Source organism: Aptenodytes patagonicus, chromosome Z (genome assembly GCF_965638725.1).
Source record: "Aptenodytes patagonicus chromosome Z, bAptPat1.pri.cur, whole genome shotgun sequence".
Classification (NCBI taxonomy): domain Eukaryota; kingdom Metazoa; phylum Chordata; class Aves; order Sphenisciformes; family Spheniscidae; genus Aptenodytes; species Aptenodytes patagonicus.
In genome coordinates this window covers 61,764,854-61,909,032 of record NC_134982.1, presented here as the reverse complement: position 1 = coordinate 61,909,032, position 144,179 = coordinate 61,764,854, and the positions used below count along the sequence as shown (strand labels likewise).

General features: G+C 39.9%; 3 protein-coding genes across 5 annotated transcripts; all 3 read left to right on the top strand.

Annotated features, from left to right (window-relative positions):
• The first annotated feature begins 68,607 nt into the window (after positions 1–68,607).
• NUDT12 (nudix hydrolase 12) lies at positions 68,608–80,090 on the top strand. 3 transcript variants are annotated; one of them, XM_076361903.1, is made up of 8 exons: positions 68,608–68,659; positions 69,647–69,860; positions 71,792–72,387; positions 73,302–73,469; positions 75,381–75,494; positions 77,008–77,207; positions 78,774–78,839; positions 80,002–80,090. In XM_076361903.1, the coding sequence occupies exons 2-7, from the start codon at positions 69,655–69,657 to the stop codon at positions 78,792–78,794; spliced, it is 1,305 nt and encodes a 434-aa protein (XP_076218018.1). In that variant the 5' UTR covers positions 68,608–68,659; positions 69,647–69,654; the 3' UTR covers positions 78,795–78,839; positions 80,002–80,090. The 3 variants fall into 3 exon arrangements, with proteins under 3 accessions (XP_076218018.1, XP_076218016.1, XP_076218017.1); XM_076361901.1 differs by lacking the exons at positions 78,774–78,839; positions 80,002–80,090 and adding an exon at positions 78,507–78,758; XM_076361902.1 differs by lacking the exons at positions 68,608–68,659; positions 78,774–78,839; positions 80,002–80,090 and adding exons at positions 68,954–69,012; positions 78,507–78,758.
• A 2,063-nt stretch (positions 80,091–82,153) lies between these two features.
• LOC143173190 (uncharacterized) lies at positions 82,154–106,564 on the top strand. The gene is made up of 7 exons (XM_076363337.1): positions 82,154–82,171; positions 90,516–90,607; positions 91,617–94,091; positions 97,063–97,245; positions 100,666–100,833; positions 102,586–102,687; positions 106,371–106,564. The coding sequence occupies exons 2-7, from the start codon at positions 90,550–90,552 to the stop codon at positions 106,562–106,564; spliced, it is 3,180 nt and encodes a 1,059-aa protein (XP_076219452.1). The 5' UTR covers positions 82,154–82,171; positions 90,516–90,549.
• Positions 106,565–108,141: 1,577 nt separating this feature from the next.
• Positions 108,142–127,011, top strand: LOC143172788 (pleckstrin homology domain-containing family A member 5-like). The gene is made up of 6 exons (XM_076362560.1): positions 108,142–108,311; positions 119,449–119,606; positions 120,865–120,907; positions 123,792–123,978; positions 125,875–126,010; positions 126,759–127,011. Exons 1-6 carry the CDS (start codon positions 108,150–108,152, stop codon positions 126,856–126,858), a joined length of 786 nt encoding a protein of 261 aa, XP_076218675.1. The 5' UTR covers positions 108,142–108,149; the 3' UTR covers positions 126,859–127,011.
• Positions 127,012–144,179: the final 17,168 nt, after the last annotated feature.

Genomic DNA, 144,179 nt, shown 5'->3' with positions numbered 1-144,179 from the left:
TGGTCTGGCTTTTTGCCCTGCTCCCTCCTCATAGGATCATGAACCCCACCATCTTATTGTCACTGCAGCCAAGGCTGTGCCTGACTTTCATATCCATGACCAGTTCTTCCTTGCTTGTAACAAACAGGTCCAGCAAAGCAACCTTCCTTGTTGGGTCCTCAGTCACCCATGTTAGGAAGTTGTCATCAATGTGCTCTAGAAAATCTCCAAGATTGTTTGAACCCTTCTGTGTTGTCCCTCCAGCAGATATCAGGGTGGTTAAAGTCCCCCATAAGGACCAGGGCCTGGGAATGTGATGTTCCTTCTAGTCATCTGAAGAAGGCCTCAGCTACTATTTCTTCCTGGTCAGGAGGTCTATAGTGGATACCCGCTGCAACAGCAACCGTGTTGGTCTGCCTGCTGATCTTCACCCACAAGCTCTCAGCTGGATCCTTACCCATCCCTAGGCAGAGCTCCATGCACTCCAGCTGCTCTCTCACATAAAGGGCAACTCCTCCTTCTCACCTTCCTGCTCTGACTTTCCTAAGGAGCCTGTATCCATCCATCACAGCACTCCAGTTGTGCAAGCTGTCTCATCACACTTCCTTCCCACCTCACTCCATCCCAGTGAAGTGGTAGCCCTGTGACTGCACACAGACTTCTAACTCATGCAGCATGCATTAGTGTAGAGGTATTTCAGACAGACACCCAAGCGTGCCAATTCCCCAGTACAGGCTTACATGCCCAGGCTCAAAGAGATTGCTCTTCAGCTCTGTTTTGTTGATTACTATGTCCCTTCTGCTCCCATCACCCCAGGCCACTGGCTTGCCTACTCCATCCACAACTTCCTTAGTTATTTTTTGAGGAATCACTCTCTCCCCAGTGGTCTCTAGTTTAAAGCTCTCTCCACCCAGTTAACTACACTGATAATCATCAAAGCCAAAGCTATGCAACTGTACCATTTGAGCAAACATATGCGACCAGGGGTCTGACACACAGAAGCAATTAAATTAGACATTGATCTGGCTACATTCTTTTAAGCTAGAGTTATGCAAGAAAATAACATGTATCATTGCTTACTGTGAATAAATTAGATAATAATATTTTAAATCTGCCCTCAGTCTAGGATGCTTCAATAGCCTAATTTTTCTAAAAGTGATGTCTCAAGTAAGACTGACCTGAACCAAATAGCTTGGGAAGCTTAAAGGTTTACAGCTTGCCAACATTCCCATTCTTACAAGCCTAGCATGTAACTCCATAAAATACTGCTTTCATTCCTCTGGAAGAATTTAAAAGTGTCCTACCATCTCCTTCTCTGTAACATTTGCATGCATCTAATCAGGAAACAAAAGCGATGCAAAAATTACAAAAATGACGGATTACAGACTCTTGAGCCAACAACCTTCCTTGCTCTTTCTCCTAGAGCCACATCAATGACAATCCTTAACCTTTTTAACAAGGCTCCTCTTTCCCACTAATCACAGAAAATATTTTTTTACAGAAAGAACTGAAGCCAGATTACTGTCCTATCATGGTTTGGTTATGAATAGCACAACACTTATCACCATTTACCAGCAATCAACAGTGCTTACAAGAAAGTGTAAATTAACAACAAATTCACAAAAGAACTAAGGACTGTGTTCAAATGCTCTTTTTTTTTTTTTTTTTCTATTTTACAATGAGGAGATTTAAGAAGAGAGAAAGACTTAATCTAATTCTATAAGCATAACTAACAGGAATCAATGCATATTTTAATTTTTTTTTAAAACAACTGAATCTAACAAACATGTCTATATATCAGACATGTACAACAGCTGGTATTACTTAACAGTTATTTCTCATATATTGTTCATATGAAAATATTGTCGTGTATCTTGTTTTTTCTCTTCCTTTACCAACTTGCAAATTCACAGCAATGCTTACTATGTTCTTAATTCATTTACAGTCTGAACAAGGAAAGACTTGTGCACCAATAATTCCTGTTGTAGATAACAACTCCTAGGACCAAGGCTTGCTTTATCTATATTTAACTCCTGTCTATGGCTACTCTGTTTTGTTTTTTCTGACAGGCACCAAATAAGGAATGTCCACATCAGAGGTTTTAATTACTTGAAATCCTTTTTTTATTGATTACAGACAGCAAAGCAGCTCTTTGTGTTAACCTTTCAAAATGTTAATTTAATTTAGGAATACAGTGGGTTTTTTAGCTCTACTGCTATGGATGATACATATTGTGTTATACTACTGTTATAAAAAGTGTGTTTTAATTGTATACCAAAAAAGTGCTTGGAATTAAGAATTGTCATAATTTATGAGAAGAACTGCTCGACTGCTTATAGCCTGTCTAAGCAGATCAAGAAATAAGCTCATAGATTTTGTGGGAGCAATGTTTATTGTAATTGTCCGAACTTTGATGCCAGCCCCCCTTAATCAGATTCTGCATGGACCTTACGTTTTTATATAGCAGAGGCCTGAATGAAAGACAGTGGCTGCATAAAAAAATGTTCCTGCTAACCTGAATGGCCTTACACAGAATACAAGCACTTCACAAGGCTAACACAAAGTTTAACAAGAATTAGAATCAGAGAATCATAGAATCATAGAATCATAGAATCATATAATAGTTTGGGTTGGAAGGGACCTCTAAAGGTCATCTAGTCCAACCTCCCTGCCATGGGCAGGGACATCTTCAACTAGATCAGGCTGCTCAGAGCCCCGTCCAACCTGACCTGGAATGTCTCCAGGGATGGGGCATCCACCACCTCTCTGGGAAACCTGTGCCAGTGTTTCACCACCCTCAGCATAAAAAATTTCCTCCTTATATCTAGTCTAAATCTACTCCCCTTTAGTTTAAAGCCATTCCACCTTGTCCTCTTGCAACAAGCCCTGCTTAAAAGTCTGTCGCCATCTTTCTTATAAGCCCCCTTTAAGTATTGATAGGCTGCAATAAGGTCTCCCCAAAGCCGCCTCTTCTCTAGGCTGAACAACCCCAACTCTCTCAGCCTTTCTTCATAGGAGAGGTGTTCCACCCCCCTGATCATTTTCGTGGCCCTCTTCTGGACCCACTCCAACAAGTCCGTGTCTTTCTTATGCTGAGGGCTCCAGAGCTGGACGCAGTCCTCCAGGTGGGGTCTCACCAGAGCAGAGTAGAGGGGCAGAATCACCTCCCTCGACCTGCTGGCCACGCTTCTTTGGATGCAGCCCAGGATACGACTGGCCTTCTGGGCTGCAAGCGCACATTGCCGGCTCATGTCCAGCATTTCATCCACCAGTACCCCCAAGTCCTTCTCGGCAGGGCTGCTCTCAATCCCTTCATCCCCCAGCCTGTAGTGATACTGCGGGTTGCCCCAACCCAGGTGCAGAACCTTGCACTTGGCTCTGTTGAACCTCATGAGGTTCACACAGGCCCACTTCTTGCGCTTGTCCAGGTCCCTCTGGATGGTATCCCGTCCCTCTGGCATGCCGACCGCAGCACTCAGCTTGGTGTCATCTGAAAACTTGCTGAGGGCGCACTCGATCCCACTGTCTATGTCATTGATGAAGATATTGAACAGTACTGGTCCCAATACGGACCCCTGCAGGATGCCACTCGTCACCAACCTCCATCTCAACATCGAACCACTGACCACCACCCTCCGGATGCAACCATCTAACCAATTCCTCACCCACTGGACAGTCCACCCATCAAATCCATACCTCTCCAGTTTAGAGAGAAGGCTGTTGTGGGGGACCGTGTCAAAGGCCTTACAGAGGTCCAGATAGACGACATCTGTAGCCCTTCCCGTGTCCACTGATGTAGTCGCTCCATCATAGAAGGCCACTAGGTTGGTCAGGCAAGAATTGCCCTTGGTGAAACCATGCTGGCTGTCTCAAATCACCTCCCTGTCCTCCCTGTGCCTTACCATAGCTTCCAGGAGGACCTGTTCCGTGATCTTCCCAGGCACAGAGGTGAGACTGACTGGCCTGTAGTTCCCCAGGTCTTCCTTTTTTCCCTTTTTAAAAATGGCGGTTATGTTTCCCCTTTTCCACTCAGTGAGAACTTCACCACACTGCCACAACTTCTCAAATATGACGGATAGCGGCTTAGCAACTTCATCCACCAGTTCCTTCAGGACCCGCGGGTGGATCTCAGTGGGTCCCATGGACTTGTGCACCTTCAGGTGCCTTAGATGGTCTCGAACCTCATGTTCTCCCACAGTGGGTGGCTCTTCATTCTCCCAGTCCCCGCCTTTGCCTTCTGCGGCTTGGGCAGTGAGGCTCAAGCACTTGCCGGTGAAGACCGAGGCAAAAAAGTCATTGAGTACCTCCACCTTCTCTGTATCCCAGGTAACCAGGTCTCCCATTTCATTCCAGAGAGGGCCCACATTTTCCATCATCTTCCTTTTTTCCCCAACATACTTATAGAAGCTTTTCTTGTTGCCCTGGATGTCCCTGGCCAGATTTAATTCTGTCAGGGCTTTAGCTTTCCTAGCCTGATCCCTGGCTGCTCGGACAATTTCTCTGTATTCCTCCCAGGCCACCTGTCCTTGCTTCCACCCTCTGTAGGCTTCCTTTTTGTGTTTGAGTTTGTCCAGGAGCTCCTGGTTCATCCATGCAGGCCTCTTGGTGTTTTTGCCTGACTTCCTCTTCGTTGGCATGCATCGCTCCTGAGCTTGGAGGAGGTGATCCTTGAATATTACCCAGCTTTCTTGGGCCCCTTTTCCCTCCAGGGCTTTGTCCCACGGCACTCTACCAAGCAGATACCTGAAGAGGCCAAAGTCCGCTCTCCTGAAGTCCAGGGTAGTGAGCTTGCTGTGTGCCCTCCTCGGTGCCCTAAGGATCTTGAACTCCACCATTTCATGGTCATTGCAGACCAGGCTGCCCTTGAGCTTCACATTCCCCACCAGCCTCTCCTTGTTGGTGAGAACAAGGTCCAGCATAGCACCTCTCCTCGTTGGCTCCTCTACCACTTGCAGAAGGAAGTTATCATCGACACATTCCAGGAACCTCCCAGATTGCTTATGCCCTGCTCTGTTGTCCCTCCAACAGATATTGGGGTGGTTGAAGTCCCCCATGAGGACCAGGGCTTGTGAGCGTGAGGCTGCTTGTATCTGTCTATAGAGGGCCTCATCCACTCGGTCTTCCTGGTCAGGTGGCCTGTAGCAGACCCCCACTGTAATGTCACCTGTCCCTGCCTTCCCTTTAATTCTGACCCACAAGCTCTCGGTCAGCTCCTCATCCATCCCCAGGCAGAGCTCCATGCACTCCAGCTGGTCATTGACATAGAGGGCGACACCCCCTCCTCGTCTCCCCTGCCTGTCCTTCCTAAAGAGCCTGTATCCCTCCATCCCAACACTCCAATCATAGAGGCCATCCCACCATGTCTCCATGATGCCAACAAGATCATAGCCCTGCAGGCGTGCACATGTCTCTAACTCCTCTTGATTATTCCCCATGCTATGTGCATTTGCATAAAGGCATTTAAGTTGGGTACCCTATGAAGCTGTCTTACTGGCTAGAGTTCCTTTGTGCTGCTCTTTAGACACTCTCCTGCTGACCTGTGTTCTTTCTCCAGGCTCTGGGCATCTATTGCTGGCTCCGGCATCAAACTGGTAGGAGTGGAATGGATTGAGGTTCCCCTCCCTGGCATCTCTAGTTTAAAGCCCTCTTCACCAGCTTGGCAAGCCTACGACTGAAGATGCTCTTCCTCTTCTCTGACAGATGGACCCCATCAGCCCCCAGTAGACCAGGTTTCTCAAAGCGAGTCCCATGGTCTAAGTAGCCAAACCCCTGGCTGTGGCACCAGTCCCGTAACCATTTGTTGACTCGCCAGATTTGACTGGCCCTTTCAAACCCCTTCCCTTTGACCAACAGGACTGATGAAAAAACTACCTGCACTCCCGAGTCCCTTACCACCACTCCCAGGGCTCTGTAGTCCTTCTTCATAGTCCTCAGACTGCTCTGGGCTGTGTCATTGGTGCCCACATGAAGCAGCAGCAGCAGATAATAGTCAGTGGACTGTACAAGGCTTGGTAGCCTCTCGGTGACATCCCTGATGTGAGCCCCCAGTAAGCAGCACACCTCTCTAGAGAGTGCGTCTGGTCGGCAAATGGGTGCCTCCGTGCCTCTCAGAAGAGAGTCTCCTACTACTGTCACCCGTCGCCTTTTCTTAGTGGTGCTGGTTGTTATACGGGGGGCAGATCGGGCTGCATTACTCAGCTCCAGCACTTCTCCTGGTGTGACAGGACTTTCCTCTTTGGCCTGCAGAGCAGTGAAGCGGTTCTGCAAGGGCACCTCAGGCTTCGGGGGAAGTCTCTTCCTCCTGCTGGTCCTTGCCTTTGCAACTGTCCATTCTTCTGCATTACTGGCCCCCCTGCTCCCTTTTGCGTGTGCCGGTGGGGGAGGTTTTGGCTGTTTGGCCGTGGGCTGAGGGTCCGCTGCAGACTGCGCTTGGAAGCAGCTATCTAGCTCTTTCTCTGCCTCCCTGGTGTTACGCAGCCTTCTCACCGTCTCCTGCAGCTCAGCCACCTGCTGCAGGAGGTCCTCGACCTGGGCGCACCTTTTGCAGGCAGGTCTGCCACCTGTCCCTGCCCCAGGAGAGAGGTCTGGGCACTTCCTGCAGCCTGAGGTCTGCACTGCAGCCTCTCCCTTCAGCAGTTCATCTGCCTGGAGGCATCGGCCACCGCTGGGGCAGATGGTGCAGACCCCCCAGCTGGAGCCACGGCCTTTACCCTCAGACGAGTGCCCACCATTCTGCCTTGAGGGTCGGGTAGGATGAGTGCCCTTGACCTGTGCCCAGTTGCTGGGTTATCTGTACGCCAAGTGCCCCACTCGGCCCGTGGAATGCCTCTCCTTCAAAGAGGCGGCCTCCCTGCGTGCCCTCCCTCGCGAACTGCCATGCAAACTGCTGCGCTGTGCCCTGGCTGATGCGCCACGCCCTGTTTGCCCATCCCGGTCACAGCGCTCCTGGTGGGTAGTGCTTCCTGGGGCTGCCTTTAGCGGTAGCGGGGGGTGGCAGCCGTTGCTCCTGGCCCCACCCATGCCTTGTCAGCCGCCCTCATGAGAGCTGCCGGCTCCCAGCGGGTCTCTGCGCTCCCCTGTGGGTTCCCCAGCTCAGGAACCCCCCCTGTACACCGCAATCTGCTGCTCTGCTGTGGGACGCGCCTGCACCAGAGCTGATCGCCTCTGCAAGTGATGGTTGGTGGCGGTTACACCATGTTTAAATCTTCATAAATCATTGCATAAAGCATTTTATCCTTGCTCTTCTTCAGCAGGGAAATAACACTCCAAAGAAGGTACAGTAAGGAAGCCCTTTGGTCCAGCCACACATGGGCTAAAGAGTAGGACTGGCTTTGAGAAAGACATGTGACTGTACAAAAGCTGCAGTAGTGGCTAGCTCTTCACCTTCAGATCAGGAAGATACTAGCAGTGTTCCACCACCTCTGTAAATGGTTTCACATCATTCCCACTTCATCAGCAAAGAGTGACCTGTGCCTCACTGGCATGCATTAGTTTGCCATTACATAATTAGTTTACATAGCATACCAAAGTGGAGGCAGAGGTTGTGAATTCTTACGTACCAGATCTCAGGGGTTTTTATAGCTCACACACAGTGACCACTAACAAGAAGCTTCAGAACATACATTCCCTTGACACAAGGTGCATCCAACCTTTCTCTCAGGATCCACAAAAAGAGGATTCTAGTGGATTAATGATAACAACATTCCAAAACATTTCTACAGAAAGGGGTGCCACTAATACGCTTGCTTAGGACAACACAAACTTGCTGCCAGGGTGTCCTGATTTCGGCTAGGATAGAGTTAATTTTCTTCCTAGCAGCTGGTACAGTGCTGTGTTTTGGATTTAGTATGAGAATAATGTTGATAACACACTGATGTTTTAGTTGTTGCCACGTAGTGCTCACACTAGTCAAGGACTTTTCAGCTTCCCATGCCCTGCCAGCGAGAAGCTGGGAAGGGGCACAGCCAGGACAGCTGACCCAAACTGGCCAAAGGGATATTCCATACCATGTGACATCATGCTCAGTATATAAACTGGGGAGGAGTTAGCTGGGGGGCGGTGACCACTGCTTAGTGGTCATCAATCAGCGGGTGGTGAGCAATTGCATTATGCATCACTTATTTTGTATATTCCTTTATCAGTAGTAGTGGTGGTAGTAGTAGTAGTAGTAGTATTTTCCCTTCCTTTTCTGTTCTATTAAAGTGTCTTTATCTCAACCCACGATTTTTTTTTATTATTATTATTTTTATTCTCTCCCCCATCTCACTGTGGGAGGGGGGGAGTGAGCAAACAGGTGTGTGGTGATTAGCTGGCTGCTGGGTTAAACCACAACAGTCCTTTTGGCGCCCAACGTGGGGCACGAAGGGTTGCGATAACGACAGATCTGACTAGAGCATGTTAAGGCAAATTTGTTATAAGCATTCATCATATTGGTTTAATAGTTGCTGGGCACAGTGTTGATTAGTTTACTCTCAAAGTTGTCATGCTTGCTCTCAAAGTTGTTTTATGTAAAACCTTACTTGCTGTATATGTTCCCTGTTGTGCTGTCTATCACCTCTGGGAGCTGGATCAAGGATATCATTTTGCTGCACTGTGTAACACTGGTTTATGGTATGATAAAATTACTGGTCATGAGACTAATTTTTTTCTTTATACTTCTGTATTTCTACTCAGCATTGCCATCATCTCCGTACCTCAGGAGCCACTTTTCAGAAATTATTAATAATTACACCTTTTACCTTTTCGCCTCGAGGAACTAATCTATGGGGGAGATGCGGGGGGACACTTTCCCCCTCTCCTTCACCTTCCTTTTCTCCTCCAGGCTAGTTACAACAGCTTTTGAGAATTTTGAATATCCTTAGGATGTTCAAACCAGCATGTTCCTATTGCTATGTCTCCTGAATGTGGTTCAGGTCTTGTTTAAGGTTAAACAATTATTTAAGAATACCATCCAGAGATCAACCCCGGCAACAGGCACTGTGGCTACTCAAACCCCGTTGACAGGCACTGTGGCTGAACCAGAGAACCAACCCGTGCCAGTATCAGTCGCTCCTATACACAAGAAGAAATATACAAGAAAATCAACTCTTTTAGTAAGGCATGAAGAGAAACCAGGGCCATCACAAGAACAGGAGGCGGAAGAGGCAGAACCCATAAATGAGATGGTAACCACCCGATCCCTATCCCTGAGTGAGCTGCGAGATATGCGAAAAGATTTCAGCCATAGTCAAGGTGAGCATATTGTCACCTGGCTGCTCTGATGCTGGGATAATGGGGCCAGTAGCCTGGAATTAGAGGGTAGGGAAGCCAAGCAGCTGTGATCCCTTTCCAGGGAAGGGGGCATTGACAAAGCAATTGGAAAAGGGGCACAAGCCCTCAGCCTCTGGAGGCAACTCCTGTCAGGCGTGAAGGAAAGGTATCCCTTCAAGGAAGATGTTATATGTCACCCAGGCAAGTGGATCACCATGGAGAGAGGTATCCAGTACCTGAGGAAATTAGCCATGCTGGAGATGATTTATGATGACCTGAATAATGAGCAGTTATCCAAAGATCCAGATGAAGGCAAGTGCATATGACCCATGTGGCAGAAGTTTGTACGGAGCGCAACATCATCATATGCCAACTCATTGGCAGTAATGACCTGGAAAGACGGAGAGGGACAAACAGTGGATGAATTGGCTGGCCAACTCCGGCAATATGAAGAAAGTCTCTCTTCCTCTCTATGGGCCTGCATCTCAGCTGTGGAGAAACTTCTGGACATGTTAGCTGACAAGCTGTCCCGGGAGTTCCAGCGATTCAAAGAGGATATGCCCTACTCCCCACCTGTACGGACCAGTATCTCAGCCATCAGAGGTAAGTGTCCCTCTGCTCAAGAGAGAGGATATAGTGGGTACACACCACGGGCCACCCTGTGGTTTTACCTGTGTGACCATGGAGAGGACATGAGGAAGTGGGATGGAAAACCTACCTCAGCCCTAGGGGCACGGGTACGTGAGTTGCAAGGAAAAACAATCACAAAAGGTGGTTCTTCCAGGAAAATTGCTGCTCCAGTTTCCAGTGAGCAGTTCCCCAGACAGAGTAGAAGGGCTGATTTTACTTCTGATCTTAATAAAGGTACTTTTGATTCGCATTTACAAGAAGTGAGTAATGAATACTATGACCAAGACTAGAGGGGCCCTGCCTCCAGCCAGGGGGAGGAAAGGGACAACCGGGTTTACCGGACTGTGTGGATTTGGTGGCCTGGCACATCAGACCCACAGAAGTATAAAGCTCTAGTAGACACCGGTGCATAGTGTACCCTAATGCCATCAAGCTATATAGGGGCAGAACCCATCTATATTTCTGAGGTGACGGGGGGATCCCAACAGCTAACTGTATTGGAAGCTGAAGTAAGTCTAACTGGGAATGGGTGGCAGAAGCACCCTATTGTGACTGGCCCAGGTGCTCTGTGCATCCTTGGCATAGACTACCTCAGGAGAGGGTATTTCAAGGACCCAAAAGGGTACCGGTGGGCTTTTGGTATAGCTGCCTTGGAGACGGAAGAAATTAAACAGCTGTCCACCTTGCCTGGTCTCTCGAAGGACCCTTCTGTTGTGGGGTTGCTGAGGGTCAAAGAACAAGAGCTGCCGATCTCCACCGCAATGGTGCACCAGCGGCAGTATCGCACCGAGACTCCCTGATTCCCATCCATAAGCTAACTCGTTGACTGGAGAGCCAAGGAGTGATCAGCAAGACTTGCTCACCCTTTAACAGTCCCATATGGCCACTGTGAAAGTCTAATGGAGAGTGGAGACTGACAGTAGACTATCGTGGCCTGAACGAAATCACAACGCTGCTGAGTGCTGCCATGCCAGACATGCTAGAACTTCAGTACGAACTGGAGTCAAAGGCAGCCACAGTGGTATGGCACAACTGATATCGCTAATACGTTTTTCTCAATCCCTTTGGCAGCAGAGTGCAGGCCACAGTTTGCCTTCACTTGGAGGGGCATCCAGTACACCTGGAACCGACTGCCCCAGGGGTGGAAACACAGCCCCACCATTTGCCATGGACTGATCCAGGCTTCACTAGAACAGGGTGAGGCTCCGGAACACTTGCAATACATTGATGACATCATTGTATGGGGCAACACAGCAGAAGACATTTTTGAGAAAGGGAAGAAAATAGTCCAAATCCTTCTGAAAGCCAGTTTTGCCGTAAAACAAAGTAAGGTCAAGGGACCGGCACAGGAGATCCAGTTTTTAGGAATAAAATGGCAAGATGGATGTTTTCAAATCCCAATGGATGTGATCAACAAAATAACAGCCATGTCTCCACCAACTAGCAAAAAGGAAACACAAGCTTTCTCAGGCGTTGTGGGTTTTTGGAGAATGCACATTCCAAATTACAGTCTGATTGTAAACCCTCTCTACCAAGTGACCCGGAAGAAGTACGATTTCAAATGGGGCCCTGAGCAACGACAAGCCTTTGAACAAATTAAACAGGAGATAGTTCATGCAGTAGCGCTTGGGCCAGTCCGGGCAGGGCAAGAGGTAAAAAATGTGCTCTACACCGCAGCCGGGGAGAATGGCCCTACCTGGAGCCTCTGGCAGAAAGCACCTGGGGAGACTCGAGGTCGACCCCTAGGGTTTTGGAGTCGGGGATACAGGGGATCCGAGGCCCGCTATACTCCAACTGAAAAAGAGATATTAGCAGCATATGAAGGGGTTTGAGCTGCTTCGGAAGCGATTGGCACTGAAGCACAGCTCCTCCTGGCACCCCAACTGCCAGTGCTAGGCTGGATGTTCAGAGGGAGGGTCCCCTGTACACATCATGCAACTGATGTTACGTGGAGTAAGTGGGTCGCACTGATCACACAACAGGCTCAAATAGGAAACCCCAGTCACCCAGGAATCTTAGAAGTGATCATGGACTGGCCAGAAGGCAAAGATTTCAGACTATTGCCAGAGGAGGAGGTGATGCATGCTGAAGAGGCCCCACTGTATAATAAACTACCAGAAAATGAGAAGCAATATGCCCTGCTCACTGATGGGTCCTGTCATATTGTAGGAAAGCATCGGAGGTGGAGGGCTGCTGTGTGGAGTCCCATGTGACGTCACAGAAACTGCTGAAGGAGAATCGAGTCAGTTTGCAGAAGTAAAGGCCATCCAGCTGGCTTTAGACATTGCTGAACAAGAAAAGTGGCCAGTACTTTATCTCTACACTGACTCAGGGATGGTGGCAAATGCCCTGTGGGGGTGGTTGCAGCGATGGAAGCAGAGCAACTGGCAGCGCAGAGGCAAACCCATCTGGGCTGCTGCATTGTGGCAAGATATTGTTGCCTGGGTAGAAAACCTGGATGTAAAAGTACATCAGGTAGATGTTCATGTACCCAAGAGTCAGGCCACTGAAGAACATCAAAACACCAGCTGTGTGGTGTTTAGCTGCCTGCCAGGTTAAACCACAACACAGGGGGGAAAAAATGGCTACTTGAAGTGTTGTTTTACTTTACTGTTTAAGCAACATGCATTTTTCAGATTCTAAAACAAGTCTGAATCAAACGAGGGAAAAATTATCTTCTGGCTACTGGCCCAGTGATGTATCCTGAACAACTTTTTCCTCCTTTGAGTCTCACCAGCAAACGCAGAATACATTGGGTTTATTCTCCATGGAATTTCCATGATAAACAATCAAACCTGCAGTAATTTGGATGACCAGTGATATTATTCATGTTCTTAAGACTTTATGGGATTAAGGCTTAATTCCACAGCACTTCAAGGTTATATGAGGTCCTTAACTAATTTCATTTGCACTTTAATGAAGGATTTCTTTCTTTATTCTTTTTCTTTTTTTTTTCTTATTTTGTGCAGAACATTTCTGCAATAACGGTGCAGTTGAGATCTGAAAGAAATGCTTCAATAGAAGTCTTCCGATAATAATAGAAAAGTTAAATCAAAGTCAAATAAAGAACAGCCACTGAATGCTTTAGTGAAATCCATAGGAAAAAAAAAAATGCCACCACTTTTGTTTAAACAAAAATATTGACATAGCTATTTAAATTAAACACAAGTGTACATGAGGAACATTTTCTATTTATTCTGGACTGAAAATTAAATGTCTACATTCTTCCTCATAACATTGCCAAAGGCAAATCAGTTACTAACAAAACATTGTGACAAGTTCTTAAATAGCTTGCCACCACATCTATTGTTACATTTGGTATAACATAATGCCTGTGTGTTCATTAAGCCCACATTTTACAATACGGCACATATGTTATTTCTCTCCAAATGCCTGCAAGCCAGGTGGGAAAAGTCAATAGCTCTGGTGACACTGAGCATTTCTACCACAATACAGAATTCCAGCTTTGTGTTTTGCATTGTTTGCCTATTATGCAGAAAACCAAATTGCCAATATGTCCTTTTGCTTAAAGCTGTAAACACGTAGAAGATCATAGTAAACACTAGCTGTGTAACCACTGCTGCACATGTAGCAGATGTCTACAGCTGTCGTTTTAAGAATTTTATTTTGAAAGACCCTTCAGATAAAAACGATGTATATGAATTGGCTTCATTGCTTTCTAAAGTCTGTAAATGTATGCAACTCCTGAGGGAGTAAGAGTATTTCCCATTGTGCTGACTGTGTCTAGAAGCCCAGCTCTGATGCATTTCAGACCATTTTCCTCAAAAATTATGACAGCAGTGGGAAGGAGGGCACTTCTTCCAGCTCATTTACTCAATTTAAGTACCAGAGTATGTAAAATTCACAATACAGATTACAGTTCAAGATTCTCTCCCAGACCAGATCCAGATGCCTGGACTAGGACTGGTCAAGCTTACATAAAACAACAGTCTGCAATACATCTGAAGGTGGCTAACTTCAACATACAGGAAAGTCCTGGAAATAAGCTAACTGGTATAACTACAGAGCATCAGATGTCAAGCATTTGATTACAAGAAAATATTTCCTAGTGGAATCCTGAAAGCCTAAAGATGTGATAAGCTCTATAAGTTCTTCTCAAAGCTTGCCAGTCTATGTGTTTGAAAGTAATATTGAGAAAAGCTTTTTCTGTTAAGAGTGACAAATTGAAAGGACAAAAATGTCACAGCAAGAACTGACTCTGAATCATTACTCCTAGCTTTGAAATTCACTACAGAAGAAGTCACTGAAGGTTATTCTAAAACCAGTGGATGGAGGGGAGAGACGAATTAGAGGAAGCTGGCATTTAAAAAATATGCCTCAAAAGTAAACTTGTGTTTTCGTTGCAGTAAGGTGATGTCAGATGTGCAGTAAGGTGTGTTCAGATTTTACACAACACAAAGCATTCTGAGAGCGCCAAAATGTATGAGCAGAGAAAAATGTATCACTCTTGAAAATTTATTCTCCTTCAAATGCATTTAACATAGAAACCACAAATGCAGTACCACACATGCACACCACAATTACAGGTTAGTCAGTGCACTATTGGTCCCTACTTGATAGAATGAGAGCCATCATTCCCAGGAATGAGAAGCTTGAGCCTTAATCTGCATTGTTAACACCAGCAGCAACGAAATTCACTTAAGTGGAATTTCGGCTTTTTACAGAAGGATGTAAATTCTCATCGAGCCTGTATTTCAAGCTCCCTCTCCCAGCACTGACATAAGCACAGATGAAAGTCTTCAGAGACACATGCCCACAGCCCACATGAAGTTTTTGATGTTCATGTGACTTCATAATAACTTCTGTGCCATTTTTTAAGACTAGATACTCTTTGCAATATAGCAATTTCCAGATATTCCTCATTTCCATTTAAATCAAGTTGCAGGTATTTGGGCTATAAATGAGTTCTTAGTAAAGGTAAAAAGTCTTGCTATCATTCCTCTGTATTTTTTCATCAAAACCATATTTTCCATTAATAACACTGATAATATTTTCTCACCACCACATACAGAAATATTCTTTAATGGACTTGTTTCCTCTTTTGGCAGCATTTTCCTTTTGTTCCTGTCAAACAGTAAAATAACGCAGGTATTTATTAGTTGCCAAATTTCAGTGTTGCATCATACCTGACTATGTGCCTCACATTTCTAGCCTGAAACAAATCCCACATAGTCAATGTTGCACTTACAGTTTAAAAAACACTCTCCGGTTGTATATGCTTGGCTACTTCTGTAGGGTCTGGCGCCAGAAACAGGATGCTAATCATTAATATTATTCCTTCCCATCTCACAACACATCTACAGAGATGGCCTTTATTTCTCTTTACATCATTTGCAGTAGAGATACCTTCCATAAGTTGTCACTCCTCAGAATTGTTTTGCAAAGACCTCAAGTACAGAACAAGCTAATACTCCAAAAGAAAACTCTATTGCTAGAGGCAGTCAACAACCAGTAGAACTACTTCATTCCAATAAGCAGGTCTGCATTTTGTCAGTCAGGAAGTTTTTATGCTCTTTTTCAAATTTGTGTGAAAAAAAAATAACTTATTTTCAGAGTTTTGATGCAATGTACATTGCCATATATACAGTGCTCCTGTGTGCATCTCCTCCCATATGAGATGAGATTTGCAATAGAGAAACAAAGTTCTTCAGGAATATCAGGGTTTTCATGGCAGAGAAAAAGGAAAAAAAATCACAGTAACCACAGTTAAGAAAAAGCTGTGCCCATCTCTGGCAAACTAAATATTAGAGAATGCTTCATGCTTATTACAAATTGTTTTTCTTGAATCCAGTACAGGTGTGAAACATCACTTGTTACTTTCACATGCTTAGTTTTGTGGATGAAAAGACAAGAGTAAGATATCACGCAGTATGTTATATTACTTGTAGACAAGCAAGGCATTCATGAAGTTATAAAGAACTGAAAATCCTGAAAAAATCTTTTAGTCTGAAAATCCTACCAGAGTTTATGTTGCCATACTGTTTTTCTTAAATAAAGGGAATTAAAGCTCAGAATAGCAGTAAAAGTACCAAGCTAGTTCCATAATTTCTAATATTCAAAACCTTCAGAGCACCATTACAACCTACCCATTGTTTCCAATTTAACATGTAAACACTAGTCTATGATGCCAACTCACACCACTCTTTCTGTATTTTCAAAAAAAAATCTTTCATCTTTAACCAGTACTGGTTTTCACCATGGTACCATTTTCTGCATGCCATCAACAAAACTACCTTATTACTACAATTAAGTTCTATGCTCACATAAGGCTAATCTTATGTTTTATGTGGGTACATGTGTCATGATTACTGCTTCCCTGGCTGACCCACATTGTTTCATCACCATCTTCTATCTCAGTGTATCTAGGCACTGTATCTAGAGTTATACCTTTTTTTTCTGCTTTATTTTTACATTTAAGCTTACTGGGACAAAGATTGGTATTTCTTTTTCATGTCAGCGCCATCTTAGCCTAGTGTTATCTCAGTCCATGGTTCAACTGCTATACACTAGCCAAAAGCTACATAACACAATTTGCTTGCCAGCGAAACTAGTGAAAGTGCAAATGTGTGAGGAATTCTTCTACTTTAATAGCATAAGTGGAATTACGGACATATAAATCACAGACTTTCTGTAACTTTCTATTAATAAAGAAATGGCTACCGCTCCACAATAAACCACAGTGCAAATCATTCTAAATGTCCTTGGACAAATCCTTCAGATACTGCCAGTGGCTGTTAAGAGCCACTCAAAATAACCATTAAATAAGAAACAAGATTCCCAGAAATTCTGAATATGATACACTTCTAATGTCTCTTAGGTAGACCCACTGCTGTCTTATAATACTCTAAAACATTTTGATGTAAAGCTCAGTTAACACAGAAATTTGCCTGTAAAACTAGAGGAGGTTCTCTCAGGTAAAACAATTCCATTCAGTTTTACTGCAGCTTCAAGAGCCAAATAAGAGACACATTCACAGAAAACACAGCCGAGACAAAATATCTATCCTGACCAAGTCAGCTGCTTTTTAGATGATAGATACAATATAAAGCTTGATGAATGCAAAGTTCCCAGTGCAATGTTACAAGATAGTTGTAGAGGGTAAGGTTGTGTTTGAAACTGGTAGCAGAACACTTACTGACTTCTACACAAAAAAGCTGTTTCAAGTGTGTTTGCAAAATAATTAGAGATCCTATGTAAACTATCTACCCAATTTGGGGGGGAACATTGTCACCGAGGATGAGGAAAAGGCTGAGGTACTCAATGCCTTCTTTGCCTCAGTCTTTAACAGGCAGACCAGTTATCCTCAGGGTACTCGGCCCCCTGAGCTGGAAGACAGGGATGGCGAGCAGGATGAACCCCCCACAATCCAAGAGGAAGCAGTCAATGACCTGCTACACCACCTTGGATGCACACAAGTCTATGGGGCCGGATGGGATCCACCCGAGGGTGCTGAGAGAGCTGGCAGAGGAGCTCGCCAAGCCACTCTCCATCATTTATCAGCAGTCCTGGTTAACGGGTGAGGTCCCGGACGACTGGAGGCTTGCCAATGTGACGCCCATCCACAAGAAGGGCCGGAAGGAGGATCCGGGGAACTACAGGCCCGTCAGCCTGACCTCGGTGCCGGGGAAGGTTATGGAGCGGTTCATCTTGAGGGCGCTCACAAGGCATGAGTGGGACAACCAGGGGATCAGCCCGAGCCAGCACGGGTTCATGAGAAGCAGGTCCTGCTTGACCAACCTGATCTCCTTCTATGACCAGGTGACCCGCCTAGTGGATGAGGGAAAGGCTGTGGATGTGGTCTACCTGGACTTCAGTAAGGCCTTTGACACTGTCTCCCACAGCATTCTCCTAGAGAAGCTGGTGGCTCATGGCTTAGACAGGTGGACTCTGCGCTGGGTAAAAAACTGGCTGGACGGCCGGGCCCAGAGAGTTGTGGTGAATGGAGTTACATCCAGTTGGTGGCTGGTCACGAGCGGTATTCCCCAGGGCTCAGTTTTGGGGCCGGTCTTGTTCAACATCTTCATCAATGATCTGGATGAGGGGATTGAGTGCACCCTCAGTCAGTTTGCAGACAACACCAAGTTGGGCGGGAGTGTTGATCTGCTTGAGGGTAGGCAGGCTCTGCAGAGGGACCTGGACAGGCTGGATCGATGGGCCCAGGCCAACTGTAGGAGATTCAACAAGGCCAAGTGCCGGGTCCTGCACTTCGGCCACAACAACCCCATGCAGCGCTACAGGCTTGGGGAAGAGTGGCTGGAAAGCTGCCCAGCAGAGAAGGACCTGGGGGTGCTGGTCGACAGCCGGCTGAACATGAGCCAGCAGTGTGCCCAGGCAGCCAAGAAGGCCAATGGCATCCTGGCCTGTATCAGAAATAGCGTGGCCAGCAGGAGTAGGGAAGTGATCGTGCCCCTGTACTCAGCACTGGTGAGGCCGCACCTCGAATACTGTGTTCAGTTTTGGTCCCCTCACTACAAGAAGGACGTGGAGGTGCTGGAGCGTGTCCAGAGAAGGGCAACGAGGCTGATGAGGGGTCTGGAGAACAAGCGTTATGAGGAGCGGCTGAGGGAACTGGGGTTGTTTAGCCTGGAGAAAAGGAGTCTGAGGGGAGACCTCATCGCTCTCTACAACTCCCCGAAAGGAGGTTGTAGCGAGGTGGGTGTCGGTCTCTTCTCCCAAGTAACTAGCGATAGGACGAGAGGAAATGGCCTCAAGTTGTGCCAGGGGAGGTTTAGATTGGACATGAGGAAAAATTTCTTTGCTGAAAGAGTGGTTAAACATTGGAACAGGCTGCCCAGGGAAGTGGTTGAGTCCCCATCCCTGGAGGTATTTAAAAGACATGTAGATGAGGTGCTTAGGGACATGGTTTAGTGGGCCTGGTGGTGTTGGGTCGACGGTTGGACTCGATGATCTTAGAGGTCTTTTCCAACCTTAATGATTCTATGATTCTATGATTCTATAAACATGCAATAGAGAAGTTTATCTTCTTGGGGCCCAGAGAGGAATTTGTTATCTATTAAATTATTTCCTCTAATGGCTCATATAACCCCGCATTTCAACAATCTACATGATATGATCCCCATTATATTCAAGAACATGCTAAAGAGTTGGTACAGCCTGTTTGGTTTTTAAGCACTTTTCCTGACAGATGATGTACTGTGCCCAGCTAAACTGCATATAGTATTTCACAATAAAAAGCATGTCATGTCTTTTGGTGATCAGGTTTCTGCTTTAAAGCTAAGCAGCTGAGATAAGGTGAAAGCTGATAAGGACTCAAAGGATGAGGACACTGGAGACTGAGAGGATAAGCCTTATTTCTGCTTTTTTCCCTTCACTGTTTTCATATCTTACTATTTGGGGTATTTTTCCTGAATGGCGATACAACCCACATACAGCATTTTGGAAAATGGAGTAAATAGAATAGCCATAACTGCTTTCTTTTACCGCTGTGGCACAATAACTTAATGTTATTGCATTGAATTGCTGAATATATTCAATGGTATTAGTAGCTCTGTAAAGATACTGTAATGACTAACAAAAACATTATCTTTATTCGAGGGGATTAGAGCAGGATTAATGGTTGTCTAAAAGGTGGACGAATCTTCCTCCTCATCAGCAGAAAAGGGACAAGAATGTTGACCTTCTACACATCAAACTGAGCTGGGAGAGACTACATACTGGGGTTGATGTCCTATACTTACCCTAATACAGTTACTTATTCACAAAATAGTTTTTTAGAAGGTAACTTCTCTTTTTAGCCCCTTCCTGTTGCTTTCTTACAGCATTTTGTCAGGGGAAAAAAAATGGAAGATGTTCAGAATCTCTTTACTTTTCTTCTTTACAGTGTTACTAGGGATTAGTCTCATTTTCACGCTTTATGTGCCAATGAGTATTGTACGGTTCAGCCAACATTTTAGGAAATAATGTTTTTCAAAGACCACACATTGTACTCATATAATAATCATTCCATCTCCCATGTTTGCTGCTTTTGTGATTGGTCTATTTTGCATCAATTAGCTCAATTAGAAAAACATTCAGCAACAGGTTGATCATACCTTTAAATCAGTCATAAGAACTTATTTGTTTTCCTTGCTAAGTGACAAATCCAGTTACCTTTATTAGTTTAATTACAGTCACCCCTCAATACATACTAAGTTTCTTGGCCTTATCAGTACCACCCATTAACATGGCAGTATACATTTTTAAATCACTAAATTACTACCAGTTAGGCAAGTGGTGGCAAAATGTAACTACTGTAGTATTTTGTGCCATGAAATAAGAATTGTTTACAGAGGGCCATGTACATAATAATTTAGCCATTATGTGGGTATTTGTGATGTAGCATATTATTAGGAATAATCACTCTTCTCCACCACACAATTTCAACTCACTTCAGGTGACAAAATTAAATTCTAGGACATCTAAGCTCCCTACTTATCAGGGATACCATTGCTGAGTTTAACAACTGACTCCAGCAGCTAATATTGACAGAAAACCAGCCATGATCCAGGTAATGGCAAGGTAATAGCAAGACAGACATGGCCTAAGTCCTTCGGTTAAGAATGAAGTAATGTTTACTGTCTTGTTCTAACTCTTACGCTCTCTCTCCTTTCCATCCACCACATCGGTATAACAAAGTGAAGCTGCATCACCTGTGTATGTGATTATCATTCCATTGTTTTCATAGAAACATAGAATCATAGAATAGTTTGGGTTGGAAGGGACCTTTAAAGGTCATCTAGTCCAACCTCCCTGCCGTGGGCAGGGACATCTTCAACTAGATCAGGCTGCTCAGAGCCCCGTCCAACTCACCTTGAATGTCTCCAGGGATGGGGCATCCACCACCTCTCTGGGAAACCTGTGCCAGTGTTTCACCACCCTCAGCATAAAAAATTTCCTCCTTATATCTAGTCTAAATCTACTCCCCTTTAGTTTAAAGCCATTCCACCTTGTCCTCTTGCAACAGGCCCTGCTTAAAAGACTGTTGCAATCTTTCTTATAATCCCCCTTTAAGTACTGATAGGCTGCAATAAGGTCTCCCCAAAGCCGCCTCTTCTCTAGGCTGAACAACCCCAACTCTCTCAGCCTTTCTTCATAGGAGAGGTGTTCCACCCCCCTGATCATTTTTGTGGCCCTCTTCTGGACCCACTCCAACAGGTCTGTTGTCTTTCTTATGCTGAGGGCTCCAGAGCTGGACGCAGTCCTCCAGGTGGGGTCTCACCAGAGCAGAGTAGAGGGGCAGAATCACCTCCCTCGACCTGCTGGCCACGCTTCTTTGGATGCAGCCCAGGATACAATTGGCCTTCTGGGCTGCGAGCGCACATTGCTGGCTCATGTCCAGCTCTTCATCCACCAGTACCCCCAAGTCCTTCTCGGCAGGGCTGCTCTCAATCCCTTCATCCCCCAGCCTGTATTGATACCAGGGGTTGCCCTGACCCAGGTGCAGGACCTTGCACTTGGCCTTGTTAAACCTCATGAGGTTCACACAGGCCCACTTCTTGCGCTTGTCCAGGTCCCTCTGGATGGCATCCCGTCCCTCTGGCATGTCAACCACACCACTCAGCTTGGTGTCATCTGCAAGCATTGAATAAGCGATGTGCAGAGCTGTGCTACCTCTTTTGAAAATGGCAGCTAACCCTATTCTGAAAAGAAGAGGAAACAACCCGGCAGCTGTGGTATGGCCATGTGGGGGGATGGGTAGAGGTGTTGGGAGTGAAGGAGTGAAGTTGAGCCTGGGAAAGGAGGGACGAAATGTGTTGTTTTAATGTTTGTCTTCTTGTTTCCCACTACCTGAATCTACTGAATTGCCAGTAAACTAAAATCATTTTCCCCAAGTCAAGCCTGGTTTGCCTGTGCCAGTAATTGTTAAGTGATCTCTGTCTTTATCTCAACCCCTAAGTTTTCTCATCCTAGTTTCTCCTCCCAGCTCACAGAGGAGGGGAAGTGAGTGAGCGGTGGGTGCTTGGACTTTAGCCAAGGCTAACCCTCCACACATCCATAGGCTGGAACACAGGCTGAGGCCAGGGCTCTTGTCATGTCTCTGGGACAGTACGTCTGGGCAAAGGCCTAGCAGAAACGGTGCTTGACCGAAAGACTTAATGCATTACAACTTGAATTTTATGCTAACCTTGAAAGAGAAGCCCCTGCTTTCTTCTTTGGTGGTTATCCTGATAATTGCTAGGTTTATCTTTTGTTATTGATTATGAAAGCAATAGCACCTAGCCTCTTGCTGCTCAGTTCCATTATACGTCTGTATAATGACTTTGCCTTTTTTCTTTTTATGTTTTTCTTCCCTAAATTCACTAGCAGTGCACTAGGGTAGACCCACTTTATTAGAAACACATTGAAAAGACTTTTCTGCCAGGCACACTCTTGCATTTTACTTTATGTACACTATTAAAATTCAAGGTTATAATAATGAGAACATGTTGACAATGTTAAGGGGTGAGGGAACCAATCCAATACTGGTGGAGAAGTACTGAGAGTTAACTTTATTCTAATAAGCAAAGTGCAGATTCCAGAGAGAAGATTCTTCTGATGTGCCCAGGAGAAGCATTCTTTGAATTAATTTCTTGCTGTAATGGCTTTCCTCTTCTAACAGTAGCTGGCAATTTTTACATGCTTTTCAAAGTACCTTCACAGCTACAAGAGTATCTTACCATGTTAGAAATTATTTACATCTCTCTGATTCCAAGTACACTGACACCCAAAATTTTTTGTTCCAGAAAGAGAACATGAGCATAAGATATGACAATTTTTGCATTGCAAAGTAATTTATGAAACTTGTTAATGGCTCACTGACGTTCCAGAGACTTTTTTCTTCTTTTGTTTAACTCCCAGGGATCATCTCTGAGGTTGGAATGTCCCTGTGAAGTCCAAGACGTTCAGAATGGACATTCTGGTGAATATTAAAGAGAATGCCATCCCCTTCCTTATGATATAAATATGGATGTTGAAGAGCCCAGAGGTGGGAAAAATCTCACTTGTGACAGATAACAAAATGACTGCAGTAAAAAAGCTGACATGTCGAGGTGAAAATATTCACACACTGAACAAAAGGATATCCATTTTCATGATGGCAAGTTGCAAGTAACAGAAATTCAGCACATCTGGTGTTTTACCCTAGAGCAACCCTCCCTCAGCACTTTCAATAAACACAAGAGAACAAGAAAACCAAATACATAGGTGCATCACACCAGACATTTCCAAGACAATTAAACCAGACAGCTATCTGAAAGACTGCATTAGCTTGCCATTATCTTCCACGTTACTTTAACAGAAACAAGTTCTAGTATCATTCCTAAAGCTCACTGAGGTTTGTGCAATTGTTTCAGGAGTATAGCTCTGAAGGTTCACAATTTTTGAAAGAGAAAAATTTTCACTGCCAAAACCAGTGGTTTTTGTAGGTGACAAACACAATTTGTCACCTGTAGGTGACAATACAATTCTAAAGATGATACAGGCATTTTTTTCTAAGTCTATAAAATTAGTTCGTCATTATATCTTTGGGCATGCTTTCAAATATACCACATATAATTGATGATATCAGCTAAAAGGAATGTTACCGTATACTTCATCTGCACAGCTTCTCACTGCAGTACACATAAGAATACCAAGTGAACCGACAATACGGCTGACAGATAAGCTGTAAGAGGCGTGGACAATGCAAGTACGACAGGATTTCACTACTCAGTGTTCACTTCTTCACATATCATGACAGAGGAAGATAAATCATCTCCATTTGCATCAGGGAACACTCCACACAGAATCACAACAATAAGACTGCTCCAATTCAGGATTTCTTATAACTTCATGTCTTCTAATAAAGTCTTCATTCCTGCTGTTCAATCCTATGGAAATGAAGAACACAGTATTACTCCTTGGCAGAAGCCTCTGCAGTATTTGAAGACTGTCATCACGTATGCCCCACTCTACTTATCTCTAAGCTAAACACCACCAAGCTGTTCAATCTTTCCTGATAGGTCAGGCTTCTAGACCTCTTGAGGGAAAAGCCATTCCCCCAGTTTGTCAAAATAGTTTTGAATTCCACCCCATACCCCAATATGCTTGTAGCCTCTCCTAAATCAGTGACATTGGCAAATTAATTAGGTACGCTCTTCATTTCACTACCTTTTAGAACAGTTTACAGATTTATCTCCTAAACCTGTGTTGGAATTCATTTCTGTTTGTATAAATCCTGAGTTAAATAAGACCTCTGTTCTTTGAGAACACAATTTGGGATACAAAGATGAAAAAAGGACAATTTTTTGTGAGAAACAGCCAAGTAGCAATGTCTAGCCCCCTAGAAACTGGAATTTTACTTGGAATGAACACAGATGTTAGCTAAACAGTAAATAGGTGCCACCATAAACTCATTTGCTAGGTTTATAAATGTATATTCATATGTAAAACTCCCTGCATTATTTTCTCAGAAAAAAAACAAATTAATAATACCATCTATGAAATATTTAAAGAAATCTGTCCAGGACATTAATGCCCATTCCCTGACTTTTAATATATTAAAAGTGCCAGCACTTAATCACCTTAAACTCATTACTTCTATTCCAAGTTAAACATTATTATGTCTCTATTCTTTAAAGTAATTATTCACCTATTTGCTAGTCCAAGCACTGACTGTTATTTACAGTTGTATTACCTATGAAACTAGTGTCTTTATTATTAAAGAAGTCTAGTAATACATTATTCATCTATTGCTTTCTCTAAATATGGTCACAAGTTTAAAAATCACTGTTTTATACATCTATACAGTTTGCATTGTTGATGGGAAAGTTCACTGTTTTCTTAATCACTGGGGATCCAAATTAAACAGGTTACTTCAAATATGCATGTGGGAAGTTTCACTAGAGTCACTAAGCTTGCTTAGTAAGTATTACCTACTGAGAACAAAATTAAGTTCACAGAGAAATGTATAGCCCTGTCTACTCTCAGCTAGAATATAATTTAAATGTTAATAATTAATTTTATATTTCATATTTAATGATAAAATATCTTAGAAATTAGAGTCCTCACTCAGGAAAAACGAAAACAAATCATTAAATGCATTCATGAGGATATATGACAAAGTCAATAGAACCTAGCAACTTCCGGGTACCAAATTTTCAAAGGGGTTTGTGAAGAGAACTATGTTTAATGAGATTCTTTTAAAGAATCTCCACAGGTCAGCAGAAATATTGTCCAACTAACGCTTGATGTTTTCGAAAATGCCCAAATGATATGGCCAGACCTGAACTCCATTTCTCACTCAGTTTCTTGCAGACTATAATGAGGGTTGTCATCTCCTGGCCTCCTCAATACCAAGACTCTGTTTTTTGCTGTCCAAGTGTGAAAAATCAGCAGATTACTTCACAGCACTTTGTAAGAATGGCATTTGTACAGCATGATGCCAAAGGTGCATCTGGCATGGCCTGGGGCATGGCACAAAGCCTGCTGGGATGATATTAAAGAGCCGTGCCAGAAGGAGCATGCCAAAGTGGCACAGCCTTATCTATTCTAGTAATTGAGAGCATTTTAACTGCCAAATCATACCCAGGGAGGGCACTGGGGAGGGCTTTGGTTGGCACAGGCTAAATTCATGCCAAGAAGTATTTTGATTGTTTATTAGCACAGACGAATGTGTGCCAGTGCCAGAAAACATTAATTGCACACTCAGAGTCACTTGCATAGACACAACCATGACACACAAATAACTTAGGCCTACACCCATGCATCTTCTCCTGTTTCCTCATATAATCTCAAAGTCCTCATGCTCCAGACTTCCTCTCCATTCATATTTCTTTGGTTCATTTCACACAAAGATTCCACAGGTTTTACAGTTAATGTTTATCTAATTACACTACTTACCTAGTGCTTCTCTTTTTCATGGCTTTTGTAAGTTGATTTCTGCTGGTAGAGGCTCTGAGTTTGCAAGTCTCATTCTGACCTAATGATGCATTCTGATCTAATGATGCATTCTGATTTAGGAGATAACATTTATATTTTTCCTCTCAATGTAAGAATGTTTTTTTAAAAATTCAAGATGCAAATATATCTTTGTGTTCATTTTTTGGAAAGAGAAGAAGTCAAAGGTACAGATGGAAGAACTAGGTAACTGATTACCTTTGCAAAGTAAAGTAATGGCCTACAATTTGTCCCTGTACTGCAAACTTACTTGCTTAGAAGTAAAACAAAACCTAAGTCATCAAAACCAGTGCTTTGCAATTACAAAAAACTGCATGGTACATAATTCATAAACTGATCAGGTTTCACCAGAAAGCTGACTAGAGGCTTGCTTCCACTATATTCCTCAGAATCAGAAGACTTGTCAATCCTACCTCCAATGGTTAGAAACTGTTGTCTGAGGTTAGTTAATGGTCAGTTCATACTTTGCATTCTCAGAGATGTAATTCCAAGGATTGAAATTATGAAAAGTCAGTACTTGTTAACAACTTTTGTTTTTTTCCTCCAGAAAAAAAATCCAAAGGAACCAGTACAATCTCTTTGCACACTGATTTATATACCACTCAGGTCAACAAAGGTGCAAAAACTGTTTTTTTAAGGAAAGGATTTCACCCCTAGTTCCATGAATGGTACCTGAATCCAGACCAATTTTGTTTAATATCTACAAGTAATTTAATTAAAGCATGGTTTACTGATATCTTGAACAGAACACACTGAAAATCTTAGTGCCTCTATGTTAAAGTGAATTAACATTATAGTTTCATATAGTTACAAAGAAGTTACCAAAAAGTTCAAAATGAATAGTGACATAGCTCTAAAACTGTAAATAACAGTTGGACTTTTGAGATTAGTGAGTGTGAATAAATCAATGGTAGATTAAAATACTAAAGGTCTTATTCTAAGTGGCAGAAAATAATGTTTTACTGCTACTTGAATGCATTCCAATCTTTTCTTTTCCATGCACACATTAGATTTGAGACCTTTTTATTAGTCAAAAAGAGCCATTTCAGACACTTTTAAAAGGACTTAAGATGCATACATAGCTGATAGATCATAATGAGTTTTTCCTCAAACCATTATAGTCTACAGAGTAAATATGTATTTTCAAAAAAGGATCTAAATCCTTATTTAGCCAGTTCATCACAAATTCTACAAATAAGTGTCATATCAGTTCATATTCCCTTAAAAGCTTTGCTCTGCTTTTTCAAGCTGACCATTAATACAATACTTCCTAAATGAAAGAAAACTCAGAAATAAGAAACCATGCCTACAGTAGGCAATGCAGAAAGAAAACAGCCCATTATTTGGGGGGGGGGGGGGGGGGGGGTGTCCATTCTTAGGCTGAAGTGTAATGTAAGAATGCCATTTCTATGTCATGTTTTTACTCTTTTTACTTTTTTGAACTCCTGCACATTCAGTGTTACACAAGTCTGCCTTCAACCAGAAATGCAGATGCAAAAAGGCATGGCTTAGATCTTTGCAACTCAGAACAGTAGAAATATGCAAAATGTGGAACGAAAATAACTACAGAATTGTTATGCAATAAAAAACTGGAGAGGAATAGCTCCTCTAGGCCTTTAGAGTTACTCAGAGCTGTCATTCTCATGCTTCTAGAGAATAACTTTAAGTGAGAACTCAAGGCTGGCAATGAACAAATTGAAACCATAGTCCAACAAATCTCCTGACTTAAAAATTGTAGCTTGTTCTCAGTAAGAAAATAGCCCTACTTCTTTTTTGTACACTTCTTAACTATCCAACTATCTAACAGGCAGGGAACAGCTAGCTTTTCTGGATCTACGAATAAGTAATATACAGAAAAGATACCAAATTCTAAACCAGAATTAATATAATAAGCTGTTCTCCAGTGAGTAAGCTTTGGATCTGGGCATTATGGCTCACAGAATTGAAAGTGCAGCAAAGGCAAAACATTCATTTCTATACAGTCTCCAGAAGGTAAAAGCCTTCTCACACATACACTGGAGCATCTGTAGGCTTCAGGGAACAAGCCTCCCAGATTTCAGGGAATTCTGCATGGGGATAGAGGCACAGGCTTTTTCCTTCTATTCAGCCAGATCAAAGTTGATAGCAGAGGTATGTAGCAAGGCTTTTAGCAGCAGATAGCATAATGCTGCTAAATTCTACTATGACTTTGTAACTTACATGCTGGAATACTTCTACTCATTTTCTGTCCCGTAAAGATTTCCCAAAGGGACAAAGGAGGAACAGCAAAGAGGATCCTGTCTTTTACATCTACTTTAGTTACTTCTGATATTTGAATTTGTCCTGAAAATTCTGGTAAGAAATTTTGTTAAAAAACGTATTCCCGAAAACTCATCAGATTAAATACATTGATCTTTCTTAAATGTCTTTCTAGAACAGTACACAAATTTGCTGAGGGATGAAAAATTCTGTTACATGTGACACACATAAAATACCTGTGAAATTCACTGAGTTTATATTTCTATCATACAACATATGTAAAGATAACAACTGTAGGATAAAATTCATATATATGATTGTTTTAGTTAAAGTTTAGCTTTGTCTTCAGCATCAGCTGCTTCCAAAAATTTAATCATTCTGCAGATTATCAGAGTGGACTACAAATTTCTGACAAAGTTAAGAAAGCTGTTTTATTTTGCTTAAATATCTTACCATGCAATATCTGTAGCTTCTTGGTATTAGCTGTTTGTATTATTGCTCTTGGTAGTCTATTCTATGTTACACAAACAGAACAAAGGAATTCAATCTTTTAGTTGCCTGACATCCTTAATTTAAGCTTACATGGCCTTGTTCCAAGCCCTGGGAAAAATAGCCTATTACAATTTCAGAACTTGTATCTTGTACCTTTTTGATATATCCTTGTAATCATCTTCTCTCAGACAATTGCATGCTTACTTTTGGAACATACTTATACACACACAGAGAGTACTGCAAGTCCTTGTATTAATTTGGTTACCCTTTGTTATTTTTCCACATTTCTATAATGCTCACATTTTATTAAAGTACACACCAAACCATACCAAACTCCAAATGCAGCTTCATGAGACTAATGTTCCCATGTTATGTTTTATATAGCTATCTAAGCAGCCTAGAATTTTGTTTGCTTTTTACTGGTATTTGATTAAATTCTACTATAACCCTCAGATTCTCCTCTTGTTTAACCTTTGCACCACAATCATAGAGTCCATATTTTCTTTTTCTTTGTCTTTATTCATAGTTCTATCTAACTGTTCTTTCCTTTAAATTGCATAAACTTCTTATCTACACTCATAAAGACAGGGACCTATAGTGCCATCTTGGACTATACTGAGTTATTGCAAGTAGCTTGCGTTATCTACTACTATGCTTTGCTCCTATTTGTTTGCAGACACAAATGGTACAGGAAGAAAGGCAAAAAATTTAAAAACATGTCTTATGATCAGTGGAAAAATATCCCCAGAGAAAAAGCTTCCAGTTTCAAGTTAAGATTGAGACCCAGACTGATTATTCTTCTCCTAACATACTTAGCAACTGTGTGGCAAAAAGCTTAGTAACTCATGTTTTTTCAGTAACAGCAGTCTTCCACTACAGTATTTGCTCTTTCTTTTTTAACACAAACCTACTTGAAATTCCCAGAATCATTCACAATAACATAACTGCAAAACATACAAGGATCTACAACATGGCCCTATCCATAAATTTCGGGAACTACTGGCAACAGTTCAAAGTAGTCTCAAGATCCAGACAACTTCACACTTGATCTTGTGCCTCTGCGTATTTTCCCAGCTTTTGGTCCACTGTCTTCAGGGCCACCAGTCCAGTTTCTTTAAAGGATCACTGAAGTAGACATACCCTCTCCACAGGTATTCCCACGCAGGAATCCTATGTTAATTAGCAGACCATCTATATCTTACTGTTTACCTGGACTGCTTTCTTAATCCCCTGCTTAATAATCTTCCTTTCCACACCAGTCTTTGCACAGCCTATACATCTACAGCCTCAGTCTTCACTCCCTGTTTCGCCTGGGCTGCAATCATTTGTAACATCTGCTTTCCAAGCAAAAGGCTTGTTATACTGAGAAGCTAACAAGGCCGATCATAAATTGTTTTCATAAACGCACAAGCCTGTCACAGGGCCTACATCTATAACTGCTACTTTCATACATGCTACCACAGAGTATCACTATGGTGATGCACCTGAAAGTGGAACTTACTGTCTCAGAGGTCTGGAATGAATATTAAGCCTCTTCCCCCCTGCCCAGAGTAAAGAACTGATCATTCTAATTAAAACAAAGCTACACATCTATAAATAATGAACACAAACACTAGTACAAATGTATCCATTATTTTCTCTTGTAGTTCTCTAGGGAGAGTGCAAGTTCTCTTCTATTTAATCATCAGGTTTTGTAATTCCATAGGACTGGAATATTTCACAAGAAATTTCAGTCAGCTCTACTTTCCTTGCATCAGGTGGTAATAGCATTTCAAAATTCATTAGTTATTGTACTAGTTTACAAGTGTGAATGCAGAAGGTTATATACATTACCCGTGATTCTCTCAGAATAATTCTGTCTAGACAAGTTCTACTCCTAGTTCTCAGTTCTGCACTTGTAGCATGTCTGTTACTTCTGTCTTCACTTTGTCTAAAACAAAAAAAATCCTCTAAGTTACAATACTGTCTTTAACTAAGATGAAAGATAAATGTGCAACCCAACATATGAATGTGAGAAATCATAACGCTCCATAAAGAAGATAGCTGAACTTCAGTTTTCATTGACTGACTGACATGAAGATACAAAAACACATTGCATAACACCATGAAAGTCATGTAAAAATGAGTTGTCTTATCACACTTTTGCAAACTTCAATGTTCCTTTCATATTCTATATATTGGCCACTGTTCAAAAAACAGAATAGAGTTCATAATGTTCTTGGTGCAGTTTACAAGGAGAGGTGGAAGAAAGACACTTGTACCTTCATCTCTTTCATTCCCAAAATAGTTTTTAGCAACTAAGATGCATATTATGCTGCAACGGTACTGTAGTTTTCCTCATTTATGACTAAAATCCCTTTTCTAAACTTGTTACTCCTGTACATCATACTGTGTCATCCTTTCAGATATTTCATCTTTCAATTAATTTTAAAATAAGGACTACATTTGAAAAAAAGAGCCCAAGATACACACGACATATTAAGCACACTATCTAAAATCCCTTTGTGAGTGTTATTCCCGTAAACACCAATGAAGATGCAAAACTTATCTGCATTTTTTACACCTATTTTTACACCTACACTCCTATCTCACTTTTTAAATCAAACCCCACCCTTTACAGTGAAGAAAAGCTGCAAATGCACCAGCTATAGACAGTGTTCAATCTACAGATTTTTTTTTTTCCTCCTCTCCATAAGCATCTCTGCTTCTGTAACTGAAATCTAGGTCTTTAACTTTGCTGTTGGACTTCAGTTTTTCTTCTTTTTAATGGATTGATAGAGAAGGTTTTCTGAGGTTTGGGGTGAATTTCTAGTGTATTTGTTCAAGTAAGGAATTGATAGCAGTGGTTAAAAATGCCAGACATAGTACTAGCAGATGCTACACAATCTTCCCTGAAGAGCTCTGCGAATGCATTTCAGTCCTGACCTATAACACCCCTGCTATTCTTGATCTGGACCTCTCCTGTGCAGGGACTGACAGAAGTTATCTGGTATTGTGGCTCTGTGATTTAGACAGATAGCCACTAAGGACTAAATAGATAGCCCAAAAGTCATCTTCACTTGTTTGCTAAGCCAGTTTTATGATCAGATCTAGATTATGCAAAAGTTAATAGGCATTGTCATGAGTCAGTAAATATGAAATTGTTTTTCAGCATCTGGACAGAGTGTTTAAATGGTAAAAACAATTGACTTTAAAGGCTATTCACAAACACAGAAAAAAAAAGAAACCCATACCCTCCCCAAAAGGAAAGGTGTTTGGAATTAAGGCATACAAAAGCAATATTTTTTCCTACAGCTATATGTTATCTTTACACTCTGCATACAAAATCCCCACGGAGAGTTTCAGCTTGTGCTAACAACCGAGCCATCCCAAGGAGTCATTCGTGTACCAGTGCTGTTTACTCAATGTGCAAATTATAAAATGTTTCAGATTATTTCCCAGTAACAGTTAAAAAAAAGTTTGAAGTGCTAGAAGCTATACATAAAGGATGTTTAATGAGAAAGCATTACTAAAAAAGAATATTGTATGGAGTGCTAGTTCGAAGTGAGCTGGATGGCCAAGCAGTTCCTGTCCATTGTCTGTGAGACTGTGGAATACATCAGGGAGAGCACAGAAGATTTGTAGAAACAGACCACCAGCATATCTTCACTACTATAAGCTGCCATAGATCTCTTGATGTCAGAGCTATGACAGCTTACACCTGCTGAGGATTTGCCCCTAGTGCAGTAAGCAAACTATAGTGCAAGTCAGGGGAAAAAAGATGGATCCCCAGATGCTTTTTATGTAAGTGCATGTTTACATTATTTCTTGAAATGAAAGTTAAGCACCTCTAACCTTTTTTTTCTGTTATCTTCATAATATGGCACAGTTTTGCATCTCAAGATAAAAAAATTTAATACTGATTTAGCAGGCTTCAAAATCCTTAATGAACACGTTGCCCTTTTTCTTGGGAATAATATTCTATTCCCACATTCAAGATATGAATACTAAATTTCTTTAGATATTATGTTAGTGACTAACTTAGAAACCTTTGAAAATAAGGTATTTGCCAGCAAAATAACAACATACTTAAAGTTAAATTTGTGTAAACAGTGTCACTGCAACACAAATTATGATTCTAAGTACACTTGTTTCAAAACAAAGTAGAAAGTATTAAGAGGTATTTATAGCCAATACCTGTATGATGAAATACAGGATGCCACCATGGGCAATAAAGGAGATACTAAATTTGAGTTATCAATTATTCTAAAGTACAACAGCAAAGTCAATCAATAACTAGTGTCCTTGGTTAATCAATACAAATAGAGTAACTGTAGTGAAACCTTACACTGAAAACATACTTTTACCTCTGCGTCAAGATCCAGCTGAATGCATTGTAATTCCGAGCAAATGTATGCAACAGGTTTTTTAATTTTTTTATTAATCTTGTAATCTTTAAATATCCACAACTCTCACTGAGATGGCCAAGAAATGTATAACCAAGAGTTTTGTACCTGTAACACTTCAGTAGAATTAATGGTAAATATGAAAAGTTTTCAAAACTACTTGAATTCTATTTGCATCCTCTCAATTGCATGCTAATATGAAAACATTTATTGTTTTTTTGATAGTATAGCTACAATCCAATATTTCAGTAAGTTACTTGAAAAATATGTATCATGGAGCAAGTATCTCCCCTGAATTACAAAAAACAATGTTCACAGAAAACATGGTAACATTACATGAAGAGAGTAAGTGCATTTCTGCACTTAGAACATTATCTCATCTCCCCTAGTTCAGAGCCTAGACAAATTCAGGCAGCCTGGTAGCATTCTTACTCCATTCTGATTACAATTCTTGTCATAAAAAGCATATCAATATTTAAATACTTAATAAAAATCTCTGAAATCTAGAAATATAGCCCTTCGTAATAGATTCTGTTATCTGCCCATGTGTAGAAAGACAATAAAGTACAGACAGCCATTTAAAACTGATAATATTTTAAAAGCCCGTAAAGGAAGTTATGGTGGGCTGACCTTGGCTGGCAGCCAGACACCCACCCAGCCGTTCTTGCAGTCCTCCTCCTCAACAGGGTGGTGGGAGAAAATAAGATGGAAAAGCACATGGGTCAAGATAAAGACAGGGACATCACTCACCAATTACGATCATGGGCAAAACAGACTCAACTTAAGGAAAATTATTTTATTGCCACTTATAATAAAGTTGGATTATGAGAAACAAAAACTGAAAGCTAAAACACCTACTCCCCAACCCCCTTTTTCTCAGGCTTTTGGTTGTGACATGTCACTAGTAATAATGGCAAATATGAAAAGTTTTCAAAACTATTTGAACTCTACCTGTGTCCTGTCAATAACATGCTAATACAAAAACTCCTTCACTCCTTCATTCCCAACTCCTCTAGGACCGGGGGTTGCAGTCAGCCCACAACAGATCCTCTCTGTTCCTTCTTCCTCCTCACATTTCTCCCCTCCTCCAGCATGAGTCCTTCAGGATAAACCTGCTCCTGCATGGGATCCTATCCGCAGGCCACAGTTCCTGTCAGGAGAACCTGCTCCAGCGTGGGCTCTCAATGGGCTGCAGCATCCTTCAGGGCATCTCCACCTGCTCCAGCATGGGGTCTTGCAAGTGCAGCCCCATGGATATCTGCCCCCGCGTGGTCCTCCACGGGCTGCAGGGAAACACTTGCTCCAGCGCCCAGAGCACCTGCTCCCTCTCCTCCTTCTCTCACCTTGGTGTCTGTAGGGCCGTTTCTCTCACATTTTTTCTCACTCCTCTCTCTCACACCTTGCTGCACAGTGTTTTTTACCCTTTCTTAAAATATGTTTCCACAGGTGTGCCACCACCTTAGCTGAAGGGCTCAGCTGTGCCCTGCGGGGGGTCCATTGGAGCCGGCTGGAACCAGCCATGTCCAGCACAGGGCAGTCCCAGCCTCTCCTCACAGAGGCCACCCCTGCAGCCCCCAGCTGCCACTACCAAAACCTACACACATACACTCTATACAGAAGTGAAAAAGGTAAGAAGATAGCATTTCCTCTGATCTCACTCTAAATAACAACAAAAAAAACCCAGAAACAACAGTATTCAACCTTCCTTCTGACAACCCCTCCATCAACAAGCACACTTAACCAAAGCCTTTCCGAATGATATTTTCACACGTAGTAAGGATTCAAAACAAAAAGGGACTTTAAGCCTATTTAGCTTTCAGGACTACCTGAAAGAGCAGTAAAAAGCATTGTTTTCATCAAAGCCATTAAAAAGGCAAGAATTAGGAACTATAAAGCATGATACAAATATGAAATCAATAACAGGAACATATAACTTGCCACCTACATATAAATGAATTTTACTCCTGACATCCGCTAATCCAAAGAAAACACTGAAGTACGAATTTACCACACAGGTGAATTCACCCTATTTTTTGCTCAGGCTGTTACACAAATTTATGACAAACGTTATCTTACTGAATTGATTACACAGTTTACATCACTCTTCAAGATGACACAGGACCTTTATTATCTCTACATAGGATTTCCATTCTAAGTATTTTAAAGTTGGAAACAGCACACTGCAATCATTACTTTTAGATGCATGTCCTGTAAGACGTATCTTTTGCTATTATTATTAATTTAGGATGTTCTGAACCATAAACTCAGTCATTCAGAAGGCTATGAAGACTTACAAAATCATTGGTTAGATAACTGGCAAAAGACTATATTTCCCTGTCTAGCAGAAACACTTATGCACATATTTAGTTTTAAATATATAACTTATTTCTACGTTACTTCTCAAATTTATACTTACTTCCACTAATTTTCATTCTTTATCTAGAATTAAGTCTGCTACATTATCTGCATACATATTAATTCAATCTGATACTGTCTCCCAGCTCACTAAAAGCTAGATTCATGTGAACTCTGCTTTTAAATTACCTGACCTCAAAGACAGAAACTGTTGGTTCACAATCATGGGTCTCCAGTTGAGAAAAGATTTCTTAACAATTTTGTGATACAGCATCCCTGAAACTGGTTTGCTTCTCCTTTTGTAACTTATTTTCAAATATACAAAGAACACCTGATACAGAATGCTAAAATCTCACTGGTATTTTGACTGAAAAAGAAAGCAAAACTCATGAGTACAAGAAGCATCCAGTTTATTAAAGTCAAAACATTAGGAGAAGTTACCTGCTAGCATGTCTGAGAAGTAAGTAAATAAATGTTTGCTTTCAAAGTTGAATTTTAGCCTTTGTGAAATGTGCTGTAGGAAATGCTGGAGATGAATCATCCACACAAACTGTACAGAATATGTACAGCTTGAGAAGCAGCAGTGAAAAATTTCCTGGGTGTCCAAATTCTGTTCTAGACAGCAAGATCTTGTTATTTTGAGACTCAGGATTTTGATGAAAGTGTTTCAACATGAAGAAAACAACATGTTAAATAGCATCATGGAATACAGATGATTAGGACTTTCAGATGCAGGATGGTTACTGAACAATACATTGCTAATATTCACATAAATTTAAAGAAATGATGGGAACCAATCTACAGAAGTCTAATCTACAACAATAATTTAATAAACAAAGACCAAAAAAAGAGCATACTGAAGCTTAGATTATTGATCAGTAGTGTTGCAGTTTACTAGCCATCTGACAGCTTACTTTAAATGTGCATGTGGCCCAACCTGTTATGTAATACAACTCAAACATTTAAATGAAAAAGAATAAAACCTAAATACCTTTACTTTTGGTAAAGCCACTAGACATGTCAGAATTCTGAGATGGAAGAACTAAAAAGCCAAATGAATTGACTACACTACTCAAAGATGCTTGCCTTAAAATAAACAGCAAAGCAAGAAACCTCTGTTTGAAGACTTCCATCTTCCAGAGTAAAACAGAAAACTCACATGCCTCAGTATCCATGTAAGAAAAGCCATAGATAGGATACTGCAAGCAGCGCCTGCAGCCAAGCAGAATGGCAAATGTTTTAACACCTATCACTTCAACTCCTCATGTCAAGCCTTCCCAGGCTTTTAGTCTTATGTGGGTGATTTGCAGGAATTCTTTAGCCAGTCTAATGGGCAGTGTAAGAAAATGTTGATTTAACAACACTGAGAAAGGAGAGCATCTGGAGGCATTAGCAGGGATAGTCTGAATATGACCTTACTCATTTTATCTCCTTATACACTCATCTGAAACACAGATTATTTGATAACCTTTAATATCTCAAAATGAAACATAACTACTTAAACGTTTATCAGACATTGCCAACTCCTTATGAATGATCTTTGTCCCAAGACTGTTTCGAAATTAGAAATTCCCTATAGCAGAAACAGCAGTCTTGGCATAAATTTCTAGGAAGTACTAGAAAAATGTGCTTTAAAGATCTGTGCCTGTATTTCCAGTCAAATTTTGTACTGCTGGTGACTTAAACAAACGTAGAGATAACAAAGCAACAGATGAAGGTAACTGGTTAAAGTAATTTATCTCAAAAGACAAATAGCAAACACTGCGTTGCTTATTCTATTTCAGAGAGGATTTGTCTTGAAAATCACTTTCTTTTTTCCTTACTCAGGTTGCTGGTGCAGCTGGAAACTCGGATGAAAAATCAGCTAACAAACAGTCCCTGAGACACATTTGTTCAAAACCTGCTTCATCTTCAATGGACACCTGAGGAGAAACTAGTTAAAAGCTTGACAGATTCCACACATGGCAAAGCATCTTTTGTTGGCAGTGCTTTAAATTGCTATGAGGGAAGGTGTATCAGTGAATCAGAGGTCAGCAGAGGGAAAAAAAAGCCACTATTAGCTCCATGTTAGAAAAAGTGTCAGATACAGAATCTCTAAAGTTCAGAAAACCACCAAATTTTCTAAATTAATTAAAATAAAATCTTAAGCAAATCTTAGGTATCTGTGGAATCATATATATTCTAAGAGTGATTTTATGTGTAGTAATAGTTTCACATCAGATAAAAGGACAGATTCTCCAATTCATACTCTGATCTGCAGAAGAGTCAAACTTGGAACAGCATTCCAAAACAGTCATCCCATAGATGCAGGAGAATAAATAAGCCTATTTTTAAAATACAGTTTGATAAGCTGATGAACAGGATTATATGATGTGCTCAGATGTGATAGCAGAGGTCTGTACTTGATGACCCAAAGAGTTCTTTTCAGTCCTGTTTCCTACATTCCACTGACATACATCAATGCAAGAAATGTCCAGGACTATTCGAATACAAGTGGATCGGATTTAATGAAGTATGGATTAGAGACTCCGAACAAAAAGGACGGTATGTTTGCAAGGTATCTGCAAGTACAACAGAAAACAAAAAAAATCAAATTAAATAGGATTGCCTGAATGACTCTCCAATATTTGTTGTTTCTTCTTGATCTTAGTTCAGACCATAAGCAAGTCTCCTCAAGCTGAACATCAGGTCAGGTGTTTCTCCTACTATCAAGATCTTCACTGTATTTAAAACCATCGGTCACAGTCTGGCTTTACTATAAATCAGAGGTTACTGGCTTTGGGCTGGCCTTGTACCAACAACTTTATAATTGGCTTGGACTGAAGATGTGCTTAAATACTTGGCCGATATATAATAACAATAAATAATAAAAAAGCGTAAGTAGGGATTATGAAAGAGCCTGTGAGTATGGGGCACTTAATTTCCTTTTCACTTCCCAGCCTTTCTTCCATAACCCTCTTCAGAAAGGGAATAGACAAAGATTACAGGCATAAAATTCTCAGTGTATTAAATAATTAAATATACAGTATCAGGTCAAACACATTCTAGAATGTATAAAAAACATTCTTGTACAGGTGTTCTGAATCCTGCCTTTCCTCCCAAGGGATACTGTCACGTCACCCACCCTGCAAGATGGAATGAGTGTGCATATAGAAGCAAACACACCTCTTCTCTTCCTTCTCCTGGATGTGGAAAAGGCCTCTATAACCAGTAACACACACAGAAAAAAAAAACTGTGTCCTATTCTGTTCATAGTTGGATCAAAGAGCATAAGCCTCCCACAAGGCCATCAGAACTGAAAAGGAACCAGGCGTGTTTGGACCACCTCAATTCTCTTATTCTGATCAGAAATTCAGATTGTTCCGTGTGCAGAACCCACTTCTATGTTCTGGTTTTAAAATGTTATTTTCATGGTTAAAGATGCTTAGTGAGTTCATCATCAGTCAGTTTCCTGTCTTTATATGTACGAAGCAGTGGAAAAATCTGTATCAGTAGGTAAAAAGGAATGCAAACATCAAGGAATTATTTATCCCTTTTGACTAATCTGACCATGAATTTGCCTGGGAGGGGGTCGGGGGAGACATTTAATTTTCATTACAATCTAACTAAAATTATTACTTGTCTCACTACTGCAATGAGTCAACAAACTTACTTGTATCTCTTTGTACTCACAAATTGTACCCATTTATGACTGACAACAATCCAGCACACTTTTTGTTCCAAAGAGTAAAAAACGCCAAAGTATGTTTTAAAGCTCTTTTCAGGAGACAATCTGACTTACTCTCTTTTTGAGTTCTATTCTACTTCCTGCTTGCCAAGGCTTTCCAACTTACCTGAATGCTGATGTACAAGAATCCAAGCATTTGACCAGGTAAAAAAGCTGCAGGAAAGGCATGTGGTGTTCTACAGCCATAGGACAGATATGGATATATGTGCCGTTACATGATGGGTATGCCTTCAGACTAGACAGGTCAACTGATGGACAAGCAACCATACCGCCAGCCTGATGCCTTGGAAATGTACCCTCAGTCAACCTTCTTTCAGCTTGGATTTCTCTCTAAGAGATACAGGGCTGGCTGTAGTGCAATAACCTGGCACCTTTCACTTCAGAAATAGTCGAAAGCCAGAGAGATATTGGAGAGCTGTGCTGGGAATGTGTTACAGTCAATCTGTGTGTCAGAGAATTAGGAGGTGAGGTGTAAAGAGTGAGCCTCACAGTCACAGCATGGGAACTTTACAGATTTTTCTTCTGGAAAGAGAAAAGATTAATGGTTATGAGCACCTTTCTTTTCTGGAGGCAAGTCTGAACAATAAAGCCTGTCCTCATATGTCTAACTCCAATCTCACACTAGAGAGAAGACTGTAACTAATATTTTCAGTGAGGCTATGAAGACTCTATGCTTGAAAAAGGCAGGCTCCCTCTAAAAAGCATGATAGAGTAGGCATGAGGAAAGATTGGCTCTATTCCAGGTTCCACTTCTAACGCAGAGCTCATTTAACTTATTTATAATAGTATTACATTAAATTGTCCTGTAACAAGTTTGCAATGGGTATTTTAATGCAAAAGCAGGTTTAGTGAAGGGAGCTATAAGTCAAAAATATTCATCTGCCTTTCCTCATTAATCATAACACAGTTTAGATGGTCTGACCATATGCATGCTTAATAAAAACAATATTAGCAATCACAGGAATGATCTGGTTTTAATTAATTTTGTCATTTTTACATTTTCAAATAAAATGGATAACAGGGGTGTTCAGCAAAAAAGGACGCTTTTTTTTCCTATGTAAACCTTTTAACTGTGTTGTCATGTCAAGGACCTACAATACTGCATCTTGATACCAATCACCACAATCTTAAGTAATTAATTATATTAAAGGAAAAATGCTTTTTAATTCCTCTACCTTAATCATGGTTTTATGGAATTGCTACATAATTATTCACCACAATCTTTTATTCATTTACTATGAACAAAATTTCTTACAAGCACAAAGTAATTATTTCACTTCTACAGCATCTTACCTAAGGATCTCAAAAAGTTAAAAATTGTCAGCTAATTAGTTCTAACAACATTCCCATAATCTGGCAAAGGTTATATAAGCATCACTTCAGCCACCAGCAAAATGCCTTATCCTCTGATGTAAAATGCAATAGCTGACTGAAAGGTCTCAGTAGAATAATATTTTGGGTCTTTTTCTACCACTTGCTCAGCAGTCTCTTATTATCCAGTTGTAGATTGTTTGGGACCTTACAAAGGCAGACATTAAACGACTTCGGAGAACACATACATTTATGTAGAATGGGTCAAGAAACACACAAGGTTCTCTACAGAAGACATAGACTTAAAAAAGTAAAAACTTGGAATTACTATAGACCATGCATGTTTGGCCAGTTGTCCTTTCCATGTCAGCAAAATAACTTAGCCGTAGTGTTTGTTACTTTTACATTCTGGGACCCCTTAGTGCAATTATTGCACTAGTCATTTAACTATTACACCATCAACTTGCAAATGCTAGCTTAAATTGCTAGCACATGGCAATATCTGTAGGTTTATAAAAGACATGATAAGTCACATGCTTCTGGCAAGCACTTCAAAAAAACAGGTTCACTGAGCATACATTTGGCACAGCTAATTGTAGAATCAACTACACAAAATACAGGAGTGCAACATATGACATTCTTGAACCATCCTGATTTGCGTTGGATAAAAACCCAAACACATCTCAAGAAATATGGTCAACAAGCCATCCTGTTTCTGTAAAAAAACGTTAAAACACTAGGGAAAGAACTGTCTGCAAAACTATTCCCAGTGTATCAAAAATATGATGTTTCTTATAAATCTAGAAGCACAGGTCATAATTCTCAGTGGTCCTGCAGGCACTTTGGAGCACCACTGTAGCCACAAAGCAGTCACTAGCCATTTTAAATTATAGGCTGTCCTGCAGGCCTCAGGTCTAGTTTACAACTACCTTCAATTTTGTTCCATGCCTAGATTTGGCACGAAACTCCTGAAACATCTAATCTTTTCTTACAAAGAGAAAAAAAGCAAAAGTTCTTCATTTGGGACAAGCTGAATCCTTTGTGCTACACTATGTGCTGTGCCTTCTGAAGGGCATAGTATGCTTTCTGAGAGGCAAAGCACAAAGGAAAAAGTTTATGACACCTTTGCTCATGCTGCATTTTGAATTGCTCTAATACAAAACAGCCTCTCAATGGTATTGATGGACCTCACAACGTTACAAAGCCACACAGATCCTTCCTTTCATTCTGTCTTCAGTCTCTTCCTTTTCTTGACTCTCTGATTTGGAATTGTATGGAGCAACTGCATAGAATATTCATATAGCCTACTGTGTTTAATTTAGATATTGTAGTTACTATGGCTTTTTAGATTTTGATAAGTGTATGCCGTTTAGACCTCATACTATTTAGGAATGCCAGACCATGGCTCCCTAGAAAGACAGTCGAGAGGTCACTAAAGCTTAATCAGTTCCATAATCACAGCACAGTTCATTCTCTGAAAGAAGGACTCTTCCCCGTACCCTTTCAGATCCAACAGCCACATAACACAAAGATCAGAAGAATGACCTCTCTAGTTCACAGGTCTGACTCAGCTCCTGGGCCAGTTTTCTAAAGTGCTGCCAGTGTGTGAGCCACTTACTAAGATCCTGAAAAACAGTGTACAGGGTGGTCATGAATCATCATGGCAGAACTAAGCAAAAGACAAACAGTGTGAAGCAGGTGTGAGCGGAAGAAAGACGGAAAAAAAAAAAGAGTATAAGTATATAGGTGAAAAGGGTCTTAATGCATTTCCTTCCCCCTCTCCTTTTTCCTAAATGATTTTTTTTGGCAGCTATTTTCTGTTTTTCTGCCACTTTGTGCCTCCTAAAACACTTCAATGCAAATCTCAACATTTAAAAAAATACAGAAAATCTGCAAAAGGACAACCTCTGCCTCTTTTCAGAAGGGACCAAGAAATACTTTCTCCCTCCACCCTCCAAACAGGGAGGGAAGCATAGCAGTCAAGAATTTTCTTGAGTCTTTTTCAATCATTTTTCTAACATGCTGAAAATGTGCTTCCTGCTTTCATCTTCCCTGTCTCTACTCCTTCCCAATGTTTGCTTTGTTCTTATGATAAAATGGTGCATATCATTAACAGTCTTTAATGGACTTACTATTGTTTTGATTTTTTTTTCTTTCAGCGCTGTAGTTTGTACCTGCAGCTGCTTACAAAGTATTTCAAACAACTTAAAACAAGTGGCCTGAATGATTCAAGATTATTGGTAAGGGCATACAGAGCCTTTCAACTCCATAAAACAAATTAAAATGCATCATAAGATGATAGTGATGAAAGACATAAGCAATTATGTCCTAAAGTTTTATATGAAACAAATGTGGTGTGCTCAGTGATCTATTCCATATTGAGAAACCACTACATGTGGCACTGGTTAACAGGAGTTGGCAGTCTCCGAAGAATGGTTGCAGAACCAGTGCTTTATAAAATGAATTGTTCTTTCAGCCCTTGAAGAGGTGCTTTAGCTCAGAATTTACACACTGCATAAAGATGTGTATGGCAAGCCTTTACACAGAGTGGTAAGGATGTGGACCAATTCCATGACCACTTAACTCTTCTTTGGTGCTCAGAGATCTCTGTGAAGTTTAACAGTAGGAATATTCATAGTACCAGGTGGTCTGGAATTTAACTACACAGAGGATGGAGTGGGAGGGAAAGGAATAACCTTTACCTTCACTGAAACAATCAAACTATATAATGCAGTTTAGTCAGAGTATTCTTTTTTTTTCCTAATTGTGCTTCCTTCTTTGTACAAAAGGCAGTGCCCGAACGCAGCCCTGATAGCTGGCTCCAGGAAAACAAAGGTATCGAGACACAGGGAGAAAGGGGACCTGGTCTTGGACTGAACCAGCAAAGGGGAAGATACAAATACAACTTGTGTGTGCTCAACCCATCTGGCCACAGGTTCCCCATAATTATCCTTCCTGACAATGTTGTAGAAGAGAATGCATAGAGAGTACCTCAGTCCCAGCTGGTTATTGCTACCAGTCCTCATACTATTTATTGTTCTGATAGATGAGATCCTTACAGCTGATGTCCCCAGACCACGGATATCGGCCTCTGAAGAATACCATAAGAAAATGAGCACTCCATGTAGCCACACGTTTCACATATCCTGCAACTGGTTCTGGGCATATGTCTTGCTTCCACCAGAGACCTTTTAATTAGTTGAAAGACAGAAAATGAAGTACTGAAGGGTGCCTGGAATGCCTCACATCTACCAGTGTAAACACCCAAAAAATCTGTTAACATTTTAGACAATTTTGCTCCTTATTTCTTATTTCATGTGTTTCTGGAACCCAAAACTAATTTCAGAAAAGAAACGCCATTCAGAGGACACCATCACATAACATGTACTTGGACACCAAGCAGGAACAAGGATCAAACCCAACAGATCAGAATAACCACACTAATAATTCAAATTACGCAGTAATTTAAAAAAGGTAGAGTATTTTATGGTCCATAATCCTATGCATCACCTGCTATTACACTTCCATCTTTCATTCTACAAAATGTTTCCTTCAGATATGCAACACCTGCACTCCAATACCTAGTAAAAGTGAGATTCTTATGGAAGCTTTATAGGTAAACTCCAACCATCCAGTGATTAGTTAATTTCATGCAAAGTGCCTACAAAGTTCAGAGCACAAAAGGGAATAATACCTAAAACTATCACAGTAAATTAAATTCTTCTTTGCTTCCAGTACTCTTTAACAGTTTAAAGCATATTTTAGGTTTGCAAGAATAAACAGTGACAACTTGTTTTTCAGAGGATTTGGGTAAAGGAATCTATCATTAAATCCACCGAGTACTGTCAGCTGCAGACTCAGACACTCAGAGAAATGCTGTGGGAAACTCTGAGTGCTCCTTGAAATGTTAAACATACAAGGTTCCTCAGACATGTTTTTCTGGGCTCTCGCAGAGCATGCAAGTCGCAAAGGATTTTGCCCCCCTTTTTGCTATTCCTGTGCATTGTGCACCCTCTAGTGGCAAAAACCCGTATTTTTAAGTATTCAAACCCTTTCTTGGCTTTATTGTCAATGCAAGCAATACATTTTATTAAATGTATTTTTACCTATTTTCTCAGGTATTTCAGCTCTCTTACTTCGTGCCACCCAACAGCTGAACATATTTATATGAATTTTTAATCACGGTATTAACACCTTAAGTAGATTGTCACAATGCTATCATTGTGCACGTAGTATGTAGTTTCATGAGAATTCTGTTGTAAACAAGGTCATTCATGCCATCTCTACATTAACATGATACTTACTTATCCATAATCAATAAACGGCTCTCTTAGGCACTTGAAATCTCAAAGCCTGGTCCATCTGCTGCGGACACACTGCAATACCCCTTAGCTTAGCACAATTTTAATGTAGTTTGCACAATATTGAATATTATTTTCTGATGTAACTAGAACACAAACAATGATAACCAGGAAGTCCAAAAGTTAGAGAAAAGAAGCAAAAAAGAACCTAAACTCACCAGCCAAGAACTAATCCTAACCATACAAAGAAAAAAAAAACATGAGTATACCTTAAAAAGTGGTTGTAAGAAAATTCAGGATTCTGGATGAGATAGAAGCAATGAAAGCACAATTCAAATTACTGCTCCCAATTAAATGAAGGTATTCAGAGCAAATACATCCTTACCCTAAGCCAGTGGGATTGGTAGATGTCTTACAGAGGGTTAGGGGATGCCTACATTGGATATACATGGAAAAGCTTGCAGCTGGTCTGCAGTGTGCCTGTGTCAGACAGATGCACTCTGAGATGGTGGAATTCTGGTAATTTCTGTATGCCATCACACCAAAACAAAGAGAAGATTATACCAAATTAACTTGTACTAAAGATTATAAGTAGTCATATTGTGCTGTCAATTTATACTAACAGGATATAAAGGCCTAGGTTTAGCAGTGTATGTACTCAAACTGAGTTGACAGATATATGCACACTTGGCACCTCCCCAGTAAAACAAGATTTTGCTGACTTTGACAAAACAAGGGTGTCTTCTTTATGCTATTACCAGTTTTTCAGACAAGCTGTACCATGAATTGCATGCAGTTGTTTTCATAAATGTATTTCATTCAGCAGCGTGCAGCATTTGAACTGTTTCCAAAAATAGAATTAACCCCATTCTTTGTTTTGAATAAATGTGTTCCCATAACAATTGATTACAACATTGTCTTTATAATAGTTAAAATGGATTACCACTAAAACCAATGTACACCAACTCAAGCATTTATATAGAATTTATAGAAAGGGGCCTGATCCTAGCTTCTATAAGTAACATTTTTCCCTACAAGTCCATACTAATTTACAGATAGGTCACTGTTAAACAGACATGCTACACCGAATAGTGTTTAACAAAAATGAAGCAAGATTTTGGTAACAAGGATAGAATTAATTAGCTTTGCAGCATATGGTTGAAAAAAAACGTTTTAGCAAATACCACATGTATTAATACTGTTAAAGCTACTGGTTTGGTATTACAGCATAATGACTTCATGTACCTGAAAATTATGAGTTTTACTTGTACATATTATGGTCCTAAAAATAAGCCACAATCACTCCCCTCTTATGTGTGTTATAACATTTCTAAACTTGTACATACGGGCAAACTTTAGCATATAAGCTCTTAGGCTTACAAGCACAATTCTTATACTTTTATACCTAGCTTTCTAGTTCCAATGTCTATCAACTATCTGAAGTGACTTCTTTGCTGTAAAACAAACATTTTTTCTACACATTTAGTCATTATTGCTTATGCCTTTCTTTTTCTTTTTATCAAACACCTCACCACACTTGGACCTTTTTCCACAGTCTTCCTGTAACCAATGCAAATACCTAAGTTAAATTTCTTCATGCTTTTTAAGCATAACTGGAGATTATGTGAATATTCACAGGGTACATTAACTTGTTTTTATCCTGATACTTTTCCTCTCCATCTTTTGCAAATGGCTCTCCACAGTAATGAGAATGAAAAGCTTTCCCTCGCAAGTACTGTTTTGTGTCAGATTTCAATTAAACAAACCATCCAAACTGACATTTCAAAAACAAAACATAACTTAGTATTTGCAAAGAAAGAGTAAATCACACTCAAGATCAGGTACTATACAGATTCTGTACATGTTTAAGACGGTGACTTTAAACTACAGATGACAAATTTAGAACTAATGTAAGTACACAAAGCAAATGCGTATCACACATATGTGTATATATAGAGATAAGCACACACACACATTGCTTTGCTGTCCTTCAGCCTGTATTTCTTGCTTTGTAGGATGAGAAAAGCATCAGTTCCTCTGTATTGTTCATATACAAGTGTTCCTGGTGAAGAAATTTACCTTACGCATACACAAAAACAGATAAATACACACTCCCTAGCTTCTGTATTGCAAACCATGTAGTTTGTTATAAAATTGAACTAGCACATATAATGGCAAAAATTTATTTCTTTACACGTGAAATGCTTTTATCTGGCACGTTATTTTTGTTTGCTTTAAGCTCTTCAGAAATTGGACTGATCCACCGGTTTGTACTATCTCGACTCTCATGAGCACCTTCTATTGACTGACGTTCTCAGACCGTGCTGCTACTTGCAATGGTGAACAATTATTCATGTTTGTAACATCTGCCCATCACACAAAACTGCATGATTAACCATTAATTTTTTCCATTGGTTCATATACACTATTTGTTGCTGGGATTCCTTTGACACAGATAGGTACTAACATCCAAATCTTTCATGCATCTCAAACATCACTTCAATACATATTGCAACATGTATAGCATAGTACTATCACACATGCTCTATTGTTAGCTTACACCACCAGTTTTACATGAGCTAGTTCAGGTACCAGCAGTCTAACTGCAGCCATGCTCATAACCAGCCAGTTTAACCTAGCTCTCAGCTGGGTTTTGCTGCTGCAATCACAAGTTTACTACTACAGAGACAGCTATTTTAAAAGCTCAGGAATACCTAGAAGGCAGTATAGGCAAACTCTTTGCCTGGTCAAAAGCACCACTAAAGGGTAAAAACCAAGAGGTGCTGATTGAAAGCAACTTAGTATTTATGTGAAAATGTCGGAGTTTCCCCTTGTTCAGTGTCGACGGCGGAGCGGGAGTTGCGATTCCGGAGTAATGACGGATCCCAATATGAGTATGGTCATTCGCCTCTATTCATGCATATAACAGGGTTTATATAGTTATCTACTATAGGCACGCGCTTCATAACAACCTATGGTTGGTTAATTACAGCTGTACACGCGCTCAATTATAAGCTATGATTGGGTTAAATTTACTGTCCACGCGCTTATTGCTTCTACTAGATTGGCGGTTGGCAGCAGGACATGTTAGCCTCTTACTTCACCTCCTTATAGATACAGTTTCGTTACAGTTGTTTACCCGGCCCATTGTTCTTTGTTCTATCCGGGAAAGTCCCGGTGGTCATCCTGCTGTGTTAGCATGTATTAGTTACTTTTTGATACATGGGTTGCTCAGCGATACCAGATCGTGGCCTTGCTGAATCAGCCATTCCTCCACATGAAAACCTTTACATTCCTTAAATACAACATCAATTTTTTCAGATATTTAGTTAAAACACCTGAAATAGCTTAAATCAAAACACAGCATACCCTGCTTTCTCACTTGTTATATTTCATACAAGAAAAGAGTATCTCAGTATCTTTTTTTAAAAAGTAATATATTTGTATATTTTTGCTTTAACTTACATTTCTGTCTTTTAAACTCAGTTTCAACTCAGTGAAGAAGCCAACAAATATAGATTTAATTATACAGAAAAGATGCTTTAACTGCCGTGCAAATTCAATACCAAAAATCCAAAGAAAGCAGCCCTGCTTGAAATGTGTACAAATCAATTCATTATATTGATTTGAAAAGAGTTGTGCTTTAATTTAATGCAGACATTACCAAAGGCCAGAGTTGATAAAGTCCTATAATTCAGTGGGTAAGTTTTACTGAAAAACTGATCATTTGTAAGACACTTACTTAACATTTCTTTTTTTCTTCTCCAAATGACGCAATCATTAGGAGCCCCTTAAACTCTTATTGCTAACCATATTAATCTGTCATCTACTGAAAACTTGTAAGACTTTGAATTCAAAGTAGAATATTAAGGATCAGCTTATATGACACCTTATGAAAACCTTGAAAGATTGCAATTTAGACATAATATTTTTACATTACAGCTTTTCTCTGGGTTTCTTCAACCTTCTTCCTCTTAATAGATAAGGCAGAATCAAGGCAGACTTGGTGGTTCACACAGTTGATGACATTGGGAAGTCATACGATTAGACAGACCAGAAACAACAGGACCTAATTCGCTTATTACAATAAAACTACACTCAAAATAGTTCATTAATATACACTGACTCTGCACCAATGCCATAGAGGGCCTGTAACTTCTGAACATAACATTCTAAACTCCATTTTTCTTACCTTTGAATTTTTTACTGCTTTCACTAATTTTCTCCTTTAAGAAGCACAGTGGGAATACTTCACCAACATACAGCAGGTTTCTGCAGAAACCTCAGAACAATGCTTGAGAAGTGTGCCTGGGGACAGTCATCAGCTATAACTAGTCTTGTGCTCCCTGCACCTAGGATCCTGCCATTGTCTACTGCTGGAGTGATTTTTAGGCTACCAACAGGAGAAACACAAGCACACTGAACCTCAGCAATGTCATCTCTAGCTGCGCAGCTCCTTGCGAGATGCCAACCATTGACAGAAGTTAAAGCTGCCATAAATAGTAGTAAATTGCATCAAGGGCCAATTAAGTAAAAAATTAATAAACAAGCCTAGCAATTTGTTCTGTAATTAAATGTAATTTAGCACAACAATATGAGAGAAAGCCAAAATATGGTCTTTAAGATAAACTGTTTCAGTAATGTTTTTTTAAATGCTTTTTAAAACATCAACAGATTCATGAGCTTTGACAAAGAGCATTGTGTTAGCAAAGATACAACAAATCTGTAATAATGGCATCAGAATTACCATGAACTGTGATGTTGGCATGTCTGAAATTTTATAACCATATTTATTTTATCAGTTTTTACTTTCACTCATTTTCTCTATTTATTCTTATATAAACTGTATACAAGCATAATTTAATCTAAAAGCAAGCACAGAATAAGCTTGCTATCTTATACAACAAAATACATCTTGCTTATGAAAATAAGTTCACAAAACCTTCTCCTTCACATTTTCAGCCTTGAAACAAGGCTGTGCCCAATATCTCATTATTATTTACCCCAAAATCACAAGACTTCACTGATTTTGTGGTATTTAACTTATTTTTTACTGAAGAGCTGACACTATACAAACACTGGCTCATTACACACATCAGAAACACAGATCTGGCTAGCGCTGCCACCTGCTGTTGACGTTAATTTTGTTTCCTGCTCAATAGTTTTAAAACACCAATTGTGTACAGCTAATTTCACCTAGTCCATAAGAAAGACGTATAATCAACACTGATTTTTTAACCATTTTAAACACCACTCATTGTTAAGAGTTTCTGTTGGCAGCAGATGCATAATTATCTTTTTGTGCTTTTTTAAGCACACAGAATAATCACAATAAAGAAGCAAGACCTTCTGTCTACTTTGGAGGTGTTTGTTTAGGATCCTGTATGTGTATCTTAACAGGTTTTAACAGAATAAAGAGTAAATCGACTAATTACAAATTTATTAAAATCATACCTTATTTATTTTTTTAAACCCCACAAACCTAGCACAGACAGTCCAGACATGTTAAAGAAATAGTTTCTACTATTCTTTAGAAAGTAGACCTACTAAATGTGTTGTGGGATTTTATGACTTCTTAAGTTAGGCCTTCAGCTTTACAGTATCAAGAAAATGCTGATAATTTAATCTGAGGGGGGCATTATCCAATGAAACAGAGACTACTATGTTTCCTTTGCATATTACATGTTTCCTTTGCATCTGTCTTTGAAACTATCCTAAGTTTCTGTATAGTCAAAAATGCAGACAAATTAAAGAATAATTTCATTTCTGAAATTCAAACTTAGCACATGTACATTCTTTAGTCTTAGATGTTTTTATATATATGTTTGTGATTTTATATATTTTTTATTTATATATACATTTATATGTTTGATGTATATATATATTTAAACATATAACATGGTCCTAAATCTACTACTAAGTTTCAGGGGGTAGTAGCTTAGCCATGCTATCCTGATGGTTGGCTTATACTGCTGCTCAGAATGTTGAGTTGGAAGGGAAACCTTCCATTTCCAGTGCCTGGCCTTGAAGGCTGAATTCCAGGAAAAAGTTCATCACTAAAATTGTGGAAAAGAAAAAAGATGGACTGTGGGATAAATAGCAACTGACAATTTTGGGGGGCAAATTTGAGGAATCAAACTGAGGATTTGCTTCTACTCTTTATGGCAGTTCTTTCTTCTAGTCACTATGCTGACTGTAAAGAATCCTTCAGGTATACTACTTCCCCTATACAGACCAGGAATTGTAGAAAGACAGCAGGAGGACTGGGCTGACAGAACAAGGACATTGGCAATGTTAAGACACTATAGGAATATATATGACATTTGTTAAGAAAAGAGTAGAATAAGCAGTCAATATGGTGATGACACCACGTAGGTTCAACTGTTTCTTATGGAGAAGAGACAGAGGAGAATGCAACAGAGTTGTACTATGTGTGACATGAAACAGGTAAATGAGAAATGACTGTTCACTCACTTCCAATACAGTAAGAATCAAAAGAGAGTACTAGGTGGCAGGTTCAAAGTGAAAACAACACCACCACAAAAAAAAAAAATGTTTTTTCCAAACAACTTGCAGTTAAGTTCTCTAGTCCCTGCTAGAGAATGCTGCAGGTGCTAGAAGTTAATAATTTAAGGGAAAAAAAAAATTTAAACGCTTCTGTTAGAAAAAATCATTGACTGTTAATAACTCCCAATGCCACCACTAAGGTATTCTGCAAATTCTTGAAGGCAGGTCCGAGGAAAGGGTCTTGCATTCTTTAACACCATGGGATATGTTTTTAATCACTGCCAAAGAAGTGACAGACATCTTGGACTAAACAAACTGAGCAAGCACAAGCCTGAAAACAAGAAAAGCCAAACTGTCTGAGTAATAGAATAGGAATTTATAACAGGAGGTCAACAGGCAGGAAGTAACAATTTGGGTAACTACATTGAAGACTTAACTGTGATTGGGTGGGAGAAAAATATGGAAAGAGGTTGAGGTAAGATGAAGAATAGTGAGAAAGAGGAAAGGCGTATAATGAGCATTAATTGTATGTTAGGAATCAAGACTGCAGACATAATTAGATCCAGGAAATGGGCAAAGGGTTTAAGCTGGCAGATAGAAAGTTATGTTCCACGATGGCTACAGTAAGGGTATGTGGAAGGCAAGTACAGCTTTTTTAAGGGTATCTCGTCAAGGACCTTTTTCAATGCAGCAAGAGAAAATGAGAAAAGGAGGAAGCCATAAACAGGAACGTACAGGGACACAAACCTGACAGAGAAGTGATAAGGGAGGCAGTGATGAGAACCAAACCTGGTCAGTCACACTAATTGATGAGGGCATGTGAGAGTGCAGGAATGTTTATCCCAGCAAGGTTATCTTGATTGTGGACCTGGTCAGTTGGGAAACCAAGGGGAAAAGGGGAAGCCAGAAACCAAAATATACCAAGACACACACCTGACAAAGCAAACATGGAGACAATGACAAGAAACAAACCTTGCCAGTCACACTAGCTGATGGGCTATCAAGAAACTACACCTGCCACTTCGAGGAAGATCCACCTGGACTTTGCAACTGGTAAACCTGCAAACGCAGGGGCCCCAGGCTGTGAGGGGTGTGGGAATCGATAGAGCTGTACAGACCCATGGAGGGACGTGCAGTGGAAGGCAGAGCAGGGAGGAACAAAGAGGGGGCAGACAGAAAGGTGTACAAAGGGGTCCAGTCGCGTGTACAACGGGGCCGGTCGGTATACTTGTCTGGCTGAGCCCCGTGCCTGATCGCCACAGTCTGTCCTATCTTCCTATATCTTCTTATTAAAACTTTTCTTAACTACCTCTCTGCATAATCTCACGCTCTGTCCCATGCACGTGCATGCTGCAAGGACTAAGTGCCAGATACTCAGAGGACCTGTGTGTGTGCGAGTGGAATTTAGTGCCAGCCACTGGAGTCAGAGCGGGGGCTTGGGCACCCCGGGCTGTGGTGTCAGAGACTGGAGTGAGTAGGGGGATCCCAGCATGAGCTACTGGAGCAGGTGGGGGTCTTTAACCTCCAGCCACAGGGCAGGAATGGTGTGTGTCCCAAAACCAGCTACTGGGGGCTACTGGAGTGAGGTGAGTGAGGGGCTCCATGCCGGTGGCTGGAAGAGGGGTGTGTGTCTGTATCCTCCCCAAACCTGGTATGCATGGGGTGTGCACGTGTAATCACCAGCAAACTTCAAGCTGGACCAGCTGGCGAGTAGGAGACCCTGGGTCAGGGCAGGGGTGTCGGGTGGGCAGAGGGGCCGTGCCGGTCCTTGGGGGATCCGCGAATGTGCATGTGCTTGTGAAGCTGGAGAGTGTCCCATGTGTGATGTGACCTGTCTCTGCCAGCCCAGGAGGAGGAGGGGGCTGGGCTGTCTGCCCCTGTGCTTGTGTGGGTCCTCTGTGGGGGTGTTGTCAGAGGGCCTCCTCTGCGGCAGCCTGTGTGACTGGCCGTGTCAGTGTCCTCTCTGTGTGTGTATGTCTCTGGGACAAGTGCTCAGTTTCTTTACTATTTGAACATGCAAATGGGGAAAGGTGACCCACGTCCCTCAGCCTGGGCAGAGACCCTGGGCATTGGGGCTGGGCTCCATCAGCTGGGCAGAAGGCGGCCTGGGCCGGAGGATGCAGCCGCACTCCCTACATCACTTAACAGCTGTATTAGACAGCTCTCCCAAAACTGAGTAAACTATTTCCCTGTTTGCAAGGAGTACTCAGTGACAAAACTCTGTTTCTTTTCTTTCTGATGCCAGTCCATTCAATGATCACCTCCACCTACATCATTAGTGGAGTCAGCAAAAATCTTTCTGGTGGATCTTAAGGTGCCAACTCTACTGCTGAAAATACAAACAGGGTTTTTTTTCTCCACTCCTCCAATGAAAGAGTAAGCTGAACTTCACAAGTTTCACATATAGATACAAAAACCCAAAAGAAAAGAAACAAAAACCCTGTCATAAGATTTTGAATATTGCAAAGTAAAACACTAAAATCAGAAAGTGTCATAATTAATGCCACTTTAATTCATCATATACGTGATAACAGGACTCTCACAACATGACCACACGCTGTTTTTTCATGGTAGTATCTTTGTTACAGTGCATGTACATTGTCTGTGTTCTGGGAATGAGGTTTTGTTTTGAAAAGAGAAAATAATTTGCATGTTTCCTGCCTCATTTAGTTCGGAAATAGATGGTGATATGACCAAGGCAAAGAATTAAAGCAGAGAAGGAATAGTTTTATGAAAGCTGCTTTAGAGAGCGCAATCTTTACCCCTGTATTGGCTCCACCATTTCCCATGGATATCTAGAAAGTCTGCTTTTTTCCCAAAACAAGTAAAACTAGTTTCCTAGTTTTAAACTCCCCTTTAATTTAAGGGGAGTCATTCTTTGAGTTGAAAACAAGCTGCATGAAGGTGATTATCATGAAAAAAAAGACTCCGTTTGCAGGTATCAGTTAATTTCAGTTAAAAACCCCCAAAACACTGTTAGATGTTTTTAATACTAACTCTGGGCCTCAGCTAGCAGTCTATAGAATGGGGAGAGTAACAGTTCTTTCAACTCAAAATTGCTGGAAACGTGACTTCACTAATCATGAGGAAGCATTTGTAAGCCAGACACTGACAGATTATTAAAACCACTCTTACTAATCGACCCTTATTAGACAATTCAAACACCAACTTAGCCATCACCTGAGAAACTTGAGAAACTAAATTACCCTGTCTAGTACTCAGGGAGCCATGCTGCCACATTCATAAGCAATCAGTTAAATACAAGCGCTTAACAAACAGAACCAAATTAGAATAGGGAGAAAACTGAAAACACAATAATAATTTGGAGAAAACTAAAAAATCTCCATCAGCCTCAAAGCACACGTAATAATCTTACCCATACCCTACCCCCGATCCCCGCTCTTGAGATACTACTTCTTTTCTCTGTAGCCTTACCACAGTCTATCAGGTTCTGAGGAGCCCAGCAGATTACTATACTGTAAACATTCTTGCTGCCTCTTTGGGTTACACTTTCGGTTCAATCTTTGAACAGTTACATTTTTATTGCCTTCATCTTTCTCCAATGAATCAAGATTAAGCAAGTTAAGCAAGGTGAAGGAGAGAAAAATGGGGTAATGGTCAGGTGTTCAATCTCACAGATGAGGCAGCTGGGACCTTTCAGAGCAGTGATCCCTTCTGAAAAGCCACTTGCTGAAAAGCTAACACCTCCCCAGCTGACAGTCCTGATGATCATGCTCTTGCCTTCCAGTCCTCCGCATTGTGCATAGTATCCCTGCAAACTTAACTCATGCACATTTTTTTAAGTTTCTGCACGCATCACACACACACCCATTACATTAATTGTTTGGGGAAAATTTGCCTCACTAACCATCGTATCGCAAACCATCCACTTTTCAGGAACACATTCTGAGCAGATTGGTACTGCTGCATTCCTTTTTTCTTGTCGGGCACAGCGTATATTGCAGTACATACCATAGCTGAAAGAAACTTCCTGTTAAGACAGTTTAGCTGACTGAAAGCATTTTGAGTTGAAAGAACTCTTGGTCTCCCCATTCTGTAGACTGCTAGCTGAGGCACAGGGTTAGTATTAAACACATAACAGTATTTTGGGTTTTTTTAACTGAAATTGATACCTGCAAATGGATTTTTTTCTTCACAATAATTACCATCATACAGCTTTGCTACAGCTCCTTCCTACAAGAAAGTGAAAACTCCCACCAAACTGGGTCTCTCTCTTCAGCACCAAGACTCATATTTATACCAATGCACCCTAGATCAGGCCCTGTAGCATTTGTCCAATGGGTTCTCAGGAAGGACTGCTTGAAAATGGATCAGGGAGATGCTTGGGAAAAAACACTAGTCAGATTGTGCCGAAGTCCTGGCTGGAAACACCAAAGCAGACTGTTCTGAAATGATGCAGTGCCAATTCAAGAAATTTTGTCAGATAATACTGATTTCTGCTTGCCTCATAACAGCCTTGAATGCCTAAGATAAGCTACGTATGCATTAAAACTTTACTTTGAAGCCAAGAAGTGCTAAAAGCTTAATCTATTATAATGCGTTGTACATAAACTGTTTGGCAACACATTCCTTTCACACATCCACTGTCTTACTTTGTTTCACTTCCAATGAACAACTTAAAACGAGAGCTGCCTTTTAACCTTGACCTAGCACAGTGACTCCTGGAAAAACAGAGCCTTCATGAAACATTTTGAAATTAAGAATGAAGTACAGGCCCAAATGAAGAACTAGCAAACCTTCTATGATATTGTTTTACTGAGTCTGAAAAACATTAAATTATTCTTGTGTGTAATCTAGTCCCAACACTAAAATGGGATCAATCTCGATTCTCAGTCTAAAGAGTCTAAATAATATTCATAAAAATAATGAGATTTTACATTATTTTTAATAAATCTATTAACCTAAGTAACTAAGCTAGCCATTTTCCCTAGCCCAGAAAGAACTGATACATACCGGAGCCTTTTCCGGACATCTCCCTCAGCACAGTTTATTAATTCAAATAAAAAGACTTAAAAGGTAACTCAGACCAGAGCTATATTGCCTGATAACATAGGCTTGAAAAATAGATACCTCATTTCTACATCCCTTCCTTTATTCTAAAGTCAGTCCCAGGAAAAAATAAAAAAATTTCCTCCCTAGAATTGCATTATTGGCCCCTTTCCTTACAGATGTTAGCTGCCCAAGTAGAGCTGATGTCTGAGTAAGGCTTGTTACATGGTCAGCCAGCCCAAGACTCATTAAGCTTAAAAAGGCAAACCAACGTATTAAAGTCATAGAATCATAGAATCATAGAATCATTGAGGTTGGAAAAGACCTCTAAGATCATCGAGTCCAACCGTCAACCCAACACCACCACGCCCACTAAACCATGTCCCTAAGCGCCTCATCTACACGTCTTTTAAATACCTCCAGGGATGGGGACTCCACCACTTCCCTGGGCAGCCTGTTCCAATGTTTCACCACTCTTTCAGTAAAGAAATTTTTCCTTACATCCAATCTAAACCTCCCCTGCCGCAACTTGAGGCCATTTCCTCTCGTCCTATCGCTTGTTACTTCGGAGAAAAGACCAACACCCACCTCGCTACAACCTCCTTTCAGGTAGTTGTAGAGAGCGATGAGGTCTCCCCTCAGCCTCCTTTTCTCCAGGCTGAACAGTCCCAGTTCCCTCAGCCGCTCCTCATAAGACTTGTGCTCCAGACCCCTCACCAGCCTCGTTGCCCTTCTCTGGACACGCTCCAGCACCTCAACGTCCTTCTTGTAGTGAGGGGACCAAAACTGAACACAGTATTCGAGGTGCGGCCTCACCAGGGCCGAGTACAGGGGCACAATCACTTCCCTACTCCTACTGGCCACACTATTTCTGATACAGGCCAGGATGCCATTGGCCTTCTTGGCCGCCTGGGCACACTGCCGGCTCATGTTCAGCCGGCTGTCGACCAACACCCCCAGGTCCTTTTCCGCCAGGCAGCTTTCCAGCCACTCTTCCCCAAGCCTGTAGCGCTGCATGGGGTTGTTGTGGCTGAAGTGCAGGACCCGGCACTTGGCCTTGTTGAACCTCATACAGTTGGCCTGGGCCCATCGATCCAGCCTGTCCAGGTCCCTCTGCAGAGCCTTCCTACCCTCAAGCAGATCAACACTCCCACCCAACTTGGTGTCGTCTGCAAACTTACTGAGGGTGCACTCAATCCCCTCATCCAGATCATCAATAAAGATATTAAACAAGACCGGCCCCAGTACTGAGCCCTGGGGAACACCGCTCGTGACCGGCCGCCAACTGGATTGAACTCCATTCACCACAACTCTCTGGGCCCGGCCGTCCAGCCAGTTTTTGACCCAGCGCAGAGTCCACCTGTCTAAGCCGTGAGCCGCCAGCTTCTCTAGGAGAATGCTGTGGGAGACAGTGTCAAAGGCCTTGCTGAAGTCCAGGTAGACCACATCCACAGCCTTTCCCTCATCCACTAGGCGGGTCACCTGGTCATAGAAGGAGATCAGGTTGGTCAAGCAGGACCTGCCTCTCATGAACCCGTGCTGGCTAGGCCGGATCCCCTGGTTGTCCCGCTCATGCCTTGTGAGCGCCCTCAAGATGAGCCGCTCCATAATCTTCCCCGGCACCGAGGTCAGGCTGACAGGCCTGTAGTTCCCCGGATCCTCCTTCCGGCCCTTCTTGTGGATGGGCGTCACATTGGCAAGCCTCCAGTCGTCCGGGACCTCACCCGTTAACCAGGACTGCTGATAAATGATGGAGCGCGGCTTGGCGAGCACCTCCGCCAGCTCCCTCAGCACTCTCGGGTGGATCCCATCCGGCCCCATAGACTTGTGAGTGTCCAGGTGGCATAGCAGGTCATTGACTGCTTCCTCCTGGATTACGGGGGGTTCATCCTGCTCGCCGTCCCCGTCTTCCAGCTCAGGGGGCCGAGTACCCTGAGGAGAACTGGTCTGCCTGTTAAAGACTGAGGCAAAGAAGGCATTGAGTACCTCAGCCTTTTCCTCATCCTCAGTGACAATGTTCCCCCTTGCATCCAATAAAGGATGGAGATTCTCCTTGGCTCTCTTCTTGTCATTAATATATTTGTAAAAACATTTTTTGTTGTCCCTAACGACAGCGGCCAGATTGCGTTCTAGCTGGGCTTTTGCCTTTCTCATTTCCTCTCTGCACGACCTAACGAGATCCCTGTACTCTTCTTGAGTCGCCTGCCCCTTCTTCCACAAGCGGTAAACTCTCCTTTTTTTCCTGAGTCCCAGCAAGAGCTCCCCGTTCAGCCAGGCCGGTCGTCTTCCCCGCCCATTCTTCTTACGGCGTACAGGGACAGCCTGCTCCTGAGCCTTTAAGACTTCCTTCTTGAAGATCGTCCAGCCTTCCTGGACCCCTTTGCCCTTCAGGACCGTCTCCCACGGGACTCTCTCAACCAGCGTCCTGAACAGGCCAAAGTCCGCCCTCCGGAAGTCCATGGTTGCAGTTTTGCTGCCCCCCCTCCTTACTTCACCAAGAAGCGAGAATTCTATCATTTCATGGTCGCTAAGCCCAAGACGGCCTCCGACCACCACATCTCCCACCAGTCCTTCTCTGTTAGTAAACAGCAGGTCGAGCGAGGCACCTCCCCTGGTAGGCTCACTTACCAGCTGTGTCAGGAAGTTGTCTTCCACACACTCCAGGAACCTCCTAGACTGCTTCCTCTCTGCCGTGTTGTATTTCCAGCAGACATCCGGGAAGTTGAAGTCCCCCACGAGAACAAGGGCTAGCGATTGAGAGACTTCTGCCAGCCGCTTATAGAACGCTTCATCCGCCCCTTCATCCTGGTTGGGTGGTCTATAACAGACTCCCAGCAGGATATCTGCCTCGTTGGCCTTCCCCCTCATCCTTACCCATAGACACTCAACCGTACCATCATCACAATCGTTGAGCTCTATACAATCAAAACACTCCCTAACATACAGGGCCACCCCACCGCCTCTCCTTCCTCGCCTGTCCCTTCTGAAGAGTCTGTAGCCATCCATTGCAGCACTCCAGTCGTGAGAGTCACCCCACCATGTTTCTGTGAGGGCGACTAAGTCATATCTCTCCCGCTGCACAATGGCTTCCAGCTCCTCCTGCTTGCCGCCCATGCTGCGTGCATTGGTGTATATGCACTTGAGCTGGGCTATCGATTTCGCCCCCGGCATCGGCACGCCACCCCTCGGCTCATCTCTAGTGAGCCTGGTTTTATCCCCTTCCCCCTTCGAACCTAGTTTAAAGCCCTCTCAATGAGCCCTGCCAATTCATGAGCCATGATCCTTTTTCCCTTGTGAGACAGCTGGACTCCGTCTGTCACCAGCAGGCCTGGTGCCATGTAAACCTCCCCATGATCAAAAAACCCAAAATTCCTCCGACGGCACCAGCCCCTGAGCCACGCGTTGATCAGGTGTGTTTTCCTGCTCCTTTCGGTATCCTTCCCTGCCACTGCAGGGATAGAGGAAAACACTACCTGTGCTCCCGATCCTTGAACCAGTCGCCCCAGTGCCCTGAAGTCCCTTTTGATCGCTGCAGGACTTCTCTCCACAACCTCATCACTGCCAGCCTGTATAACCAGCAGCGGGTAGTAATCAGAAGGCCGTACCAAACCAGGGAGCTTCCTAGTGATGTCTCTGACCCGGGCCCCAGGGAGGCAGCAGACTTCCCTGTGGGACGGGTCCGGTCGGCATATCGGGCCCTCTGTTCCCCTCAGAAGGGAATCGCCTACAACAATTACCCTCCTTTTTTTCTTAGCAGCGGCAGTCGTAATGCGTGGGGCTGACTGCCTCACCCTAGGCGACCCCCCGGATGGACCTTCGTCTACATCCTCGCTTGCCTCGCCCTCAAGTTCCAGGGCCCCATATCTGTTGTGTAAAGGCAACCGGGAAGGTGAGGGAGGCCGGGCGGGGGTTCGCCTGGCACGCCGAGCAGGGACCCGTTTCCATCCCCCCCCGTCGCTTAGGTCCCCTCTTTCTACCTGGTGGCAAGAAGGCAGGGGATCCTCTGCTTCTCGCGGAGCCTCCTTCTGCTGCCTCTGCCTCAGGGACGGTAGGGTGCAGCTCCACCAATCTATCTCCCTCTCACACTCCCGGATACTCCTCAACCTTTCCACCTCCTCCTTCAGCTCTGCCACCAGGCCGAGCAGATCATCCACCTGGTCACACCGCACACAGGTGTTGTCTCTGCTGGCCTCCGGCACAGCTGACAGGCTCAGGCACTCCCTGCAGCCAGAGACCTGGACAGCTGTATGCTTGCGTGTGAGCTCCGTCTGGGTCGCCACATTCCTTCTGGCGACGGCTTTCGGCCGAGTGGAAACCATAGCTGGTCCTCTTCTCGGAAGCCGACGATTACCAGTTGAGTTGGCCTCTAGAGCCGGGAGTGGGGCTGCGCCTTGCCCGCTCGCCTTCCCTGCACGCCCTGCCTGCGCGAACTGCCGCGCCACGCCCTTCTGACGCGCCACGTCCTGTTTGCCCGCCCTGTTCGCCGCGCTCCGGGTCGCTCGCGCTCCCTGGAGCTGCTCTTGTAAGTCCCCGCCCACGCTGAGTCAGAGCTGCCGCTCGTCAGGAACGCCCTCCTCCGGCTCGGGGAATGGCGGGGCTGGGGCTCCCTCTCGCTCCCTGCGCTTTTCCTTTTCGCGGGTTTGGCCGCGGTTTTTTGCCGCTTCAGGAAGGGTCCCCCGTCGCGATCCTCCGCTCCGGAGCCCTTCGCCTCGGTGGCTTCGCTGAAATGGCGGGTACAGTGGGTTTTTAAACTGCTGCCGCCCCTCTTGTCCCCGCCCACGCTGAGTCAGAGCTGCCGCTCGTCAGGAACGCCCTCCTCCGGCTCGGGGAATGGCGGGGCTGGGGCTCCCTCTCGCTCCCTGCGCTTTTCCTTTTCGCGGGTTTGGCCGCGGTTTTTTGCCGCTTCAGGAAGGGTCCCCCGTCGCGATCCTCCGCTCCGGAGCCCTTCGCCTCGGTGGCTTCGCTGAAATGGCGGGTACAGTGGGTTTTTAAACTGCTGCCGCCCCTCTTGTCCCCGCCCACGCTGAGTCAGAGCTGCCGCTCGTCAGGAACGCCCTCCTCCGGCTCGGGGAATGGCGGGGCTGGGGCTCCCTCTCGCTCCCTGCGCTTTTCCTTTTCGCGGGTTTGGCCGCGGTTTTTTGCCGCTTCAGGAAGGGTCCCCCGTCGCGATCCTCCGCTCCGGAGCCCTTCGCCTCGGTGGCTTCGCTGAAATGGCGGGTACAGTGGGTTTTTAAACTGCTGCCGCCCCTCTTGTCCCCGCCCACGCTGAGTCAGAGCTGCCGCTCGTCAGGAACGCCCTCCTCCGGCTCGGGGAATGGCGGGGCTGGGGCTCCCTCTCGCTCCCTGCGCTTTTCCTTTTCGCGGGTTTGGCCGCGGTTTTTTGCCGCTTCAGGAAGGGTCCCCCGTCGCGATCCTCCGCTCCGGAGCCCTTCGCCTCGGTGGCTTCGCTGAAATGGCGGGTACAGTGGGTTTTTAAACTGCTGCCGCCCCTCTTGTCCCCGCCCACGCTGAGTCAGAGCTGCCGCTCGTCAGGAACGCCCTCCTCCGGCTCGGGGAATGGCGGGGCTGGGGCTCCCTCTCGCTCCCTGCGCTTTTCCTTTTCGCGGGTTTGGCCGCGGTTTTTTGCCGCTTCAGGAAGGGTCCCCCGTCGCGATCCTCCGCTCCGGAGCCCTTCGCCTCGGTGGCTTCGCTGAAATGGCGGGTACAGTGGGTTTTTAAACTGCTGCCGCCCCTCTTGTCCCCGCCCACGCTGAGTCAGAGCTGCCGCTCGTCAGGAACGCCCTCCTCCGGCTCGGGGAATGGCGGGGCTGGGGCTCCCTCTCGCTCCCTGCGCTTTTCCTTTTCGCGGGTTTGGCCGCGGTTTTTTGCCGCTTCAGGAAGGGTCCCCCGTCGCGATCCTCCGCTCCGGAGCCCTTCGCCTCGGTGGCTTCGCTGAAATGGCGGGTACAGTAGTCACACTGTAGGAGTAAGTAAGAGTTACATTCTCTTCACTCTTGTGTACTGTTGGTTTCCACATAGCTTGTGGCTTCTACAGATGCAGTATCTTCATAATGCCACCTGCATACAGGGAGGTGGTAAGTCTCTCAGATTGACAGGTCTCCAAGATCCCATTTAATAAAGGATGTTTAAGGACAACACATTGCAAGTGTCAGAGGCATCTCTCCCCAGGTGCATAATCCTGAAAGCATTACAGTATCAGGCACCTAAATTCTTAGGGTTAATAGCCAGGCATCGAAACATCTGCATCTCGCAGCAAGGTCCGATTTCCCTGACCCACCACAGAAAAATAACTTACTGCTTGTATGTGAGGTGTGACAGTATAAATGAATCCCCAAAAAACATATTCCAAATACAGTAGTCCATATTGCCATTTATTTTTACAGTCATCTTCTAACCACTAATTTGAAAGAGACACACAGGCTTTGAGAGTCTGAAACAGTAAGATCCCAGAGATACTGCTTCTAAGAATGTTCAGTGAGGGAGGGTCACACAAGTCATACATTCGAATGTTATTTTTCCTTACATATACCACATCCACTTCAGACAGGGGAAGTTCAGAGTATTCTCTTCAAGTTTGTTTTTTGGTTTTTTTTTTAACCCTTCAGGCATTTGGAATCCCTGAACAGCTACGTGCTCTGGTAGAACCTAAACTTACAGTAGTTTCTAGCTCAGAGAGGTCTCTTTTGCAACTTCTCCATAGTAACACTAAGAGCCTGTTTTCACAATAACTGTATATTGCTAAGCTTTTGCAGGTGAAGTTATGTAACAACTGAGGATCAACACTTCTCTTTAGACTGCTTCTCCGCCATTAGTACTATCTTTTAGGCTAACAGGAGCAGTGTTGTCTCACTTCTTGCAGGCACTCCAACTCTATTTTGCCTGCACACTGCCATGCTCCCAATGGCACTTTGGTACATTCTTTACAGGACATGCGATTTTTTCTATAGGCTGCAGCACAAAATGAACAGGGCATCAGGGCATTCAGACATTACTTCCTGTTTGCTGTCTGCATAATCAGCAAGCTTTTTGAAAAGACTATCATTAGTCACTCTCAATACAGAGCCACCAGGGTCTCTTTCAGGATCAGAGTAAATTAGTGGTGCAGCATCCATTTTCATTCTCACACTGAAAACCTCACTCAAACTCCAGAAGCCTTGCAAATACACCTTTACAGCAACGCTCCCCACTACTAAAGAGCTAACAGGCTCAGTCAAGTCAAAGCCTATACTGGACAGTATTTATTTATTATTACAAAATTCAAGAATCATGGCACACCCAAGTGCGGCACCACTTTAACCTTCTCAGTGAGCTTTACTTACATGTTGAACACATCAAAGGAAAAAAAAGCTTTTAAAGCAAGTTACCATTGCATATTTTAATTCTAAAGAACCATTAAACTGCTCGTAGAAAATTCAGCTCGCTGATTAAATAAAGTTCTACGTATTCACAAGAATTTGTAACATTTTATCAAGGACAATAACTAAACCTGTTAGCAGAACTAAAACATTTTCAAACTCACAAGTTGGCATGTAGTGATCATTTTAAGTTCCCAATCAATTTTTTTATTACAGTCACTGATATTTAAAACAAGGGGTACTATGTTATTTTTTCCAATGATGCACTGGGAGATGGCGCAAATTCCACTTGAGGTACTTACAATCATGCAAGCTGGGGACTGCCAACATGATGTCAAGACACAGAGAATGTATCCTCCCATCAGCAAGAAAAAAATTGCTTCCTTCAATTATTTATTTCTGATCATACATTCCCAGCCTTCTGCAGTACTCCTCATGATTCAAAAATGACATTGCCCTTGAGTAATAGCTTAGTACACGCAAGCAGCACAGCACCAGCATAGCACAATCCCTCTTATTTTAAATATTGTCATTTGTGTGGTACACAAATTTGGAAAAGGCACGTGGTGGGGAGGGGGACACACAAAAATTCTGCAATCTAAACCACTGTGCTGAAAAAATAAGTGTCCTGCAGAGCCTATACTTTGGAGAGTCACCGGCTATAGTCTGACCGTACTAGCAGTTCACAGAGAACACAGTTAATGCTGATCTGGTGAGGAACCACCTGTCTGGTGTGGACTTTCGGGTGAATATATGTTGAAATTACAACGAAATCAAATTTAAAAGGAGAAGGTAATGTATATTTTTTAATGAAATACTGTTCACTAGGAAATGTAACTGCACAGTAACAAAAATCAGCACGCAGAGAACAGGGAAGGAAACAGGTTGGCTCTGAAGTTATTTAACAGTACAATTTATAGCTCAAAGGCCTCAAAATCTCAAACTATTTCCATATTTCCACATAATTTCAGTCGTGCTTAGAAAAGAGGACCCTTCTACCTACAGGTCTAGCAAAGATTAAAACCAATACATACACATATATATATACACAGATATATATGTATTTCCAGCTAAAGCTCTGTTTCTAAAATAAAAACTTGAGTGGGCACATTAAACCTTCTGAGATCCACATTTAAAAACAAGCTAATGAGCAATCATTTTATTTAGTTTTTGAAAACATAGTGAATGATTTAAATAAAACATTAAAACAGAGATCCTTATGAGTTAGTTATTCCTGTTTAAAACAAATGCAAGTGACAAATCTGAAAATGTAACAGAGATGGAAGAACTGAATTTAGCTTAACCTGCATGTCCCAATTGGAGTAACTGCAGTTTTGCAAGATTTTACTGTAGCAGTATCACTATTGTATTTTGACCTCTCAAATATTACTCTTTTTTTTTTAATGTATGAGAAAGCATGTGGGGAAGAATGAAAAAAGATCCAAGCTATACAACTTTTAGTATAACAATTAATTTGAACGCATTACATAAATTACATTTCCTAAAGAATGTGAACTTTGCTCTATTTCAAGAAGATTTTTCTTCCAAAATGGAATACAAAAGAAGCATAAAAAAAAATAAGCATTAGTCACCTGGTACTGCAGGTGACTTCTGGAACAGGTACAGAACTCTGGGAAAATTAAGAACAAGAACTCTTCTGTCCAAATAGCTTATCCTCCAAGAAGAAAATGATGCTTCACATTTTGCAAATTGATAAAGCTTCAATGATACTAAAGCTGATACAATCCTTTTACGTTTGGAAAACAGGGGGGGGGGGGGGGGGGAAGAAACTTTGAAGAAAGTTCCTGAGGACAATTCCTTCAAAGTGACTCTTCCTTCAGGGGGGCAAAGACAGAAGTTTCTATAGGATCTAACATATACATCACTCGTATGGTCAAAACTTCTTGAAGGCAAATTAGGGGAGAAGAAAAAAGGGGAAGCAAGAGCATCTGATAGCAATAATAATAGCACAAATAAGACTTCACGTACCTTACAGATACAATACAAAGTCTACATACTTTTTTCTCAAGAGTTTAAAGGAAAGAATCTTCCACATATCTAGCTGATACTGAAGTCAGTGTCATGCTAGAAGAAATAACTTAATACCCATATACATGCAGAAAAATTCTAAGGCAGAAAAGTAAAAGTTCTAGTAAACCAGAAGTGCGGAAAAGTACCGCTGATTTATTTTAACCTTTAAAAAACAAATTTATTACAAGAAAAAAGCCTAATAAAGTAATGAAATACTGGAGTATGAAACAGTTTAGTTAGATGCTCATCTGAAACTCCATTTCACGTTGTACATGCCATAGATGATAAAGGTACTGCCAGAAGTACCACCAAAGATAATAAAAGCCTCCCCAAACCATAGCTGATCTTTTAGTCTACAGCATTTGTTTCATCATGTAGCAGGATACAGTAACTTGCTGATCAGTGCTACAGTACCGGATTTTTTGTGTATATATAGATTATACATAAGTAACTTACATACGTCTCATTATCTTGAATATGAATGTTAAAGAGATGGCACATACTTTGCCTCATAGAAGCATCAAGTGATACACTTCTTTCTGAATCCCAAAACATCCATCTTTCAGCTTAGTCTCCCTCCTAGTATGCTGTCTAGGATTTAGAACGCTTTCTTCTTTTTCTTGAGTTTTACAGACAAGGTAAACAAGTTTCAAAGCTGTTAACAGGGTATCGTGAGTTAGTCAAGTAACGAACATAAAGGCTGCGTTAGCACACCTAAGAAATCAGGGAATTCATTACACAGATCAGGATGTAAGGCTGAGTTGTCATAACTTCATAAATAGCAGATTTAAGACATTACTAAGAAGATAAGTAGAATTGTGCTTTTGTCTATTACAACGATAAAGTTATTTTCTTCTTCAGCCATTAATCATCACAGGAAGAAAAACATTACTTTGGGCATTAGCTATTGAAGGGCTGGTGGCACCCCTTCACCAGGTGGAAACAATTGTTTATGGGTACATGACCCACATCACAGAGGATATGGCTAGTTTCCAGCTGAGTGAATAAAATCAAAATCGCATCCCTTAACTTTTTCATTTGTTCCTATATGGAAGAATACTTTTACCAATTCTTCATGCACATTCACTGTTTTGCATCTGCATTGTTTCTACAGGGAGTTCTATCTCATGTGGCTGATCCTCTGTAGCCGTATGTTTGGGTTAATACCTAGACTGTAGTCTTCAATTACACTAGCCTGATTACGTTGTACAAACAGTGCATCCCTTACAATGACTATGCCCTTGAAGAAGAACCAAAAGACTGATAAAAGGGGAACATCCTGCCCTAGAAGGTGCCAGAGGCTGGATGATTGCCAAAGAAACAAGAAGTCAGCAAAAAACTGCGGTAACTAGGGGAAAGGTAAAAGCGGCAGGGGGAGATCACAACCACCAATTCAATTCAGGACTGGAAAGACTTGCCCCCACACACACCTGCAAGTAGCATGCATGCTAATTTACATGGCAAGCGAGGCTAATTTGAACATAACTAACCAATGAGCATGAACTTAAGCGGGTTTTTGCTAATCATGTAACAATATAAATACACTGTAGTTCTTTTGTGCGGTGTGCTAGCTTTGTGGAATTGCCACCTAGCACCCATCTTTGCGCAAACATGAGATAAATAGATATCTCGGCTCTCTGTGTAAGATTGGCTTATTGCAGACCGGGTACCAGACCCCACTTGTGGGACAACACCTCTGCTGAAGAAGCTCTAGTAAGAGTACAGAAATTAAGAACACCAACCATGGACTTTAAAGCTTGCTTATCAAGGAGTTACAAAGACCACACAATACATGCATAAACTTTGTACTATTATGTCCAACAAACCACTTACTATGATGTATGAAAGCTAACTTTTAACAGTGACTATCTAAAAAAAATTTAGAACTGCACATGCTGCAACAAATAACTTACATAAACTTTATAACATAAAAATAACATATAAAAATAAGACGACTTATTATTATGAGTTTTAAAAATTAAGGCTAGGTTAAGTTTTTCTATCCATGATTACATGAAATACAGCAGTTAGATGTGCCATTACTGGGACTGACAGGACCCAGTCACAATTTCTCTCATCTTCTTCACTCATACCAGAAATATATGGCACTATGGTAATACATGGATTTAGGAATATATTATGTTTTCTTAAAGCACCAGGAGCAAAAGCTGTCCAGTTCTTCTGGTTTTGAAGATATGTGGTGTTGAAGAAATTTGAAGATATGAATCCTCCTAACTCAAAAATTCCAGAGGGAAGTAAAAAGAAATCCCAATATTTTATGTTTTCAAGTAACAAGGATTTTAAAAGAACAGTGTTCTTATTCTCTGAAACTTCAAGGCCGACATCAGGACTTTAGACTACCTGGTGCTGGACTAAGGTTTGCCACTTGGTAACAATTTTTGTAAACCAAGCACAAAGCTTGCTAAGTACTCACCAGAGGCAAACACATGGGAACAACAGTCCCAAGTTCATTTCTCTAGGACCGGTATAGCCTCGATTTCCTCAAGCTTTTCTTAGGCTAACAGCACACGCTTTTATTGAAACTATCATTCCAGCTTCCCCGCTAACTATTCTCCCCTGCCACGACATCTCATTTGCTCCACTTTTCTCACAAGTGACTTGCACATTCTATCGCTACCTGGTTTTGCCTTCCCCCAGCAGCACGGTGAAGCAAAGCTACAGATCAGTTTGATCGCTTTTGGTAACCATGAAGTTTCCCGCCTGAAAGACAAAATGGCTCTTTGCTCTTTAACCTGCCCAGCAAGTTGGCCCAATTGGCAGCAGCACTCGGGTAACGGCTGGCGATTTCCACCAGCGGCAGCCTGCCGCTCCTCCCTCGCCGCGGCCCTGCCCGCCCGCGCTGCTCCCTCGCCCCCGGGAAGACGGCGGCAGCGAAGGCCGACGGCCACTGCAGGGACCGAGCGCTGTAGTACCGCTCACCGCCAAGCATCGGGGCGGGCCTTCCGGCCAGGCGCAGCTCACCGGACACCCCCGGACACCACTCGCGTCCCGCTCCCCGGCGCGGCACCCCGGCGGCCGCGGGGCGGGGCGGCCCCGGGACGCGCCCCCCCCCCCCCCCGCCGCGGCGGCGGCGGCGGCAGAACGTGTGGAGCCCGGCTCCCCGCGGAGGCTGCGCCGCCCCGGCGGCTCACGGTAACGGGGCCCCCCCGCGGGTGCCGGGAGCGGCGCCACCGGCCAGGCCCGCGGCCTTGGCCCCGCCGCTGCCGCTGCCCCTGCCCCTGCCCTTGCCCTTGCCCTTGCCCTGAGGCGCCCCCCGTGACCGCTGCCCCCGCACACCCTAGGCACCCCGCCCGCTGCCGCGCCTCGGGGGCAGGTGGCTGCACACCCGCGCCGCCGTGACGCGCGCAGAGAGGTGGGGGCGGAGCGGGCGGTTTGCGCCTGCGCAGCAGCTGCCCCGGCGCAGCGCCGCCGGGGCCGGGGCCGGGGCTGGGCGGCAGGGGAGCCTTCTCAAGGTTGTCCCCGTTTTGGGTCCGGTGGAGAAAATGGTGCGCGTTTGTGTGTGTCTTTGAGAGGTGATCGTGGAGCGGGCGGCACCCCGCTACGGAATATAAGCTTTCGTTGTTTTGCGGGGGTGCTGGGTGCCAGCAGCGGTCCCAGCGGCCCTGGCCCGGGGCGGAGGGGCGGCCGGCCGGCCGGCCGCCGGAGGCGTAGCAGAAGTTACTGAAGTAATCTGTCACTGCGTGGAGGAGTCCCTCAGCCTGCAAAGGGACTCGCCCTCTAGCGGTTATTTTTCATTGTTTGCAGGGCGTCTGAGACTCGTTTCTTGGAGTGGAGTTTTGTACTGTTGTGTCTTGTTTGTATGTTCGATCGGGAAACCGGAACATGTTTTTCACATTCAAATAAGCTTCATTTTCATAGCAAAATCTTTCTCCCCTTAAGCCTCCTTAAAACTAGTCTTGATTATTAGGATAAAATTTCACTGTATTTGGAGATGTGTGGGACTAAGATTTTGTTGGGAATAACAACGTCATACTAATTACAAGAATTTGACTGTTGTGTCCATAGTTTTGGCGATAATGTTGGTTATCTGTACAACATTAAACTTAATTGTTTTACTTAAATCCTTTTACTAATGGTGGATATGTTTTCAGCCATTTTTGTTTCCTTTTTTTAACTTAGTTGACACAATGACAGACTTTGAAAAGACCCTCCGTCGGGACATGATTTCTCAGCTACATAATTTTGCTGCTGTTGGAGATGCAGCCAAACTGAAAGCATTGCTCAGTCGTTCTCCGTCACTTATCAATGCAGCTGCAGATAACGGCTGGACAGCCCTGATGTATGGTGCCAGAAATGGACACCTTGATGTTGTGCAGATTCTTCTTGAAGAAGGGTAAGCCGTTTAGTAGACTCCATTAAAGATCTCTAGCCTGAATCCCTTTCTGCCCATTTCAACTTGATCTCAGAAAAATAAATTTACCTGATAGATAGTGGAAGAAATTTCAGAGTTAAAACTCAGGAAAATATACTCTGTGTCTTGCAAATATTTGTTGTCTATCTTCAAGTCAACCGTTGTGCTTCTAGTTTTTCAGGACACTCAGAAAAGCAAAGAATGCTTCAAAGTTCTCCTTGAGACCCCAAAGAAGAATTTTTTGAAGCCTGAATAAAGTCAGGATCCAAATATTTCAAATGGAAAACGTTTCAAAATGAAGGGTGAGAGTCAGGTGTTGCAGTTCAACTGAGCTTTACCTTAATCAAGCCCAGTCTGTTCCTTTCTGCACCCCTAATTACAGAACCAAGAAAGTTTAGTTCATTCTGTGGTTATGAGTAATCTCAAGCACAACATTCCACAGCCTCGAGTGATCATCCCGCCCTTTATTTTTTCTTCAGTCCTACCCAGATGCTGTGCCCTCTGCTGGGACTCAGCATGGAGCGTCAGGCGAACCGCTGTGTTGTGCTGTAGTCAATGCATTCCAGCAAGTAGAGGAGTATCTCAGTGCCAGATTTGGTGGATTGAAATCATCTGTTTATTGAGGAATCTTTTGAGATTTTGGGGAATTTACCAGTTTGGTAAATAGGATAACAGTTTTTAAGTTATGCTTACTGTAAAAAAAGAGTGCATATCCACTTGTAAATGTCCTTTTCAGGGCTGTTCTCTTAGGCAACTGAATATAGCTCCTGAGGTGATACTGTGGCCTCATTGGTCTCATTTTAGTTAAGCTTGATCATAATAATCATTTGGACAAATACAATTGCTGGATATATAAACATGAATGTCTATGAAGGTAGTATTACATAACATTCCAGATTTTGCCTAAAGGAGACATAATCTTTAAAGATAAATGGGCAACAATAGTTTCTTTTGCACCAAAAACTTATAAATTTAAGTTTTGAATGCTTTTCTAAAATATACTCAAACTCCCTCAAAAACTATTGAGGTTAATACAAGTCAAAACAGACTTACCTGTGATACAGTTACCTGTGTATCAGCAACATGAATACACTGGCATCTTCTGGTTTTAAAAATTGATGAGTCTGGCCCCACATCTACTCTATAATTTGTAGTTTATAGTGAAATTTCTGTTTCACTTATCCACTTGAGTTAAAATTGACAAAAAATAAAGGTGAATTATTTTTGACCTCCCAATCAACTTCAATCTATTTCAGATTTTTTTTTTGCTAATATCTAAATATATATCATGAGGCAATGTTTCCTCATCTGTGTCATTTTGCAGACATTTTGGTAACAAAGAGCTCCTTACAGGGACCAGTACCACAGTTGTAAGGGTGCTACTTCTTTCACTAAGCAGGGGCTGTATTCTTCATGCTTATTTAATGGTAAATATTTTCTTGTAAATGTTTTGATGCTGCTTTCAGTAGCTTCTAGAAAGTAATGCTAGTTAAACTGCTTTTTCTTTTTATTACTGGTTATTCAGAAGAGACCTGTAGCCTGGCTTTCAAAGGTCTGTCTGTAAATGACCTTGAGCCCTTCTTTTTTTTTTTTTTTTTTTTATGATGCATTGTGTGGGATTTTAATTAATTCATTGCTGTTGTAGTACTGCATGAACCTTGGTAAGTGATATCTGGAGTGATCAACAAAAATGTGGGATCTGGCCTTAGCAAAAGAAAATGAAGTATGATTACTTTTCATTACCATAATTCTAAGTATTTAGCCTAAAGAGTGCCCCAGTATAGACAAAGTGTCTAAAGTTCTTGCACCTTAATAGTATTAAACGTGTATGCTGTAAGTAAGAATAATACATCATCAGGACTCTTCCTAAACATATTTACTCTGGTAAACACTGTTCTTTTCTGTTTCTCTAGGTGTGACAGGTCCATCATTAATAAATCAAGGCAGACAGCTCTGGACATTGCTAAGTTTTGGGGGTACAATCACATAGCTAATTTGTTGGCTAATATGAAAGGTGGGCAGAGGCCTAATTTTCTGTCAAATGAAGTGAAAGAATATGAAAATTATTTTGGCTTGACACTTCTGGACAGAAGGAGTGATAAAAGAACAGATTCCAAGTGGCTAAGCAAAAAACAAAGCCATCCAACTACAGTATACATCCTCTTCTCAAATCTAAGTCCTTTGGTTACTTTGGGTGGGGGAATAGAGAGCTCCCAGCAGCCAGAAGTAAAGCTTTGCAGGCTGTACCACAAGGATGTGGAGCAGTGCATGAAGAAAACTGAAGAAGGCACCTTGATTTTTCTTGGAGTTGAACTTCAGTTCCACATGAAGCTGCTGGCTGCTTGCAATGGAAGAGCTCTGCAAGAAGATGAAGAGGATGGGTTAGTTGCTTGGTTTGCTCTTAGTGTAGATTCTGCTTCTGCTGAGAAACTTAAACAGGAGCATGAGGACTGTTACTTTCTTCACCCACCAATGCCAGCGCTACTGCAGCTACCTGAAAAAGAAGCTGGTAAGGTGCATAAAATGCAGCAGTTATCAAATGTGTAGTCAGAAAGATATGCGTTGGGATTCACGAGGTATAATGCAAAGACAAACCACTGTAAAGGAATCGGGTATTTTCAGTGGCTTTAGAAATATTTTAATTTTAAAAGCCTGTCAGTGGTTTTGTGAAGAATTTTGTATGTAAGCACATGTGTGGTTGCAAAGTGCTAACATCGCAATGGCAAGTATTAGACTGTAAAATCTATTGATCATCATGGTTTTATAAATGGTACTATTTAAATATTAATGCATGCACATTGATTTCCTGAAATGAAGAAAAAAATCTGTCATTACTAAGTTTTCATTACAGGAAATGAAACTAAGTCCTTAATAAGAGTGTGTTGGATACTCATCTGAGAAGGAAACTGTGAGCAAGTGTCGGAAAATCAGGATCTCAAAGTGAATGAATGTTATTATGGACATGTGGTTAACAGCTGCTGTTGTAACAGTTTTGCTTTTACAGAAGGATAAAGGGCAAGCTTGACTTGCACCTGAAGTTTAAATGGAACAATGCATTATTATGTCAATACCTGTAGTAGTCCTAAAATGGTCATCTGGAAAAGGTGTGATACATAATTCTGTCACTTTGCCCAGGCAAGTAACTTTTCTGAGAAACAGGCTATATTGATCCAGATGAATTTGTTTCTGAACGCATAAATTGGTCTGTAGCTACATAGTACTGCGTTCTGTTGCATGTGCTGTGCTACAAAGAAAAAGATCTGAGTAACTCACATTGCTCAACTTCTGTAGTTGATTACAATTCAAGCCATAGTCTTACTTTGATTTTTACGTTAAACTTTACTACTTGCTTTTTCTATACTATTAAAAGCTTACATGAATTAGTATTTTGTTTTTGTATATTTTCCATGTATTCTTTTAAAGGAGTAGTAGCCCAGGCTAGATCTGTTCTAGCATGGCACAACCGCTACCGATTCTGCCCAACATGTGGGAGTGCAACCAAGATTGAAGAAGGGGGTTACAAGAAAACTTGCTTAAAAGAAGATTGTCCCAGCCTCCAAGGTGTTCACAACACATCATATCCAAGAGTTGGTGAGAATATTGTAGGATAAACTTGGTCAAAAACGGCTTGTTTGTACTATTATATACATGTAAATCAATTTCTTCTCAGTTATTTCAGCTGCAGTCAAAAACGGCTTGTTCGTACTATTATATACATGTAAATCAATTTCTTCTCAGTTATTTCAGCTACTTGCTTCTGTCCCAGGTCTTACATACTTGTCTCTCCCCAGAGTATGTGTGTCTCAGCTGTATTTAGAATTATGTAGTTCAGGCTTCTCTTTCTTGCAGTAGCCCGTGACAAAGAATTGCTGTGACAATACCAATCTTTATTGCAATGGAGTAATATTAATTAGAAGTCCCAACTGCATAAATGAGGTATTAACAATACAAAGTGTCACATTTTACTTTTTTTTTTTCCCCCTGCATGTTGTTTTCTCACCTTCCGCAAGCCCTCTGAGCTTCAAATAGCTCTGTATCAACTTTGGCCCTGTATCAAATTTCTGAAACAGTGCTCATTTTCCTGTATTGCCACTTTGACTGTATTAGCCATCTTCACTGGCTTTCCCTATTCATTGTCAGTTGCAAACTGACAGTATACTGCTTATATCAGAATATAAGCTCATATAGACAGTCTTCTATAAGCTCCTTTTGTTCATGTGTTGCAAAGGAAGTGTACTATGTTACTGATGGGGAAACAAGGAAGGAAAAAAAAAACTTACGCTTTTTTCCCTGGATCGTTTGGTGCCTGTTTGATCACCTTTCCTTTCCCTACCCAGCTCTCTTTTCTGCAGTTGTAGTTCTGGATGTTGTACGTGTATTGTATTTCTGAATTTCATGTGCTCCTACATGCTCTAGATACATCTTTGTAGTAATCAAAACAATTCTGCCATATTCTTCTGTCTTATGGACTATAGTGAAGCTTGCTAAAATACTAGTGGCTGTTTCTTTACAGTCTCTAGCACAACAAACTTAGAGGAGGAATGGGTTTATATAGGAAAGACTGATGAACCAGCATTTTCTACTGATACCTTTCTCTGAAGAAAGTTTACAGACAACAACACTGCATATTCTACACTGTGGCATGTGGCAGATATCTTTGAGCAGGACAACAATCTTTGAGATTATTGTTTATAGTTGTTGCTGAATCAAGCCTTTTCAGATAGAGAAAATACTGGTGTTTTGACAAAAAAAACCATGAAAAACTACAGCAATAGAAAAAATATATAAAGGCAGAGGTAGATAGAAAAAAATAAAAACAAAACATTGAGATACTTAAGAGCTAGATAACAATAAAAAAGGGAAAAAGATCATAGATGAACAGTGTGCAGAAAGGCATGACAGAAAGAATGGTAACAACAGGAGAAAATATTAAGCAAGAAAGAAAAAGATCCATAAAATGACGAGAAGTGAAAAAGTAGTTAAAAGTGCAACATCAGATGAGAGATTGATAGCAAACAGTCAACAAAGTCAAAAGTGGAAAGTTAGTCAGTATTTACATTGTAACTAAAGTATCTGGCTCTTTGTTGGTATTTCAGTCAAAAGTACTATCTTCAGACCTGTGTGTGTAGAGGAGGTGATAGTAAATTGTTTTTGCTGCAGAAATTATTGCTATCCGCTGGATGCATAGCTAGGTTAGTATTGCTGATACTCTTAACAGATTGTGTGCTTTGGTTGCAGGTAATTTATGTCCTGCATTTCAAGCCTTGGCTAGTAAACTGCTTCTACCAAGCACGTATGTTGCAAAACAAAATAAGCAGATATCTAGCAGGGAAAAAAAAACCAAAGTGAAATAAAATAGCAACTTGGTCTGGGCATCTACACAATTCTGATTTCAATCACTTAGAGGTGTCTTTACATGCATTGGTATCAAATAGGCTGAAATTTGTTACTGCTTTTAAGTCCCTCAAATGTTGAGATGTATTCCTTTCACGTCCATTACAGATCCCGTTGTGATAATGCAAGTCATCCATCCAGATGGAAACCACTGCCTTTTAGGTAGACAGAAGAGGTTTCCCCCAGGAATGTTTACTTGTCTTGCTGGATTTGTAGAACCTGGTGAGTAATTTCATTTTCCCTTCCCAAATGTTTTTTCTCACATACCAGTATTGTACATTGAAAATAATATAGAAATATGTTCGGTGTTATGTCAAATAAATGTTTTTGCTTCCTGTCAGATAAGTTGTTATAATAAATTTTCCTGTTCCATGCTTTCCAACAGCTGATTTATAAAAAAGGCAAAAAGCAACGTGAGTAAATATAATTTAAAAATGGTTTTCTCATCATGCACTCTTAAATCACATATTTAAGTGAAAAAACATTTTAAAACACGTATAAGGTCCTTTCTTTGGTGGTACTTAGCAAGGGATTTTAGCATAGGAAAAATAAGAGTTAAAGCATAACTTAAAGTTAACATAAAGTTAAGCATATGCTTACATGTTTAGGGCCTGGTTGATTATATGGAAGATAAGCAGAAATTATATAATTTCGAAAGAAAAGTGAAGAGATTTTCCTAGCTGTGTTCAGCAGTAATAGTTGTAATTGGTTACAATTATTAGTAGCTGCAGAACAATTTGTAAAACATTCTTATACTGGGAATACATCTTAATCACCAGTGAAATTATAGTGTATAACTATTATCAGTGACTGCGTGCAGGTGAAATACGGTGACAGCCTGAATAAGTTTATTCAGGTATCATTTCAAAAAAGTCAAGATGTTTATTTCTTCACTCCTTCCTTTCTTCTGCCAGCCTTACTACTTTGATACTGAATGCAAGTATATAAACTGAAATTTAAGAGTAGCTGATCTTATCATCAGCTTCTAATCAGCTGAACGCAGCTGAACGAAAACTTCTATCTGATGCACGGACTGTCTGCTTTAATGAAGCTGTAATCAGTGGTTACAACACAGTACATGTAGGCATATGTAAGCCTATGACCATCAACACTCCACATATACATCTAGCAGTTTTCCATGAATATGGAAGTAAAGCTTTCCATTGCAGTTTAAGTTTGGAGAATTTTCTGTATGCGTTAAGACAATGAAGAATAAGTCAGGCAAAGTGAATAATACAATGCAGAAATGTGTGCAAGTCTTCTTAAGTCTCTATTTTCTTACTATTGTCATTTTAAATATTGATTTTCAAGTTGTATTACATGCTGTTACAATCATACTGAAAATCTAAAAATTAACACAATGCTATTTACAAATGAACAGATCAGCATTTCAAAAGTAATTAAAGAAACAATATATTTCCTACCCAATTTTTGACATTTTAGGTGTGGTAATAATAGTTTGCATGTATGATAAATTATCAATTCAGGAAATAAACATTATGATGAAGAAATTATCATACTTTATTTTCAAAGTTCCATTTTGCTTTGGTGCTAGTTTTACCTTGTTAGACTTCTGTATTTTGTACATAAGGTCTGTGCCCTGATCTGTGAACTAGATCTTTATGGATAATTGTCTGGGGCAGTTTCAAATCTTTTGAGTCAGTTCAAAGCACAGGATGTAACCGTTGCTTGAAGTATTTTCATCAGCTGCTTGTTCTTTGCCCTTTTTGATTAGGTGAAACAATAGAAGATGCTGTTCGAAGAGAAGTAGAAGAGGAGGCTGGAGTCAAAGTTGGCCATGTTCAGTATGTCTCTTGTCAGCCATGGCCGATGCCCTCCTCCCTAATGATTGGCTGCTTAGCTGTTGCAGTGTCTACAGAAATTAAAGTTGACAAGAATGAAATAGAGGATGCCCGCTGGTTCACTAGAGAACAGGTAAAGTTCAATTTAATTTCCTTCTTGTATTGATTAGTCTGTGACTGTTTCGGTTCTGCCATACAATAGGTACTTGCTTTTTTCAGCAAGTTGAATGAGTGTGTATACTCTCCATTTTATCATACTACAATTGCATTATATTGTAATTGTAGATAACACACAACCAGAGAAAGGCAGATATTCACAGTAATTTCTGAGTCACTTGCAAGCCCATTTTATGACATTTTTGCCAGTTAGCTCTTCACCTTTTCCTTTTGGGAGATAGCCAAGTTATTGTTATTTTAACCCACTTTCTTATCAAGCCTGTGCTTTTCATTTTGGCAGAAGTAGTATTTAATAGCATTCATCATCTGAGTTTCTCCAATCAAGCATGCTACCAGATTTGCTGGGAGGGGGGAGGTTTAGGTAAAAACTCTGGGAATTCGTTAAGTTGAACATCTTTTTCTATGCAGTACTATTTTAATACTCTGGTATTGAATGCAGTTTACTATGCATTAATAGGAAATTCTACACTTAGCCTTCCTGAGTATTTAAAATATAGTCAAATAAAAGAAAGGGAAAAAAAGACTTTCACAGAAAGAGAGATTTAAGTTCATGAGTAGAAAAAGGAAAGATTGTTTACACAACGTAGTCTTCACAGGTTTTTCCACAGGCTATTTACGAGCTAAACTTTTAATAACACTCTAGTTCTGCATAGCAGTTTGCAAGTCAACTCTAAGTCAATTTGAAGGCAAAGTTAGTCACCTATAATCTCAGTATATTCCTGACAACACTGAGAGCATTATTTTAAATGAGTATCAGTTCTAAATAGAGCTAGTCACATGCAGATTGGTCTAGAGTTAGAAATAAAGGTACTTCAGAAACGTACTAAGCTAAAAGCACACACCCATGTTGCTTGAAACTGCTTCAGAAAACCAACAAAACACTTTTACTTTTGCACTACATGTGGGAAAAAAAAAAAAGAATTTATGGAACAATGTAGAGCACCATCTGGTGGTCCTTACCATAAAAAGGCTTCACAAAAACCTTAAATATTATATTAACAGTCAATCTCCACAGTTCTATTAGAAAGAAAGTATACTTTGGGGCACATTTGAGCTCAAAAATCTCAGAATTCACACAGAATCCTGTGTGTTTTTTTCTCTGCAGCTGTCTTGGAGAATCTGGTAGTGGCTGATTACTAGCTATAGTAATGATAGACTGATGGATCATCATAGTAAGATAATTCCTGCATTAATACAATGTTAGATTCCATACAGTTTATAATATTCTAAAGAAAAAAATCTGTCTTTATTGCAGGTCGTGGAAGTTCTCATTAAAGGAAATAAGCGTTCTTTCTTTGTACCACCAAGTCAAGCTATTGCACACCAGCTGATAAAACATTGGATTGGAATGAATGCTAATCTTTAATTCAAATAATTGATTTCTTTAAGTTAAATTACTTCTTCTAGTGAATACTAAATTAGGAATACATTAGAAAGAATTGTTTATCTAGTAAATGTGCAACCATGTGAATTTTTGAGCCTTTCCTTTAGTTCCTAAGCTAAACTATGCAAACCTTTGTAGGTTTTTTCAGATCTGAGTTAGAGCTGAACAACAACCCAGTGATTATCCCAAACAAGCAAGCAACAAGTAGGTAAAATTGGTACCTAGCTGTGCACAGTCTGCTTTTTTGTTTTAGAATCAAATTATTGTGACTTTTACTATTATGTTTGATTTGGTCTTTCCTGCCCCCCACTGGAAGGAGTCAGCATTACAAAGAGGGCTGACCTTGCCTGCTGTTTGAACTCTGTATGTACATCCTCCTATTTTGTCTTAATTGTTTCATTCTCATTTTTTCCTATCTCCATTCTTTAAATTCTGCCTGGCACAAAAGTCAACATTCAGTGCTGAAAGTCTTATCAACAATGGTTATTTTTAAGCTAATAGCATACTTAAATGGTGAATATGTAGTACTTTGTACCTTTTACATTAATAGCCCTCTAAGCAGAGTATTTACTCCTCCAGTCTGATTTAGCCTGCACTTACCCAGTGGTATGTCAGCCTGAATTTAAAGGTATAACACAATACTCCATTTATGAAAAAGGTATTGGAGAACCATCCCAAAAAGCCTAACTATTAGATATTTTTGTGAGATAATAATGTACATATTGACCCTAGGCAGTGAGTTATTTCATTCTCTGATAATTAGAAATGTAACTGTAGAGTAATGGAGGAGAAAAATAGATTATTTAAACAAGACATCTCAAAATATGTACAAAGTTCTTTTATGGAAATTGAGACACTAAGATTGTTACTGCTGTTAAGAATTTTACAGTTGAAAGAAATATATTAACTCCAGCTGTAAAACTGGGAAAGCACTATATGAATTAAAATATTTACTTATGTATATTTAATGCTACAGTTCAGATTTGTGCCTTAATTTATTGTGTTATTGAAAAGAATGTTAACTTAATATTCTTTCAAAATTGAAGGTTATAAAAGTATACTGGTTTTATTATTGATGTCATTATGTAATGGTTCAGTAGTCTGTGATTATGCAGTCATTGCAGTGATATGAAAAGAAATGCAAATGACCAGAAGGAAATACAATGATAGTTATAAGTATTAACTTACTATCATATTTGTTTATTCAGAGTAATTTGAATATTTTTTTAATCAATGAATGATGCCAGATTTGTTTCAAAATTCTCTGCAAACTGGAATCAATAAAAATGTTTTACAACTCCTAATAGTTATTTTTTTTCCATCCAGTGTCATACTATTCTCAGCAGCTTTTTTTTTTTTTTTTAAGGCAGTGCATATCAAACTTTAAAGCAAGAAGCATTTCTGACAGACTTGGAACAGTGGACAAATCATTACATTGCTTCATTCTCTCCCTTGTTTCAGCTATACCTACAAATGAAGAAAATCAGGTTATCTGTTGAGCCATCTGGAAATGAGAAGGAAGCAATACACTGCTTCCCTTAAAAATTGCTTCTGCAGAGAAGCGAGACGTATGAAAAGCTGTCATGGACTACAGCTACCAGCAGGATCACATGTTGTCAGTGGTATTAATCTTTAAAAAAATACTGTGGGACAGAAGGAAGCCTAGTTGCAGGTTGTTTATACAAGTAAAGGAGAACATCGGACAGTATGCGAACAGTGGTGGAAGCCAAGCAATGGAAGGAATTTTTAACTAGTCATATGATGATTACACATTAAGAAAGATGAATATGGAAGGAATGAGGAGCAGTTGAAAGAGAGAGGATAAAGCAAAGAACAAATATAGGTAGCATAAAGATAAATAATTTATCACATTAAGGTAACTAAAAATACATGTATAAGACCCCCCCAATACTAGTTTTTCATGTAGGAAATTATGGTGGGTTGCTATAGAGATGGGTTTGTAACTGTGAAACTCAGGAGAAAGTATCCATAACCAATACTGATATCAAGAATCAGACTATTTTTTTAATTGAAAATCTGTATAAACAATATATATCTGCAATTACAATGCTAATAAATAATTTGAAAAATTTCATTTTACTGCATGAAAAAAGCAGAAAAAGGATAGTTTCAAAAATAAAACACTTCAATAATCTCTGAGTTTGAGAGTAATATTTTAATGATCTTTCAGTTCTAGTAACTTCTGGTGTTGCAGCAAATTTTAATATAAATACATTTTCAAAAGCTAAACCCAACAGTCCTTTTTAAGCTTTCTTTTCTTTTTTCCCTCCCCAACAGATGAACCATTCACAGAGAAGATGATAAACACCCCTTGTTTAAGAAAACTAATTTGATAATTTTAATCTCTTATTTAAAGTGAAACTTTTCCTGGCTTTTTATTGCTTAATTTGACCTTTGTTTGTAGGTCACAGAATTGAGTTTTGGTTTGAAAATACCTATGCATAGAAATTTTCTGAAGGATAGTTATTGTTTGCAGATTACATATAAAATATCTCATTGAAGAGCCAAATGCTGTATTTATTTAGCAACTAAGGCAATTTAGAAAAATGCCAAATTAAATTTAGCAACAATTAAACAGTGTAGTGATTCTGACTGGAATATGGTCAGGGCAACACTTCCATAAGATTTGGGTCTTATCCAAAAGACTGCAGCTTTGCAAGCAGGTTATTTCTTGCCACTAAGTTAATGCAGTACATTAAGAAAATGGTATTCCTTAAACCACTAAAAATAGGGGGGTTGTTCACACTGTGTAATAATGATCTCTCACTCTCTTCTCCATTGCTTCTACAATGGTACCAGAACAAAAAGAGTACTCATTACACGTAGATGTGCAAGGCAGAAAATTCTGGAGATGCCTTTTCTCCCAATTTGCCTGTACACTAATGAGAATTAACTTCTATTCAGTATATAATTTGTAGATATTCTGTATTTTATCTGTTTTTTAAATTATAATAATTTACAAATAATAGAAATAGTAATTTAATAAAGTGGAAAAAAATAGATGAGGTGTTTAAATGCAAAACAAAACTCATACTACTAACCAAGCTCTAAGCTCGTGTGATGTAATGACATCTCATGTAAGTACAATACTGATTGCGAGATTTTTACAAACTTTGCATTGGTCCCTGTAAGCATACTTCTTTTATCTCATTTTTCATATTGGATATGTGTAAACACATGAAAAATAAAATAATTCCAGTGTTGATACTGTAGCATGAACATTATTTTTTGTGTTTTGTGTAGGAATATTGCCAGGTTGGTAAATGATTATCTGGAATTCTACAACACGTGAAGGAAAAAGGGGCGGATGTCAACGGGCTGATTAAAGGTAGACCAGTCATGATGCTTCATGGAATTAAATATACTAATCAGATTCTGAGCTTAGGAGACAGAAATAGAGAAAGAAGTGGAGCAAGACTGTGAACAATGTTGCTCCCTGTTTTATTTTTAATTTTAATTAGGTAATCTGATCGATTAAGACTTTTCAGACAAACCTGGCATTTTGTAAAGCCCTGGTAAGTTGAGTTGTTATTTTTCTTGTCTGCTTTAGCTGTTAAGAGTTAAATAACTAGTAGTCCTTTATTGCTTCAGTGATTGGAAGGCTATGTGTATACAGCATATCATTGCTGACTGGGGTTGACAGTACAGAATTGGATAAGTCCAAAGGAAAAAAAAATTTGAACTTGTTATCCTATTAAGCCTTAGCAAGACAGCCAGCCCATCCTTCATGAGCTTAGAAAGGCAAACTATTCACAGAGAGTCCATAAGAGCAAGCAAATATCTGAGGAAAATGAATATTGGCTCATAGTAAGTATAAACATCTTTTTTTTTTCCTTTTTTTTTTTTTTTTTTGAAATGACACCCTGACAGGTACTATTCTGTAGATACTAATTGTTGTAACTCAACATAGCTTTTACAAAATACGGGATTTCTGCAGGTTTGTTACACAGTAGATACAGTTTAAGGAATTTCAATTATAGTTCAGTAAAAAGTTTAGTTTTCTGAATAAATAAGAATGATAGTTTCCTAAATAGAAGGGATTTTTTGGATGGATTTTTGATAGTGAGTAAATAAGAATGTTTTCCTAAATGATAGGGATTTCTAAGATGGATTTTTGATTCCTAAGACTGTATCTGTCATCTTATTTTAGCATATAGGGACTTAAAGTGTAGTAGTACATAATTTTAGAAGTGAAAGCCTACCTGAATGAACTTCAGTTTGTTATTTGTATTGTCTTTCTGCAACTAATATTTCAGATGTGGAATGTGAGGAATGCTACGATAAGACTACAGGATTATTAATCAAGAATGAATATTACATATTGTTGAGTAAAGAAGTTTGCAGACTCAGTTTGCAGCACTTAAATAAGCCTGGGTAGTAGGTTTTTTTCTCCTACCATTTCATCATCTTGCATACTAGACTACCTTTGGTAAAGTACCTTCTTATTTCTCTTTAAGGAGAGAAACATTCTAACACTAGACCTCTCCCAGTTCAGTGAAGAAATGTAGACATTTTCTCAACGCACCTGCTGAAACTAAAAAAGAGCCTGTGAAATATTAAACATCCCATCTTTTGTCATTCTAAACCCAAATTACTCTTAATTTATGCAGTATAAATTAATCTTCTGGAGCAAGTGACCCTCGAAACAGAAAATATGGTATCTAAGTTTCCCTACTTTAGATGCCAGAAATCAAATCCTAGAAGCTAGGATAGGGTTTTTTGCACTTATTGCATTCTATGAGAAAGGAAAGATTTTTCTCACTTAATTGTAGTTTATATTTTGTAGTCACAGACATTCTCAACATAAAAAGCTGCCTTATTTTCAAAGAAAATTGTTATCACATACAACTATTGCACAGGTTTCTTTTGGTGAGCTGAGTTTCAAGTGTAATTAAAGATTTTGGATTTACATTATTTCTATTATGATGGATGAACAATTCTGAAGCTCAGAAAAGTTGGACAATTCAGCTTGACAAAGAATTGTAGTACTTCATTGATAGTTACATCTTTGACTATAGAAATTGTATTTCATTATTGGAAATGGCCAATTAGTGAGATTTCTACTAATTCCATGACCAATTGCCACATCACATCTGAAGGGTGTTTAACTTACCTGCTGTCATGTTTGATGCTGACAAAGCATGAATTATGTGCCGAAACAGAAACAAAAGTGACTAAAATGCAAGACAGCACACCAAATATCAGAATGACAAACTCACTGACAAGAAAAGGGCTAATCCTGCTAACATTCAAATTAGCAGTTTTTCCTTTGGTCTATAAAACAGGAATAGCAGAGGTCCAACAATGGAAACAATGGCAATTCATGGGATTTTTTTTTAATATATTTTCAGAACTTTTGCTGAAGACAAAATTATTTTATCCAGTATAGCAGAGATATAATGCACAATAAAGTATGTTCTCTATGCCAGTTTTTAAAAATATATTATCGCATACATGATAATAAGTACATTAATATCCATTGCATTAAACTGATAGGACTGGGAAGATCTGATCAGTAAGCTGAAATATTCATGATATAGTACTTATGTTAAAATCATCACGTGATCTCTGTATGGACCATTTACAGCACAGAGGCTACCTACTGGTTCTCCGTTTTGTTGCAGTGGAAAGCAGTGCATATCTTTAAATGAGGGTAGAAACGAACAATGTTGATGCAGAAATGAAACATCTCCAAAATATGAAATACATGCTTATCCTTATTAATACATTATTTCTTCTTGTTGTGGCAAAAGCTCAAAATAATTAAACAGAAAGCAAGATTAGCTTAGTAAGTAGGCAGAAGCTTTATAAGAAAGTGAGTTTTATATATGGTTTTGCAGAATTTAAGAACTGAAAGCTGGACCTATGACTTGTCTTCTCCCTAAAGAGGCAGAAATGCTTGTGCATATACAGCCCATGATAGCTGAACTATTTTTTACTATGAATTTGCTGGCACTTACATTCTCATTTCTCAGTTAAAATAATATTGAAGACATTTGACTCGCTTCTGCTTTATTAGCCTTTTTAAAACTAAAGTGAAGAACACCCTGCCTGCAGGGAGGTATCTTTAACATAATGGCCAGAATGGTATACCCACTATTCCTTTAGAAAAGATTGGTCAAAACCTGCTTAACACTTTGTCTGGTCTCACTTGTTGCTTATAGAAGAGTCCAAAATAATGCAGAATGTAATTACATGGGGTTTGGATTTCCTGAATATGTTAATTTATGGCATAAGTGATGTTCTTAGTTGCTTAGACAGTAACCTTCCTTGAGAATCAGAACTGCAGAAATATTATTGACTGGTGTTTGCTATCGTTTCATGATCTGAAAAAGTAAGATCCTGATTCTGTGTGCTCATTAAAAGTCCCACAGTACATTTCATGAAATAAAATGGTTGATCACTGGGTCCTAGTACAATACGTGTTGCAGATTAATCTCACTTGCCCATGCTTTTCTAAGTGTTTCATTTGGATGCGCTATTTTCATAGCTAATTGGATACTGCCAGATATCTACTGAGTTCCATTTGAATGGAAGCTGATTCTTTGCAGCCATATAATTCATGTTTTAATTAATTTTGTAAAATGCTTTAGGGTCCTGTTACAGTCCCTGTAAATGGCTGCCTGCTTCCTTTGTTCTAGACATTTTGCAAAGACATTTTTAAAGACCCGTCTTTTCTGGAAAAATATGTAGACGAAACTATAAACAAATGAAAATAAGGTACATACCAGCTGATGCAGAGATTAAGAAATACTACTAAGACAGGCATTTTTGATAACACATGACTTTTCTTGCATGTGTTTGGCATAAAATACGTTCTTTGGCAACAGTACTGCAGAAATGTGTGTTCAGAAATTATTCAAATAAGGTAATAACAGGAGCTTGATAAAAAGATTTGGAGCATCTTTGTAGAAAAAAGGAAAAAATGGAAGGTACTTGAATAAGACATATTTGAATGAGGTAAATAAGAGGTAAATCAATGATGAGCCCTTTTTGCCTACTCTCTGTGTGGAACTACTAGGCTCTCATACACAATTCATTCTAATGATATTGTCTCTGTTAAGAGTAAATGATCTGTGGGGCATCTGCCTCAAAGCTAATGCAGGTAATATGCCACAAAACACAGTCAGTAAGGAGAGTAAAAGGAAGAATTCACAAGGAAAAATCAAGCTTTAAGAATAATTTCATAGGAGAGGAACTAAGTAGTGAGAGACTGGACCAAACATTGTTGGTAAGTTGAGGAGCAAAGTCAAAGCAAAGATTAGTATGGAATAGAAGAATTTGAGAAATACAGAAAGAGACACAATGGAAGTCAATGAGAACAAAATTTAGTGGAGTTAAGGTTATCTAGGGCAATGGAGTCAAAAAGTAGGATTCTGTGCCCAGAGGGAGGAAATTAATCAGAAGGGATTAATGTGGTTGAAGTACAGAAGGAAGGAGCAGTAGAAGGCTCTTGTTTCAGAAAGGCTTGGCTGGGTATTCTGTGACATCATTCTTCTACAGTTTGTGAATGGTATAGGATTCAGTGGGGAAGTATTCAGTGAGGTGCCACTGAATATATTTATAGCCATGCCTTCTACAACGTAAGATATTGAAATTATAAGAAAGAGACTTACCATCTAAAAGGGCAATTAATATTATCCTGAAAGGACATTAAATATTTTGCAAATGATTGTGTCACCACACCATTTCGATTCAACATTATCAAATATTTTCTCCATATTTTCCTTTCCTTTTTTTAGTTTGTCTTTTCTGCCAGTTTCTCATCATTACTGTATAGGTTCACTGAATATGCTTGTTAGAAAACTTAAGAACACATGTTTTCACATCAAGGCTCCATTATATAAATATATAAAAGTGAAGTAAAATAACTCCTGTATTTTCAATTTTACTTCCAACCAGCATTTTTTAAGGCAACTTTTCCTGCCTAACAAGATGATCTCAGGGGCATATGTTATAAAACTATTTTCTTGCCTTTATTATCACAAAGGTTGTCATCACCTGCATGATCCTGAAAAAAAAAACTATTACAGATGTTATTCACAGTAAAAATGAACACATTCTAGACAGAGCTTCAACTATTGTTATGGTGGAGAGTGATCTTTCACGCAAAATTAAGAAGTTATTATTCTGAGCTAACCCAAGCACTGCTGTTTGTAGTAAGAATAACCTGTCATGTAGAGCACTGTGTCAGTGGATGTCGGCTTCCATCCAGTGAACTACTGAGTGCCTCTATTCTCATCTAAGCTAATTGGACTAGTGTTCATCTAGTGTCCAGCAGTGGACAGAATAGTCCCTAATGCAGGGTCTTACCCTGCAGTCCTGATGCATACAACTAATCCTTACCCAATTCAATGGGTCTACTCATGTGACTAGGATTGAAGGTGATGAGATTCCTAATTCTGTTAGCACATCTCAGCTGTAGGACCAACAAAGCAACAATAGACAATGACAATGCAAGGAAAACATGCATAGAAAAGATAAGTGAAAAGGAAAGAACTGGTGCCTCTTCTGATGCGGTAAACCTTAGAGGAGAAAGCATAAATTAACGTATGGAAATGTAGTAGAAACAACAAAACTATTTGCATCATAAAGGTTCTTTCCAATGTTTACTTGAAAATTACGACATCAACAAATTAACACAGTGCATGTTCGATTAAAATCAATAATATAAAAATAAGAAAATTAACATCTGAGAGATAGTAGTTTTAATCACAAATGAACAGTGCAAACAACCATTCTAAATTATAATTTTGATCTACTTACTACCAATTACAGAAATAACCAAAAAAACCCGAACAAAACAAAACAGCTTAATCATCCTGTTCAGCTAAGTCTTACATCCCATCTTTGACCACACAGCAAAATCTGTAATCCTACCACTATGAATAACTTTGACCTGTGGTTATCTCTACTGATGATTTCACTGCTGCATGCTCAGATTATTAAGTTTTAGAAGGTACTAGATCACTTCCCACGATCCTGGCACACAGAAAAACAACACTATCTGCCTTCAGTACTTTCAGATTGTCCCATGCCACTAAATGCTATTTGAATAGTAGTAGAACTAGTGATCATCTGAGACCTAGAATTTCTTCTGTAAAGTTGTATGATGTTTTTCCATGAAAAAACCTGGCAAAAACATACAACTATAAGGAGAAACTTAAATGAATATGATTTTCATTTGAATAGATCCACAATACTTTCTGTGTCCCTAATATTCCAACATCCTTCTTGCAGTGTTTCCTCTTCTTTTTGGTATTGTTCAATGTTCTTTTCACTTTTCTACTCCTCCATCTATCTTGAACCACGCTAACCTTATCCCCAAAGCTGTCATAATTCAAATCCACTGCTAACTGATTACAGTCAGTAAAGGGGAAGGGGAAGGGGAGGGGGAAGGGGAAGGGGAGGGGGAAGGGGAAGGGGAGGGGGAAGGGGAAGGGGAAGGAACAGAGCATGTAGCATCTTCCTTAGGCTGAACTGAGAGAATTCCTAGAGGTAAAAATATTTTCTCAATTACAACTTAATGAAATATAACTGAAACATCAAGTATCACAATCAGATTATGGAGCTCTGTTAGACTGTTGTTCTTATTGTCATAAATATATGCACCAATCTGCAGACCTTACATAACATAAGACACCTCTAAATATGAGTTTGATACTCTTAGCATAGTTGCATATGTAACCCTTTAAGAGAACATGGTCTTTATCTGGAACTGATAGGCACTGCCTCATATCCATAACTACAGATAAACATCAGTCCCAGCTCTTGCCTCTGTGTCCTTTAAAGCCTTGTGTTTGGCTTTAAGATCATTCTCCCCACTGAGAACAGAGCTCAGCTGGCAGGTTTGGCTGTCTGTCAAGCTTTGACTAAAGACACCTGGAAAAAACAGGGAGGTATAGTTTCATCCTGAAAATAGACAATGTAAATATTCCAAAGTGTCTGCTGTGAAATAAATACAAAACTTTCTCATTCTCCCTAGAATGTCTTCCAAAAAGACAAGGGAGAATGCCTGCATTTTTGCAGCCAACTAATGGATGTGTTAGTGCACTGGCATATTCAGACATTTAGCCTCACACAAAATTAAAAAGTTTTCAGAAGTAGAAGTCAATGACTGTGTCTTGAAAGAAGAACTCCTTCCCAGTTGTTTGGATAGCTATGTATCACTGCATACAGTGACATGTAACATGAGTCTTATAATGTCAATGCAATGATTTAAAAAGCTTTATCCTAATCCTCATTTTTATAACAAAATCCATATATCCCATTACACCAGGTAAGTTTGCAGCCTGAAAAACTCACTCATGCTCTTTCTACAATGACATATTTGATGTACTGATGAACGATCATCTAAAGATGATTATGACTAATAACACTTGCAGTCAGTTGATTTTTCCCAACATAACTCTACTGATTTTCAAGACTATCCCTTTTTCCCTTTTCCCTTACTATTTTCAAGACTATACATCATTATGTATTAACAGTTCAAATACTTCTAATTCCAAACAATGTGAATTATCTATTCCAAAGTCATTTAAAATATAATAGAAAATCTTTGGATTAAATAAACAGAAGCAAATCCTACAACATCGGCTTATTTTGGGAAGTTGACTATTTTCATTATCTTTCAATAATGTAAAAAAAAAATTAAAAAAATGATTGTAAGTTTTGGTCAATTTTCCAAGGAAACATCAATCCCAGAAAATGCTACCGATTCTAATTGGTTCAATAGGCTCTACATAGTAACCCTGCTGCATGAGATACAGACCTCTTCCATCACTATCATGCCTTCAATCAGCACTCAGCCCCACTGCATAATAGGAATGAGAGATGATTTTAGCTATTCGGCTCAGTTCAATGTAAATTTAAGGTCTCACTAAGTGATCAGCTGCAAGAAAATGACTGACTAACTAAAAATGGATGCAAAGCTCAGCTCCTAGTTGAGGGTTTAGGGATTCTGTATTTGTCTCAAATTATTAAAGGGCACAAATAGTAGCATCTATAATGTTTCCCTTGGGCTGAGCCTTCTTTGAGACCATGTTTCTTAAGGCCTGTTAAATCAGACAGAGAAATTTCCCACAGGCCCATGGAAAAACACAAATACACTTTTTAATTTTTGTTTTCTTGATTTCGTGAAAAGAATAGTATTTAGAAGTTAATTATTAGAGGTTTTCCACCGCCATTTAATTTTGAGTTGAATATGTCTTCAATACTAAGCCAGCATGAACTATTAATCTTACATTTAACAAGTTCACCGATGAGATGAAAAAATCTAAGTCTAAGGCAATTTTTTTCTTCCCACAAAGAAATGCAAGGGACAACCCAAACTGTGAGATACACATTGGTCTTGGTTTGCTCTGCATGCAGCTCAGTTATGCACTTAGTCCCAGCTTAGGCCTTTTATTCTCTTGTATTAAGTCTGAATTTTTCTCAAGAGAAAAAACAATTATTATGAAGTATTTCATTATGTATATAAATAAGATTGAATTTAAAATGAATGCTTAAAACAAATCATTAATCTCTAAAAATCAGAATCATATAAAATCATAGCCTGGAAAAGGTCAGCCACAGCCCAAATCTCCCACAGACTTCAGAGAGTATTGGTTCAGGCCAATAGCTCATACCATCAGACCTTGATTTTATGCTATTATTTAGAAACCTTTGAAAATTTTGTCCTAAATAACCAAGAGAAGAAAATAGATGCATTAGTACCTGCTCTAGCACTTTTCTATTTTTCATTATAACCAGTCAGTTCTTATACAGGAGAAAAGCCAAGTAAGAGAGCCTGAGAGAATTAGAGAGCAAAATTATTCCAGAGAAACTTTCTTATTATCCAATGTTTTCCCTCCCACACAGAAGAGTGGAACCCAGATGCCCTCAGTTCTTAGAAATGAGTAGAAAAAGAAGAAAAATCTGCAAGGGCAGAAAGAGCTCTGATTCCGGAGAATGTAAGTTTACAGAAATGTTTAATTTGAAGTAAAAACATCAGAATCATAGGTGGTTATTCTCCATTTACTCATCAAGACAGAAATCCATCTTTGTGCCCAAAGCTGTTTGTCAAATTGGAAATAGTTACACTCAAGTGTGGGTACGTACAGGTAATGTCTTGATGAAGCTGGTTGTTTTATTTTAGTTGAGCTGCTATCCTACTTATTTCTGGCAAAGTCTTGCCAAAGATGCTGATGTTTAATTGCCTCAAATTTTCAGCATTCTTGCTGTAAATTTCTCAACATTGTCTAAGTTTAACAGCTTGTTCTAATCCTGCTTATGTACACTGTTATCCTCTAATGCACATGACCTATTCTAAAAAAAGCCCAAGCAAGGCAGAATTTTATGTAATTGTATGAATGCCATGAAATCTTGCCTAGTACAGCTCCCACCAAGAAACAGTATTTTCTTCTGCTTCAAACAGGGAGCTGTGGCTCACATTTCCTGGCAATGTGCCACTGATCTGCTGTGTGATTGTGACAACAGTCATTAATCCCTTTGTTTACTCATCTGTAAAAAGATTAGAAAAGTCAAGTTCCATGTAATATACTGCAAACTGCAAACATACAACTGGATATTGATTGTCCCACTGTGTTCACAGGAATGAAGTAAATACTGAGAGGAGTAATGGAAGTAAAAAGGGTAGATCTTTCTAAATGCAAATAGAATACATTATAACCTAACAACTGTAAAACTTTCTGAGAAAAAAAAGTGTTAATATTAATTTTCTCCAATCAGAGTGAGTTAATATGGCCTACCCTGTTTATCTGACTTCACATTACTTATCAGATAATTAAGACAAAAGAAGTTAATATTGAAATGAAAAAATAATGTTGTGGAAAATACACTACACTTTAAAGATAAAATAGGCATTTTCTATGAAAAGTGTCTCAAAGCTAATCATACATTTGTGATACTGCTTACCAAATCATGGGAAAAATGTTTTTTCTTTTTTTCACCTTAAATTAGATGAACAGTTGTCACCCATTTGTAAATGCCAGCAAAATGTAGGAAGCCTTGAAAACAGAGCAGATAAGGCTCCGGCTCACTTCACTGAGCCACTGGATGTAAAGGGTACTGAAGAAAATGGAAAAGATCATGAAAACAAGAATCAGCGTAGCTCAGATGCATCTGAAGATAGAGATCTTGATAATGTATCAGACAGTGAAAAAGAAGGAAAGAAGGAAAAGAACTACCCTCCTCAAGTGTTCTCTCCTCAGCAAGATGAAATCCTAGCTGCAGTAACTTTTGGTGAATCAGAGGGCTCATCCACAGGAAGAATTACACTCTGGGGCAAGCCAGACTCTGCAGAGTCCATTAGCTTGGCTACTGGAAAAATTACTGCAGAAGTAAAATATGGTTCTTTTAATGTGAAAGTAGAAATTAATAATGTTTCTTTGTTTGATTCTGGAACAAACCTTGTAGCTGAAAAAAGGAAAAGTTCAAAGAACAATAAACATCATGAAAGGCAATACCAGAAAAGCCTGTGTTCAAAATGTCCGAAGTACCAGTGTCCTTCAACTGACCATTCAGCAGAACACAATGGGAAATATAAGGGATCCTCTAAACGTAAGATTCAAACTGCCATCAACAAAAATGCCTCCCTGAAAATGGGCATTGAAGCTAAAGAAATTAAAGTGGAATATACTAGCAGAAAGAAAAATCTAAAGGTTAACATCAAACTTGGTGAACAGGCACAGAGCAAAACCTGCAACAGGGAACATGAAGATATGTATTGGAGTGAAACGGATTATTCTGTAACAGAAGCACCTTGCAATACAGATTGTGAGTCACCTTTTAGCTTTCATGAAAAAGTAGACTATACATTCCCAGATGGATGTACACTTCTCCCTCCACCTAAAGAATTTGCTGACTGTGACAAAATGCATTTGGATACAATTGCAGAGGGGGTATCTTTGTACCCTGTTAATGACAGAAAGGAATCTGACAGCCTCTCTACAGCCTTGAGAATTTGGGGGGAAGAAAATTATTTCTGTAAACTTAACAAAAAGGACTATGAAGACCACATCAATGAAAAGGAAGATTTTTCAAAAGACAAAATTCTTTTCTCTAAAATAAATAATACAAATTGTCTTATAGCTAGTAATACCCTGAATAACCCAAACACAGGGAAGGAGCATATCAGTAAGAACAATGTATCAGGTCAAGAAAGAAATAACCGTGACAAATGCAGAGACACAGGGCAAAAACCAGCAAGAAGAAAGTCTTTCCCAGATACTACCCTTGATGTACCATCAACAGTTCACCCTAGAAGGGATTCTGGCTTTTATTCATTACCATCCTTAAAAGTATTGCCTAAGGAGACCAAAGCAGGAGATGTCTATAACAGACACGTTCATACCAGCTATACAGAACTTTGTAACTGTCCTGACTTGACCTCCCCACTGAGAAGTTTGAGAGGTTGTAAGTCTTCATATCAGTATGCTTTCACATCATTCGATCATAATATTACCATTTGTCCATCTGAGCCTGAAGAAAGTCTAGATGACACTTGTTTACTGAATGACTATGCAGACTATGTGGGGCAAGGTGAAGAAACAGAAGAAACATTAATGGACAGTCTTCATTCCAGTGGTACTATAAATGAGAAAAAAGCAAATGGGCATGCAGAGCCTCTGAGAAACCTAGCCATATGGGAGAAAGACTCTGAGTCTACCAAAGATGCTTTAGGTGAAGGGACACCAGAGTACAACCGTCTAGAAAAGCATGTTGAATTGCAGAACAAGGCTCAGCTGGTACATGTCTCTCCACGTTCTAGAAGCCCTTTGGGTGAACTTATTAATGACAAGGAAAGCACTAATTATGCATCCACAGAAAGTGCCCCAAACCAACTTTCAGCTTTACAGCAAAATGTTCACTCACCCCCTGCAGAACCTGAGACAACAAAGAAAAGGAGAGGGTCAATAATGACTGTGATGACTGGAGAACTAGAACAAAGACTCATCCAAGGCGACACTAAATTGATACCTGATTCCTTCGGCTCTGCAGTAAGAAAAGAACCTGAAGTTCCCTGTAGTATACAAGGAAAATCCTTGCTGTCACCCTTGCTATTAGATCCCGAGGAGCATGACATAAATAATAAATCAGAAAGCTTTCCTGAAATACAAGACATATCTGGGAATATCCTTGTTGAATCCAATTGCCATAATGATTCAGCACAGGCTGCCATATTATCTACCTCTTCAGCATATACAGAAAAGAAAGAGAATTTCACAGAATATTCAAATGTCAAGGAAAGACCAGAGAACTTTTGCAGCAGACAGTCAACTGATGAAAGCTTAAGGAGAGAGCCTGGAGCACATCAACTACCTCAGTTAGCCAAATCCAACTCTGATGAAGTTGAGAAAAAGATTGCAATGAAAGAAGATTTTCATCAGAATGCAGATATTCCCCCATCATCAGTAAAACAGATTAGTCAGAAAGGTAGGTGTCATAAGACTTTTGGAGTTAATATCACTTACACACTTTTTGCATGGATGGTTTAGTGCTTTGGTGACATCTTTTTTGGGAAAACGAAAGTATATTATAACTTTACAAAGAGATTATATTGGTATGCTTGGCCATTTGGTTATAATATGCAGTTATTGTGCTGAGGATCCCAGGAGCCATCTTGTAGAGCCAAGTAACTTAAATAAAAAAAAATAAAGAAAATTTTAATGCAGCTTTCCTCAAGAAGTGGGTTTCCTACATTAAACACTTGACCCATCCTATACATCTAGTGAGAGAAGCAACACCGAAACAGGAAGGGTTTTTTTGCAGTTGCCATGTGGCGTGATCTCAGAGCTCTAGTCAGTGTTTAAAACCACATAAATCTGTTTCTGGAATCCATGTGATCTAAGCAAATACTGAATTCTAAGTACATCTCAGTCTTAATTCTGGCTGAGCCTTTATGTGTCATGGAATGACCATAGTGAATCATTTAACCTTCTTTTCTCCTCTCTTTATGTAATTAAGAAAACCGCATATGAAAAGGAATTTTTCTAGTAGCTAATCCTTTACAAATTTTCCTGTCTTCCCTTCTGTAATCCATCTACCCATATCCATAACTGGTCATTTAAAAGGAGTGTTTTGAATCATAAAAATGTAAAGCCATACTGGGACATTGCACACTACAATGTAAGCTTTTTATATTGTGAATATGTATACAAATGTATGTGTGTGTGTTTTTGAAGTATCACTCCAAACACTTTAATTTTAATTTTTTAATATTAATCAAGTTATATGCAAATATAACTCAGATTGTCCTCTCCAGAAGAGAATGTTTCCAGCAGGCTTGGAGGTTAGGAGTTTTATACTGTTGAAAAATACATACTTTCTTATCATGGGAAAATGTCTTCAAGGATCTTAGTAAAAAGCATCAGAAAGTTTTTAATAATCTTTCTAGTTCACAATATTTGCAGAAAATACTGGTATGTCTGTCTTAGGGCTGGAAGGCATGCCCTATGAGGAGCGGCTAAGGACTCTGGGTTTGTCTAGTTTGGAGAAAAGGAGGCTGAGGGTCGACCTCATTGCTCTCTACAGCTTCCTGGGGAGGGGAAGCGGAGAGGGAGGTGCTGATCTCTTCTCCCTGGGATCCAGTGACAGGAGGCCTGGGAATGGCTCAAAGCTGCATCAGGGGAGGTTCAGACTTGACATGAGGACACATTTCTTTACCGAGAGAGTGCTCAAACCCTGGAACAGGCTTCCTGGAGAGGTGGTCGATGCCCCAAGCCTGTCAGTGTTTAAGAGGCATTTGGACAATGCCCTTAATAACATGCTTTAACTTTTGGCCCTGAAGTGGTCAGGCAGTTGGACCAGATGATCACTGTAGATCCCTTCCAACTGAAATAGTCTATTCTATGTCCTCCAAGGTTGTCTTGTTTGGCAGTGGTAATGGAAATTTCAAAAATAGCTGAAGTCTATACAGACTATATAGATATACTATATAGGTAGATATTGCTATATAGATCAATATCTAAAATACTAAAATAAATAGATAATTAATTAAATGGAAATCTCTTTAGAACAAGGTATAGAAAGAAGACAATGAAGGAAGCCTGTATGGTCAAAAATGTTGACTTCTCATACATTAGATGTCAGTGGTAAAACACACTGCACAGAAGTGAGGTGTAGCTATTTCTTGCATTTTTATTTTATTCTCTCCTTTCCCCTTTTGCCCCTTGCTAAGAATTATCTATGTCTGTTCTTTCTCTTACCTATCACCTAACCTGGTCTGTAACTTTGGCCCTCTTTTGGTCTATGGTCATATTTTGATTTTCCATCTGTGATATTCTTAACAATGCTGTGGAGGTCCTACCTTAAATGAGTAAATGTGAGGTACAGGCTCCAGAAAGAAGTATAAGAAGCATTTGAAGTTTTAAAACTCATTAGTATGAATCAAAGTCCACTTATAATTTGGGAATACCAGCCTACTTAGTAAAGACATTGGTCACAAGGGGCAATGTGGGACTTCCTGTGCTTGGTAATTCGGTGACACTGGAAAGGAAACGTGGCATTTTTCAACAAAGAGTGAAAGCATCTAGAACAGAGGAGAAAAACAGATGCAAATGTTTTAAACAGGATGAGGGAGAGGAGTCCAGGCAATCTAGAACTCTGTTGGTGTTGTGGGAACTTTATTATCAGAGGGGCAAGGACTCATGCAAAGGGCACTACAAAGGCACTACAAGAAATAGGGTTCCTGATGCTCAGCAATAGTCAGCTGCCCTGGAAAAAGGGCTCAGTGACACAGCTCTGTGACGGAGATCTGACTGAAGCCAGAAAGAGGCTATTGAGCCAAAAAAGCACTTACACAATCCTCTAGGGAGCCTGTTGAGACTGGGCTCACTTTCTCCCTATCTGCCCTTGCCAGTGGGTACAGTTGTATTTTCAGAACAGAATCTAACATGAAGTCTGTTTTCCAATGTTGTTTTAGCTGAAATAGTAATACAACAAATAAATTTATACTGCCCTACCTAGAAAGAAACCTAAAGTAGAAAGGTATATCCTCCTTTTATCTGCATGTGTGTCTTGCAAGATTTTTAATGTTTAAATAGCACTTTATATATCTACATACTGACCCCTTCAAAAATGTATGAGCACTTGTAAATAAAATCCATGAGCAATTTACATGTTTCTGCATAAAAATGGTGCCATACAAATGGCTATGTAGGTATTTAACTGCAGGTACAGCTACCACAAGGTAGTTTTGTAGTAGTACCACATATACTTTTCTCTGCATGAAGACCACAAGTAGAATAAAATATATACTTTATGAATATTTTCAGTATTATTTGGTATTTTCATTTCTATGTTTTGGTTAGGTTATTCTTGTATTTAGAATGTGGAAATTTTAAACAGTATAATTGCTTAAGTTGTCTTACACATTCCTCACAAACAATGTCTGGTTATAATTTAGACTTGAAATCAGAAATGAATAAAACCAGAAAGCTACCTTTGATGAGAGACACCAGAGCAAGCGATAGTTCCCAGGAAGAAGCAATAGACCAGTGGGCCAGGAGACGGAAACAGTTCAAAGACAGCAAAAAGTGCAGTTCAACTGGAGGAAGCTCCATAAACAGCACAATCACTGAGGGATCAAGTGAGTATATTAGTGTTATGATTGTATTCTTTCCTCTTTGTGTGATTGACACTCTGACAGGGTTTTCAGCTAAGGAAATAATTGATCTTCAGTTCATAACCTGAGTCTCTGTTTTAGTCATTATCATGAGCAAGCATATTCTATTCAATTGAACTATTCCTCACTATGGGAGCTAGTATCCTCTCTCCTTCATACAACCAAGCGAAAAATCTAACTGAAAAAAAGTTGTTTGTGCCATCCTTGTCCATATGCAATTAATGTTAAGACAAGCTCTAGGTTGTCTTACAGGCAGACAAACAGATAATCACTTAGAGCAGCAGCTTTGAGGCTGTAACAAAAATCATAATCCTGATGCTTACTTTGCTTATGTCAAAGCCATGGTGAGCTGGGAGTCCTTCTCTCCTCAGTGAGATTAGCACTTGCTCCACCTTTTATCTTCAGGCTTGCTGCCTAGATTGTCCTTCACTGTCCCTCCAGTTACTGGAACAGTTAGTCCTGTAACTGTCTCATTAAGAAATCTGTCATCTCGCCATATGCTTGAGCCTGTACCAAATTCATCAGCATAAATCACAGGGGAAGGATTTTTAAAGATGAACTGCTTAATGAATTTACATTTCATGCAGATGGAGTCCCCAAGCAAAGACTGCACAGTCTAGGAGAGAACATATGTGGTACTTCTTACTTCACACCGCCTTTACCTCCTGTTTCACTATTTTAGTAATGTAAGACATACTTTGTACAGATGAAGAAATGTGCATTTCCCTGTGGAAATACTTCATGATCTAATGTTTACTTTTGGTGAGGGAAGTATTATATGTAGATGTATAACCTCCTTTTTGAAGAAGGTTAAATGCAAACCCATAGAAGACTGACAGCTGTAAGACTTCAGTGCAGGTCCAATAAGATAAACTGTAAATATGTTCTATCCCTGTACTGAAGAAGTAAGTCCTACATCAGCAGGGCCTCAATTCACTACCTAAATATATGTGTCAGTTGCCAGCTGGGACGCCAATAGGGTTCTGCAATATGTGACCTACAGGGGACCCATGAAGCAGTAACTGGACAGCAAGTGAGATACCCTAAGGCACCTAATATGGTACTAGCCACTTATGTTCAGATAGAACTGAGTCAATCCCTAAGTTTTTAATTCCTGTTAACAAAGCAGCAGGGATGACTGACTTACTTCATGTGGGAATGAAAAAGCTGTTTATTGGTAGCAGTTTCCATTCTTTGCCCCTAAGACAGATTCAAGTCCACAACAAGGAGATTAGAAAGTTACCATGTCAAACCACCAGAGCTCAAAAAACCTATCAGGAGATACATACACCAAGATAAACTGTTCATTGATTTCAACAGTAATGTCTCTTGAATATAAAGCTGGACCATAAATTTTACTAGATCAGGCACACACTGGTTTCATAGAGAAAATATATAAAAAAACCCCAAAAGAACAAACCAAACAAACAAACTGAAAAAAGACCAAGTTGCAAGAACTAGAATTGCTTTCCTTGAGACAAAGCTTTTGGTGTCACATGGCATGAACTTGAAGTGTCCGCCAGAACAGGTGAGTGAGCAGACAATTTTGTCACAAATCCTAGTATCTAATCATTTTGGATAGTATGCTACAGGCCTCAGACTTCTGTCCCTTTTGCGTTGGTAGCTAGGCTGTTCCCTGGTGTTTGCAGACTTGAGACAACTCTAATCAGTATTTGGAAGCAGCAGCTCCTTACACTCTTACTTCCAGCAGCTGAGAAGAACCTAAGTGCAGTTCGTTCCTGACATTCATAAACGGCTCCGTTTGACATCTGTGCCAAAAGCTCAAGGGGGGGAGAGGTGAACAGACATTCAAGAAATGTCTTGGCATAACTCCATAATGCCAGTGTGGCAGCATTTAGTTCTGTGGTTTTGCCTATTTGTCACATTTTAAGCTCTACTGCAATTATAACAATTCAGTATTAAACTGGACAAATACTGTGCTGTACTGAATTGCTTCGTGCTAGTCTAGGTTTTCTTAATTTATAAGTTTATGGTAGCAAGCTAAGATGTGCTCTAAACATATCAGCCTACTAGTATTTATTTGTTGGTTTATTTTTGCTTATTTATTAGTAGCTTTTTATACAGTTAATCACTCCATCTCATACTTTCTGCATCATAAAGGGAAGCCAGTGGACATGGAGTATTTGTCTACATAGATACAGTTAAGCAGACGGTCAAAGTGAAAAAAGACTGCCTGTTAGATGTATTTAGGAAGTCACTTGCTGAACAAAACTAAATAAAGGTTAATTTTTATCTTTTCTGTTTTGAAACTGGAAATCATTATACATCAAACACAGGATAAACAAAGCAAACAGATCCTTTCTCCAGCTGCATTAAATCTAACTGCATTATACCAGGCATTTTGTACTGAAAGAAGCATGATTTTTTTTTCCTCTCAATTTATACAAAAGCATTTTTTTCAGTCTATCTGTTAGTGCAGTCTCTGATGGTTTATACTTTCATATACCTTTCACCATCCGGTTTTAGCTTTGAAGTTCCAGCTCCCGGTCTGCTTGGGAAGTTGTCATACTATTGCATAGCCTTTTTCTCCACAGCCAAACTGCTGTTTATAGCCTGCCTGTCACACAGCCAGCTGCCTGCTCTCCTATCTCCTTGTGAGGCTGAACATTACTACTTTTTCCTTTAGCAGAGAATTAGAGATCTCCTCCATCTCCATGTTAATCTGGGTGACATGGTTTGACTCAATAGACTCATTGCAAGACGTTGTGAATGTAAATTAATATAAAATATGAATCTGAAAATCCTCATGATAACACATGTAACATCATACAAATATTCAACAGCCTAGGACAAGCCAGAAGTTCTATGCTAAAAAAAAAACAAAAACCCAACAAAAAACCCAACCAAACAAAAACTATTCTTTCCTCACCTCCTTTTTAATAAAACTAAATATACACATCCAGAAGAGCTAAGAATAAGCAAACAGCAAATATGGTCATCATCACCTGAGTCATGCCAGTTGCTTTTCAGCTTCTCATTTGTCTTCCCATATGCACTGAACTCATACTAAATTTCTAGAAATCTTGTTTGGCTTCCTAATCAAATGGGCTGCATAAGAAAGCTTAACAATTGGCTAAAGACAGACTTCTTTTAAAGAGGTGCAGCTCCTGTTTTGACCATTTGCATTAAGAATTCACTTGGCATTCAAGTTCAATATGCAATAGCATCCAATATTGTGATCTTGTATTTGGACATCTTTGCAGACTGCCCCTTTAACAGCAGCAAAATTGCAGAAGTACAGACATTACAAACAGTTCATTAAGAAGCTTGTAGCACTTCTTCCATGCTGACTGGCTGAGGTCTGTTATTCTTCCTGCATTTTCCCTCCTGACATTACTTTTACTTGTTTTACCCTCATGACAGTAAATTCAGAGGATGCTCGGTCAGTAGATCTGGGACTACATTCTGAAAATGAGGACAGAGGTTTTTATACAGAAAACTTCCATTCTGCTTCCTGGGTTTTCAGAGGAGATGATGCCTCTCCAGATAATAGTCCTAGATGTCTCAGCAAAAGGCCTAGACCAGTGGCAAGTAAGTTTGCTAAAGTAACAGGTAATAAATGTCATAAAACTGTATTTATTTGGGGCACTCTGAGGATTCCAGGGGATCAACATTTTGGAGAAGATGCTGGACGCTTATGCTGAAGACAGGAAAAAGAGCAACCCAAGATGCTAAAAGGTTATAAAAAAATGTAAATAAATAGTTCTTATTTAGCTACTGTCTTGCAAAATATCATAATTACTTGACAAAATTGATACTGGTAAAAGGTCATAATTAAACCTCATCTCTTGCTGCATGATAAGGGTAGAAGCAATGCAATTTCACAGCTTCTTCAAGCATGGCAAAATCATAGAGACCTCTTTGTGGACATAAAGTATTATAATGGTCATAAAATCTGTTCTCCATCGAACTTTCAAACATAGTAGATCCAGAAAGAAAAGAATCAAGTTTACTATGGGTAACAAGCATTGTTCTATTTGTAGTTTAAACACTGTCATGCAAACAAATACAGTGAATAACTTTTGCAGGGGGATGGGAGGTTTTCCTTCACTTTTCAAATGTTAGGTTACTGAAAAGTAACATAGTTCAAAGAACTAAGACGAACTGAAACACTGCTGTAGCTTTCCAGGAGAGAGTTCTTTGCTGGAGCTCATAAATCATTCACAATATGAGAGAAAACAAATGTCCTCTATAAATCTCCAGATAAGAAAAATCTCCGATAAAATATATGAGAATATTCTGGAGAGCCATTTTGATTGTCTCTTCTCCCAGGAAAGGGCTCAGAAGTTCAACAAGATAGTTAAAGTAGGTATTAAAGTATCTATGCTTTTTTAGACAGGTAGCATCAATTGGCCTGCTAGTAAAGTAACCTTTAAAGCAATTTCTATCTTCCAAATAGTACAGAATTTGAAGACCAAACAGCTGATATAAATTATTATTAAATTGGCCTCCATTAAACAAACCCAGTAAAACAGTCAAATGATCAAAAGCAGACACCCTGAGAATTCAAATTTACACTGAAGTCCTTCATGAGTATAAGATTTACTCATGAGCCAGTCCATTTGAGACACAATAATAATACTAGACCCCAAGAAAAAGTTGGAAGTAGGCAATTAGACACTTTTTACTGTGAGTGATCCTTTTATGTGTTAAATTCTGCTGATCTGAAAGATATTTCACATGGATACAGCCACTGGTGGCGGGAGATGCCAGTGTGGTGGGTGGTTGGACTAGAGAACTGGGAGGCAGTGGGAGCAGGGAGTGGACAGGGAAGGGTAGAAGAAAGGGAAAGAAACAATTGGTATTCAAAAGATAGAGACCTTCTAAAATAGAAAAGGAATGAAACTACAAGAAACAGATTTAAACTCATCTGAGAATTTAGAGTGTATTTTGTATTTGCAGCTTTGAGGTCTGACACAGAGAGCAGGAGCGCTTTTCTCTCCCAGAACGCCGTCGGTAGAGTGGAATATCTGAATACTTCTCCACCTCTTCATTACAAAATCCAGGCACATAACTTAAACTGCTGATGAAAGTACACTTCATTGATGCTGTCTCTCTTTGCCCTAACATGAATGACATTCAATCAGTCATGGTGTGAGGGGGGTACGCACTGGCAGAGGAGCAGCACCAAACAGCTAGGAGTGATACTGAAAGCATCCCAGCCGATTGCAGAATCAGTAACTGTCAGTGCCTATAGATAAAAAGTTTTAAAAACTGGCTGCTCCTTGTTAAATTGAACTTGACTTGTAGGGAAAAAGGGATGTCTTTTTTCCTCTTCTGCAGTTCGTGAAAGAACGGTGAAGATCGCTAAAGGAACTGGCAATTATCCTTGGGGTTTCAGGATCCAGTTCTCGAAGCCTATCCTTGTGACTGAAGTTGACACAAGTAAGTTGTGTTTGTACTAGTTAACTTGTATCCTATGAAAATGTATGAAAATAAATGTATAATATTTAGTAATATACTATACCATACTATGATAATATATTATAGTATATAGTATAATACAATATATTATATATAACATCTGTTTTATAATAATATATAATATAGATGTATATAAATAATTTCCATAATTAGTGGTGTAAGGTGTTTAATAACATGTCCTTGAACTGCTCGTGACAAACTATCTTAGGGCCCCAGTATGCCTGTGGGTAAACCGGACTCCACTGTTCTGTGTCCTACCATGCCAGTTGATACCTCATGTGTCTGCGTCCAGCCTCTCTCTGGATGTGAAGTCTAGAACTTTTGTGGACTGACATCCACTAATGACAACAGGCCTTTAAGAATGAAATGGAGGATGCAGTGATCCTCATAACAACATTTCCAAAAGTCTTATTAGCTGGGGACACTTCTGCTTGGATGGTTTTCCATCGAGCCATCTATAAATCTTAACAGGTGTGCTGTTAACTTCTTCAGGGTAGTTCGATGATTGTGAGGAACTCCAGAAGAAACTCACAAAACTGAGTGAGTGAGCAAAAAAGTGGCAGATGAGTTTCAACAAAGATGAAGTGTAAGATAATGCCTCTAGAGAGGAATGGTCTATACCATGCCTACATGATGGAGAACATGGTACTGGCAGTTACACTCAGGAATGAGATCTTGGGAGTCACCACTGAAAGGTCTCTGAAATCATCGGCTCTTTGTGCAATGGCAGCTTAGAAATCTGGCTAAAGGCTGGCTCCATCAGTAACCACAGTGAGAATGAGACACAGGGAGTCAGAGTCACTTTGCTGCTACCTAAAACCTTGGTTCACCCAATTCTACAGTATTGTTTGCTGTACTGCTCTCTGCATCTCAGGATGGACACAGTAAAATTAGAGAAGGAGCAGAAGGTACAGGATACTCTGATAGATTGCTGCTATCAAAGGCAGATATAATGAAAAATGTCATCCTAGACCGAGAATTCTAGTGAGTGCCCTCTAGCAAGGCATCTAAGAATAGCTCTGTCGCTTTGCCAGCGTTAGGTATTATATTGTCCAGCTTCCTGACAACACTGGGAAAGCCTGTGAATTCAGAGGCCTGTGAATCCATTAGCTGAACCCATCATTTTAAAAACTGCCTGCTGAGCTACTAAATAGGGCCATCATTAAATTCCACTAGGGAAGAAAAGGAAGCAAGGGAGCAACATGCAGAGAAAAAAAAATTACATATCTGAAAAGGTCAACACTTTACTAACATTTTACAACTCTAAGACTTGTATTAGAAACCCATGCATCCCCTTAAGATCTGAACATAATTAGATTTATACCTCAGTCATGCTTTTTGCATGATGCTGCTGTTCAGTTCTAGAAGTCATTCTAACTTGTTGCCTCAGAGCAAATGTTCTACATATTAAATACTAAAAATAAAGCCTTCAGTCCAGAAGAGGAACTCAGGCAACAGATAGACCTATTCAAAAGAAATAAGGGAAAATGTTGGAAGTGGTTGCTTTACTTTCTATATGGCTATGCCTATTGTTTATCAAAGGATCTCTTAATCTTTTACTGTAAACTACATGAAAATAAACATGTTTTTGACAATGGATCCTAGAGATCATTCTGTATTTATACATGTCTGAATACAATCAGGAACTTCCATTATCAATTGAAGCTTTGCCAATAACGTAAATCTAAAAAACCTTTGCCTACAGAATACTATACAAAGGACTTAGTAAGATTAATTTGTGGCTAAAGTGGCTATGTAATGTTCTTTATCCTGAAACAGCTACCTAATTTTAGTCCAGAATATTTTTTCTTATAGTCCTTGAAACTAGATAATATTTACAGTAGAAGTTATGTGAAAAGTGACTTACTGTGAATCTGAGAAAGTAACTTTGAATTAAAAAACTCGTTCTGCTCATCTTATTAGGATGTTACTTTTGACTACAAGGTTAAAGATCAGTATCGTTCATTGCTGATCATTTTAAGAAAACAAAATTACTGGGGTCAGCCATCATTTCCCTAAATAGCACAACAGTGACGATGTGTGTGTGCTTGGACAACTAGCTGTTATTATCAGATGGCTGGAAATTTCAGTACCTATTGATACAAAGTTATCTCTGTTGCAAAGAAATGTTTCTTCTCTCCAGCATTAAAAGTTTTAGATGATTTCCCAATTGTAAACATACAGATTCCCTTAGTGTTCTTAAATCAGAGTATCACCTCAGAAGAGGTCTTTCAAATTAGAATGTGGGAAAGTTTTTTACCTAAATATAAATAAATCATAGGTCATGCATACAACATTAGCCCTAATACCTACCAATTTAACCCTGTAACCTCCTAATTAAAATTAAGTAGAGCAAAACAGCTACTCATATTGTATATCATTCCTCTTAAGTTTATTTGCATGTTTTGTTTTCAAATGCAGTTGCTTTAAAACAGCAACAACAAAAAAAGTATTCTTTTTTATAGACAAACTTCTAGTAAAATTCTGTTTTCTCAAAATATGACTCATTTCATTAAAACAGACATAAAAATTGCATTTGTATCCCTTTTTGATTGCACACTGAGACATTATTTTAATAATATTTTAAAGACCACTTATGATCATAAAGTATTGTATGAGATCCTCAAGGCCAGCACAAACCAAAATGTGCTGGCATTTGCAAATTTGCAAATGATTTGTAATACACATGAGGGTGAACCATGGCTTTTTTGTGCCTGTTTATTATTAAGTTTTTACTAATCTCTTCCCTACAACTTCTAAGCATCCTCAGAAATACACTGAACAACCACATTTACTGCATGATAGGGTACAAAATCTTTAAAAATACACATTCAATAGTATGGACATGGAACAATATTTTCCAAAACCAATTTTTTCACCGTACATTAGGAATGCTTAATTATAAATGAGAAGGAAAAAAACTGTGTCCGAGAAATCTGTAACTGGGATTTAAGTAACTGTGTATTGGTGCCTGTGAATGGACCATATTTATCACTTCCCTAATTTGCCTCTATTCCTGGCCAGCATGTGTCTGAGCCCAATTTTATTAGGAGTGTATGTGCTTTGCAACAGTTAACAAATAAACAAAAGGTTGATATATTAACAAATCTGATTCAGTCCCTCCTTCACTGACCCTTTGTTATCTTACTATGTTATTTCCTCCTAAAGACAAAACCCACAAAATACTATAGCCAAATTCTGTTAACCAGCGAGAGAAACATCAGCACAGAAAGTAGCCTTTTGGTCTTAAATCCAAAGTACACCATAATGATAGATGTTTTTTCTACTGACTTTACTGAACATTGCACCAGATCTTTGTTTGCAATTTAGGCCAAAACCCTCAGATATTGAAATGCCTGTTTGCATCTTAAAGCATCTAAGTCCTAATGGCATTTTTAATGACATTTCTCCACTGCCAGTGATTATCCAGTGTTGAACCAATACCTAAATCCTGAAGTTTCATTTACAGACAACTAACAGGTTGCTCAGAAAAACTTGCTCCACCTCCAAGTTGATGTCATGAAGGTCCCACAGCATAATCCTTGACAAGTTGGACAGATATCTGTTTTGCTAGAAAAGCTTGATCACATAGACATGCTTGATATCCTAACTCTAAATAAAATGTGTGTGGGGGTTTATTCCAGACAGTGCAGCTGAAGAAGCAGGGCTTCAGGTCGGGGATATTCTGATAGCAGTCAACGGAACTGATGTCACCAGCATGCCACATTCAGAAGCTGCCAATCTGGCAAGGAAAGGTAAGTTTGAAATCACGATAAATTACACAGATGGGTCAGGATTGCTGTACAATGCTCCAAATACATCCAGACAAGATGGGTGATGGATGCAGCAGAAATCTTAATTACCAGTTTAATGCATTAGTATTTAATACAGTAGTATTGGCGAAGTCACTTTTTTATCTGGACCTTGCTAGGAACACAGAAGAAAATGGACATACAAAATATTCCCCAAAGAGCATATGTGACAGTAACGCTTTTGGCTCTCCCGCCTTAAAGACAGTGACTGAGAAAGTCCTGAAAGTGACTGCAGAGACACAAATGCCTTATTTATGCCTTATGTTTCCTCAGGGAGAGACTTCACAGCTTGGTTCAGTGCACCCAAGCAGTTATTTCCGTGTCACCAAGACCTGAAGTCTAGTCTGGAGAGCAGAGAGGTTATTTCATGAGGCATCCTTTTGCAGCACCACAGAAACAAGGAGTCAGTGATTTTAATCATGCATATTCTTCCTAGAATTGTGATGACTAAAACCCAAAGATACCCATGTTGGCATGCTGAAAGTTAATATACTGCAGTTCTTTTATTTATCCCAGATACGGTTTTGACAAGACCTCATGGGAAATTCAATAAATTAAAATGCTTTTCCAAGACAGTGACAAATTTAGCTTGACACATACCAAGTTCTTTAATTATAGAGATGCCATTCACACTGTTATATTTAAGAGTATGTTGAGTCTTTTAGTAGATAAATCTCTGATTACTGGGTATTTTTAACTCCTCAGAGACCACCTCCTGGCCTAAATCTTGGCACACAGACAGCATTTCCAGAGTCAAATGTCCCCAAAAGAGAAATCCAGCAAATGTTTTGCAAATGAAAATGTCATAGTCACATTTCTCAATCCTCTTTAAGTCATTGCCACCGGCTCTGAAGTAGTATCTGATACAATCAGAATTTCAGGCCTTTAGGGTCAAAGCCATAAATGTATTGATAGTATCAGCAAATATTATGAAATTGTACCTCATTGTTGATAACAATAACAGATTTTCAGGCAATCTTGCAAACTAACATCTCCTTTGAGCACTTACCTTTTGCAAATGATAAGTAGACACTTTAGCACAAGTTAGTCTCCAACAGCAAACCCCCTCAGTGAGGGGCACAGATAGCAGAAAATGTTAGTAGACTCCAAGACATGGAAAAGAAAGAATTCTCAAGAGCATATGTAAGAGAACAGAGACAGAAGGTGCCCCTAAGAGCATTCTCAGCAATTTTTGTATAAAACCCCATTTATGTACACCCATTTGAGCAATGAAATCCAACCACTTTTCTAAACTGATAAAATATGCAAGCAGTTAAGCTGCTGCTTGCAAAGATAGGTCACAAAAACTGTTTTAGGAGGTGTCTTCAGATACCTGGCTACATTACTAGTCCTCAACACAAAATTAGTTTCATTCCTGAGTTTCTGATAAAGAAGGCCAAATATTGCTTGGTATAATTCACCGTTTCCTAGGCTGCTTTGCTCCTTGCTGCTTCTAGAAGCTACACTGGGAGGAGAAGGGCATGGGATAGAATACTGCCTTCCTGCTCCGTACCCTATAGGGGTATTCAAAAATATTGACAGACTGGATTATAGCTTTGACCTGTGTTTTCACATTCTTCATGTAATATTTTAGGTCCTGATATCCTGACTATGGTGGTGGGATCAGATATCAGCCGTTACCCTAACACCCCCAGACCTACCTGCCGAGGATATTTGCACAAACGAACACAGTCAGCAATATTGAAGGGCTGGAGAAAGAGGTGGTTTGTGCTGAAACATAATGGCTACCTACACTATTACAAACACAAGAAGGTAAGGAGAGAGGCTGGTGAGGAAGCAAGCCATGTCCTGAACCACAAAGCGCAGCAGTATCGTATTCAAATTTAGAGATCATTATCTTGACTTGTAGTATTTACAGAATAACACCAGCACTAGAGATGTTTTTGAAGGTGGTATATAGAGGAGGCTTGTTGAGTAGTTCTGCCTTCCTATATCCTAGTCACAGACATAGACACTGTCAGGCTTTTATGGATTCACATTTAATCTCTTAGTTCTAATTATCAAGAAGTCTATGAATTGAACAGGCTCTGGGAGGCTCTGGATGAGATGAAGTAGTTTCAGATGTATAGGAGCTCTGTATTCCATCTACCGTTATATGTATTTTCTTAAACAGGCATGACCATGAGATTTCTTTGTGTATGTGAATAAGTTATAGACCTGCACAAAGACATACTGGGAAGGCTCAGTTTCTTCAGAGTAGCATTGCCCAGCACTTCATTCTTTGTCATGTGAGCTGTATAGTACTTAGTACTCCTAAGTGGTATGTAAGACTTTAACTTCATCTAACAATAGGCGTCCAAAAAAGGAGTAAAACAGGTGCTTCATGAAGAGAAATGTTTTACTTGGCTTTGTCCTGAGGCTCCCTTTCAATATGGCATAATTTACAAACCCTTAGTTGTACCATGAGTCTTAATGGCCCTAAATCATTGGCTTCACGGTTATCTCAGCCACACACATTTGAGTATTCTACACAGTTATTCACCACTAAATGAATTAATAAATAAAGATGTCACTTTTAAAAAGAAAAAAAGGGAGGTTTCCCTTGAAGCGGTTACCTGCGGGGGTGACTGTCCAGCGGGTTCAGGCGGGGCGTCGCTGGATGGCTCCGGGAGGCGGCAGCGCGCGCCGGCTGGCCTGCGCCCCACAGCTGGGGGATGCAGGCAGCGGGCAGCGGGCAGCGGGCAGCGGGCACGGCTCACAGCCCCGGCCACGGCAGAGCCAGTGAGCTCACCTGCCCTACAGCAGCGTTTTGCTGTAGTCTGTGCGGCGGTTCAGCGGGTGCTGCATGTAATTGCAAGTTACTACTCCCTTCCCCTGTGTAGCGTCATGATGAAGTTACTCGTTGAGAAAGCTACATCTATAAAATGGAACAGATTGACTTCAAAGCCTATGGTCTGTTCAGGGCTTTTTGTGGTAAAACATTTTACAGCTTGTAAAAAAGATTCAAGGTCATCCACTTAGCATTCACTTTAACCTGGTTTCAAGAAAACTTAGTGAAGCTCAGAAAATTTGCCTTGGTGAGGGATTTATCGCTAGATGAAGCCCATGTAGCTTCCAGGGAATCTCCTAGCTAACCTAGGAAGTGCATAGGAAGCGGAAATATCAGCTGGTTAGAAACAGGTGGAAATGGGTTTGTCTCCAACACACAATTTGAACACATACCAGTGAAATACACCCATGTCCATCCTTAATCAAAAACAACATGAGAACCCGAGCATGGCATCGAGTCCTTGACCTGTAAATAGTTTTTATCTTTGCTAACACAGTCATACACCTTTTGGTCAACTCAGCATATGAAGGATGTAGACGTACATGTACACATATACATATGTAGCTGTACGAGCACAATTTTGCAACAAACATTAATATAATCTAGACAACAAGATGGTGTTAAGGAAGTTCAACCAACAAAAGATAATAGGGAAGCTAATACTACATGCTTCACTCCTGATCATGAATCTACCTATTGATTTCTTCTACTGTGTCATCTCTCTCTATTTCATACATCAATCTCCCATCTATGTATTTCATTTTTTGCTCATATATATTAGCCTGTTTGGTCATTTTTACATGAATGGTAGAGCCACCCCAGTAAAATCCCCACCAGAAATTCTTTCCTTTTTAGTAAAAACTAGAAACCAAATTATTTTTACCTGAAAGATGCTGATGCAATGCTTCCCAAGGACTGTACTTTGAGGACTGCATGGGTTAATCTTTCTCTGTAGTTCAAGATCTCTGATACCGCCCCGCCACCCCCCCCCCCCCCAATGCATTCTGGTCCCTCCTCCTGGTGATCCTAAGCATAGTTTTTCATGGACAGTACTGTTAAGACGAAGAAAAGAATTCATATGAGGCACTGCAGCTTCATATCCAAACTGAAATTAATCAAGCTTTCAACATTTAAGCTTCTTGATCAAAACCAAACACTTCTGTGGAAAAAAGACATTTTGTGAAAAGTAATTAAAAATTATAGAAAGAGCTTGCTCTTCTACAATTCTCTATCCACCTGACATTTCCAGCAGAAAATCTGGTAGGCTTGTTTCTCTGCATATGCCATGATATACACAGTAGCTATCTAACCAGGGTTATGCTGCAGAACCACTGGGTATAAAACAAAGCAGTCTGGCTTTCCATCATCAATAGTTCAACACTACTTATTCTGGTCTCAAAACAAAAACAAATAAACAAATCGCACACTAAAAAGGTTACAAACATATAGAAACATACCGGAACATTTGTTTGGGAGAAGTTTTTATTTTATCCTAGTCAGGCCCTTCATCAAACTCCTGAAATGTAAAAAAAAAAATGTAGTTATGCCTTATAAACACTCTCCACTTTCCAATCAGTTAAGTACCTCTGAAGACAAAGAGTGTTAGATAAATTGGATTGAGGATTAGAAGGTGCCCCATAATCTTACATTCATTAATATTTAATTATTTTTTCTTTTATTTCTTTCAACTAGCAGGTTTCTTTTTAAGACTATCTTTTCTTCCCCAGCTAGCTTTGTCTTATTTACTGCACTGAAAAAATACTGAATTGAAGTTGGTACTTTAATCATACTAACCTTATGTTTTGGTAGTAGGCTCTTTAGCCACTGAAAGCATGCATTTGCTTTTGCTTAAAAAGAGTAAATAAATTTAAAATACTGCATAAACACTTTATAGTAATAACTACTGCTTGTTTTCCTGCATTATCCAAGACTAGTGCCATTCAACCACTTTTTAAATAATTTCATACGATTTTTTTGCCAGCTGCTCTCTCTGTGTCTCTGGACTCTGAAGAATACAGTGAAATATTGCAGTACTATTTTAGCAACTGAAAGCACAAGGACCTTCTTCACTGTCTCATGTGCTTACAGAGTACTTTGAAGAGTCATTTAGTAAGACAGAAAGAAAGATACTTAAATACAAATATGCTGCTTCACTGCTGAGCGATCCAATGCCGAAACGTAAGAGGGAGCTCAATTGGACTCATTGGCACTTCTTTCTTTTGGTGTGATTTCTATCAGGGCATAAGAAGAACAACGCATACAGATGCTGCTCATTCCATTTTCTTTTCTAAGGGAATTACAAATAACGTTCTTAGTTTAGCACAGCATTTATGTAACATGTCAGCAGCATGATTAAGTTGGAAACATTATGTTCCAGGCCTTGCCTCAGTCAGGAGGAAAAATTTTTCCACTTAGTGGATATAAGATGTTATTTGAAACAGTTCATTGAAAACAAGAATAGTTCAGGGAGACAAAAATAGTTCAGGATAATCTGTATGTCAGTATCCAGCAAACTAACCAGAGTCATCAATTTTCAGGTCTTGATTCTGATGTTAAGAACAGCAACTTACATTGATGTTATTCCAGTGACTCCAGCAAGGTCATGCCTGATCTCCACCTATGTAAGAAGACAACCAGGACTTTTATTTATGCCTGAAGGGGTGCATATAATGTTTTGTTGTGGAGAAAGGAAAGGGTGTTTCATCTTCTGCTTTAGTCCATATCAACAAACACAGAGAGCTACATTTCCTCATCATTGCTATTTACAGGCAGAAATTATCCATCCTGAGTTTTCCTTTTCCCACCTACATTAAAAAAGAGATTGATGTTTCTAGAGGTTTTTACATATTGACTCACCCATGTAATTGCTGCTGTTTCAGATTCATCTCTATCCAATCACACATTGATGAAGTGATAGCTGTTACAACAGATTCAGTCACTTTACATACAAGGTCATTTTGTTTTCCCTCAAACAGATGCTGCCACTGACCTTGACTCTACAATCCATATAAGTAAGTAGAACACATTCTTCACCTCAGTGGACATAGCTATGTTTGCCACCTCATAGCAGAAATATTGGGCACATTGGGTCAGAACCTTGTTTTGTGTAAATTACTGAGATCAGTGGAGATGTAACAATTTATAATACTTTTGCCTACACTTAGCAGCAGTGGAGTTCCATTATACACTCTACACTATACAGTGGATCCCCCATTGTCCAGATCACTGGATCTTCTCAAACGTGCTAATTCCTTCTTTGCCAGTGTGCCCAGTTTGTGGACATTGTGAGGAGATAGACAACAATGTACACTTAGGTCCTACCCTGAGGCAAATATAAGCTATCAAGTTTCTCATGCTTGAACTTACACATTTTTTCAGGGAAAGCTGAAGGAACATCAGCATAGTCAAGCATTGATCCTTTCTTTACAGATAGCAGCATCTGCTCCTCTAAAACTAGCCTTTGCTGCTCAGCACAGTAAAGTGACTGCAATGTCACCACAAAATGTCTAAGGTGAAGATTGCAGTGTAGGACAGAGAAACCTTAATCAGCTTTACATGAGACCAGTAAGATAACAAAAGCAATCTAGCCACAGCAGTAGAGCATCACCTCAACAAGGTTAAATAAGTTCACACAGATCTCTGAGCTGCCATCACCAAGTGGCTTTTAGGACCTGTCAGCTAACTTGCAAACTTTACAACATGATGCAGCCTTCAGCATAAAAAAATACTGGTCTTGCAAACCCATTAAAAAGAAGGAGTATAATTCCTGGGACCCAGGAACAAATGGGCTAATAAGGGGTTTAAAGGCTGTGGAGCATGCATTCTTCTATCATGAGGCCATCCCTGCTAAAGAGCTAACAGTGTTCTAGGCTCAATAGGAAAGCACAAGGATAAAGAAAGCATTATAACCAAAAACATGTTTCCTAACATTCCTCATTACAAATATCCATCATGTAAGGAGCTCAGCTAATTAAACGCTGGGATTTATAAATCCACTAAAAATGCCAGCCAAAGCCAGAATTTCCTAGTTTAAATTCATCATTGCTTTCTTGCTAGGTAAGACTGGTTAAAAAAATGTATAACAAGTCATTTCCATGGGTCAAAAAAGGGAAAAAAAAAAAGGTAGAGCTGATAAAATTAAAAGAATTAACAAAAGATCATGTTTGTAACAATGCCCTAGCTCCTCTCTGTTTTGTGTCTTGCTGTGTTCCTAGGAATTATTTCATGTCCCTTTGCCGTAAATAGACCCTGGGAAAGAGGATAGTGAGACAGATAACCTATCTAGTACCTGAAAAGGAAAATATGAAGTAAATGTCATTGAGATTATGGTCTAGGAGAAGCTATAAAGATGACTGGCTCCAAACAGGAAAGTGTTATCAATGTATCTTCCTTGTAGACTTCCTTTCCAGAAATCAGAGACTGATGTATTCTAGTCAAATCAGCTTTGCCTGTCAGGTCCTTATGTTACTTTTGCCATTTATTCCATTTCTCTCTCCAGTTCCCTCAGCTAAGAATTATGTGGAACAATAGTAATTAGGAATAAATGTCTAAGGAGCATGACTTTGCTGCCAGCATGTTGTATGGACTCAAAGTAGGAAAATGAAAGGAAGAAATGGTGATAGGAAGGAAGTAGGAGCGGTTAAGTTGGAAGGAGTAGTTAAGTTGGAAGTCGCTGTCCTGACAGTGGAAAAGAGCATGCTTTAGAGATTCAGATGTAGCAAGAGACTGAACTGTGAATAAAGAGCAAATTCACCTTCACGTGTAGCCCAAGCCTCAGAGAAATGGTCTTCGTGATAGTTCATGTTTGTAATGCTCTGAAACATGCTGTATGAAAACTGCAACACATACTCTTGAGAAGTACTTTCACTGAACACAGTGGAAGCAGAGAAGGGGAGGGATGTGCTTTTTGTCAGTCTTCACTCTGTTTATATATAATAATGTCAGTTTAAAAAGGAATTATGATATGCATTTCTTAGGCTCACAAGTTTAATGCCTCTAGGAAGCCCTCAGGCACAGTGTGAGTGACTAAGGCAAAGTTCCTCAAAGCTGAGGTGAGGGCAGTGGGAACAAAGATGTGCATTTCTTAACAACCAAAAGCAATTAGACCCCAGCCTGTAAACAGCTATTACATCACCTAAATGATCAGATGTTAGGTCATATTCCTCTTTCCATTATGAAGCCAGTGCATTTCAATAGCTCAACAGATTTTTGTCTTCTCTGTTTATTGCAGTTTAATACAGCCAGCACACTGGCAATTAAGTATGGCTCAGATAATTATACAGTGCTATTTACAGTCAAAGGTGTCCATAACCTTCACTTTTTCTCAACAGCAGAATGCTTTCCTCATTTAATATTCTTTAATTACTGGTGTCTCTGTGAAGGAAATTACTGTTACTTAGTTGTGTCTATTAGGGTATGTTTGTGTTTGTAAATCATTCCGTTCTCACCCTCTGCCTTATTCAGAACACCTGGAATCTGTATTACAGTTTGCTGTTTCTTTTTATTCTGAATAAGATTCAACAGCAACATTTACACACCTCATATAACCAGCTGGATATCAGTCTTCCATTTGCCCTTTATTCACATCAAGACACATCACTTTGCACCCAGGCCTTACGGAACAAGTGAAAGCCCTCCCTAAACGCAGAGAGGAAATTTAAATGCAGACTTAAATGTTCCCTTTTCGTTCTACAATTGTCTTCTCTGTGCATGGGAACAGGGCATTTTACAGAACGTGTATTTACAAAAATTTTGTAACTCAGTCACTGTAGTAGTACATGCTTCTGGTTGCTTGTGTGCACCCTTAAGACTGTTCCCAGTAGAATAGAATAGAGAGGGGAAAAAACGTTTTTAAATTATCTTAGTTTCTGTGATATATACAGAGTCTAATTATTATAGCAAGAAAGAAATCCCCTGCCTGCTATGTGTGGACCCTTCACATCATTTCAATCTATGACAAACATTCCGTCCTTTGTTCTGTTGAGCAGGCCTGTGTGTTCATCTCTAAGCCTAAGCACTTTATATAAAAGGCTTAGCTATAAATAGATTTAGGTCTGAGCCATTACTCATAAAGATACCGCTTCTATTTGTTCTTCATTCTTGCTTGGAGCTTTATCATCACGGTCTGGGAGCTGCCACATTATTTAGAGCTGGTATACAATCTGATTTCTTCTCTACGTTTTCCATGACTCCCATGGCTCCAGGATATATTTTTAAATTTACATTTAAGGAGCTGCTGAATCCAAGCTTTCCAATACTTCCACTGTATTATTTCTATTAATAAATGATAAATAACCCTGGCTGATATGATACGCAAGTTAATTTTGGACTATCAACACATTGCATACCCTGACCCAGAGAAAGAGTCATAATCAGATATATTATTTGACCTGATTCAAGTTGTTCAAAATTTTAACCCAATCAATAGTTCTTCCTGTGAGGCTTGGTCCTGCAAACTGTTCACTACCTTTTGTACAATTAATTGCAGCGAATGACTCAACCTCAACAAAAGAACCAACTGGAATATGAAGATTAATCATATCACAAGACCACCTGATAGTACTTCGTCTGACAGCCAATGCAGTTAGGTATAGGATAATGGGTTCTTCAAATCAGAGGAGCTTTTACATCTTTTTCCCCTGTTGTCTTGCTCTTCAGTATGTTTCTACTCTCTCTAGTTTAGATGTAATTTGTTTAAAGCAAAACAAAATTAAAAACTAAGTAAATTTAGCTCTACTGATGAAAAATGCCATACAAACAGTTGTGGAGTCTAGACCTCTCTGACATATGTAAGTCCTTTCCTCAAGGGGAAAGGAAAAAGGTATAGGGGAAAAAGACATAAAAGTCTTAGTCTCTGCTCTGCACCAATGTGTCCAGCTCAAAGAAGAAATGCAAACAGGCTCTAGCTATAATTTCCTAAATATCCGAACAATGAGCCTACCACAAAGCACAGTGATGGAAAAAAAAGGGATGGGGAGGGGAAGATTTTAGAGATACTACTAAGCAAGCAGCACCAGACCTCAGGGACAAGCTGGTCAGAGAAAACCAGAAAATAACAGATGGTGAAAATGCTGCAAGCCTGAGTGCCAGGGAGAGTCATGGCTACGTCAGCTGTGATGGAGAAAGTTAGGCAAATGAGAAATAAGAAGCAAAAAGAAAAAAGAGTTCATTTTCCTGTCTTGTTTAAGAGATGTCTAGTTTAAGAACACAGGGGCACATCCAGGAAGACATTTTTGAAAGACAGTCAAAAATTTGGTCATGCCACTACTGACCTGAAACCACTGCCAGTCTCCTGAGCTAGCTAGTCTCTCATTTCTGCTTTCTAGCACTGCTCAGTTTTCACACTGTGTTTTAGATTTTTTTCTATTATTTCTTTTAGGATTTGAACTTATTTTCTGGAAAGTTACTTTTATTCAATTTTCCTAGTACTTGCAGTCTCTTGTGTAGCTTAATTTTAATCTCTTTTCATAGTTATTCCTGTTGTTGATTTTTATTTCTTTCACTGCAAATAGCACAAAATGTTCATATAACTTTCCAGCTTCTCCTTTCTAATAGACAAAGAAGCTTACCTAGAATAGCAAATATAACTCTGCTTAAACAAAATTCTTTGAACACAGTGAATCATTCAGGATATGTTATGAATGTCATTTATTTTCTGGAAGTATTTACACCAAATTAAATAGGGCTGATTTGTGAACCCCCCAGGCTACATACACTATCTTAATGACCATTTCATACAATAAAGGAAGGAGACATCTACTTTTCTATTCTTATTTCTCCCTTATTTCAGTCTCCCATAGTTATACATTGTTTAATATTTTCATTTTTTGGGGAGAAACATTTCCCCTAAAACTCAGGCCATCATAAGAAAACTAGTAGCAAGGGAAGGGTTACTTCAGGTGTTTCTATTATTCTTAGAATAGCATTTACCAAAGCAGCATACGCTTTCTGCCCTCTATCCAGAGGACTCCATCCATGTTAGATACTGCAGACTGCCAAGAATCCATGAAATAGCTGATAGCAACCTTGAGGGAACAAAAAACCTTTATTATTTAAGTGCATAATGGAACAGTAGTAGCTAAAATCTGAGTTAGTTCATTTAAAATATGTACAATACTTATCATCAACTCAAGCAGCATAACAGTTACATTAGGTTCCATAGTGGCAGTATCGGTCAGTGGGTTACTCTCCAGTCACAGGCATAAGGAACAACTTTTATAATTATTTTTTCAGCAATATACCTTTGGCACTTTTTGTAACAAAGGGATATTTGCCAAAGGAATGCTTTCAAGATATTATTCATGAAAGCCACATGAGTGAAAAGAAATGCCCCTTACCTTTGGCTTATCAGAATTAGGGGAGCATGGCTGCCTATTAGTCAATGAAGAACATTTAGTCTCACTTTGAATGCCTCAAATCCATCTTATTCCTTTCCTACATGTATTCATTTGAAATGGAGTGGACATAAATCATTCTTGATGCCACAGAGCTCTATCTGCGTTCATTCTAGACAGCACAGAAAGTGTTTAGAAGAGGAGTTTATAGGGATGTGCAATAATAGTGGTCACACAGCCATTTCAGTATCTGCAGCGACTGTTGCCTTCAGGTTGGGACAGTCAGCAGAACCCAGACCATGGACAGGATCCTGCTGAATAACACTTCGTCAGCCTAGCACTTATTATCCTTTATACTAGGAATGAGATTTGGAGCCTGAATACGTATTTTGGTTATGCTGTCTTTGCAATGTAGTTTTGTGTCTGAAGGCATTATAAGTAAAGTAGGTCACACAGCACTGACAACTTTCAGGATTGCCTTCATCTTCTGTACTGATTTTAGTTTTGCATTTAAAAAAAAAAAGAAGCAGAAGAATCTAGGAAATGCATTCATGAATGTTTATTTACAGTTTTCCAGTATTAGGGGTTATTTTATTCCTACAGAAAATTCATGTATAACAAAGGGATAATTACATGTGCAAATGAGCATACAAGTAAGTATTTAACTATCTAATACCCACAGGTGCATATTTTGTTCATGGAAGGATATGTATGTTTATTTTTAGGCTAATAAAAAAATCACATGGGGCATTTACAGTTCAGCTCCTACTGACATTTAATTAACTTCCAGTAATCAATTGATTTTATTCTATGAGACTCCACCATCTGCGTATTTTGCAAACGGCACTAAAGCTCTTCATATGTCCCAGCATGAACTCATGTTTTCCATTTTATTGCTGCCAAATTTGATACAATTGTTAGAGCTCCAGTCATAGCTCTTCAAAGCAAGGGGGCTAAGAATATTGTTTAAAACACTGCTAGAATTCACTGTCCACATGTGTGCACCTTTGTTTTGAGTTAAGACATGTACTTGAGGGGAACTGGGGTGGCAAAGTGGGGGGAGGAACTGTTTCACCTACCTACTTGCATTAAGGAGCTTAATGGCTTCTTATAACTAACCACAGAGAAAGACACTGACAATACCCTTCAGTCTCAAAGAGCTTTAACTCAATCAGGAACAACACAGTACAAAAGATTTTGAATGCTTTCCATTGAAAGTTGTCTGAAATGAATGGGAAGGGTTGTGAACATACTGATATTTAGGGCAACTTTGCAAAGGAACTGAAATCCAGCCTTTTAAATTATGCTCATTATTTTCTGAATGTAAGCCTTTGTTCCCTCTATCTGCACATATAAGGTGAGGTTTTCAGCATAAACCCAGACTGCAAGCAGCATTGCTTAGTAAAGAGATTCATGCTCCTAAATTCTTCAGAGCACTTTGAAAAAAACACTCTCACTCAGTTGCACCCTCAAAAGTTGGAATGTTTACAAATACCTAGCGAGGCTTCCACATGCATGTACAACTTCTGATGAACCAAAAACAATTAAAAGAGCAAAAACAGAGATGCAAATTTAGAGAGTGTTTGACTAGTTTATCTTTCATGACTGCACTGTATTTTCTGGGGCTGCTGATCATTAAACCATGTGAATATTAGAATAGTTTCAAAAGCGTAAGAGCTTATCACCAACTTCTACATCTTTGAGTGTTCCCTGAGTTCATCCCCATCGCACAGGGATCAGTTTCATATTAGTTCTGAACTTTGGCACTCTTCCTCTCTAATTGCAGGATGAAGGGAAGTGCAGACCTCTGGAAGTAACAAAGCTGGAAGGAGCGGAAATTGGTGTTGACACCAGTCTGGGTAAACCATTTGTTTTTAAATGCATACCTCAAAGCGGAAACAGGATTTTCTACTTCTGTGCAACTTCCAACCAAGAAATGAAGAGGTAAGCGATCTTTCATTTTACAGGGTCAGTTTTGTTATTCCAGTTTGGGGAGAGGGAGTCTGAATATTTGGAGGATGTTCACAATACCTGCCTTGATCGGTAGGGAAAAAAAAAAACAATATGTCAGCTACTGTGGGAAGATGGTGTTTCTAATTTTCATTTGCAGAAGTTTCAAAAATTATTTTTCAGCTTCATAGTTTTTTCGATGAGAATTTTTATTTCATAAAGTCTTTAATACTTGTGCTTTGCTCAAGATCCCCCTGAATTCTTGATTTATCTCCAGAAAAACATCTTCACCCATATTCTCCTGCCTTCTCCCCCACTGCTATATACAAATGGAAGTGTAAATCTTCCTGTGGGTGTAAACTTGCTTATCGGTCATTTCACATGAATGATCTCTCTTCTGCCCATCAAGGACAGTGCTAGTAATAAATACAACCCCATCTTCCGTTTCCTTTTCTGTCATTCTGTCATATTATCATTTTAGTGTTTTAAAATGCAAGCATGCCACAATAAGAGGCAATGAGTTTGGTTTTGACTCAGAGTTTGACGTAAAAAATATTCTTTTTGCATTTCCCAAAGACTATAGCTGGCAAAACAGAGACTAAAATCACCCAAAACACAAGTAACAACTTTTTAGGCTTTAATTTCAAAATGTACTAAAATCTAATCTTATTTTCCTCTTTGTTTTATTGTGAATTATCAAAAGTATAAAGCTATTAAGTAGGATGACATTTGGTTTTCATCCACCCATCTTTTTATAATATCTTACTACTTAACATAGCACCCACCATTGTAATATCAGAGCATTTTCCACTTCCAAATTCTATACCATGCATAGCACAAAAAGAATAACTTTGCCAACAAATAGCTTGCTTTACTCTGTAGTCTCCAATTTCAGGATTCTTTATGTTTCCCACAAATTCCTTATCTACATTATAACAAGGGCACAAGAAGAGCGATCATTTAGCCTGACATGTTGAACTGTATTCAAAATATATAGATTCCCTTGTCTGCAATATTGCCTTAATCTATTACAATGTGTTACACAGCAAGCTTTGAGACTTATTTTTCTGTGACTTAGCAATGTTTATTTAGATTTAATCCACTACTTTTCTATCTTGAAGCCTTGAATGTGTCCTGAAAATTGCACAACCCTTTAGATGCTGTCTATGTCAGCCAGAGATAAAAAAGGCAGTAAAGCACATTTATTCTGCTCTACCAAACTAAGCTATTGTCATTTTTTGTCATATTATAGGTGGCTGGAGGCTATGGATAAAGCAGTGCATCCTGTCCATCAGGTAATTCTTTATTTATGTGAGAAGCATGTGTACAACAGATTGTGCAGAAGACGGAGAGACAGTAGATGTATTTGTACATGGTCAGGTGCAAACAGCAACATGGAAACTGCATACTTTTGTTCTGGGCTGCTGGGACGTGAATCAGCTCCAATCTAAAAGCCATACACAGACGTTATTGTGACTCAGCAAATATGCTTTGCTGCCATGCGCTGGAATGAATCAAAATGCTCCCTCTGCATATACCAGCAACTTTAAGTTGGTTCAGAAACATAACCTAAAATGAGGGTAGTGGGAAGGGAGGAAGGGGAGAGGCGACTCTCACAACCACATGTTCTGCCCTAGGTGATACTATTTGGAGTAAAGGGAGAGAAGGGCTATATCTTTCTAAGTATTCCCTGCAAGTCTGCCTTTGTTGCAAGCTACCTGCTTTTTCCAACAGAAATTAGGAAGGTGGATGAGGGGTACAGGGATGCTGAGTTCTTCTTTTCCTGTATTTTCAGAGATGAAGAAAGATAAGTTAGCAGATAAACTTTGACTTATCTCTCTGCCTCTTTACACAGCTATACTCTCCGCTGACCCCTATGGCTGGGAGAAACATAGCCATAATTGGTCTTGAGCTGCTACAGAGAGGCCTTGCTCAGCCCAACATAATTTAGTACGAATAAGCCCTGGCTGACCCCTGAACTGGGAACTGCAAAGCTAATTTTAGTACTTCCAGGGTTGGAAGCATAAAGGGTCAAAGCCACTTTAGCCTGCCCTTTCCTGGCCCCATGATTCTTATTCGTTCCTCCTATAGGCAGACCACCTTTATAAAAATACGCTGTTGATTTGCAAAATCTTTTTTTAAAAAGGTTTAGCTACTGAACCATCTTGATTTTTAGCAGAAAGAATGTGAGGCTCAAATGCAGAGTAAGTAACAAAGTCTACTTTTTTTGCAGATGAAATAAAATAATCAATAAAAAAATAAGAAAATTGCAAGGTACAGATTATAACCTGCATTAATGCCGTGAAAAAAGAAAAAAAAAAGAAGAAAAAAGAAATTTATTTTCCTCCTTCTCTCAACCCAGGGCACATGAGTGATTCCTTCAGCAGTGTGCTTTAGTGATAGGTTTCCAAACAGTGAAAGGAGGAGTTTATTGTTACTTGAATTCCTTTTCCACTGAAATAAAATTGATCAAACATATATTTCTTTTGGCTTCAGCTTTCAGATGAGATTGTAAGCGCAAACCCAAATTTGTTTCCAAGTATATTCTACCTGGCAGTGTTTCTTAAAAGAATACAAAGGAATCCACATACTTGAAAACAGCAAAAATAAATCAAACAATTTAAAGTGTGTACCCTAGCCAAAAGAAAAAAAAAATACCCTGAGTCAAAAAGGAGGATAAAGGCAGACAAAGAAAACACACCAAAAGAGTCATTCTCTAGTGTAACATGCAAAAATAACTTGTTGGATAAAAAGTTCCAACATTATACATACAGAAAGATCTCTTATGCATTCACCCAGTAACAACACAGTAAGTTGGCTCCTTTCAGTGCTACTGCAGCTTATTTTTGACTGCTTTAGCTTTTTTAGTTTTGTCTTTGAGCAAACTATCCTTTTCTGAAAGAAATGTTTGATTTAATATGTCGCTTTCATTGCCTAACCTCTGTTCTTAATGAACACTATATCTGTTCCTTTCTTCTAACTGGACTTTCCATTCAGTCGAATAGAAAAAGCTGTATTTTCCTTCTTTTTTGTTTGCTATACTGTTTGTTACTGACTTTTTACAATAGCTAGTGTGTACAGTAGGGCTCACAACACAATGATTTAACAGACCAATATACTGACACTATGTCGTCTTAATGAATCTCCAAGGATAACTATTTTATGAATACAGCTAGTATTACTGAAGTCCTCTTCCGCACTTTGCTGCAATAAGTCGCAGCAGGTTTCCCCTTCATAACAAAGAATACAGCTAGATATATTGTGCCAGCTCTTTTTTCCGTCATTGCCTTGTCAAGGATACTAAAGAAATATCATAAATAAATACAAAAGAAAACCCGTCTGGAAACAATCAGGATACTATTGATATTGCACACATTGTCTCCATGGATTTCAAATGACAATGACAATGGTTGATGTAGAATTTGAAATATATCTTGTAGATAAGCAAAACACACTAGGAGAGGCTGAGTTCTTAACACCTCTCAGATTTAAAGGAAAAGAAGAAATGCTTTAATCTCACATTAAACAACTTGGTCTTATTAAACAACAGTTTATTTTTCCTGATTTTCTTTTTGGATTCTCTTATCATACAAATAGCCTATACAATGGCAGTGTGTCATGGGTTGAGCTTTTTCTTGACCTGTAAATGACAATAGGATAATTTTAGTAATGAAAAAGACTCTGCTTTCCAGAAAGGGATGGGAAGGCATCCATAAACATTTTGTCTGTGATAGTGCTTCCATCCAAGTCTGAGTGCTGTATTCAGGCCTCAGACACCACCACATTTTCTCTGGAACCCAGAGGGTAGATGGTGAACCTTGTTTTGCCAGATCACACACCATAAAGACTGCTGAAGTCAGGCAATCAGCAAGACAATTTTTTAAAAAAAGCTTCTTCATACAGCTTTGAAATAATCCTGTTTCTATCAGCAAAACTTGTCCTGAAAAACAAAACAGATGCAGAAAAGACAATTTATTATTGAAAGAAGAAAGTGGAAGTTGGTCGCTATTTGCCATCAAATGTAGGTTTTTCTAATTGCATTTTCAGTGTTGACTTTTCAAATTATTTTCACAACAAAAGCTAATTTCCTAGCAGGGGACTAGAGCTTGTGTCTTTTCATACTAGCAAGTCCTCCTTAATTTCTTATCAGAACTTTTCATTACATGCTTTACTTTACAGAACCACGTGTGGGTAGATGTCACACTGCATAACACTACACTTCCACCCTTGGCTATCAAAAACCCAGAGTGCCTGGGCCTTCTCCACCAGCTGGACAGGAGCAAAGATGTCTGGATTCAGCACTACTGCATTCTGAAAGATGGCTGTTTGTACTTTTATGCCACTCTCCGCTCTACACCTGCACAAGGTAGGGACGGATGCTGGATTTTAGTTGATTGTTAAAGCAGAAATGTTTCACCGCAGTTTCCAAATAGAACTTTTACCATTAATGAGAGTTTCTTATCAGCAAACTCACTCTGTTCTGTGAAGGTGAGTAAAGGAAGACCAGACTTACTCTCTTTTCATAAAATAGCCACCTCATTCCCCCCCATCTTCTTTTCTTTTCCTCCCATGGTCTGAATTTTTCTTTCTGGAATGGAGCTAGTGAGGATCTGTGCACATTACCTCAGGAGCAAGTATCAGCGACAAGAGCCACCCTTCCAAAGCACTTCACAGTGGCTTAAGCCAGTCCCACTGATGACAGTCTGCTGAAAGCTGTTGACTCCTGTGTGTTAGGGAGCATCTTCGGAGGGAGGGACATCATAAACTCGGACTGATTTCTCTGCCACAGGTTTTCACATGACCTTGGCAAAGCTAGCCCACCCATCAATAGGCAGAACTTCCCTACTCCAGCAGAGGTTGGTGCTCCAGGGTGTAGCCATGGCCATTTGCAGCTAAAGCTGCCATCTAGCAACTCTCCCCATACCAGAATAGGGTGTCTGGCCACTCTTTGAAAGCAGCAACATGAGGCTACTGGGGTCAAGTGCAAATAGACAAGCTGAGTTTCAGGCCCTGAGGAGAGCCTGCAAGCACAACTCTATGAAAGTCAGTATTTAAAAAAAAAAACAGGTACCGCAGGGAGAGGGGATGGGTCAGGACCTGCAAATGCACTCTCTCTGTGCTAGGGAAGCTGGCAGTTAGAAGAATCAGAAAGAAAATGCTGTTGTACTTTTGCTTACTAGCCAGATCAAAAGGGAAATTTGTTTTCTTAGAGTTTATGCTATTTGCCACATGATCAGGCAAGAGGTGTTCCACTTTATAGTCTATACCATTTACATGGCACTTTTTAGCTGCCAAAGGCCATACATATGAAATGACCAGTGATTTCCTCTCTACGTGAAACTGAAGCTAAGGCTTGCCCAGAGCTAAGCAATTAATTGGTGGAAAGGCAAAAATTAAGTATTATGTATTTATGACACCCAAGCCTATGCTCCTACTGCTAAATATGTCACTTTGGTGTTTAAATATTCTACTACGTACAAATTCTTGTATCCATTCTCTTGTTATTGCAACTATTGTTTTTTCCAATTTCACTGTAGATTCTCACTCCCCCATATCATTCTCAATGTTATAGCATTAATTTGATGCTCTTGTCACTACATGTGAGAGTTAAAAAAAAAATACAGCCACTGAAGACAGTAACAGGAACATTCAGCTGCAGTTAATCAGCTCCACAGGTCTTTTTGGCTATTCGCCCTGTGTGTATAAAGCGAACACATACATTGTTGCAGTGGAGTGACATCTGGGGAAAAAAAAAAAAGGCAACAAAAAACAGCTAAAATGAAAATGTCATGAAGACCAAATTCTGTCTAATGCCTTTCCTTCACAGATGGCTAGTGTGGCCTGCAATGACGTTCCAGTTACTAATGGTCGCAAGAAGAACCAATGCTGACACTAGGATTTTTTTTAATGTTGAAATTCGTATCCCTTTAGTTTTTAAAGGAAAGAAAAAGAACATCAAAAGCTAGAAAAAATATTTTGCCACTTCTTATTTAATGAAAAGCTAAATAAAACTATACTGCTGATCACTTGCTGGACAGGAAGTATGTTTTACACTATTTTCAAATCATTTTTCAGAAAAAAAACCTGAACTTTCACTTTTTTAAATATTTTATATGTGAATTCTGTACAACTCTGTTGAAACACCCAACACGAGGCATCTGAAAATCCAACTTGCAAGAATTGTTGGTATGCTTGTAATTGGCAGTAGTTTCATAAATGGTATCTGCAACATACATGATGCATGCTATTTTATTCTGTCCAGGTGGCCTTTACCTACAGGGGTATACAGTGAGTGAACAGTCTCTGGGCTCCAAGAGATCTGTAATTGAACTCAAACCTCCGTCTGAAGAATTTAAAACTTTCTACTTATGTGCAGAGAATGTAAATGAAAACAAAAGGTAAACCAAACCTTTTTTTTTTTTTTTTTTCAATTTTATTTGCCAGACTTTAGGAAAGCAGGAACACTGTAGCTTGGGAAAATCTAGTGACAACTTTTCATTCTGTTTTCACTTGTTCCCCCAGATTTCCCTTTAATTGTAGCTTTAGTCAAACTGCAGTACAACATGCTGGCACACGTGAGTCATCAGTTCTGCTATTTTCAATGCTGGAACTACAGCAAGGCTAGCTTGCAGAGGTTCAGAAAGAAATCTGGGTAAAGTGCCTTTCACAATGATGTGTGGGTGATTACACTAAACAGAAGAGCTATGGTACCTCTCATTAGAGATAATGGAAAGTATGTCCTCCTCGTTCCAAAGAATTATTTACTTCCAACAATGACCATTAGAATTAAAAAATAAAATTGGCATATGAAATCATGTTCTGAAGGTGAATTCCCTCATCATAATCCAGCCAAATTCCACGTCTGTCAGTGGGAGTTATTCTTGTCTAAAGCCTACTAATTACAGGATTAGGGTTTTAATTTAATGAACAAAGGACAAACCTTCTCAGTATGTTGGAAACTGGTGTTAAGACATTGCTGTTATAGTCAACTCCTCCATCTCCTGCCTCTCTCCAATCCACTTACTATCAGCATACATAGGAACACAGCTGTACAAACAGCACTTACAAGAACCGTGTTTCAAAGAGTATAGAAATGCATGCATAACACTTGATCAGAGACAATTATTAGTCTTTCATTTCTTCTAGGTGGATTACAGCATTGAAAGCTTCGATTAACAAGTGGTTACCCCTACACCAGGCAATCCAAGATTTCATGAACAGGCCACTGGAGGAGACAAGGATGTGAGAAGAAAGCTCATTTTTTCCCCTCAGTTTCTGTTTTCCATTAAAAATTCCATGCTATGTCTTATAATTTGTCCCAAAAGATGCTCCAGCAGCAGGTAATCTTTAGCACTGCTATACATTCACAACTTCTGTAAGCATTAGTAAATAAACATAAAGCAATGTTGCCTTCTTTGTAGCTGTCTTTATTTTGTGTTTCTACTTCAACTCAGACCATGCATAAAGTCAATTTTACAGCAGTGAACAGACATAAACATTTATCTGATGCAGACAAAAGAGGAAACACTGTATTTCAACGTATATTTTGTACTCCCTGATGTTTTATATCTGCACCCCTTTTTTTGGCAAATGCACCCTTTCCAAAGACTTCTGCTTTTCCGTCCACAAGTTTCATATGTGGGTTTGCTTTAAGTTTCTAGATGGTGCAGGGCTTAAGGTTGGGACAGGCTGGGCTGACTGAAAGGCTAGCAGCTACATACCATTACAGCACGCCCTGGGGGAATGGAATAAATTTGTATGATTTGGATGAATACTTTTGTTCTTGGACGTTCTATCTTAACATAAATTTTAATTTTAAAGTGGTTTTGATTTGGCCATCTGCCATCACAGCACAGCACGTTTGTGGAGAGAAATCAATTCAAGAATTGAGACACTCTTTTCTCCCAAGTTAGCAGTAAGAGACAGCACCATAAATCTTCATCAGGGATATCGGACTTAGACATCTGTGGTTATTACAGCTGGTCATATACATAGTGTTTGACATTATTCTCTAACATTAACATAATTTGTCCCATAAATAAATCTGGGTATTCAGTTTCCAAGCTTCCCAAAATACGAATTCAAGTAAAATAACAAAGGTTAGTTCCATTTATTTATTGAAGTCACGTGCTAACTAAATATTTCATCCTAAGAAATTTACAATTTAATGCTGCAGCAAAGTGCAGAAAGGAAAAGAATACGCACCCAATACAGACAAAAAACTTGCAAGTTTGCAGGATTTTATTACAAAGCCTGTGATACCTGGTCTTCTTATCACAGTCCTTAGACCTTGAGATCATTTGAACACACCAGAACCTCAACTACTTACTTGCTCTTATTATTAGCCTGGAAAATATTGATTGCAATGCCTTAAAAAGCTAAAAAGCAAGTGGCTCTCCCCCAACCACCACAAATGTATTTTTTTAGGAGATGGATTCATTAGCTTTAGATGCTTGAAGCAATAGTACTTCAAAGAAAGCTGTTAAACAGTCCAAATGGTTTGCTACAGTGATTTGAGTGATTTAATTCAAAAATAAGAATGGTTAGTTAAACAGTGTAAGCAATTTTCTGAAAACAGGCACCCAACCCCAAATATGTTAACATGTTTTCTTTGTATAAATCTGTGCTCTGATGTAAGATGTATAACCGTATTTGAAAACAAGCAGTCATCACAGTCATATTCTACATTTACTGCTAGAATTTTGAAATTTTCATGTTCAGAAATGAAATTCACATTTCTGCTACAACTCTGAGAACAAATAATGAAGTAGGTATAAATTGCTTCTTTTTCTTACTCTTTTCCACATTGGAGAAAATAACACATATGGGTCAAGTACAAATGCTGTTGACTTGAGACTAATAACTGTTAACATTTCCTAAGGAACAATTATCCAATTCAGAGTGACAGTTCAGAGCTAGGCAGCAGAAAAACAAGCAAGAGGTAAAATAAATGCAAACAAAATGAAACAGAACAAATGTACTTCCCATTAAAAAAAAAAAAACACGCAGATATTTAAATGAGCAGAGTGGGGTCCATGAGAGGATTGATCACCTCATGATGATCTCCTCACCCAGGCTCTGAACTGACATCCCTCTGGGACCCAGTTGTTCCTTCAATTGTTACTAGCTTACTCGGCACGTTTTTCCCTTTAACAAGTGCACTTGCAGCCATCCTCAGACAGAATCACATGATCACCAAATATCTTGTTTTTATAAACCTTTGAAGATACATAATATATGTGGCACAAAGAACCAACAGCAATGAAAGATTCAGTAACCTTAATAGCAAAGTGCAAAAAGAAATGAGCTGTTCAATGTGAGTAAAGGTTACAGAATAGGATCTTTTCTTTTATTGTCTCACTAAATTTTCATCATTATAAAGTGCTTTATAAATTAGAGTGATTTTCCCCCATAAGTGCAATAATTTCCAAAGTATATTAGTGTTACTGTAGCAATTTGTGCTTTATTCAGTGTTGTAAACAACAAATATGAAAAATTAAAAATGTATGTACTTCCTCCCATTTGGTGCAAGCCAAAAATGTATCAAAAATGCCTCAAGTGTACACCTGTACAAAATAGAATCAAATCTTATTTCTGTTGTAAAACTATGTATTTACACAGCAGTCTTCTTGGGGCTCTTTGCTTAACTGAATAGTATATCAGCAGAGTTTGTTGAAATCTTTGTTTGATGGACTTGATGACTTGTCTTTCTCTTCTATGATTTTATACTTCCAAAATCAAATAAAATACTAAGGTGTAGTAAACTTACCATTCCTAAAATTACTATGAATTTGGAAAAATTACAAAAAATGTAAATTATTAAAAAAAAACCTATAAGGCTTTGGAATTATCTAGTTTTTAACCCAGAAAAGTTGAGGAGGAGCCAAAGGCAAGCTTGCTACATTTCTCAGAGCCAAGGCTGGTTCCTTTCTGTACATCTGAGAAGAGATCAGAGTAGCCTATGGGCTGTTCTCATTTTCCTGTGATGTAGCTATGGTCCCCAACGAGCTAGGCTGCCATCCAGTCATTTTCGTAACATACCTCATCTCTTCCCATTATTACCAGGACCACAAGCACTTTGAAAAATATACTGAGTTTTTTTCTTCCGTGTGTATCAATAGCATGAAAATTGTCAGCAGAGGAATTAGCAAGATCTCAATCCTAGTTACTATAGCTGATTTTATTGTTATTCTTAACAGGTATTCACACCACTTCTTGGACAATACCTCTAGTATGAGATATAGTTCACTTAGCTTGGCATACATATGACTATAGGACAAATGTTACTCATGGTCATAAAGTCAGCCATGCCTTTTAAAAAAATAATCAAAATGGGATTGTTAACTCTACATCCTCTCCATAACGCAGCCAGGTGGTATTTTTTATAGTGAAGCACTAATGTGTCTCTTGTCTCTAGTAAATGGCCATTTCTTTAGTCATGCAGTAATATCTTCTGAAGGTAGGAGAGAGAGTAACAACAGGATACCCAGATTGCTCACTTTACCCTTCACTATCCTGAAAAGCTAATCCAAATAGCTTTTATACTAAAGGAAATGTAATTACCATGCACCAAGTGTAGAGAGAAGCGATGAAGATGTTTTAGGTAAGGCTTTTGTGGAAGAAAGTAAAAAAACCTGGATCTCTTGGGCAGGGAAAGGGTAAGGCACTGGATAAGGTGATTTGATGGAGAAACTGGAGTTGTTCAGTAGCAAAAAAAAACCCTTTCACTTATCCCAGGGCAAACCTGGCACCTATAACATGTGCTAAAGTTACTAGATAGCAGGTGTGATTAAATGTGTAAATCATTTCTAATTATCTTAACAGGTAGGAGTTTTATTACACGAGTAACCTTACAACATGCACTATTTCAATACCATGTGGTTTACGTTTACTTATTTGTGATCTTTAAACAGGAATGTTTTAAGGCCAAATAAATAAACAAAAAGTAGGGTAAAGCCACAAGCAGAATCACCACATCCACGCTCTTCCTGGGTTACAGTGCACCACAGCAAAAAACACACTGGAATGTAGGCATCTTACTGAAGAACTACTTTTCCTCCAGTTTTCTTAACATAATGCATGCAGTCTGAGGGCTGAGATGTGAAGTCTACAGAATACTCCAAATCCAATCCCACCAGTCTGGCCTGATGGTCTCATTCTTTTCTCTGTTTAAAGTTAAACATATGATTAGAAATCAGGATCACGTCTATGGTTCTTAGCACTTTAGAGAATCATAGCTGCAACAGCAGTTTGCACCCTGTTGATTACATTTGTGACTTTGAGACATAAAGCAAGAGCATGCCTTTCAAGCTAGACTAGAGCACAGTTAATTAAGGGTTGAAACAAAAAGTAAAAAGTTGTGAGTTTAAAATGTGTTAAAACTGAATCTGGATGCAAACTCATGATACAGTTTTCTCAATATCATTTTTTCTGTAGTTTATAAAAGGTATTTTAAGAAAACTTCATGTTTAGTAATTTTTCAGTATGAGAGTTCTCAGATTTCTCAGACATGTGACAGTTAACCTGTAATATATCTTATAAACCATCTCTATAACACTAAAAGCGTAAACAGAAGTGCTGGGTTGTTTGAAAAAAAAAAAAAATAATAATTAACTGAAACACTTCTGGTGATACCCAAAACACGAACAGAAAACAGGTGAACTTAAGGAGCATCAATGTTAAGTTTCTTAAACAAAAATGTCTAAGGAAACACTGGTCTTGGATCACAATGTTGTAATTTGCTGTTGATGCATCCTAACTCCTATTGCAGCAATAAACTGCAAAAACTGCAGCAGCTTAGCTGTTGTTACCCCCAGGTGCATGTTGCCATCCTCACTTGAGGAATAGATACATTTTATGAGCCAGAAGAATTGTGTGATAATTCCTCATTTTCTCTAATGACAAATCAGTTGGCATAGTTTAAATGACTGCTGACAGCTTTACCTTTATCTTCACGTGAAAACATGTTGGGAGAACAGTGAGAGAAATCTGATCACAGGGAAAAACCTACCTCCATCCTAAGAAATGGAAGTCTTTCTTGGCCTTCCCATGGGACTAAGAAAGAAAGACACTCTTTGCTTGAAAGAACATGAAGTAGAATACTGCTTTTTCCAGTCTCCAAGTTATTTCAGTAATGTCAACAGAATGTTATTCTGTTGCATTCAAACAACACTTCAAATGGGAACTCAAGAAAGGAGGTTGGAAATATTCCTGAAGAATGAAAAGAAAGCCCCCAGAAATTAGACACATCTTAGATAACATAATTTTTTTTAAAAAAACAGAAGTACATATTTTGCTATGAAATGGAACGGAATTTTGAGTTAGCCACCAAAGAAATAGTAGTCAGCCGTGACATCTCCAAATCCAGATTTCTCCAAAGGCTGAGGGAGTTTAGATTTAAAACTTTATTTTAAGTTCCCCTTTGGAATCTAAGTTTTATTCCCATTTTAGCTTTTGTTGCAATTCCTTCAAAAGAAAACACGGAAGGTGAAAGTGGGGTATGCTGCTTCATTGCTGTCTCATGTCAGCAAGGGATCAGCACAGCTGTGCAATCACCATATTGCCAGTATCTCACCATGGCTCATTTGTCTGCATTGAAGACTTTATATTTATTGCTAGCTACACCCACGTTCAAGGTTTTCCTTTCACTGCCAGGAAAAAGATAACTATATTGAAACCAGAACACTTCCATTAGCAGAGTATGATATTCTGCTGAGAAGAAATTGGGTCACGTACTTGAAGCATGATTTATTCAGATGGTTTGCTGAACTCCAAATGGGGCTTATTTTCTGCCCTGTTCAGCAGAAAATATGTACAAGGTTCTGCAGAGTGAAAGCCACAGAAGGTCACCAAGGCATTTTCCACAAAGTGATGAGTTATTTAGCAGGAAACACTTTGAGGCCACAAAAACATTTTTGCAAAGTGCATAATTCCCTTTTGTAGCATGTTTCTGAAGGATAAAGGTGTTGCAGTTAGTTTTTCCCATTCTTTTTCCCAGACCCTGGAATCCCATTTACCTGAAGCTGAAAGTCATTTTAGTGGAAAATATTTTTGAATTTTCCAGAGTTAATCCACCTTTCAACTACAGTAATGACGAGATATGCATTAGCCAAAGTTGAAACATTACAGCTCTCCGGGACAGAAATCTGACTAATACCCAGACTTTGCTGACATGTGAACACTTATGCCCATTCCCTCTGTTGGTACTGTGCCCATTCACAAGGTGACGTGCTAATTTTATCTGAGCGGAGGGGAAGGATTTTAGCAGTATTTTGAATTTGACATCTCTTATTCAAGATTATCTTTTCAAGGGCAATTTATGCCAGCCAAGCCAGACACTTCATAACGAAAAAATCTCATGTTGACAGAGCCAGGAAATACTTTCATTTTTCTAGGAAAAAAATGTTGCTTTCACCTAAAGATTTCATCATTTAGCAGAAGGTCTCCTGATAATGAAAATACACAGGAAAAAAGACCCAATGTGATTTCTTAATACTCTAGGACAACTAGAGGTTTTGAAAATTATATTTGGCCTTTTTTTCATTTGTATATTGTCATAGAAATATAGAATCGTAGAATAGTTTGGGTTGGAAGGGACCTCATCTAGATCATCTAGTCCAATCCCCCTGCCGTGGGCAGGGACATCTTCAACTAAATGAGGTTGCTCAGAGCCCCGTCCAACTCACCTTGAATGTTTCCAGGGATGGGGCATCCACCACCTCTCTGGGAAACCTGTGCCACTGTTTCATCACACTCAGCGTAAAAAATTTCTTCCTTATATCTAGTCTATATCTATCCCGCTTTAGTTTAAAGCCATTCCCCCTTGTCCTCTTGCAACAGGCCCTGCTTAAAAGTCTGTCGCCATCTTTTTTATAAGCCCCCTTTAAGTACTGATAGGCTGCAATAAGGTCTTCCCAAAGCCTTTTCTTCTCTAGGCTAAACAACCCCAACTCTCTCAGCCTTTCTTCATAGGAGAGGTGTTCCATCCCTCTAATCATTTTCATGACCCTCTTCTGGACCCACTCCAACAGGTCTGTTGTCTTTCTTATGCTGAGGGCTCCAGAGCTGGACGCAGTCCTCCAGGTGGGGTCTCACCAGAGCAGAGTAGAGGGGCAGAATCACCTCCCTCGACCTGCTGGCCACACTTCTTTGGATGCAACCCAGGATACGATTGGCCTTCTGGGCTGCAAGCGCACATTGCCGGCTCATGTCCAGCTTTTCATCCACCAGTAACCCCAAGTCCTTCTCGGCAGGGCTGCTCTCAATCCCTTCATCCCCCAGCCTGTATTGATACTGGGGGTTGCCCCAACCCAGGTGCAAGTGACCTTGCACTTGGCTCTGTTGAACCTCATGAGGTTCATACGGGCCCACTTCTCGAGCTTGTCCAGGTCCCTCTGGATGGCATCTCGTCCCTCTGGCATGTCGACCGCACCACTCAGCTTGGTGTCATCTGAAAACTTGCTGAGGGTGCACTTGATCCCACTGTCTATGTCATTGATGAAGATATTAAACAGTACCAGTCCCAATATGGACCCCTGCAGGATGCCACTCATCACCAACCTCCATCTCAACATCAAACCACTGACCACTACCCTCTGGATGCAACCATCTAACCAATTCCTCACCCACCGGACAGTCCACTCATCAAATTCCACACCTCTCCAGTTTAGAGAGAAGGCTGTTGTGGGGGACCGTGTCAAAGGCCTTACAGAGGTCCAGATAGACGACATCTGTAGCCCTTCCCACATCCACTGATGTAGTCACATCATAGAAGGCCACTAGGTTGGTCAGGCAGGATGTGCCCTTGGTGAAGCCATGCTGGCTGTCTCAAATCACCTCCCTGTCCTTCCTGTGCCTTACCATAGCTTCCAGGAGGATCTGTTCCACGATCTTCCCAGGCACAGAGGTGAGACTGACTGGCCTGTAGTTCCCCGGGTCTTTCTTTTTTCCCTTTTTAAAAATGGGGGTGATGTTTCCCCTTTTCCAGTTGGGAGGAACTTCACCACACTGCCACGACTTCTCAAACACAATGGATAGTAGCTTAGCAACTTCATCCACCAATTCCTTCAGGACCTGCAGATGGATCTCATCGGGTCCCATGGACTTGTGCACCTTCAGGTGCCTTAGATGGTCTTGAACCTGATGTTCTCCCACAGTGGGTGGCTCTTCATTCTCCCAGTCCCTGCCTTTGCCTTCTGCAGCTTGGGCAGTGAGGCTCAAGCACTTGCCGGTGAAGACCGAGTCAAAAAAGTCATTGAATACCTCCGCCTTCTCCGTGTCCCAGGTAACCAGGTCTCCCATTTCATTCCGGAGAGGGCCCATATTTTCCCTCATCTTCCTTTTTTCCCCAACGTACCTATAGAAGCTTTTCTTTTTGCCCTTGATGTCCCTGGCCAGATTTAATTCTGTCAGGGCTTTAGCTTTCCTAGCCTGATCCCTGGCTGCTCGGACAATTTCTCTGTATTCCTCCCAGGCTACCTGTCCTTGCTTCCACCCTCTGTAGGCTTCCTTTTTGTGTCTGAGTTTGTCCAGGAGCTCCTGGTTCATCCATGCAGGCCTCCTGGTGTTTTTGCCTGACTTCCTTTTTTGTTGGCAAGCATCGCTCCTGAGCTTGAAGGAGGTGATCCTTGAATATTACCCAGCTTTCTTGGGCCCCTCTTCCCTCCAGGGCTTTGTCCCACGGCACTCTGCCAAGCAGATCCCTGAAGAGGCCAAAGTCCGCTCTCCTGAAGTCCAGGGTAGTGAGCTGGCTGTGCGCCCTCCTCGGTGCCCTAAGGATCTTGAACTTTTATGTTATGTTATGTTATGTTATGTTATGTTATGTTATGTTATGATGTCAGTTGTAGCAATGTATAATATCATACCTATTTTTATAATTTATAACTTAATATTTTCTTAATTTTACATTTCTGAGAACAGCTGTTATCTAGCACCAGCTGAAATGTCTTGTTTTCATTACAATAAACTGCAGCCACTGTGATTTAGAAAAAAATATTTGAAAACCTGATTTAGAAGAAGATATATTTCAATAAAAAATAAATGGTAAGTCTTTTTATGCTTAAAAAATATTAAAATATTTCAAGTATAAAATAATTTCTAAATTTCTAAGTGAAAATGATCTGAAACAAACATTTGGAAGAAGGATATTCTGCAAGAAATTTTTAACATACTTGCCCTTGTCCCATCTAGGAATGAAAAACAAAATTTGCAATGGGATTACTGAGGAGTAAATTTATGAATTTTGAATAAATACTAAGGGATATACAATCAATTACTGCTTTTTTTTTAATCTTCTGTTGGATTTAGGCTGAGATTTTTCTCTAAATAGTGCCATTGCTTCAAATTCTGAAATAGGAAGACATACAACTTTTTTAGCAACACTATGGAGTCTTTAGCTAAATATCCTTTCTTTAAAAGCTAACCTCAAATGTTAAAATGCACAACCTCATAAACCGCTATAATTCCACAGGTACAGAATAGCTGCTGAACTTGTAGCTACCCTCAGGACTTTAGCAGGTGTACTATGCAGATTCAACAAATTCAGTTCACTACTTTCATCTTCATTTTCACAAATATAAAGTAAGTTTTCCTGACACAGGACAAGAACAACTGTTCACCGCTCTCCAGTTGCCACAGCAATGGGTATTCTAAAATAATATTACAACAGATAATTGTACTCAGACCCAATATTAACCAGTTATTTTACTAGTTGTCAGCTGCCATGGGACCATTCTTGAAATTAACATGTTTTTCTCCACACAGGGAGAAATAAGAAAATTAGCTGTTGGGAAGAAGGACAATTTCCCAGGGCAGCCATTAAAGACTCCACAAGCAACTACTTTCCCCAGGTTGCACCTCCCTGTCAAGGAAGTGTGATTCCCCTTTCTGCACACCTGGAGTCCTTTTGCAGAAAGACCAGTGGATGCACTGCTCTGGCATCCTCTTCCTCAGACTCCTCACCAGACTAGAAGGCCAGATGAGTCAACACACCATACAGGGAAAACAGCATGCTCAGCCTGTTCTGGACTCTCTGCTGGCATGAAACAAATTAATTCTTTTCAGTGGGAACAAATTATAACCACTGAGGCTCTGGGAATTTTGGCCTAGGACTCATACCAAGCCAGAGGCCAGGTCCTTGATCCTTCTATACAACGGTATTTTACATTGAATATGTTATTATTTGCCAGTGATCAGCAAGCACAGCTAATGACTTTCCTATAAGGAAATTTGGCATCATGCATGTGTTGGTCAAACCACACAGAGCAAAAAGACCCATGCTGGTGGCCCAGTGAACTGGGCACTGAAAAAATGCTCGTAAAGCAGGTAGAGAAGTAAACGTCCTGAAATTGCTTCTCCAAATAAGCAATTGCCATTACTGCTGCAGAGATGGTTTTGAAACACAAATGGAACCACTAATCGGAGATGAGGTAGTATGTTCATGAAGGGAAAAGCATGGATCTGGAAGGGTATGTCTCTAAGTGCATATCTATAGCACACAAGGGAGCAGGCATCAGACCTAGTAATAACTCTCTACTGGAAGTAGCCCTGCAGCCAGTGCAAGGCTGTATGACTGCTGGAAGAAAGCTCCAGTGTGCCTCTGTACAGCACCATATGAAAGAGCCAGCACACCAGCTTGTACTTTGTGTTTCTGTGTAGGATAGAGATACTACAAGTTGTGGTTCACAAACAAGTTTGAAAAACAGCATAGATTTTGCCAATGAAACAGACCTCATTCTAGGGAAATAGCAAAGCAATCTGATGAGGGAAAGGATAGAAGCAGTAAGAGCCACCAGAGAACCACAAGTTTCAAGCTCAGTCTGCAAGAACCCAAGAAGCAGCCCCAGCTGACACTACATTCCTAATAATCCACTGTCAAGGAGACAGCATGAAAGCTGGAATGAAGAATATACTAAAAACTACAGTGCAAAAGTAGAAGAAAAAAAAAATTAAATTAGGCAGTCACCACTAACGAAATAATGAGCAGCAGTACACACAGTGACTGTGGATACACAAACTTCCAACAAGAAAGGCGGATTCTCACAGTGTGGTTATAGCAGGGGTAGGAAAATCTGCCCTAGTTTGACTTAAGATATTACCAGACACAAGACAAGCTGGCATCTATCTCTGCACAGGTTGGAAACCAGAACAAATACCCATAATCCCTGCAAAACTGAATTCCAGCCTGCTATGTCTTTGTGATTGTAAATACCTGTGCTAGCAAAACAAAAGTTTACATATTTATGCAACAGTCACTCTTTCCCATGCAATCAGAGTACATTCATTGCTGCAAAGGCTGCTTATTTCCACTTACTCTGTTAGATCATTAGGTCATTGCCAATTTTATCTGGGTTGCAAGCCAAGTACAGCATAATCCCAACAGTATTAATAAGTGGTAATAACAGAGTGGAGAAATATGGCCAGATGCTTTTTAAAATCATTCTATGGGCCATCTGTGAGAAGAAAAGTAGGCTGTAATATGACAGGAAAGTGAAAGGAAACACTGTCACTTTGAGCTGATGGCAATGGGTGGATGTGTAGGAGTTCCACCCACAACAGGGTAAGCAAGGTATACCACATAATACATTCATTGTGAAAGAAGAGTGAGAACAGTCACCTCTCTCTGTCAAGCAGAAAAAGAATTCAGATCAAGGATCTTGTTTTGAATCAAGGATCCTCACCAAGAGGACAAAGTGGAGTCAGCAAGAGACTTTTCCCCTCCTCACAGAAGCACAAATAAATATGCAGGAGTGCCAGAAGAGTCGTTGCATGAAGAACCCTTGCAGGGAGCTTTTACAAGGACAGGGTGTCACAGACTCTGGCTGGGGTGGATGAACAGCCTGCTTGCGGTGAGAATCTGGTGAAGCAGAGCTGCAGGGTGACCCAGCATCCCGGAGCAGAGGAGCCATTATCCACTGCAAATGACTGAGGATACATAGCTGTTTTGTCAGATGGAAAGTGACTCATTGTTTCTGCTGTTAAGAAAGGTTCAGTTCTATCGAGCTAGATAAACTGGTGCTGACAAGGCTGCTGGGAACAACCAGTGGTGCTGGAGCCTCAGCTCAGCCCCTGAAGGCTCTCTGATGCAATCCTCCATTGGGAAAAGTGCTATGTAGCAAGCAACAAATATCAGACCATAAAACCAAAACTTGACAACTGCTGAGCAGACTTCATGCAAAGCTGAGGAGAGCTGACTTCTTTATGTTTAATACACATTGGCTCCTGCAGGACTCCAGTGAAATCCCACAAGCTGTTAAGCAAATCGTCAAACCGCAGGTTATAAGAGGAGCTCAACAATTTACAGGGATAGTGAACTATCTTTCTAGACTCTGTACATTCGTACAGAAAACCTTGACAAAGTTCATCTTCCAAAGATACAGAGAGGGCTTCAGCAAGCACTTGAAAAAATGAAGAAAGTTGATGCTGTCCTAAACTCTTTAGAAACCTGAACAGCAGTTAGACCTGCTGTTAGAGGCACAGTTCTGGTAAATCCAAGAAGCAGGACATGGCCAGCAGCACACAACTTTTGGCAGGGAAAGGCTCAGGCCAAGAGGAAGCTACTGGCTGAGTTCCTGGGACTGAAGGACATCATTAGGTCATCTTTGAATAAGAACTGTACAGGAAACCATTAAAAGGCATCTTGAAAAGGCCACAGAATATTATGTATCAGCATGTACAGCACTAGGGAGAAAATTCACTGATGGCAGCAAGTGCATTAATCTCTTTTATTCTCCATTGTGCAAAATGAGATTAAGAGTTTCACAACTGTAGATTAGAAAAGCTTCCCATTCCTATGAAAGCTTCCAGTCAAGCCAACAAATTACCCAACAAACCAGGGTAACAAGGCAGCAAATAATCCACATCTGGCCACATGACAATGAAAAAAAAAATCCTTAAAAGTTATTGTGTAGTACAAAAGATGAAGACCTTTAGTAAAGGCAATATTTTGTGTGAAGGGGAATGAGACATTCTCCTGGTACACTAAGAGCAGACATCTCAAGATGTGTGTGCTTCCCACCAGGATATTGAATCCTGCTCACAACAAACAAGGGAGTATCTCTACTAACCAAATCTGAAAGACCAGCTGAGAGTACTTATCTGTAGAGTGTAAGGAATGTATGGAGATGGGTGTTAGAAAGACTGCAATAACAGAGGACAGAGCATTGCATTCAATCCAAACCAAATTTCAGGGATAGTCAATAGTAAAGGTGTTCTCACTTTTCCATCTTTCAAGCAGAGATAATACTGCTTTTTGTCTGTCTAATCCATTTATATTTTATGCTCTTTGGAGCATAGAATCTACTTATTATTCACACACAGAGAATCTAGTATGAAACATATATTCCTATTGTGGTAACACCATAAGACAACAACAAGAAAAAGGGAGAAAATGAAAATTAGTATGTGTTTATATCACAGATAGTATCTCCTCACATTGCCTAGCAAAAAAATTTCTAAGATTAAACTAAAATTAACCTACAAGTTAACTAAAATACCTTCTTATCAATGCTGTCCAAGGATCAAAAAGACCTTATTACCAATGACCTGGAAGATGATGAATAGTAAATGTTAATTGCTCCTGAAGATAATTATGGGAAAACAAAAGATTTCATACATTCGACAATCTAAATGTCCTGCACTTCAAGGGGAAAAAAAAAAAAAAACAAAACAAAAAAACAGGAAAAGCTCCAAATGCTGATTTGCTGAGGTGATGATTGGTTGCTAGAAACAATGAGAAGAAAGGCCTATACTTGAAGACATTTTAAAACATACTCTGACATTCAGATAACAGCACTGTACAGCTGAATAGCAGATGTATATCCTTTGTTACAGGATGCTGTTCAACTTTCATAGAAAACTTATTTTGACATCAAGTTTGGACATGAAATTTCAGCACTTGTTATCAGCTACTGAGGTCTGTCAGGAGCACAGCTCCAGCTTCAGAGACTTCAGGTCAGAGGTAAGGAATGAAAAATAGAATTTAAAAAGTAATGTTTCTATTTTTTTTAACCTTTCTCTCTTTTCATTTCTTGTTTTTCAGTTGGTAGAATGAAGAAGGCATTGTATTGTATAAGGACTTTTATACAGACCAACATTATTTTCAGGTTCACATAGCAATGACTATGTGAAAATATGCTAGATATTTTTCTATTTTTAATATGCCAGAGTCTTGAGATGTGAAGGTTTTTTAATTATATACTATTATGCGTACCATAATAGTAACCACAATATGCTAATTCTTTTCCAACAGTATAATAGCTAATATTTGCCACTCAGAGTTGCCTCCACAGATGTAAACTGCCTGTGATCCATAAAGAATAGCCAGGTAGCAGCTTTGAAGAAGCAGTGATTTCTCAGCTCAAGTGGTACAATCCATCTAAACATGCAAAAGGGCCTATGGGTCTACACTACACAGCATGCTGCCATGCTGACCCCCAAGGCTGCTCCAGAGAAGCTAGCTTGGATACCCAGAGCACCGTAGCCAGGTTAGTGCAGTGGTGTGGTTGGGCTACTAGGTGACAAGCTCGTGCAGGTATATCTCAATAGCGGCGTGTTGTGCGTGCAGGCTTTTCACCAAGTCTGCTGGTGCAAGGCTGAACTGAGGCTCAAAGGTCTAGGGCCTCCAAGCCCTTCTTGATATAAAATGAAAGTTTGCAAAACGTATTTTCCCTGTGTAGTGGATTATAGCCCACTATAAACAGACGCAAAACATGTTTCCTGTTAACAGCAAGAAAGGTGGTCTCCTTTAAAACAGGTTTGAGATGCTGCATCTAGAAATCAAAAAATGAGATTCTTTTGTAAGGAAAATTGAACACAGCACAGTTAGTTAGTAAACCTATTATGGAGCGTTGCAGTGACAACTGATAGACAGTAAAAAGAAAACTTGTTAGTAAAAACAAATTGTTCAGCAATCAAGGCACATTAGTATAAGGCCAGTGGGAAAAACAAGAGGGACAGTTGCTTGAGCTGTAGATGTTAATGCAGTATAGGCAAAACTCTCCCATTATTCAGCTCACAGGAGGAAGGAGAGTTGAAGACCAACAGGAAGTAAGCGTAAATACATGTAGATTTTAATCCTGGATATACAAAGCTATGTCATCACATTCATCGTGACAACATTATGGAGTGTCTACATACAAAGAGAGAACATGTGAAAACAGTAAATGGTATAAAATCTTGGAAGGACTGATAAGGACACACCCTGACACATTTGCAACCATACTTATTTATTTGTGCAGATAAAAGTAAACTGTTACCAAAACATCCGTTATTTCACAGTGTCTTGTAAGTCGTTTTGCTTGAGGTTTGACCAAGGCTATTTAAAGTATTCACAGTCAACATTATACATGCACATGTGCACAGATGTTCTGGAAGGAATGTACTGCTGTCATTACCTTTAGTTTGAACCTTATTCAGGTCACCCTAGACCCTGTGGGACTGAGCTGTTGTTTACTGTCTAGTAGCTTAGACATGATTTTCTCTGGAGATAGCTGCCCAGAAAGAGCCTTTCGACAGAGTGGAAACTCCTTACCAAGAAACCCCCAAGGGAACAGTTTGAAGATCTCCGTACTAGCTGCTGAGAGGATAAAAATGTATAATAATAGGACACCAGACCTCTCCCAATTGAAAACGTGCATTTGTTTGGTTTCAGTTTATTTGCTCATTTGTTTGCTTAGAGTGCCAAACTAGCACTCTTACAAAAGCAGTGAACTCGGAAATTTCAGTTCAGAGATGTGCAGCTTGATAGAGGGAATCGCACAGGGAGAGCTTTTCTTCTCCTGCCCCTTTGCAGCTTCAGTCTAATTGCTGTATCAGTGGAAGAACAAAGGCTCAGAAGAAATATCCATACATATCCACAGTGTGCAGCTGCTTGCCCTTAACATCTTGTAAATGGCACTGCAATGAAAAATAAAGCTTTCACACTGTAGGAGGTGAGATTGCAATGTAAAGTAAGGAGAGTATTGGAGTTGGTCACTGAAGCGATGACAAGTAACGTAGTGCAATTAATGAAGATCAGAGGAAAAGAAATTTTAAAACATTTCACATCAAGAAGGAGATGCTGCAACTTTTTATACATGCTAGTGCTCACCTCACCAAATGTAAAAGGTGCCCTAAAACACTAAAGGGGCTCTCAAACTGCACTTGCAGGCTGACGGGAGGAGTAATTTCTTTCCTAAGCTGATTTATTGTTGCTATTCATGACCAACAGAATTTATAATAATTTAAGCATTTATTTAAGATTTGAAAGCTTTCAAAAATCTTCCATGCTAAACAAATTGAGAGTGAGAGCACACAGTGTGATCTTACTTATCAGCTGTGAAACAACCTTACTAAAAGCCCATGCCTCCAGGGGGCTTTTTCTCGGGGTCACTATTCACAATAGTGGTCATACAGTATCTGAACCCATGATATTCACCAAAATCACACTTTTTTTCTGCACTAGCATCTGGGATAGTTTTTTGTTTTAACTATGCAAAGAGACCCACTACTTTTGCTGGTTCTTTCCCCTCCACATGACTTTTCTTCCTATTACTTACTCTTTCTCCTGCAAGGGAAAATTAGAAAGCATTAAGCACTAAATCATACCTTAAAATCTTTTATTCCTATACAAATAAAAGCACTCATGAACATCGCCACAGGATTTTTTTCCGGAGGTTCTAACCACCAGTAATTTAACATTTTTCTCTTAAGCATGCAGGAAAAGGATTCACTTCAGAGGTAAAAAAGCTTTCAAGTCAAATGTGGGGCACATACAATGTATGCCAGAGAGCAAGCAGTTCATGAAAATGCTTATGCGTTAGTAACATAAATGCATTCAGACTGTAGGACAGGAACAAATAACTTCATACAGCAAAAGCAGCTAAACTCAGCTACATGCTAAAAACAAAAAGCATGATGATTTCCACAAATCGAACAGTTCTAAGGTGGCAGTCTCAAAGGGATTATATACTGCCTGAACACGTACTGTGTACATAGAACCTCACATACAGCTTTGAGAGTGAAATCTAAACATAGGCTTTATCACCATTAAGGCAAACAATGGTATGTCAGTTTTAAGGAGTACAAAGGATTTGCTGGGGGTATGCAAAGAAGCAAAGGTATCTTACAGATGCAGTAAGAAGTCTCTCAGCAAGTCAGCTTCAAGTTTTCAGCCTTCTGGCCTCAGCAGCACCTCCACCACCTCCACCCTTGGTGTCCCAGTATGGGAACAACAGATTGCTCTGGCCCGTGTGCTGAAAGACCAAGCAAGAAAGTGTGAGGAGGAAGCAATCGTTAGTGGACTTTATGTTACAACTTCATTAGAGACAGGCTTAGACCAATGCATTCCTCCCTGATCTCTTTTTAATCAAATAGCCACTGGTGACAATGAAAGGAGTGCTGTAAATATGTGTGTGGCAGCTGCTGCATTGGCCAGCTGACTGAACTGTCAGAATTAAAAGCATGAAATATTGACTGGAGCTATAATAGCTTTGTATCCTTGGTGGATCAAGGGCAGAAAAGGCACTGTGACACTGCCACAGCCTTCAGTAACATGCATAAGATTCACAAACCCAGATTAATCTGGTTTCT

What these genes read in the sequence shown, in the direction of transcription:
- LOC143173190 (XM_076363337.1), top strand. Translation starts at nt 90,550, where the DNA reads ATGAGTAGAAAAAGAAGAAAAATCTGCAAGGGCAGAAAGAGCTCTGAT. An exon ending in AAAACAGATTAGTCAGAAAG is followed by an intron (nt 94,092 to 97,062) that starts GTAGGTGTCATA and finishes GTTATAATTTAG; the next exon opens with ACTTGAAATCAGAAATGAAT. An exon ending in CACAATCACTGAGGGATCAA is followed by an intron (nt 97,246 to 100,665) that starts GTGAGTATATTA and finishes CCCTCATGACAG; the next exon opens with TAAATTCAGAGGATGCTCGG.
- LOC143172788 (XM_076362560.1), top strand. Translation starts at nt 108,150, where the DNA reads ATGGTGGTGGGATCAGATATCAGCCGTTACCCTAACACCCCCAGACCT. An exon ending in CAGTGCATCCTGTCCATCAG is followed by an intron (nt 120,908 to 123,791) that starts GTAATTCTTTAT and finishes TTTACTTTACAG; the next exon opens with AACCACGTGTGGGTAGATGT. An exon ending in CCGCTCTACACCTGCACAAG is followed by an intron (nt 123,979 to 125,874) that starts GTAGGGACGGAT and finishes TATTCTGTCCAG; the next exon opens with GTGGCCTTTACCTACAGGGG.
- NUDT12 (XM_076361901.1), top strand. Translation starts at nt 69,655, where the DNA reads ATGACAGACTTTGAAAAGACCCTCCGTCGGGACATGATTTCTCAGCTA. An exon ending in CACATCATATCCAAGAGTTG is followed by an intron (nt 73,470 to 75,380) that starts GTGAGAATATTG and finishes CGTCCATTACAG; the next exon opens with ATCCCGTTGTGATAATGCAA. An exon ending in GCTGGTTCACTAGAGAACAG is followed by an intron (nt 77,208 to 78,506) that starts GTAAAGTTCAAT and finishes TCTTTATTGCAG; the next exon opens with GTCGTGGAAGTTCTCATTAA.